Source organism: Zalophus californianus, chromosome 4 (assembly GCF_009762305.2).
Source record: "Zalophus californianus isolate mZalCal1 chromosome 4, mZalCal1.pri.v2, whole genome shotgun sequence".
NCBI classification, from domain to species: Eukaryota; Metazoa; Chordata; class Mammalia; order Carnivora; family Otariidae; genus Zalophus; species Zalophus californianus.
Window position 1 is genome coordinate 27,955,513 of NC_045598.1, and position 138,513 is coordinate 28,094,025.

General features: G+C 52.2%; 5 protein-coding genes across 19 annotated transcripts; all 5 read right to left on the reverse strand.

Moving 5' to 3' along the window:
- Positions 1-1,252: 1,252 nt before the first annotated feature.
- On the reverse strand, positions 1,253-40,481 carry STK40 (serine/threonine kinase 40). 9 transcript variants are annotated; one of them, XM_027620289.2, is made up of 13 exons: positions 39,683-39,881; positions 22,164-22,308; positions 20,699-20,818; positions 18,997-19,082; positions 18,492-18,635; positions 16,239-16,466; positions 15,304-15,356; positions 9,462-9,577; positions 5,617-5,761; positions 5,394-5,513; positions 4,872-4,956; positions 3,386-3,596; positions 1,253-2,839 (listed from the first exon to the last, which is right to left on the reverse strand). In XM_027620289.2, exons 2-13 carry the CDS (start codon positions 22,165-22,167, stop codon positions 2,676-2,678), a joined length of 1,476 nt encoding a protein of 491 aa, XP_027476090.1. In that variant the 5' UTR covers positions 22,168-22,308; positions 39,683-39,881; the 3' UTR covers positions 1,253-2,675. The 9 variants fall into 9 exon arrangements, with proteins under 9 accessions (XP_027476090.1, XP_027476076.1, XP_027476082.1 ...); XM_027620275.2 differs by lacking the exon at positions 22,164-22,308 and adding an exon at positions 37,634-37,794; XM_027620281.2 differs by lacking the exons at positions 22,164-22,308; positions 39,683-39,881 and adding an exon at positions 40,116-40,481.
- A 5,672-nt stretch (positions 40,482-46,153) lies between these two features.
- On the reverse strand, positions 46,154-57,552 carry LSM10 (LSM10, U7 small nuclear RNA associated). 4 transcript variants are annotated; one of them, XM_027570337.2, is made up of 2 exons: positions 57,426-57,552; positions 46,154-47,171 (listed from the first exon to the last, which is right to left on the reverse strand). In XM_027570337.2, exon 2 carries the CDS (start codon positions 47,146-47,148, stop codon positions 46,777-46,779), a length of 372 nt encoding a protein of 123 aa, XP_027426138.1. In that variant the 5' UTR covers positions 47,149-47,171; positions 57,426-57,552; the 3' UTR covers positions 46,154-46,776. The 4 variants fall into 4 exon arrangements, with proteins under 4 accessions (XP_027426138.1, XP_027426143.1, XP_027426127.2 ...); XM_027570342.2 differs by lacking the exon at positions 57,426-57,552 and adding an exon at positions 48,812-49,164; XM_027570326.2 differs by lacking the exon at positions 57,426-57,552 and adding an exon at positions 48,942-49,158.
- Positions 57,553-57,647: 95 nt separating this feature from the next.
- On the reverse strand, positions 57,648-82,553 carry OSCP1 (organic solute carrier partner 1). The gene is made up of 10 exons (XM_027570320.2): positions 82,371-82,553; positions 74,071-74,225; positions 70,149-70,316; positions 69,349-69,429; positions 61,928-62,031; positions 61,355-61,483; positions 60,748-60,817; positions 59,211-59,350; positions 58,193-58,256; positions 57,648-57,973 (listed from the first exon to the last, which is right to left on the reverse strand). The coding sequence occupies exons 1-10, from the start codon at positions 82,480-82,482 to the stop codon at positions 57,857-57,859; spliced, it is 1,140 nt and encodes a 379-aa protein (XP_027426121.1). The 5' UTR covers positions 82,483-82,553; the 3' UTR covers positions 57,648-57,856.
- A 4,019-nt stretch (positions 82,554-86,572) lies between these two features.
- On the reverse strand, positions 86,573-93,572 carry MRPS15 (mitochondrial ribosomal protein S15). Of its 2 annotated transcripts, XM_027580854.2 has the most exons (8): positions 93,013-93,570; positions 92,673-92,720; positions 91,504-91,579; positions 90,550-90,598; positions 89,983-90,067; positions 88,519-88,577; positions 87,065-87,256; positions 86,573-86,729 (listed from the first exon to the last, which is right to left on the reverse strand). In XM_027580854.2, exons 1-8 carry the CDS (start codon positions 93,143-93,145, stop codon positions 86,592-86,594), a joined length of 780 nt encoding a protein of 259 aa, XP_027436655.2. In that variant the 5' UTR covers positions 93,146-93,570; the 3' UTR covers positions 86,573-86,591. The 2 variants fall into 2 exon arrangements, with proteins under 2 accessions (XP_027436655.2, XP_027436666.2); XM_027580865.2 differs by lacking the exon at positions 92,673-92,720 and having other exon boundaries at positions 93,013-93,572.
- Positions 93,573-95,270: 1,698 nt separating this feature from the next.
- CSF3R (colony stimulating factor 3 receptor) lies at positions 95,271-108,583 on the reverse strand. Of its 3 annotated transcripts, none has more exons than XM_027583275.2 (17): positions 108,422-108,583; positions 107,220-107,274; positions 105,205-105,288; positions 103,097-103,327; positions 102,031-102,154; positions 101,685-101,872; positions 100,713-100,882; positions 100,446-100,599; positions 100,278-100,357; positions 99,824-100,031; positions 98,714-98,902; positions 98,166-98,267; positions 97,393-97,539; positions 97,121-97,261; positions 96,791-96,884; positions 96,478-96,559; positions 95,271-96,055 (listed from the first exon to the last, which is right to left on the reverse strand). In XM_027583275.2, the coding sequence occupies exons 3-17, from the start codon at positions 105,266-105,268 to the stop codon at positions 95,576-95,578; spliced, it is 2,454 nt and encodes an 817-aa protein (XP_027439076.2). In that variant the 5' UTR covers positions 105,269-105,288; positions 107,220-107,274; positions 108,422-108,583; the 3' UTR covers positions 95,271-95,575. The 3 variants fall into 3 exon arrangements, with proteins under 3 accessions (XP_027439076.2, XP_027439086.2, XP_027439066.2); XM_027583285.2 differs by having other exon boundaries at positions 100,446-100,524; positions 103,097-103,393; XM_027583265.2 differs by having other exon boundaries at positions 103,097-103,393.
- Positions 108,584-138,513: the final 29,930 nt, after the last annotated feature.

Here is a 138,513-nt window from a genome sequence, read left to right on the forward strand (position 1 = left end):
CTCCAGTCCTGAGGCCGCTGGAGCCCCAGAGGTGGCTCAAACGGCTGGAAACTTCTCCGTTCCTGTTTGACTTCTCAGGAGCACAGGAGGCTGCTGATCCTGCCCCCCCCCCCCCACCTTTCTGCTACTTTCCGCTTCCGTGGCTTCTGGGGCTCGCAATAAAAACTGAGGAGCCATCTGACACGTTGAGATTGAGACCGAGCTCTGGCGTGCGAGCTGTGTGCCCAGCCCGTCCCAGCTGTGGACAGGCGAGTAGGCAAGGCCGGGTCCCTGCCCGCGGGCGGCGGTCTTGGGTGTTGGTGGCCGGTAAGGCTGACCCGTCCGTGCATGTGGCACGGAACGGAGGCTGATCGGGTGGCAGGGGGACGGGAAGGAGGCGGACGTGGGGACAAGACCGGGCGCTGCAGCTGGCAGACCCCCGACGGCTCGCAGAGGAGGGATGGGTCAGAGGAAACGCGCTCAGTGTGTGTAGCCGCGGGAGTGGCCAGGGAGGTGGTGTGCAGGTCCGGGCGAGGGGCCGGGGCGGCTCTGGAGAGTCCGCACAGCCCCAGGGCCGCCTCACTCTTGCTGTGTGCACACTTGCCTGCGAAGGGGCTCCAGGCGTGGGCTCGGCTCCTTCTATGAGCTGGGGCTGTGTGTGGGCTCCCACTCCTGTGAGTGGGTCTGTCGGGGCACCGTGGGGGGCTGGGGGAGGGGCCGGCCTACCTTCGGCTGCACACTCCGGTGTTCGAGCCGCAACGTCTAAATTTAGGCAAAGGAAGGAATGAAGAAAGGAAGGAAGGAAGCCCTTTGGCTGCCTATGGAGGGGAGCGAGGGGGGAGGCCAGTGCAGGAAAAGGCCTGCCGGGCCCTTCTCACCCCAGCTGCCCTGGATGGGCGTGGGGGCACATGGGCAGTCTCTGGCCGGGATCCCCCCCGACCCCAGCTGGGGGCTTGGCAGGGAGGGAGGCTCGATACTGGGCCAGCCGCAGCCGCCCTGGGACGCCTCCCGCCCGCAAGGGGCCCGGGCTGAGCTAGGGGAGCAGGGCAGTCCCCCGGGGGCACTCCGGGGGGGGGGGGAGGCGGTGCACTAATGGGGCAGGAGAATGCGGGGTAGTTCTGTCCCCTCCTCCACCAAGCGGCTGCGGGGCGGGGGGAGGGTGCGGGGGGGGGGGCTGTCCGAGGGGGCAGAGCCGAGAGCTGCAGAAAGTCTGCCCTGCCTGGCTGGGGCACGAGGGACAGCGACACCGGGAGAAGGATGAGAACGGCAGACGTACAGGCCACACGGGCTCCAGGTCAGGAAGTTTTATTGCTGACATGCAGGAAGAGTCCCCATGTAGTACAAAAATATGTCTTTATACAAACTTTTTTGTGACTTTTTCTGTTTTGTTTCTTTACAACAGGACCTCTCAGTGTGTGACACCCAGGGAGGGCAGGCCCAGCCTCCTCTCATTTGCTTAGCCACAAAGGTAATCAGACGCAGGGGCTGACCTTGGAGGGCCCCGCCTGTCTGAGAAGGCTCTGCAGACCCCCGAGCATATTGCTTTGAAAAGGAGGAGAAAGCCCACCTGTGGCAAGCAGGCCCAGAGGGTCTCGGCTGAGACCCTCCCGGGAGGGCAGTCACAGGGGCTGGGAGCCCTAGGCCAGACTGCATTTCTACTCCCTTGGGAGACTTCTTTTTGAAATAAATATAGAAAAGAGGACATCCCCCACCCCCGCAGCACGGCACCCTGGCTCTCAGTGGCTGGCCGCTGATGCAGGCAGAGCTTGGTGCTCAGGGGGAGTAAGTGCTGGGCTCAGGCGGGCTCCCGGAGACCCACTGAGGCAGAGGCATGAGGCGCCCAAGTGCTGGGATGGGGGCATGGGGAGGAAGGGGCATGGGCGGCCCTGCTACTGCTGGCAAGAGGTGGCCCCATTTTTTCCAGATGGGGAAACTGAGGCACAAGGAGGTTTGGGAACTTGCCCAAGTCACTCACAGTGAGTCAGCTTTTGGGGAGGGGGCAGCTCACACTCTGGGAAACAAGGTCACACAGGCCTCGGTCACCTCCCCACTGGGGAGCAAGAACAGACAGGAAGGGCCTGAAGGCCCAGGGCTGCCTGGAGGGGAACACTCAGCCTTTCCAGGAGGGCCTGGGGGGATAGGCCAGAGGAGGGGGTCTTTGCTTGGCACCGGGCAAGGCCAAGTCCAGTGAGGGAGAAGTGGGAGGGAAGGGCATTCTGGTGAGAACAGTGTTTCTGGCAAGACGGGCATCCACTTCAAAATCTCGGCTCAAAAAGGGCAGCAGGGCTGTTCTCAAGCCAGGCAGACCCCCCCCCCCCCCCCCCCACCGCCAGTCCCTACAGCTCTCCCCACGAGCCCCACAGCCCCGATGAAGGGCCCTGGCCAGGGTCTGCTGGGAGAGACCCGACATCCATTATGAGGCAAGAACCGGAGGGGAGATGCCCCCACCGTCCTGTGAACACAGAGGGGTGCGGGGAGCAACACGAGGGCATGCGAGCAGGGCCCACCTGTTCACGGTCGGCCCAGCGCTCCCCTCCCCGCCCGACCACCAGGCACCCCTTTCACATCTGTGTCAACGTCACCTCAGTACCACGGTGCGGGGTGCAGAAAGAAACCAGGGTTAATGCGAGGGTACAGCACCTCAGAGAAGCTACTGAGATGGAAGAAAGAGAACCAAGTCTAGAAAGGCCTCCCCATCACCAGAAACAGGGGGGACTGGTGGGCTGGAGGTGGAGGGGCCGCCAGGAAGGGGCTTCTGAGCCTGGGGGTGAGAAGGGGGCCCATCTGTGGGCGGTGGGCTCCCTGCTGTCCAGCCAGGTCGGTGGGGGTGGGGGCAGGGCGTGGCCACGGGCCGAGCCACCTAGAGATGGGAGAGAAGTTGGTTTCAGTACAAAAATAAATATATTTGAATTCTGCTTACGATGAGGTGAAGTTTTCCAAAGCTTGGACTGAGGGGCCTGGGGTCAGAAGGGAAGGGACGGACACAGCCTGGGAAGGGGCCTGGGAGGGCCGTGGGGGGTGGGCGTTCATTTTGGGAGCCAGCAGCGAGCTGCGGTTCAGCTTATGGGGGGGAGGCGCTGTCCTGGGCGGGCGGCCCCTCTTCCTCCCTCACTCAGTCCAGAGACAGCACGGTTAGAGAGCCAGAGGTAGATTAAAACGTCATGATTAAAAGCAGATTAGTTATCTAGGCTTCTCAGATTAAAAAACCAAACAGTCAAGCGATCATTCCCAAGGTAGCTCCGTGGTACTTCTGCTGACCCCATGTGTGACCTGCGCTGTCCCTGCCCCATCCCCATTGTCGCAGCCAGTGGGGGGACAGCGGGGGGGGGGGTGCTTCGGGCCGCTGGCTGGGGGCTGGGGAGAGGTGGCGGGTGGGGCCGGCACCCAGGGCCAGGGGGCTACTTGCGCAGGTAGCGCTGCGCCAGGATGGCCGCGTCCAGGGGGTTCATGGGCTGCGCGTCGTGGCCCAGCCGCCGCACGGGGGGCACGCTGCCGAACTGCCGCTTGGGCACCCAGCTCCGGGCCTCGTGTCCGGAGCTCTTCTCCTCGGCCAGCAGCAGCTGCTGCCGCATGTAGTTCTCGAACTCGTACTGGGAGCACTCCTCTGTCACCTTGGCCTTTGGGCAGAGCCAGGGACAGGCAGAGTGGCAGCGGGGCGGGGGGGGGGGGGGGGGGGAAGAGAGGGAGAGAGGGGGAGAAAGAGGGGGAGAAAGGGAGGGGGGGACAGGGGGAGGAAGAGAGGGGGAGAGAGGGAGGGAGAGAGAGGGAGGGGGGGAGAGGGGGAGAAAGAGAGGGAGAGAGGTGGGGGAGGGGGGGTTGGAGAGAAGAGCAGGGAATCAGTGTCAGGGGTGACCTGGCTCCAGAGGCCGCTCTCCCCGGGAGGCCCACAGGGTGGGTCCCCGAAGCCCTCCCGCCAGCCTGGACCTCACCTGCAGCCTGGCCCAGGGGTCGCTCCAGCTAAAGCCCAGGCCTGGGATCTGAGCGGATCCCCCGCTAACTAACCCACTGACCTTGGGGGAGGTCGCATGACCTTGGAAGCCTTAGTTTCCTGAGCTGTGAAGAGGGGCATTAATCTCCCCTCAGAGCTGTTCTCAAGAGCCCCGGGGGTCGGGGGGCCAGTGTGCTCAGCACCTGGGTGGGCCTGGCACAGCCCAGGCAGAGGGCCGCACACTGAAGGAGCAGGTCCCTATGCTGATCATCACAGGGGACAGCAGGGCTCTGCACTCAGACTTGGGGTCTGAGCTGTGTGACCAGGAAAATCACTGCACCTCTCTGAACCTCCTTTTGTGAACAGAGGAGAATACGGCCACACAGGCCTGTGGTGCGGATGGACAGATGCACTGTGGGTGGCATCTAGGTGAGGGAGGGCCTGCCAACTATCTTGTCAAGGGCCAGGAGGCTCTCCCACCTGCCCAGCATTGGCAGTGGCGCTCTGGGGCAGGGGCAGGGAGGGAAGGTCCTCCCGGCATCTGTCCCACAGCTCTGCTGGCCAAGCCCTGCCCTCCAGGGGGCACCCTAAGACTGCCTGGCAGCTGCTGCCGGGTGCCCAGGTCTGCCCCCACGCCAGGCCCAGCACTTTCTCCAGTGCAGGGAGCAGGAAATGAGAGAAAACTGGGAGAAAATGAATCATCTGGAAAAGGAAGAGCAGAGAGGCTGAGAGAGACCCAGTGAGTCAGCGCAGGGCAGAGCCAGGGCTCCGGCAGGAAGAGGAAGCCGAGAGGGCCAGGCTGGGCCCCCGCCTCCACTGTCCCACGGCCCTCTTGCAGGCTACGGGGCCGCCAGGAGGCAAGGAAGGCCCCAGGCAGCTCAGACCAGGGGGCCTTGCAGCCTGCCGTCCCCGGACTCTGGTCCCTTGGGACTGGGTGATGACTGCTCTGACCTTCCCAACTCACCTCCTGGGAGCTGTCTGCATTGCTCATCTGGTCGTCGATGTCAGGAACCACTTGCAAAGGCCCGCTCAGCGATGACAAGGACTGCCTGCGGGGAGGCGGAGGAGTCAGGCTGGGTCCCCGGGCCTGGCCAGCCGGAGCCCCACAGCTCTAAGACTCGGCTGGACTCGACAGACCGGGCTGGGTCCCAGCTCAGCCCCCTCTCGACATGAATGACTCTGTCTCCCAAGCCTCAGTTTTCTCATCCGACAATGGGGGACATTTCTACCGCACAGGCTGCAGTGGAAAGTCAGTGAGGTAATTAATGCCAGTCCTATACTTGTCATCAGCTGGCACGCGGGGGATGCTCGACTCTTGAGTTCTGGCGGCACCCTTCCCATCTCGCCCGTGGGGAAAATCTGGAAAACTGACTCTGTCCGGCAAAGAAACAGGCCCGGCCTCACGCTGCTATCCTGGGTGGGATGGGCAGGGCCTAAGCACGGGCAGAACGCACACTTCCGCCCAGCCCGGCACCTGCCCACTTACCAGGATGCAATGATGGCACTGAGAGCCTCGAGGACGTCGGCGGCAGCGAGGCGCTGCTGGGGGTCGAGGACCAGCAGTTTCCGGATGAGACACACGGTGTTCTCGGAAACGCGCCCGTCCCTGATGCGGTAGAGGGAGAGGGCTCAGGCGGTGCCTGGGGCTGCTGGCTCTCTCCAACCCACCACTTTGGTGTTTCCGCCCCTCCCCAGGGAGTGGGACTCACTCAGGGATGGTGTACTCTGCGGCCTTGATCTTGCGGAAGAGCTCCTGCGGGATGCTGTCGTAGAAGGGGAACTGGCCGTAAAGCATGGTGAAGAGCACCACGCCCAGGGCCCACATGTCGCTCGGCTTGCCCCGGTACGGCCGGCCTGTGAGGCACACGGACACACACACACTCAGCCCAGGCCCGGGGAAGGGCGAGGCCCCGGGCTTCCCTCAGCTTACCAGCCCCGCGCCTGAGATCCTACCACGGGAGCCCCGCGCTTCCTCCCAGAATGATGCCCCACCTCGGAGTGACCACCGAGGAGAAGGGACTACACTTGGCCTTGTGCAGGCCACCCACTGGCATACCAGCCCTGCTCTGCCAGACAGCAAGCTCTTGGGGCTGGGCCTGGGTCTATGGCCCTGGCACCTAGCCAAGCAGCTCACAGAGCAGGCGGCCAGGAGTGTGTGTGTGGAACCAAGAGCTAACCGGCTCTGGGCCGGTCGGCCACCCCTGCCCCAGTCCCCATCCCTTCGCCCCAGAGCGCTTCACCCTGTCTGCGAGGATCCCCTCCCGTTTACTTCCCATCTCCCCTGCGAGAAGGTAAGTTCTCAGATGCAGGCGCCCTCTGCTTGGCGCTGAGCCCCGGTGCCCAGCAGGACTCCAATATTTGCTAGAGGAATGAATATCCATTTAAGTGACCTCTCTGTGCCGTTTCCCTCCCTGCAGAAGGGAGCGAGCATTTAAGCAAGCGCCACACTGGGATGGCATTGGAAGATATGCTCTCATTTCTTTACATCTCCGCCCAACTCCACGAATTATTTTCTCTCCTCTTCCAAAATGAGGCACAGGGATGTCACCTGTCCACCACCACACAGTTGACTGGAGAAGCCCGGCTCCGCCGGCTCTCAGGGCAAGCCATTATCTACCGCCTCCCATTGGCAAGCAATACAACACCTCAAGCCTTGCGAAGTTCCCCGCCCACCCAGTCCCTGGGACAGCAGACTCAGCAGCAGCCCAGATCCTAGAATGTGACTCAGCTCCCCCACGGGTGTGGAAGAGATGCTGCCGGGCACCTCCCTGTCCTCTCCCAGGACAACCAGGATCCCTCCTATGGGTCCTGAAGCCGCCTGGGTGGTGACAAATGCCTTTGGGGTAGAGGGTACTGGTTCTGGAGGGCTCTCCAGGGCCACTGAAGGTCAAGCAGCTTAACCAGGTGGGTGTGTACTGCACATGTGCATGGAAGTATCCTTACAGGCCTTGGCCTGTGCCTCCAGAAGGTACCACGGGTGTCCCTGACCTAGGCTATTACTTCATCTGTGAAATGGGGCCAGGACGCTGACCTCACAGGACACACAGGGCTCACAGGGCTGCTTGGGGAGTGAGCTGCTTTTTGCCCTGGCTGGTACAGTAGGCGATTTTGTGGAGATGAGCCTCTGCTAAGCTTTCTCTAAGGCTGTGTCACCCTGGCCCCTTTCCAATCCCCGGGGCCAAAGAGCAGTGTGGATGGCCTTGTGCAGCAGACCCCATGGTCAACCCCATGGTCAACCCCATGGGCAACCCCAGGGCAACCCCGTTCTCCTGGACCGTGCTCTGCCATGTGGGGTCATCACCAGAGTTCACTGAGCCACGACTCTTAGCTGCTGTGGCTGCAGGCGGTGTGGGTTCCCTCAGCCTGAGCCCCAGGACTTCTGCCCTGGCCTGGATGGGAGCTGAACAGCCCCCTCCAGCAGAAAAGCTCCCCCGGGAGCTCTGCCTGGGCAGGTGACCCTGCCCGGAGCTTTGGCTTCCGAGGAGATTGAACTTCAAGCCTTCCTTTCTGTAATGATAATGCCAGCTAATGTTAATTAGCCAGACAGCAGGTTAAAGGCCTTCTTTAATCCCACGGACCTTATGAAGCGGGGGCTATTATCATCCCAGTTTTATAGATGTGAAACTCGAGGCCCAGAGAAGTCAGTAACTTTTCCAAGGTGACACAGTTATTGACCAGACTATAACTCTATGCGGGCAAGGTCCTGTTTGCCTTTTCACAGCCCTGGGCCTGATGCCTGAGGCTGTGCTTGAAACGCAGTACCAACAAAGTGGCAGGCCTCGACTCAGAGCCCGCAAGGCGGGATGTGTAGTCATCATCCTGCTTCAACCTCTTAACCATGTGCGGAGGCAGCAGCGCGTCCCATTTTGACCCAGGAGGAGACGGGGGCTCAGAGAAGGGGGCTGAAGGCCAGAATGAGAGCCGGATCTCGGGTCTCCGGGTCTAGGACTCTCTCTGAAGCAGTGGGTTCCTCTGTTTCGTCCTCTGGGACCCACATGAAGCTGGAAGAGCCAGGGAGAGGCCCCGGGCAGCCAAAGGAAGTGCATGCACAGGGAGGCCCCTGGCCTGGTGTGGCGGAGGTGGCCTGACCACAGCCAGCCCTTCCAGCCCCAGCGCGCACAGTCACAGGCCCCAGCTCGTAGGCCTGTGCTGAGGGAGGAGCCTGGTGCATCGTCCTTGCTCTGTCACCCACAAGGATGCTTTGAGGAATCTCATGGAGGGTGTCCAGGCTGGGCTGGTCCCTGGGGAGTTGGGGTGCAGCCCTACCACCTGGCTCCCTCTAGCAGAGGCCATGGTGACTCCAACCCCAGGACGTCGGTGACCATGATCAGTCACCATGTTGACTCCATGGTGTGTCAACCTCAAGGTCCCGGGGGAGGGGGAGGTGGCAGCACGGCCTGGGAAAGGCCTGGCACTGCAGCAGAAGCCTCAGCGGGGAGAGACCTCCAATGTGTGATAATGCTTCGGTGAGTGTGCTGGCCTGGGGATGCTGGCCCCAGAGGCACCCTGGAACCTCCGTGTGGAAGGGATGGGAGCAGACCTGAAGCCCTTGGTTCCCTAAGTATCGGGACAGAAAGCCCCAATTTGGCAAAGGACACAGGGAAAGGAAAGAAAGCATCCTGGGGAACATGGGCTTGGGCAGGAGGCTGGCCGAGCCGTGAGCCTCAGTTCTCAGGTTTACTCTTAGCTATGACAAGGGGACTTGGAATCTTTACCTCACAGGGTAGCTGTGGGTTCTTAAGCAGGTGATGCAGGTCATGTGCTCAGCACAGTGCCTGGTACTTAGCAATAGGATCAGTGGCTAATCGGTGCATAACTGGCTTTTTTATTTTGTGTGCTGGCTGTTTCATCCCCACTAGAAAGCTCAGCGTTCACGGAAGCAGGGAGATCTGTGTGCCTGTTCACTGTTGTATCTGAAGTGTCTAGAACAGGGCCTTCTACATGGTAGGCCCTTGGAAAATTCGGGCAGGAGGGAGGGGAGATGAAGGAAGGAAAGGAGGGACGGAGGGACGGAGGGACGGAGGAAGGTGGGAAGGAAGGAACTAATGAAGGAACAGAACAAAGGGAGAGAGGTCTTGAAGACCTGCTCATGGCTTCCTTTCGCACTTGAAAGGTGGGATGCTGTTCTCCAGGGAACTTCCCTCGGGCCTTGCTGGTCTGGCCTCCCCCTTGAACCAGGCCCCCTGCCTGAGCCCCAGCCACAGCTGCTGTGCTACCCCCTCCCAGTCACACCCCGAGTCCTTATCTGTCCTTGCAATCACAGCTCAAATGTCACTTCCTCAGGGAAGTCCTTCAAGTGCTCATTGTTCACACTCACAAAAATAATCTCAGAGTCATTAACCCTGCACCAGAGTGAGGATTACCATCTGCCTCCCCCAGAAGACCCCAGATTTTGTACACAGACAGACAGTACTGGTCTGGACCACCGCTGAACCCCCAGCACGTAGCCCAGGCTTCCCCCTCGCCACACACACGCTCTGCTGAAGGAATGAGCCACTGTGGGGCCCGGTGGTGCGGAGCCCTTGGGGCCCGCTGCCTGGCTCGCCACACGTACCGCTGAGCACATCTGGGCTGATGTAGGCAGGGCTCCCCCTCTGGTCCTTCAGCAGGTCCCCCTCGCTCACGAGATGCTTCCCGAGGCAGAAGTTGGTGATGGTTATCCGATGTGTCCTGGGAGCAGGGGGCAGAGAATGAACAAATTTTGTGTTGTACCCGCAGGCACCCAACTGCCCCCCCCCTGGCTCGCCAAGGGAGCAAAGGACTCACACCACATCCCTTCCTGCCCCCCGGGTCCCCACTGCCTTCCCTGTGGCTGCATGAGCAGTGCCATTGCAGCTGCTGAGCTGTCCCCTCGGCACCTGGGATCAGAGGCACTGAGTCACTCTGACCCAGTGAGTGCTCCAGAGGGGCTCCCCGGAACCTGCTGTCCGGGCTGAGCCTTGGGGCCACAGCTTAGGACTCAGAACGATTTGCAGAGACTTCCCAAAACCACCTCACGGAACATGGACATTTGGAATGACTGGAGCTCTAGTTCGGCTCCCTCATTTACATACAATGAAAAGGAAGGTCAGCAGGGCTCTGGAGTCCACCCACGGGGGCCACTTTTGTCCCCCTGGCCGATCCCTTTGGTCATCACCCTGGTCATTGTCAATCAGCATCCCGGACAGTACTAAAAACGAATGCCTACAGAGCACTTAGCAGGTACAGGCCCTGGCTTGTGGGTCCGATATGGACTGTTTGCATTCACCCCTCGCAGGTGATGCAGTTTAGGTACAGAAAAACGAAGGGACCTGCTCAGGGTCATGGGGCTAGTGAACAGGATCCAAGCCTGGGTCTGCCTGACCCCAGAGCCTGCACTCTGGACGGCCACCAGTTGGTACCTACATGTCCCTGGGCACTGCCCAGCCTCTCAATTTCCCTTCAATTCCATCAAAGCTAACTCAGCCCTTGTCTTGGACTTCAGACTCTCCTTGGACCTAGAAGACCCCAGACTCCCTGGTCAGAGAGTCATGGGCGAGAGCAGCTTAGGGCTCAGATCCCTTTATGAAACTCACAATGTACACAAAAGGAAGAGGCCCAGGGAGGATGCCTTACTCCATACCTGGGCGGTGGGGGTGGGCAGCCCCTCCAAGAGGCCCTGTCGGGGAGGACCAGTGAGAAAGGGCACCTCTCCACCCACACGGGGCAGGGGCCACCTGCCCGGCTCCATGTCACCTGGCTGGGCAGAGAAGCCGGAGGACGGCAGCAAGGGCAGCCCTCTGAGGGGCCTCCCACCGCCTCTCACTGGCCGAGTCTCCAGGGTGAAGAGGGGGTCGGCTTAGAGGTACAGGGTGTGTGGGGCTGAGCATGGAATTCCCCAGGAGCTGTGACCAACAGGCTCGGCGAGCCCTTCGGCTATCTCGGGGAATTCTGCTGGCAAAGGGCTTGGTACAAAACAAAGGTTAGTCTGTCCTCTGCAATCCAAATGGAAACCTCGACTCTCGCTCTGCACACAGGCCTGCCCTGTCAGATGCCACAGCAATCTGCCCGGTGGCCCCCCAGGGCAGCCAGGGCTGGACAGTGCAGGCAAAGGGTCTGGCCAAGGACACCGTGTCAGGAAGTAGATTGCTCCAGCTCTGGGCTGCCCATGTCACTGCCCTGGATCTGGGACTGTGCATCTGCAAGGCCCCCACAGAGCAGAAGGCCCACGGTCCGTCCCCCCACCTGAGCCGGCTGCCGCGGCGGGCAGTGTCTTCTGCAGGGGCTCCCTGAGGCACGAGACGCTGGGAGGGTACTGCTCAGGGCAGGGTCTGGGGAGCTTGGAAGTTGGGATGCCCGGGCCCCAGGCCCAGCTCGGCCGTTCCCTTGGCTGCAGGACCGTGGGTACCTCATTCAATCTCTAATTAAACCTGTTTCCTTATCGCCAAATGGAGAATATTAGCTGTGTGAGGGCTGTGTGAGGATATGACAAGAAGACAACCTCCGGGAAGGCACAGAGCCGGGGACCTGGCAACTAGTAACTGACTGCTAATGGCTAGCTCGGATTACCCTCTCCTCCTCAGACGGGGGGGCATGGCTGGCTAGTGATGGGACACCCCAGGAAAGAGCCCATCTGAGGCGGCAGGCGAGGGGAGCCACACTGTGGCCACAGGCCCCGGAGTGAGCAGGCCAGGGCGGGCTGGGCTTCCCACCAGCCGTGCCGCCAGCCTTGCTGCCCTCTGGGCCTTGGCCTGGGCCAGGGACGCGAGGACACCGTGTGTGGCTGCGCGGCGGGTGGCGGGGCCAAGCTGGCCCATGGCGCCGAGGGTCCTGGAGGCTGGCCCACAGGAAACCACACCATCAGCTCCGAGCCCTCCCGAAGCCTGGCCACACTCCCCGGCCCTGCCACTACCGCCCAAGGCGGCGGGTGGCGCCCAGACCCTTGGGAGCCCCGGTGGCGGCAGGGGGCAAGGGCAGTGGGGTTGAAGGGAGGCAGCTCTGCGTGAGTCACTCTTTAGTTATGGCCCTTTGGGCTACCAGCATTTTTCTCCTTTTCTAGGAACTTGGTGTGCAACTTGCTTACCCAAAAAGAAAGGAGGAAGGAGAAAGAACCCACAGCAGACCTCATATAACCCCAAAAGGGTATTTCAGGTTTCAACCCTTGCCTTTTCTCCCAGGCAGGGTGAACTCGTCATGGTAGCCGCCTTGCAAACACTTCTCCCTGTTTCCTCCCCTGAAGCCGCTCCGTTCTGTGAGCAACAGAGGAGGCCTCCGGCTTGGAGTCAGGGCCCTGGCCTGGCGGGCAGGCGGGGGCTAGAGCTCCTCCAGGTCGGCCTTCAAACTCTGCAGGGGTGCGAGCAAGAAGGCAGGGGTGTGCCTGCAGACGCTCACGGGGCAGGGTGCCGCGCTCGCGCTTGGTCCCCCTGCGCTGCTGCCGGAGCACCACGAGTCAAGTGAGGGGCGGCCAGAACCTCCGTCTGCCCCAACACCCCAAAAAGGGGATGAGAGGCAACGCAGCCAAGACACAGGGTGTGAGAGGGGTACTGGTGCTCCTCAATCCGAGGGAAACTCACGGGTGCACATCCACATGGGCACACGCACACACACACACAGGGAGCTGCACACGGCACACACACAGGCACACACACACACACAGGGAGCTGCACACCAGCACACACACACACACGGGCACACAGACACGGAGCTGCTCACGGGCACACACACACACGGAGCTGCACACGGGCACACACGCACACACGGGCACACACACGGGCACACACACATGGAGCTGCACACAGGCGCACATGCACACACACACACGGGTGCACACACACAGGGAGCTGCACACGGGCACACACACACGGGCACACAGAGCTGCACATGGCACACACACACAGGGAACACACGGGCACACACACACGGGCACACATGGGCGCACACACACATGGAGCTGCACCCAGGCACACACACACGGGCGCACACACACACGCACACACACAGGCACACACACACGGGCGCACACACAGGGAGCTGCACGCGGGTGCGCACACACACGGAGCTGCACACGGGCACACACACATGGGCACACACGGGCACACACACACACGGGTGCACACACACACACGGGCACACACACACACGGGCACACACACATGAGGAGCCACTGCTGGTACTCGAGAGGGGCTGGACTTCCCGACTACATTCCTGGGAGCGAGGTGGCCTGGGGGTGGGGGTGGGGGGACTTCTGTGGTCGGCGGCACAGGGGCCCAGTGCACGCTCCCACAAGCACCCTCAGGCTGCTCAGTTGGCTCAGTTAGAGCCGGCGCAGGGCTGCGGGGGAAGGCTGCAGAGGACGTGGGCTCCGCAGCCGGATGCACTTACGTGGTCAAAAAACATGCCCCCTCTGTGTGAGCAGTGAGCCTGCCGTCCAGAGCTGGATGGTACTGGGCCAGCGTCCCACAGAAGGCCGGGGCCGCAAGTCCAAATAAGACGACGCACCCTCAGGGCTGGCGGGGTCCAGGTTCTCTAGCACCTGAGTCCCCTGCCCAGGCTCACTGCCGGCCCTTGCCAGCCGCCCAACCCCCAGCAGGCCCTGTCCCCTGGGAAGCGAGCTACAGGCCATCCCGCACGCGGGGCGCTTACGACGGGCCCAGCCCCGTGAGGCGGTTCCACGTCTCAGGCCAGTCTCTGCAGGGAGGTTTAATCACCTCCACCTCCACAGAGGAGGAAACGGAAGCTCAGAGAAGGGCTTGCTAGCACAGCAGCCTCTCGATACACTGATGATACGCTGATGAACCCATCACCCAACATGTAATCAAATGAACTCCATGGTCTTGAGCGGAATGAAGAGGCAGCGCTGGGCTACGGGCCAGGTCTGAGCCCCGAGCTTCCCCAGCTCCCTCCCTCAGCCCATCAGGGGTTCCAGCAGCCCTGGAATTTTGGCTTCCTGCAAATCGTTACTCATCCTTCAGGAAACCGACTCAGATGGCCAGAGTCTCTGCCCACCTCCCCGGACCCCCAGCCAGTGCTTTCTGGTCGGCGCCCCATTGCACGGTGGCTCTGGGAGATGGTCCGTCTGTGGCCCTGATGCTGGCTGGTGGTGGCAGAAGGGCGGTGATCTCCCCATGGCGTCGGGGGGGGGGGTCTGGTCCCCAGGGGCCTATCTCCCTGCAGCTTCTTCTCTCGTGCCTGCTGTGGCTCTGGCCACTTCACAGGGACAGCGGGCCCCCTCGTGAGTGGGTGGCCACATTAGGGAACAAGTCACCACCACACCGCTTCTGCTGTGAGACTGGTGCCTGCCATTTGCGAGCCCTCAGACCCACCTCAACGCCTGGCAGTGAGCGGGTGGCAAGGTGTTGGCTCTCCCCGGAGACAGCAAGGGAGGCAGTGGGCCCTTCCCAGCCCTGCACGTCTATGGTCATGGTGGTGCCTGCCGGCGGTCCTGGGCCCCTATGAGGCTGGGGCCCCTCCAGCTGGGGAGAGGGGTGATAGCCTGGGGCCGGGGCCTCGTGTGATCTCCCTCTGCCACTGATGGACCGAGGGTGCTAGGGTGAGCCGCCCAGACCCCCTCTGAGATCGAGGCACTTTCTCCCTGCTGCTGAGAGTGATGGCCCCTGACCACTCATAGCTGCATCCTTTTCCGGGAAGCCCCCTTAGCCAAAGGAAGCTGCCCTGGCCACGGCTAGCCCACCCTGCCCTGGGCACAGCCTGCGTTCTGAGGCTGGTCGCAGTGGGCGTCCAGGGCCATGAGCCCCCTTGCCTCAATTTGGGGTATCTGAAGGGCCCCTGGCTCTTGAGTTTTCCAGGCTGAGGCCCCACTGTGACTGTACCACAGCTCTGCTTCTCCCTCTGCCCAATCCCACCCTTTGCCCCAAGAGCACTTCTTAGTAAACCTGCACACACATCTCAGAGTGTGTTTCCTGGGAATCCAACCTATGACGAGAACTCATTTTGCTCACCTGTCATTCCTTCACTAATTTCTCCATTTTTTATAGTCATTTACTGAGCACCCACTAGATACACACAAATGAATGGTCCAAGGAAGATCTCTGGAATTCTTCTCAGAGTTCCCTTTCTGTGGCCTGTGGCCTTTAAGACTCCCCTTCTTTTTTTTTAGGCAGGCTCCATGTCCAGCCTGGAACCGAATGTGGAGCCTGAACCCACAACCCTGAGATCAAGACCTGAGCCGAGATCAAGAGTTGGATGCTCAACCGACGGAGCCACCCAGGGGCCCCTAAGACTCCCCTCCTTCTAAGCAAGCACCATATTCCCACGTGGCAAAAGGCCGAAGCAGGTGTCCCATCCTCCAGGCCCTGGGATTCTCCTGCAGAAGCGGGCTGGTGTGAGTTGGAAACAGGGGGCACTGGAGGCCACTGGGTAGCTGAAGCATGTGGCCCGTGCCAGCCGCAAGGTCACATCCCGACAGAGGAGGGTCTTACCTCTTATTCAGCACCATGTTCCCAAGCTTCAGGTCTCTGTGCACGATGTTTTTCTGGAAAAGGAATAGGCACATGGCTTGGACCATGAAGGACAGAGCCAGGGTTGGGCCCAGCCTGTAAGATGTGGGCTCTTCAGGGGTTTGGGGAGGCAGGAAAAAGGCTCTACAACATGTCTCTTTGGGCTCCTGCCTTGATTTGTCAGCACAGACAGATCAGGACTGTTCTAAGGCCTCATCAGCCATGGGTAGGGATAGGGGAATATGCGAACCCAGGCAGTCTCTGCCCTACCGGGGCGGTTTCCCCAGCTTTCTCCCCTCAGAGTGGCAGCCAGCAGGGAAAACCACTCCTCCCTCCGCCTCCAGCAAACACCCTGCCGAGAAAAACAGTAGCATCTGCTTGGATCTGCGGTCAGAGGTGAACGCTCACGGTTCTGGTGACCAAGTAGTGCAGGCTCAGCCTGCAGAAGCTGTGTGCCTGGAAGAGGCCCAGGCTCTCCTCACCACACCTTGGGGTGCCTGACACCCCAACCCTAGGGAAAGCGGACAGGCTGCGGCTGCCCGAGGGGCATCCCACCGTCGTCACCTCCGCTGGGAGACTACAGGCTAGCCTCTCAAAGACAGGGAGCCGCTCTGCTGGGCTCTGCTGGGCAGCCCGGGCAGCGCCTCCCAGGCACTTGGGCTGAGGCCTGCAGCCCTGTGCCTCGCTGGCTACACAGGTCATCTAGCCACTTTCCTTCTGGACATTCCAGCTGCAGAGCACACCTGGGGGGTGGAGGGGGGAAGACGGGCCCCATAGCTGCTTCCGCGGAGCAGCAGCAAGAAGGGTGGCCTTCTGTGGCAGTGGGGCCTGGAGGCTTCTCGGTCACTGGGAGCCCAGGACGGGCCAGCTAGAGGAGGGGGGACCGGCGGGGGGGGGGCGGGGGGGCAGGGCCTCACCTGGTGCAGGGCTTCCACCACGCGCACCACGTCGTAAAAGATGACCACGGTCTCTCGCTCGCTGAGCCTTTTCTCCTTGATGACGTAGTGCTGCAGGTTGATCAGGTCGGCGGTCTTGTCACTGAAGTCATGCGCACAGAGGCAGTCGAGGACAAGGCAGATGCGCTTCTTCATCTTCTTAACCATTCGGCTGGATTCTGTGTCCTCGACAATTTCACAGGTGCGGTCCTGGGAGACAAAGGGGCAGACCAGGGCTTGGTGTGGGCCCGCAGGTCCAGGGGCAGGGGTCGGGCAGTCTCCTCTGGAGCTGGAGACACACACCAATGCCAAAGCCTGGAACGAGCTGCACATGTGTGGGGGCGGCGGCCTGGACCAGGGGCTGACGTTAAAAGGCTTCGTGCTCCGATCCCAGTGCAAAGGGTTCGGATCAGGGCTGAGCGTGTAATGCCAAAGGGACCTCTGGGCCCAGGGTACGGGCAGCAGAGCCGGGGCCCTGGGGCATCCCCCCTCCGTGGCAGTCCCAGAGGTTCCAGCCATGACCAAGGTCCGAGATAGTAGAAGTGAGGCATTCTGTGTGTCCAAGACAACTGCTTTCACATGGGAGCCGGACTCCTGGGCAGCCACGGAACAGTGGGTAAGGCAGGGTTCAGGCCCCAGCTCCTGCTCATTCCAGCTGTGGGACATGGGGCAGTTCACCTCACTTCTCCAAGTCTCTGGTCCCTTATCCGTCAAAGGGAGCTGGCACCCTCCCTCCCAGGTTGTCCAGAGACTACGGCAACCCATGCCAGTGCCCAGGAGGTGGGTCCTGCTACCAGTGTGCGGTGGTAAGTGCTGGGCCCGTTTTCCTTGCTGAAAAGACATTTCTTTTTCTTTCTTTTTTTTTTTTTTAAAGTAATCTCTACAACCAGCGTGGCGCCTGAACTTACAACCTCGAAATCAAGAGCTGCGTGCTCTACCGATGAGCCAGCTTGGGGAGACGCTCAGTGTCAGCCCCAGCAGACTGACGCTTGCCTCCGGGGAACTGCTGGGGATGGAACAGCCACGTTTCTCCTTCGGAGCGTGACCACACCTCTCGTTCTCTCTTCCCCAGAGGCCCAGCGGTGTCTGGCACACAGGAGACTCTAGAAATGCTTCTAACCACCCAGCTTCTATTATCCAAGAGGGTACAAAGCAGGGCCAAGCTCTGGCAGCTGTCAGAGACGAAGCACTGAAGACTCATGATCACCCTCGGTTTGGTTTCATGTGGAAGGGAAATGCTGATTTTCAGAGTTGTTTCTAATGCACATCTAAGAATAAAGACCTTGGTGGGGTGTGTGGGGGGTGGGGGGGCATCTTCCCTTTATCTAGTCCAAGAACTCAAGCTGACAAGGAAGTAACGCGATGAGTGTGTGCAGGGATGGCTCAGGCTGCACACATGCCCGCTCACATTCCCGACCACCCCGTGGGGCAGGTGTCCATCGCTACCTCCATTTTACAGATGAGGAACCTAAAGTGTAGGGACGAGGTCATGCAACCTGACTCCAGGGCCGCCGGCTCCCAAACCTCTGTGGCTCCCTGCCCCCACACTGCCTCTCGGGGGCCGGGTCCATCGGGCAAGAGTGGCCCTGTCCAGCTTGTCTAGCCGAGGGCCCTGCAGAAGCTCTGCTGGGGGCCTGAGCAGGAGGCCTCCTGAGCGTCCTGAACCGGGCCTTCCTCATTTCTGGAGACACAATTCGGCCCCAAGGAGGGCTCTTTTCAGGGTACAAGTTACTCATTAGTACGTTCCCTAAGAGACCTGGAACCTGTGAGCACGGGGAGCTCGGGGATACTTGCTCAACTAACTGGGATGCCTGGGCAGGCGAAAGGACTGTTGATACCAACACCAACTGCAGGATCCACAGGTGGCCCACGAGGCTCATCCCTCCCTAGCCTGGCCCATTTCTGACACGACACAATAGGAAAGAGCCCAGGCGTCTTTAAATGACTTCATGCTTTCCTCCCTTCTCAGAAAAGTGGCTCTCCAAAGAAAGGGGCACTCCCAATGGGCAGCAAGCCTCACTGCAGGGGTGCTGCAGCAGCTGGTGTGGCCAGAGCCTGACCTCCAGCCCAGCCCACCCAGGAAGTCCCGGCGCACCCAGCATGCAGGGTTCCCAGGCAGTTGCGTGGGCAAGCTGTTCCAAGTACAGATGTGGCCCCAGCAGGGGCCAGCCCCAGGAGCCAGCCAGGGGTGGGGGGTTGCGGGGGGGGGGACAGGCATCCCCCTCTGCCACTCACCTGGAAGAGCCCATGGTGGTGAACCACACCGTCCTGCGTGTGGAGGAGGGAGAGCAGAGAGTACTCGGTGTGTAACAGCATCTTGCCTTGCCTCTCCTCTTGGCTTTCTATTCCTTGGTCCCCCCTCTCCTCAAGGGTAAGGATCTTTAGGAAGGCACACACACAAAAAGACCAAAAAACCCAAAAAACAAACCTTACTTTACAAAGCAGAATGGCGTGAGCAGGAAGAGCAGGGGGCTCGCGGTCGGGCCCGCAACACCTGCACGCACATCCCCACGGGCACGTGCGACGTGTGAGGTTTCTCTTAATGTGACGGCAGTGTGATTCCTGCTCTGAGCGCAGGCCTGTTCAGAGCGAGGCTGCATGCGCCCGACCGCCTCCTGGGAAGAGATGGTGCTCCTCTTGTTTGCAGGTGGTGTGGGTGTGAAGATGAGAAGGGGGGAGAGCAGGCTGGCGGGCCAGCCCCTGGGGCCCGAGCCAACCCCGCCCTGGGCGCCTCACTCACCTTCAGCTGATAGAAGTCATCTGTGCCGTCTTTCCTTGCCAAACACTGCACAATGCTTGGCACCGGGGAGTTGCCCAGACGGGGACCTACGGCACACAGAGCCTCGGGCTTACTTTTCCGAGCACCGTCTCTCGTGGCACCACATGGTCTTTCCACTGTTCACAGTCACAGAGTGACCTCCCCCCCAAGTCTTCTGGTGGAGGGTTCTCAGTCTCCTCTCCAACAATGGAAGAGCACATGCGCATGTGCCTGAGGTATACCTGGCTTTTACGGGCCCGGCTTGCAAAAGGAGGGGTTTTCAACAGTGGGGGTGTCATGGAACCTCTGAGGAGTGAGTGGTAAAAGCAGAGATCCCAGCGGCAACCTGGAGCCTCTGAATCAGCATCTCCGGGCTGAGGAACTATAGCTTTGGGAGCTCCCCTGGTCGTCTGAGGTGGCTGCCTGGCCCCCATCAGAGCCCAGGTTTGGGGGACTTTTGTACTCCTGGAGGGGGACACTGCTTGCTGTCCCTTGCCGGCATCCCGCCTGAGCGTTCAGAGCAGAAGTCAGACAAGGTCACAGCGTCACTGCCCTTAACACAGTCGAAACTTTTTTGGCTCCCGAGGCCTTGTGTGGTTTGGTTCCTGCCCACCTCACTGATCATGTTCTCCTACCCCCTCGCCAATATTCCAGCTACACTGGGCTCTTAAGTACTAACTTGTTAAGCCCTTTCCTGCCTCTGGGCCTTTGCATTTGCTGTTTCTTCTATCTGGAATGCTCTTCCCCTGCGTTTCACATGGCTGGATCCTTCTCCTCCTTGGGAGTCAGCCCAAATATCACTTCCTCATACGGAACCTTTCTTGTACACACTCCCTGTAACCCGTCCCACTTTCACATCGTCTTGTTTACTTCTTTCAAGGCACTTACCGCCCTGCTGATGATCTTGTGCGGTGTTTACTCTGTTTCTTTTTCCAACTAGAATGTTAAGCTCTGTGAGGGCCGGAACCTGTCTGTCCTGTTCACTGCTGTGCCCCTAGCACACAGCCCAGGCCCGGCAAATGGTAGGTACTGGGAACCATCTGCCCAACGACTGGGGCTGGAGCTGTCCGGTGCCCATAAGTCCGAGACGCCGCCCCAAAGCAAAACTCATAACCAGTCTCCAGTGTCCTTAGAGCCCACTTCACCCCTGCAACCCTGAGCACAGCAACCCCGATTTGTTGGGCCTCTAACATCGCGCAGAAAGACCCTGCGGCTCTTCTGGACCACTGGGCACACCTAATTCCGCAGGACTTCTGTGCCAATTTTACAAGAAATCTGGAGGGCTATACCAGATGCCCTGTGGAATGAATTGTACCCTCCAAGAATGGTCAAAGAAATGCCTGGGATGATGGGCCTTGGGTTCTGATGCAGCTTGTGTGCCATGGGCTGGGGGGCAAATGGGGTGCTCTGGGGGAAGAGACAGTCTAGCTCTCAGCTGGAGCTGATCGAAGGCTGGTGAGGCTACAACAAAAATGACAACTCTGGTACAGCGTGACCTGTGACCTAAGGCTCTGGACCTTCCACTGGCACAAAGGGGCTGTACTTACAGCCCTGAGGCTGGGGCCCCGCATGGTGCACTGAGGTGGGTGTGGCACTCCGCCCTGCACGGCTGCCCATCGGACTGCGCCTGCGCCCCGCACCCCTGCCCCCCGCACCCCGGCCCACCCTGCGGGCAGAGGCTTACCCAGGATGAATGGTCCAGCTCTCTTTGCATTATTTCCAGAAATGCCACCTCCTAGAGCCTTTGCCCTGGATGACGTTTCCCCAGCTCCTCTGTCCGATGCTCTCCGCTTCATTCTCAGCTCTAGACAAGACAGAGAAGAGCCCTTCTCACTGAGCAAGTCAGCGAGTTTCCTCACACGAACCGAGCCTGCAAGTCTCTGACTTGGGGATGCGTCACACAGCTGCTGCTGCCGCCGCCTCCTCCCCCTCCTGGAGGAGCATCAAAGGTTCCCAGTGACAAAGAGCCACAGCTCCTTTCCTTGGCATTAATCGGGGGCTCAAGGGGGATGTCCTTCCAGGCCGCATATGCTGGCTACGGAGGTGGGCAGACAGCCCGCCTCAAAGGGGCCAGTCAAATGCAGAGAGGACACTGGCTTTGTGCAGATGCAAACTGGGGTCCCTAAGAGACCACCCCAGAGACAGAGAGGGGTGATGGCCTGGAAGTGACTGTTCCTAAAGTGAGGCCTTCCCCCCAAACACCTGCAGCTGAGTGGCCTGAGGTACTGAATCCTGGGTCCCTCTGCACCCCCACTGATCTGATCTCTGGGGCACGGTGGGGAGGAAGCCTGGGGGCCTCCCAGGCCCACCAAGTGCGAGGATGGCTGCCCAGGGGATCTCCTCTCTCAAACTCCCGACTCTTAGCTCCTCTCTAATGGAAGAACACCCAGAGTTATCAATGGGGGGATCTACTTTCTCTTCTCTTTGTCCTATTTTCAATTTTTTCTTTAATTACTTTTACGAAAAGCATATATTGTGCCTTTAAGGGCCAGTGAAAGGGCCCTGACGGAGGTCACTGAGCACCTGGCTCCACCTGGAAATCCCTGCCTCCTCTAGGGTTAAGATGAAAGATGGATGCCAGATTCTAGAACATAACATCTGGATGTGGATTAAATAAGACAAGAGAGTGGCTCCTTTTGGTTGCTTACAGTTAACAGCTCGGGGAGGCAGTGTCCTGGACATGGGGCAAGGAGGGAGGGCAGAGGGCCACAGGGATGCCCAGGGAAGGCCAGCTGCCCAGCCCTGCGGAGGGGCCCTTGGCCCTCAGGCAGCTCAGGGAAAACTTCCCTGTGGAGGTGATACTGGAGTGGGTCGGGCAAGGGGCAAGGTCATGACAGGCAGAGGGACCCGAGTGAGCAAACCCACACAGGTAAGAAATGGCACAGAAGCAACAAGCTCCAAGGAGTTTGCGTTGCCGGAGTGTACAGCATGAAGCAATGGGTGGCGAGAGGTGACTCAGAGGGAGGGACAAGGGCCAGATCTGGGGGACCTGATGGCCAAGTTAGTAGTGCAGGCTTTATCCTTCCATGAAAGGCTTGGGGACACTGGACCCTAAACTTCTGTAATTTTTTTCTTCATACAGAAGTAATTAGCATTCCCTGCAGAAACATTAGAAAATACAGATATGCAAAAATAAGAACACAAGGTACCCATAATCTCAGCATCCAGATGGAGTCACTGTTAACATTCGAGCGGACTTTCCTGTATGCTCACGTGAGCACGCTTCTAGTTTTCATTATTACCAACATTTGGACCACACTGTGGTACCATTTTGTAAGCTTCCTTTTCTCCCACCTAAAATACATGATGAGGGTAAATTTTATGGTAGGTGAAATGAAACATATCTCAGGAAAGTTGTAAAAAAAAAATCATTAACATCCCTACCTGACAGTATCCTGTAGCATCACTTGAAATATCTATACAGTCTCCCTGGTAAGAATAGGGGCGCCTGGGTGGCTCAGTTGGTTAAGTGTCTGCCTTCGGCTCAGGTCATGATCCCAGGGTCCTGGGAGCCTGCTTCTCCCTGCTTGCCCCTTCCCCTGCTTGTGCTTGAGCGCTCACACACTCTCTCTCTCTCTGACAAATAAATAAAATCTTAAAAAAAAAAAGTTTAAATGTTTATGTAGTTAAATAGTTCTCTTTTCCTTTAGTTTGTTTTGCTGTTATTCCCGGAAGGCCGCCCCTTTCTACTCTGAGACAGGTGCATATTCACTAGTTAGCTTAAGTCTTCATATGCTGCCTTTCTAGCCCTTATTTCAGACCCCAGGAGACTGACTCCAGCAGTGAAATGGAAAGCAGGAGAGACAGCCTGGCCACACCTCTAGTCCAATCTACCAGGCTTGCCTCCCATCAAGCCCCAATTTGTTTTCAGAGCTGTGCCACTGAGGAGCAGACCCATGATTTCATTCTGAGAGTAACTAGGACCACGTAACTCAGTAGGCCGTGAGTCCCCAGATGGAGCAGAAGCTACAGTCAGGCTCGGCCATGACTTCTGCCAAAGAGGCTTATGGTAGAAACAGATTCTAAGTCATTTATACAAAAGCAAGGAAGAATGAAACTGCTTCTAGAAAAATCTTAAAAAGCTGGGCAGTAATGTGTCTGCAACAGTGTTCTTGCTCTTTGCCGGGCTAACTTCTATGCATCCCTCTCAATTTAAACATCACCTCCTCAGAGAAGCCTTCCCTGCTATCTCCCCCACCACTGGGTCCCAGTTACTCTATCGCGGAATTTCTATTCACAGCACTTTCCATATTTCGTGATTATGTATTTGTGTTTGTATGCTTAATGTCTTTCCCCACCACTAAAAATTCCACAAGGAAAAAAAAAATATGTGTGTGTGTGTGTGTGTGTGTGTGTGTGTGTATGAAACCACTGCACCCCCAGCTCCTGGCCCACGCCTTCCCTCCAGCAGGAGATGGCTCTCCCTGGGTCAGCAGCTCTGTGTGGGAGCTGCCCCTGCCCTGGGAGCTAAGCTGGTTTCACGTCTCTTCTGGCCTCTTTGCTGTCCTCCCTGCAGCACTAAGCCCCCCTGTCTTGCTGGTTCCCTGGAAAGCACCACGGAAGCTCCATCATATCTGTGTAGACGCCGCCCAGACGCCTCCGCACAGGCATGGTCTAGACGACAGTTTGTGGGGAGCAGCTGCGGCACAGACAATGAGTGGGCTCAGCCTGACCCCACCCGCCCCACTCGGGATTCAGCACAAGCGAATGGCTTGGGAACTGCTCCAAAATGTAGGCTGACAGAAGGATGGGAGCAGACGGGCAGGGAGAGGGAAAAGATGCTGGCAGGGGAAGTGGTAGCAAGGCTGTTTCCCTTCCTGAACATCCATTGCTGCCACCCAGGGCTGGGGGAGCAAAGGAAGCAGTGTGACAGGCAGACCTGGAAAATGTGGAAGCTGCCTCAGGGTCGCTAGAGGGGTGAGCAAAGACAAACCTCCTAGGAGACCCTCCCGTCCTCCACCCCCCTACCCCCCCACCCCCCACCCCCGCTGAGGCACAGGGAGGATGTGCCCCACCCTCACATCATCCTCATGGGTCCCCTTCCAGAGACACACCTGCAAATGGCCCACCAATGCTCCTGTGGGGGCTGCTGCTTTGAGGGATCCCGGCTTCGTGGTGAGATCCATGAAGTGGAAGTTCTGGCTACACTGGTCTAGAAGGACCCGGGGCCAGGCCCCTCAAGAGACACTGCTCCTCAGGCTGTGGGGTGAAGGGCCTGGGCCCAGTCTGGCTAAGGGGCAGCCATTTACCTGGGTGTTTCCTGGGCCTACTGCTCAGCTCTCCAGGAACTCAGCTGTCCTGCCTTAGAAGTCTCTGGAGCTTTAAATCTGTCAACTATTCCGTGTGCTACCCTCCTAAGTTAGCACCAGTTCCCTTAGAACCTGCCCTCACCGGGAAGCTCAGTGAGGCAACAATGGGGCTGAAGGGAGAAGGCAGGGCACTCTATGGCAGGACATGGTTCAACATGGTGGACATACCATCAACCACAAAAGGAGGTGGGTCACAAAGAGATGGTGCTGAGGCTCCCCCCCAGCTCAGCCTTCCCTCAGTTCCACCCACTACAAAGGAGCTGAAGCCTGGCCAGACCAAGGAGGGGTCCATCACTCACACCCAGAAGTATCCCCTGCAAGAAGGTTCACAGGCGCCCCAGGCAGCGGACACCCACACACGCACAGAACCAGAGCGAGCCTCCCATCCCCCACAGGCATGAGGGGCAGCAATGGAGCCCGCCCACTGTGCCTGCAACCTCATCTGGGCTTCTTGCTGCAACCTCTGGGTTCCTGGAGAGTTGGGTGACCCTGCACACCAGCCCAGTGAAGGCAGAGGGCAAGGTCAGTCTCTGCAAGCAGCCGGCAGCACACCCTGGCCCGGTGCCTGGCTTGCCCTGCGTCTGTGTATGATGACAACGGCAGCTGGTGGCCGCAACGTGTCAGCAGCTTCCCGTGCCTGCAAGGAGCCAAAGGACTGTGTCTACACTGCAGGGTCAGGCTGAGCCGATGGTGTCAAGATTCAAGCCGTCCCTGTCAGCAGCCCCTCCACCCACCCCCACGTTTTCTGGCTCTGTCCAAACAAACCAAACCAAACAAACAAATAAAAAGTCCCTGAGTTGGGCGCCTGGGTGGCTCAGTCAGTTAAGCGACTGCCTTCGGTTCAGGTCATGATCCTGGAGTCCCAGGATCGAGTCCCACATCGGGCTCCCTGCTCGGCGGGGAGTCTGCTTCTCCCTCTGACCCTCCCCCCTCTCATGCGCTCTCTCTCTCTCTCATTCTCTCTCTCAAATAAATAAATAAAATCTTAAAAAAAAAAAAAGTCCCTGAGTTGTGCAGACTTCTGTCTTCTGGACTTGACCTCTGGCAGTGTCTACTGAAGGCAGGGACCCTGCATCTCTGTTCAGCTCACATGGCACCCTCACATGGCACCTAGAAGTGAGCACAGACCTCCCACCCATCTCTGGTCTCAATCCTATTGGCCACACATGTGTTAAGGGTCTGGGTGTCTAGACCCACACTGGACGCCAGGAGGGAGGGAGCAAAGAGTCTTGGCTGAGAGGACAGTAAGGGGGCACAATTAATATGGTTAGAGCAACGCATCTCAGGCTTTTTCACAGCACAACACAGACAGAACCACTTGTATGACACTCGGGGGTAAAAGAACACGGGATCCCAGTCGTCCTGTGCCTGACCCAGGCACCCGCAGGCTGAAGGGATCACCATCTTGATTCACATAACCCACACTGGCTGGGAACCTCTGAGTCAGAGCAAGTCAATCCTGGTTCAAAGCCCAGCACCATCACTTAGTGGCGGTAAGATCTTGGACAAGTTACTTACTCAGCATCTACACAATACAGAGCACACCACCTACCTCGAGGCTGGGCTCAGGATTAAGTAAAATAACCCAGGCAAAAGGTTTAGCAGAGCACCTACCAGCATATTGTAAGCATTTGGTAGCTTGTGCTATTCTTAGCTTAAACACAGTAGCTTTGTATTTCTCCTACCCAAAGAGAAAGGGATTGTTACTTAATAGGCATGGAATGGGGGGAGGGGATGGGTAGAGGCAGAAGAAAGAGGGTACCCAGAGGGAAGGCTTAAGAGACCTTGAACCTGCAGGCCGGCCGCTGTTGGCCCTGGGGAGGCGGCCCTCGGGGATAACGGAGCTGTTGAAGAGGGGAGGGGTGCCGGGCAGCAGGGGAGAGCAGAGGCACACAGCATCTGGGGCTCTCACTCGGTTCATGGGTCTAGGGGGAAGCAGGGGCTGGAGCACCAGCAGGCAGGCACCAACCGGGGCACAGTAAGGGACTGTCCAGAGTCTGGATTTAAGACCTAGTGCCTCTAGTCTGGGATGTGCATTTGTCAAAACGACTGAACTGTATAATGAAAGGGTCTGTGAAACTCACCGTGTGTATATATGTGCCTCAATTTTTAAAAAAAAAGCTAGCTTCGACCATAACCGGTCAAAGTTAATATCACCAATAACAGAACTGATATCATATTACTCCTGAGGCAACATCAATTTATGGTTATTATTTTGCCCCCAATGTATAGCCTGAATGTGATCATGAGATGAACCTAATTGAGGGACATTCAACAAAAACAGGCCTGTATGCTTCAAATACACAGTGATGGGGACGCCTGGGTGGCTCAGTCAGTTAAGCGACTGCCTTTGGCTCAGGTCATGATCCCGGGGTCCTGGGATTGGGCCCTGAGTCGGGCTCCCTGCTCAGCGGGGAGTCTGCTTCTCCCTCTCCCTCTGCCCCTCCCGCGCTTGTGCCCTCTAATAAATAAAATCTTCTTCTTCTTCTTTTTTTTTTTTGGTGGGTAGTAAAGCAAGGTTTATTGAGCTAAAGCAAAGTGATAATACAAAGCTCTCAAGGAAGGAGGGGACCCGAGGGGGTTGCCCTCAAATAAATAAAATCTTAAAAAAAACACATTAAGACAGAACAAAACAGTGATGGATAAAGGAAGACTGAGGAACCAGTCTAGATTAGTGGAGACTAAAGACATAAGACAAGTAAATGCAGTGTGAGATCCTGGGAGTTATGACTGGGCAACTGACAAAATCCAAATACGGACTGTATGGATGTTAAATTTCCTGAATTTGAAAACTGCACTATGGTTACGTGGGAGAACTCCTTGCTCTTAGGTGAGAGATGCTGAAGAGTTTGGGGGTGAGGGGTCACGATGCCTGCAATTTACTCTGGCGTCAGAGACAGGAGAAAGTGCGAGCTGCTGGATGGAAGAGCTCCCAAGGTCCTCGAGGAATCTGTTGTCCAGATTCACAGAGTCAAAGGGACTCCTTGTGGGGACAGAGTCCCCAGTGGCAGGCCGGGGGGATCTCATCCTTGTGGGGCAGAGGCAGGCTGGCAGGAACAGTAGTTGTGTCTAGAATGCCCCCCTTCCGCCCCTGCAAACATTGTGCTAACGGGGAAAAAAAGAGGTCTTTGTGCCATCTCCAGGTCTGCCACCTGGTGGCGTCTTTCTGCAGCACATCTTCAAAGGGTTTCTCCCCGCCCAGGTGCAAGACGGTGGGACACTGCCCCCCGTGGCTGATCAGGAAGGATGCAGGAACGACTCCACAGAAGACCCCACCTCAGCTACCTGAGTAACAGATTCTAGCACCTTGCACTTTCCCCTCTGCTCCGGGACCTGGGCCTGCAGTGTTTCTGTCTCTCTCCGCTGTGGAGTCCTCCGATGCCCTTCTGGTCTTCAGGAAGAAACCCTAACTCCTCAGTGAGCCCGGCCAGACCCAGGCTACCTGTCCAGACTCACTGCCTTGGTAGGCTCCCTAAATCCAGCCACACCAAATGACTCACAATTCTGTGAGTGTGCCGTGAACACCCTTGCCCTGCCCTCCTCATCCTGGTTGGCCCGTCCTTCTCCCTCGGTCTTCACTGCAGCAAGTCCTTTCCTCCAGCTGCCAGAGCACCTGAGCATACCTCCATTCCCTCCCACCGTCCTGGAACCGTTGGTTTCTCTGAGTCCCCCCACCGCTGAGGGAGCAACTCCCATTCACTGTCGCTTCCCTGCACCCTGCCCAGGGCCTGGCGCACTGCTGAATGAGAAAAGGGAGTGTAGAACTGTTTGTTATGCACCCAGAATGCATAAAATGCCATACTGGGGCAGGGGACAGAGATGACCCAACTGGAGGCCAGGGCTGGAGTGGGGCCCAGAAGTACAGACGGATGGTCCATCGGCTCATGGCAGGAGACAGAATCCAGGATCAGAGAGACAGGGGATCACAGCTATAGGTACTGGGCTGCAAGGGTGCTGGGAACCATTTGTCCAGGCAAAGTCCCATGTCAGAAATGCCTGGATGCCTGGGGCAGGGAGGGTGCCAGGCTGGCTGATCGCCAGGCATTGCGCTTAGACAGTGTTTGGTGCCAGAGAGCAGCCCCCACCGAGGAGTGAATTCATTCATGGTGTGCCTGAGGCTTGGGCCCAACCTCTCATTGGCAAAGGGACAGATTAGCCCCCTTCTGGCTGAATCCAGCAAAAAAGATCTGCTTTCCGGCAGCAAGATGTGGGCGCATGTGAATGATGGCGTTGCCTGCCCCCTCACACCAGTGATCGGTCCTCCGGGTCCCTCTAGGCTCGTAGTGTGAAGGTCCTTCTACTGGTCAGAAAAATTCCTAGCACTCTTGCTACTCCCAGAGAAGAGAACCTCGGGCTCAACTCTGCATTTTATCTGACTACACCTGGAAGGAACTACCAAGGCTTGAGGTGAGCAGTGTGAAATCTGAACGCATGACCCAACTAAGATCTGTGGCTCTGCTTTGTAGACCAGGCCCCTCCATGCTCGAGGTCTGCCAATTCCCTCGAAAATTCCCCAGGCTCATTCCTGGATGGTGAATTTTGGACTCAGAGCCCACATGGGAGGCCCACACCCTCAATGACCTCTCACAACAACTAACTTTTGCACACAGTTCTGTAGCTTACAAGGCACTTTCCAATACATGATTGTAACTGATCCCCCCACCACCACTACCAGCAAACACAGCACTTTCTAGAAAAAGAAATCAAGACTCAGAGATACTGAGCCCTGCCTAAAGTTACCTGACTGGTTGCTCAAAGAGAGGGGACGCGGGCCCAGGTTCTCCAGCTCTGAATCCCATGCTCTTTCTTCCTCCACTGCTCCTTCCCCGCCCGAAGACGGCTGCCGGCGTAGGAATGCCAGCCACAGAGAGGACAATGCCCTCTGGGTTTCCTTATAAGCAATCATTCTCCTGGAATCAGGGAGCTGCAGCCAGAAAGCTGCAGGCAAGCAGGGAGAGAGGGGTCGTGCTTGTCCCTGGAGAAGGAGGTGTTTCCAGCCCCCAAGCAGGTCTCTCTGGAGAGAGGGGCTGAACTGAGGGGGGGTTACTGAGATATCCTCCTACCAGCCAACAAGTTAGTGTCCCCCACCCCTCCGTGACACAAGCCCTCTGGGAGCCACCCCCGCTGCACCCCAATACTCACACACAGGTGTTTCTACCAGTGCTCCCAACTTCCCTACAGACCTGCTCTCCAACCACAAAGTCAACTCAGGGAACCAAGAGGAATTTGCAGCCCATGCAATCAAGTGTTTCAAACCATAGACCAGTGACCCAAATGCCAGTTGGGAGAGCAAGATGGATTTTGAGGTCAGGTAAGTCCGGGTTCAAATTCAGACTCCTGTCACTCACTTGCTTTGTTTCCCTGAACCAGTCACCTACCCTCTGTGAGAGCGAAGCCTAGAGACCTGGGCCAGCTTACCAGGCCCACAGGAGGCTGCCTGAGGCCTATTCTCTTTGCCTCCTGCTAGCTGGAGGGAAGGGGGCTCTGTTTGTCAGCTTCTCCTTTGAGTTTTAATGACAGCCACCCCCGAAGTAGGCATGAACCCTCTCCCTGGGAGCCTGAAGGCTATGAGGAACCTCTCCAGGAACCCACTGGAAGCCATTTGCTTCTGAGCTCAGGATGGAGCTGGGGGATGGGGAGGCAGATTAGTAATCCCTTGGCTTCAGCCAGGACTCCCTGATGACAAAGATTCATGCATGCGCTGTCATCTTCACTGTTCCAAAACAGTGTGATGATTTTGCTCATTTTTAAAATGCAGGATATGTATAGCTCCAATTTGTCAAGAATCCATAACATCACATCATTCCCTAAACGTCGTGCTTTACTGCCTCGGGGGTACCGAGTGAACTGGCTGCTTCTACCACAAGCGTCTGCTCCCTCTCGTGGCCCAGGGTGAACCCCACGCCCTGAAGCCACTCTGCTCTGGGGCATGTGGGGGAGTACCTGCAGCAGCCAGAGAGGAAGTGACTCAGCCCGGTGGCAAGTGGGAGGGGCGGCCAGAGAGAGGGCCCTGTGCCCAACCTTCTCCCCCTCCACACATCCGCACCAGACCCAGCCTCTGTCACCGCCTCTCCCGGCAGGGCTACAGTGTGGCCAGCGCAGCAGTCCTGGGGCCGGCAGGGGCCTGAAGACCCCACTGCTCGCAGGAAGCCCAGAGGCTGCAGTTCAGAGGTCCAGCTCCGGGCTCCTTTAGAAGGCAAGAGTCACATACAAGGAGATTACATAATCAGTGATGTCCCTCTTCACCCCGCTGCCCCACTGGGCTCCTCTGTGGCCTCCATGAGGGCTGGGGGCGGACAGACTGGAGGCCGAAAGGCCCCTGGCCAGAAGGATGTGTTCCCGAGTGACTCTGGGAAAAAGAGCTCCAGGGCTGTGCACACGGAGGGGGACCCATGGGCCCCTCTGGGGAAAAGACAAACGGAAGAGAGACCAGTCCCTGCAGATGGGGCAGAGGGCTTCACCGGCAGCCACTCTGATAGCTCCCAGAGCAGAATCGAGGGCAGCAACACCAGCCCTGCCACTAGCCTGCCCCTCCCAAGGGCCTCCGGAAGCAGCTGATGTGACAACAAATAATCCGTCACTGTGTGTGGGTGTCAGAGGAGGAAGGGACACACTTAATAGCTCTTTCTGGGGCCGTGCTGCTCTGGTATCTCCCATCCAGAGAAGGAACCTGGGGAAGTAGCCAAGCACCCTGGCTTGGGAGACATTCCTGGTGGCCCCCTGGCTCGGGGGGGGGGGCGGGGCAGAGGGCAGCTTCTGCCTTGTGCAGTGAGGCCAGACCAGGTCACTGACAGCCCTCCCCTTTCATGCCTGCCTGCCCTGCTACTAAGGGGACCCATCTTCAGCTCAAACCATCAGTGATTGCCTTGTGTGGTGACTCAGCCAGGGAACCAGGCTTGCCACGGAGTCCCACGTGGAGTTCGGGTTCTTGCCGCCCACAATGGCCCAAATCACGCAAGGAGAAAAGAGCAAGGGACTGAAGAAAGGCTGGCTGAGTCTGAGAGCCACCTTCGGGTCTACGGTGCAACCTGAATATGCTTCTTGGCCGGCCCTCGGCTCACCCAGAGAGGGACGGCGCCGCCCTGCACAGGGTTCCCTGAGGACCGCCGGAGCCGGCGTGGGGGAGGCGCCAGACGAATGTTAAGTTTCCTTCCTTCCACCCCAGATTTCCAGAGCGACAGACGGCAAAGCCTGGGCCAGGCCCAGGTACATGTGACTCTCTCTCTTTATACTGTTGTTGTTGTTGCTTTTGGGGGGGGGGGAGGGGGCAGAGGGAGAGAGAGAATCTTAAGCAGGCTCCAGGCCCAGCACAGAGCCTGACTCGGGGCCCAATCTCACGACCCTGAGATCACGCCCTGAGCCGAAATCAAGAGTTGGATGCTCATGTAAGAAAGGCAACTGGGACTGGGGTCAGCAAATTGCCTTGCCTCAATGGCTTCTATCAAAAATGAAATCAATTAAATTTCACAACTTCCACAACGAACAGCACAGTTCCCAGAAGCTGCTGGATGCAGCTGCTCGGAGGGGCAGGACTGCAGAGGCTGACGGCGGGCTGGGCCGTCAGGGTGCCCCTCAGAGCCGTTCAGAGGTTAGGCCCACACGCGTATCTCACCTGTTCTGAGCCATCGAGAGGCCACAGGGCTAGTGCTGAGGTCCGTGAGCCACCACCGACAGACACTCCGTGCATGCACTGCTGAGAGCATGCTCATCACGTCTGCTTGCCTGCTTGTCTCCTGAGAGGGTGAGCTCCTAGGAGCGAGGCCTGGGCCTTGGCCACTTCAGAATCCCCTGCCCGGGCTCAGCAGGTGCGCAGAAAGTACGTGTTGAAACCACAGCCAACAAAGTAAAAACAAACAAACAAACAAACAAAAAAAAAACCGCACACGTCGGGCCCAGCCCTTCAGTTCTAGGGATTTATCCTATACATATATGCACACAAGTTCACAAAGATAAATGTGCTCAACGAGGGTCCCTATAGAACCACGTAGAGCCACAAAAAACCACAAAAGATAAAACCACAAAAATCAAAACATGCATCCAGACAGGAAACACTCTACATGTCCACCAAGAAAGGACTGGTTCACGCATCACGTTCCATTTTATGGAATACTGTGCAGCCTATAAGACTAGGTCCACACCTGCTGATAAAGATGCCTATGGTATATTACGTTAAAAACAAACAAACAAACAAACAAACCAGTACTATTTGTATAATACGATCCCATTTGGGTAAAGAAAAAAAGATTATACATACCCTTGAATATGCACAGGAAATTTCTAGAAGAAACTCAACAGTGGATACCTCCAGGCAGGATGAGGGGCCCAAGGAGGGGAGAGAGAGTTTTATTTTATATTTTTCCATGTGCTTAACTATTTTACCATACACTACTATAATAATAATTCTTTTTAAATCTAAATTTTTAACCCATTAGAACTGTTAAGAGGAATAACAGGCTCAAGGGCGGCCGGGCCTCAGAGAAGGCACACCTGAGGGAGCATGGCATGGGACGCGTGTGGAAGTCTAAGTGTCCTGAATGCACCAGCCTGTGGGCCGCTGCGAGGCTGCATCAGGAGGGTCGGCCAGAAGGGACAAAAGCACGACTCCTGGTACACCTAAGCTCTCTCAGGAGCCGCACACATGCTCATAAGGAACCTCCTGCTTGCCTGCTGGCGTCCATACAGGCTGGGAGGACCACCGAAACGTTCAAACTGGAGACCTGGGGGCTGGCTCAGGACGCCTCTTCCAGGAACACTCCCAGACCTGCTAGCAAAGAGCTTACCTGGACCTCACCAGAGCCAGCTCCTGGGTCCTGACTGCAGGCCAGGCACGAGGCTGAACCTGCTACAGTAGCACCTCGTGTGCAAGCCCCATTACTGCCTTAGGAGCAAGGAGAATTGTGTCCATTTTACAGAGGAGAAGATGAGGCTGAAAATAGGCAATGACTTGTTCAAGGTCACTCAGCTAGCGAGCGGCAGAACTGGGTTTTGAAGCCAGGTCTGATCTGAGCCTAGGCGCTTAACTTCTAGGTGATATGGCTGAAAGTCTCCCTACCCACAGGCCAGGATGGGGAGGGACCTGCTTCTAGGAAGGGGCAGTTCCGTTCTTCAGGCAAAGAAGGGACTGCTTCAGCTTTGCCAAAGACCCTTCCAGCTCTACAACTCCATGAGTCTAAGATTCCGTGTGGGTTGGACTCCGTGGGGCCAGAGCCTGCCCAGGATGAACAGCATGGCATGGGCTCTAGAGTCACACAGTGTAGGCCGAAGTCTGGCTCTGCTCCTACCGGCTGTGACACAGTGGACGGGTTACTTAGCCCCTCTGGACCTGGGGGTTCTCTTCTATAAAACAGACAGCCCCTCCTTCCTTAGATTCTGAGAATTTTTCAATAGGTACTGCAGAGTACTTAGCAAAGAACCTGGAGGGTGGTGGTAATCTGCCTTTTCTGGCTGCTTTCCTTCCTGTTCCTTCAGCAGGGACCACATTGGGAGAGCAGTCAGAAGAGCATGCACTCTGGGGAACTCCCGCCAAATGCAGTACCTCCAGGAGCTCCACGTCGACTGCAAAAAGGAGGACTCTTACTCTCTAGAGGCCAGAAATGGGGTTCCAAGAGCTCCACAGAATTTGGGGCCAGCCAGTCCTAAGGTCTCCCAAGGAACGGAGCTTCTCTCTAGAAGTACCTGCTGTCCCCCTATCAAACCTCAAACGAGCTCTGCCCCAAACCTAAAGACAAATGACAGGCACATCAGTCCTGCTCTTGCCAATTCCTGCTACAATGTCCAGGCCCCTTTCTTCTTCCTGCTGGATGCTTGGGTCACAGACTCTTTAAAAGCTAAACATCTTCTGTCTCTTTTGCCAAGTAGGTGGCGGTCTGTAAAAAACGTATTTAGAGCGGACAGCTTCGTTCTGAATAACAAGAGCCCTTCTCAGTTTTCTCTGGGGCTTTCCAACAACTAGAGTTTCTTTGAAATCGTCAGGCCTGTATATTACTGTACTTGTAAGCTCTGGGGAGCCTGAACTCACTCCCCAGCTAGACCACCATTAATCAGAAGAGGATGACCACCATGGGGCGGTAGCCTCTTCTGGGGGAGGAGTCCTCAGTGCCCCGCTCAGGAAGGGGCACCTCAACCCAAAAGAATACCTTTGCTTGCTGGAGCAAAATCAGGCTGCTCCAGTTTATTAAAAGGGAGCTTAGAAATTCTTTAAAAAAAATAATAACAATAAAAGGTACTCTTTGAAGCAGCAACCACTCTTCTAGAATCCTGCAGATTCCTGCAGATTCCTAAGGTGGGCAAAATCATATGCATGCAGACGGTCACTACAGCTCTGTTTGGAGAACTAAAGACAGAGAATCACCTAAGTTCATCAGCACAGAGCTTGCTGAACAAATTATATACACTCATAATGAAAAATGACCCAAACATCCACGTGCCAGAATGGAACCATCGCTAAGGCAGGAAGTAAATCAAAGCAAGCGCTACCATCCCTTCCCCTCCCAGATGTTGATTACAGAGCCGCTGCTGTGGGCCCTGGGCCCACAGTCTCATCTGGAAGAAATGCTCCTGTTTCAGGCCACGTTCTCTTCTACCTTCTTGACCCCACAACCCAAGGACAAAGTCTGTGAAAATCTCCCCAGTTCCAAAGGGCTTGTTTGAAACCCTGTCCCCCAGCACACCCTCTCCATAGCACAGTCAGATTCTGGTCTAGCTCTGCACTCCTGTAGAGCTCAGGGGGACAAGGGCATAGGGGCAGCTCCTTCTCATCTCTCTGGTGGCTCTGAGTCCCAGTGGCCTCTGGCAGACACTTCCTCTTGAGACGAGGCTGCTAACCCAGCCTAGGGAGTCAATTCAATCTCAAGTTCTCGTTCCAGATAAGGTCTCCAGGGAGTACTGGGAAAGCCGTCTCTCCCCTGAGGATACGCTGCTGTCCAGGACCCCATCACCTGAAGCAGCGTGAAGAAGAGCTGCTCTGTAGGGCCACTGAAGGCTGGAGAAATTATAGGAGTTTGGCACACTCAGCCCGTTGAGTTTCTGAAACACTGTACAAGGTCACCTCCCTGGGCAAATCTGGGCAGAGGCAAGGTGAAGAGAGGGAAGCTGCCCTTCTCCCAGGTGCTGACTCAGGCATAACCAGAGGGAAGCCCAGCCCGAAGCTGGACAGGGTGCCACAGACTTTGTAACTGATCCTCTCCCGTGAGATGTGCTCAGGTCTTACTGATTGTCTTCCAAGCCGCCCTATCTCTGCTCTATCATTCACTCTTGTCACCCAAACCAGGAACCTTCTCGTCACCTGCCACCACTGCTCCTCCCTCAACCATCACTTCCAAACATTCCCAGAGTCTGACTGATTTCTCCCCAGACAGCTCTGATCTCCGCCCTTCCTCTCCATCCCAACTGCCTCTGCCCTGATGCAGGCCCGCACGAGCACTTGCTCTGAGGGCTGCAGCAGCCTCCCTCTGCACTCCATCTCGCTCTCTCCCCCGTCCTCTTTCCCCGCAGCTGGAGGGCTCTTGGGAAGATGCAGGGCTAACGGTGCTTCCTCCACTTAAAGCATCCCATCGCAAGAGAATAAGAGAATAAGAAGTTCAAGCATCTTAGACTGGCGCCTACCTCTCCAACACATCCCACAGCCAGGTCCCCTCACGCCCTGTGCCAGAGCCTCTCTGGTTTCCAAAGTTGCACCCACACCAGCAAGCATCCCGGCCTGCGCCACGCTGCTCCCCTGCCCAGGGTGCGTCTGAGCCCTTGGAGAACTCTCCTTGCCCTCTGGGAGCCAGTTAAGCTCTAAGGGCTCTCCAAAGTTCTCCCCAATCTCCTCCTCCTCCCCCGGTGGTTCCCACTACATGCTAGACAGACTGCTATGAGACTTGCCAAACTATGCAAGTGTTAATTGGTTAGGAGTCGGCCTCGCCCCTGCTGGACCGCAGGTTCCTCCAGGCCAGGGGCTGCCTCTCCATCCTCCTTCTGCTACATATGGGGGCTTGTGTGTGTGCAACTGGGGCTCTGGAGTTTGAGCCACGACACACATCAATGTGTGTGATGCTTCCTGAGGATACTAATTCAGATACCAGACCAGGGTCACTAAGAGGGACACACAGAAGAAACTCTACATACCTTTTTTTCTCCTGAATACTTTAAAATATGATTTTTTTTCCCCTCAGCACTCCTTCTGTTTCTTAAAAAAATGGTTCTTTCAAAGAGCTGGGCTGAATCATCCGCATAGCTCCCATACAGACTGGGTAAACTCCCCACAGATTTCCTTTTCAGAAAGAATACAATAAAATTCTGTCATCTTGTGATTCCTCAGGACACTTCTGACAGCTCATGGGACACAGTTCCAGTTGAGACTAATTGCTTCAACTCTTTCTTGGAAGTTCTTTCCTACAGTCTGTAATAACACTTACCAAGTATTTCTCACTCAGTGTGTGCTAAATGTTCAACTTGCAACATCTTACTTAATCCTCACAACTGCCCTCCTAGGGAGGGGCCTTGATGCCCCCACTTTACAGATGACAAAGCCGGGCATGGAGAGAATAAGCTACCGCTTGCGACCAGCAGGGCTGGGACTGGAAGCCAGATCTGTCTTACTGCAGAGCTAAACAGGCTCTTAATGAGAAGAGTTTGCTGCCTTCCCAGGTCGAATGAAAGACCCGGGAGCGAGGGCAGCACCCTGTATGATAGGCCTTCTGAGAGGGCAGCCTTACCTCCCCAGCTGCTCAAGTGACCTGCGACCCCAGGAAGAGAGGGGCACTTGCAGCAGGCACCCCTGTGCTGGGCGGAGAAGCTCAGAGCAAGGCAGGGAGCTCGACACCTGTCACCCTCTGCCTACAAGTGCTTTCTCGGCAGGGACCCCCCCACCCAGGGACCCCCCCACCCTGGCACGTACTCTCCCCTGCTCAGGGGCCTGCAGTGGCCTCTTGAGAGGAATCCAGTCCTTTAGGCTTTCCCCTCCTTGTCCCTCCTCTGCTGGGACTGACTCCACAAAGATCATTCTAAAACACAGATCCAGGGGCACCTAGGTGGCTCAGTTGGTTAAGCGACTGCCTTCGGCTCAGGTCATGATCCTGGAGTTCCAGGATCGAGTCCCGCATCGGGCTCCCTGCTCAGCAGGGAGTCTGCTTCTCCCTCTGACCCTCCCCCTTTCATGTGTTCTCTCTCTCTCTCAAATAAATAAATAAAATCTTTTAAAAAAATAAAAAAAAATAAAACACAGATCCAATCATGTCACTCCTCTGCTTCAAAACCTTTTCACTGCCCTCGGCATGAAGTCCTAACTTGTTAACGTGGCATTTCCTTGTCACCTGATACTGCCTTACCTTGCACCATGTTGACTTTCACACCACCATATGGAACAATCTGAGGCTTCTGGAATAAACTATGCGTGTACTCGGGGGCGCCTGGCTGGCTCAGTCAATGGAGCGTGCGACTCTCGATCTTGTGGTCCTGAGTTCCAGCCCCATTTTGGGTGTAGAGATTACTTAAATGAATAAATTAATTAAAACTTTCAATTTAAAAAACAAACTATGCGTGTACTTATCTCTAAGTAGAACACCTTACCCTTTCATGCTCACTGGCTAAGCCTTCCCATCCTAGACACAGCTCCACTGTCATCACCTCTGCTAAGCCTTCCCAGGATCCGCCCCCCACCCAGGCTGGGCTCCCACGGCCCTCTGTGCCTGCTGCTGCTAGCTTTCTTACACCTTACTTCAACAACTTGTTTACAAGTCATCTCTCCTTTAACCAGGCCACCAGCTTCTTGAAATAAGAGCTAACATGTATCATGTGACAGACATGGTTCTGTGTGTTTTACATGTGTTAACTTTTTTTTTAAGATTTTATTTTTAAGTGATCTCTACACCCAGTGTGGAGCTCGAACTCACAACCCTGAGATCAAGAGTCACAAGCTCAGGGCACCTGGGTGGCTCAGTTGACTAAGCATCTGCCTCCGGCTCAGGTCATAATCTCAGGGTTCTGGGCTCAAGCTCCTGCATGAGGCTTGGCTCAGTGGGGAGTCTGCTTCTCCCTCTCCCTCCCCACTTGTGTGCACTCTCTCTCTCCCTCCCCCCTCCAAATAAATACAATCTTTAAAAAAAGTCTAAAAAAAAAAAAAAGAGTAGGCGCTCCTACATGTGTTAACTTTTTTAATCTTCACAACAACTCTCTCTTATCACCCCTGTTTTAGAGATGAGGACACTGAGGCACAGAGAGGTTATACCACTCTCCTACTTGTCACACAGCTAGAAAGCTGCAGAGCCAGAATTTGAACTCGGGGAGTCTGGCTCCAAAGCCCACTCTTCACCACTATACCAGAGGGTTCTTGCCTCTCCAGGCAAAGATACGGTTGTTGTCATGTGGGGAATGAATGAATAAATGAGGGCTACCTCCCGAAACCGCTGGTATAGCAGGGCGGTCAAGGAGTCCCTGAGCAGCTCACAAGCACTGTTTACAAAAATCCTTACAAAAAGGATTCTCAGGCCATACAATTACATATTCTGCTCTTCCTTATCTCATGCAAAACTAAGCCAAGAGGGAAATGTGCCCAGCCCAGGGTGACGACCTTCCTCCCCACCGCTCTCAAAACCAAGCAAAGCCAACCGGTTTCTCCCGTGACTTAGAGCAAAGTCTATCCTGCCACCAAAGGCAGCTGTCATCTCTTCCTTCCGCCAACAAACGGGCATCAAACCTAGGGAGTGGGGGTTGGCAGAGAATGCAGGGTCGGAAATCCCAAAGCCCTTACCCACTGCCCGGAAGGTGTGGCCGAGTGGCGTGGGAATGGGCGGGCCTGACCCGGCACAGCATGTGAAACTGACCACAGCGGCGTGCTATATCTTCTAGGAAAAGGCCGGCCAAACGTAGCACTGGCAGCCAGGTAGCTCTGACCCGCACCTGAACGCCTCCCGCGATGCCCAAATCTCCCAAGCTAAGACGGGTGAGAACTCCTGGAGGAAGCCCTGGCTGGCCCGCCCTGGGGAGTCGTTCTAACTTTCAAGTCCCTCTCGGGATCGGGAGGGAAGCCGGGAGAGGCAGAGGGTGTCTCTTGGGGAAAACCTAGCCGAGTTCAAACGCCGGTGCCCTCACTCACTGGCAGAATGACTCCGGGCAAGGCTGGCAGTGCCCACCTGCCAGAGCTGCGGCCGGACCGAGGCTCCCCGCGGCCGCCGGGTACCCAGCGCACAGCAGCCCCCGCCCCCGCCGCCCGGGAAGGGCAGACCCCAGCAGAGGAGGGGGCGTTCGCTGTTGCCATTTCTGTCGCACCCGGACGGCCTCGAGCTGTCACCCCGGTCCCACCGCCACGGCCGCTGAGGCCCGCCCCGCTAACCCGCACCCCCCCGCCCGGCTCCCCGCTCCGGGACCCCCGCCCTCACCTTCCCCCGGTGCTCAGCGCTGCTCGCCCATAGTCCGTAGCCCGGAGCCGGCACTGCTCGGCGCTCCGTCCCGGGGGGCCGGGGCCGGGCCGGGGGCGTGGGAGCCGCTCACCGCCGCCTCCCAGCGCAGCCACCCGAGCCGCCACCGCCGCCGCCGCCTCCCTCCATGGCTGCGGCGCCGCCACCTGACAACGGAAGTGACGCACCGCCCCCTCCTCTCGGGCCAGAGCCGCAGCCCCACCCCTCTCCCCCCGACCCCGCCCCTCGCCTGTGTCTGCACCCCCGCGGCCTCGGGATTGGGCGCCATCTTGAGAATGGGCGGAAGCCTTCAGGCAGGAGGCTGGAATTCGATTGAGGATTGGCCTCAGGGTGGGCTCTGGGCCGAAATCTGTGAAACGATTGGAGGCTGGGACCCTAAAGGGGCGGTACTTACCGCTCATCTATGTCTGCGGCGAGGCTGGGACGCGCACACAGCCCCCGCCCCAACTCCGCAGGACCTCGCGTGCCCTACCCTCGCCCTGCAGGGTTGGGAGAAGTCTCCCGCAGTTGGAAGATCGGCCAGTTGCAGTGTATTTGTCAGAAAAATGTCTCTTCCTTGATCCCCATTTCTCAGTTTCTGGAGCTCTGTGCGGAGAGCGCTGCAGTTGGGCTCAATAAAATGACAGGAATTCCTGTCTCAGCTCTCACAGTTTATTTCACTCTGGGGCCCTCGCCTTTGTAGAAACCCCGCTCCAACCTGAAGATCCCTGGAGCCTTGACCAGGGACGTTTACAGTGAAGAGGTCCTATAAACAATTCCAGCCATCTAACCTCTCAGTCCCTCCTGCTGCAGTTTCGGTCCCTTTCTCCTCCTCCTCCAGCAACCACGCCCTCCATGAATCAGCTTCTTGCACCAGCAGATGAGCCCTTTAAAGGGATTGCATCAGGCGGGTGACTCACTGGGGCCCTCTGAGACCCTGGCTTCCCTCCTCTGGCATCCAGAAGCTGCTAGAAGGGCTCAGTGGCAGCAGCACCAACGACCGACCGTGGCCCCACTCCTTTGTCTCAGAGGTGTGAGCCGGTGTGCTGGCCGCACGTCTAACTCCCGGGTGTCTTTTCAGCTGTCTCCTGCGTCACTCTGTATCCGTATGTGGGCACATGTCGCCAAGCCTATGTGCCCTGCCGGGTTTTCCTAGGGGCGTGTGGCCAGGTGCTTCCGTGTATGTGCATTTGTCATCTCCAAACAGGCAGTGCCAGGACAGGAGAGCCGGTGTGAGTCTGGCTGCCTCCTCCTGGGTCCATCTCTCTGTCTCCCTGAATGCCTGGTGCCCACTGAGCAGACAGGGCTGAGTGACAACAGGAATCAAAACAGCTCCTGCTGTTGTTGTCACATGCTATGTTAAGCACTTTAGAGGCATCGGTGTTGGGAGTCTGTTTACAGAAGCAGCGGCAGCTAGAGCTCTGAGAGGGGACGTAACCTCTCCCAAGACACACAGCTAATAATGGCAGGGTTGTGATTTGAACCAAGTCTGGCAGATGTGAGTCCTTGCTGCGTCTCTCACAAGCTGAGTGACTCCGTGTGAGTTCCCCAACCTTACCGTTGTGTCAGAACAGGGATCACACTTCATGGGGTCACTGAGAGGATTGGGTGAGGATGGAAACAGCTTCTCACGGGACATGGCCCGTAAGAGTACTCACACTCACTTCAGTATAGTTGGGGACTGAAAGGCAGGCACAAAGGAGCCCGGCCAGGGCCCCCAGCTTCTGTCTCTGACAAAGGGAAAAGCCTAGGGATTCCGGAAGCAAGCCCTGACTCTGCCAGCAATGAGTTTTGGGTTTTCCAGAGCTCTAATTATCAGCTAGATGAATCACTTGGAGCTGACACCACCATCCCCAACCCCCAGAGACTTTCAGTTGCTTCACAATATAGCATTTTAACAAAGAAGAGGAGGAGGAAGAAAAAAGAGGGGAGAAGAAGTAATGAATAGAAACGAAAGGTGCCAGCCAGAGGAAATGAAAAACTGTCGTCAGGACACCAACATGAAGAGACTGGCTGCACCACACACACACACACACACACACACACACACACACACACACGCGCACGCACGCGCGCGCACGTGCACGCTCCTGCTGCCTGCAGGCTCTCCAACTTTGGGTACACTGGCAGATGGTACTGCCATAACAAAGTGACGCCTGTCACAACAGCAGAGATGCTTGCTTGATGAGGTATAGGCAGATCTGCCTGTCACAGAAGGAGAGGAAGAAACCTTCACCCCTGAGGAGCTCCCTCAGGCTTCTGTGACCCAGCATACCCTACTTACTGCTGGCTTCTGGCTTCTCCTTGTGGCCAAGCCCCAAGGCCTGGGTATGGCAAAGTTTCGAGTGCCAGCCCCACACCCGGTTGGGGCCACCACGGAGGTGAGCAGAGGCATTGGTGTGATGTCTGGGACACAGAACGGTGTGGTATAGTAGTTAAGATCCTGGAGTTGGAGTCAGACAGACTTGAGTTCAAATCCCCACTGTGTTGTTCCCTGGCTCTTCGATCCTGAGATCTTGAGCAAGTCACTTCACCTCTCTGGGCCTGTTGGCTCATCTGTAACATGAGGCTATGAATATATACCTCCAGGGTTGTTGTTAGGATGAAAGGAGATGATTCTTCCGTTCCACAAAGATTTATGGTGTGCCTGCTAGGTGCAGAGCACTGAGTTAGATGGTGGGGTTCCATGGGGACCAAACAGACTATGGCTCTGCCCTCCTGCTGCCCCTGGCACAGGCCCTAGCCGGTAGTTGGAGTCAGCAAGTGGTAGTTATTTATGACGACCATCTTGGCATTCAGCCATTAACTTCACCATGGGACCTGAGGAGAGCCCTTCCCCTTCCCTTTCACTCTGAAGAAGCTGGGCCTCAGTTTCCTCAACTGTAAAATGACAGAGTTGGATTGGATCAGTGGTTCCTGATCTTCTTGCCATCAAAGCTTCTCTTAGTATTTTCCCTCCACACAAGCCTCATATTTGGTAAGATTTTGTCTCCCATACAACCTACATCAAGTCATTTCTTCCCTTTTATTGATTATAAGCCTTGTTTTACAGACCCTAGGGCTTGGGTGATCAGGGGGAGTAAGCCAGAGTGACCACTACTCTGTTAGTGTAATTCCAGCCCGAAGCAGAGAGCACACCAGCTTGGTCACCCTTCCCATACTATGTGCTATTTCTCTGGATCCTTTGGGAAACATTGACAGGAGCTCAAGGGACCCTTGCTGCCCTCGGGCGGGGGGCCTTTCAGCTGGGGATGCCAGACTGGAATTTAGGGAGCTGGATGCTCTCCTTCATGCCCCATCTGGCTGAGAGCCAGGGTTGGGGGGGCCCTGCATCATTCGGCTGGCCCCCAGGGAGATCTGAACTTCCAGCTGTATGCCCACCCTGGCGTCCCCTCCTCCGAATGACAGAGACCTAATGCAGTGTGTGCCTCTTCTCTCCAGGAGGGCTGGGCAAGATGGGGACCCAGCAGGCTACCCGAAGCAATCAGAATTTCTTTGTTCAAGCATACATGTACACCAACATGGGGGGCATGCTTGAACAAAGACCATGGCAATGAACAGCAAAACACCAAATCCAGCGGGGCGATAACATTTGGAAATATGTTTTTCATATTTTCTTTGGTGTCCCTCCCTTCCCTTATGCAGATAGTTACGTTACTCTGCCTTCGTGACTTTGGGAAACAAGTGAGACAACAGAATGTAGAGCTCATTTTTAGCTTCTGAATTCCAAAAGCCTAGCCTTCAGGGAGGAATGGAATTTCTATCCACGTACAAATTTAGAAAACTGTAGCAAGGGGGATCTGGGAGATTGAGACTTGTGTGTGTGAGGGGGGGGGGTCCCTGAGACTAGACCAGCTTCTCCTTAGCCTGGGAGCTGGAGGGTGTCAGCTGGGTCTCAGGGCCTGGGGGGCACTCAGAGCTGTGCTCTTTTCCTGGGGGAGTGCCAGGAAGGAACAAAACCCTCCAAAGAAACAGCTGTGTGCTGCATTTGGGCAAACAGGGCCTCACTAAGCCAAGAGCCTAAGAATTTCCTGGGCCTAATAAGGCTTGGGAAAGGTAGAATAAAAATCTGAACACCAAGAGAGGTATGGGTTACTCCTGAAGGGGTCTGTGGGTCAGGGAGGAGCAACTGGGTGGCAGCCTGAGTGGGCTGACCACAAGAGGCCAGAAGGAAACAACGACATCTCAGTGATGCTAGCATGATCGGATGAGCATCAGACCAGACCACCTTTCCCACGCTGGCCACCCTTAAGGGAAATGTGCTAGAATTCAACCAGTTCCAAGGAAAGGGAGAACTTTGAGTTTCTGCCACGCTGGCTCAACGGGGTGAAGTAGGAACTCAGCTGAGTAGGGAACCATTCAAGTTCTGTTTCTCATGCACTGGGAACTGGAACCACTACGCTCCTCAGGCACAAGGCCTGGTATCATTTGCCCCAGCCCTGTCCCCTTCTCTTGCCTCACGTGCTTCTCTCTCCTCTGATAGTCTCAGTGGTCCGGTTACTGCCCCCCTCACCCCAGGACCTTTGCACTGGACGCTTATTCTGCCTTCCCTTGGCTCTTTAAACATTAGGGTCCTTCTGGGTTTACATTTCATTTCTTCAGACCACACTTTCCAAAATAAAACCACCTGTGTTCTCTCTAGAGTACCCTGTTTATTTCCTTCATGACATCTGTAAGAATTTTTACTTTTTTTCATTGTCAGTCTTCCCCTGTAGAACATCGGCTTCCCGGGGGCAGGACCCTTGTCCGTCCTGACGTTACTTCAGCAGCTGGTATGGTGACTAGATAGCTTAGTGGAACGAATGGTGGGCAGCAGCTGGGGGAATCTGGCTCACCATGGGCTGGTGGGCACTAAGCTCACCCCCCCCATCCTTCCTGGGCCCCTGGCAGCCTTTCCCAGCAATCCTGGACCAGATGCCAAAAGACCCACATCCCTGGGGCTTGCAGATTTAGGGGTTCAGCATAAGTGTGTCTCAGCGGGCCTGTCTCCCCTCCTTTGGCTCTATCCTTCCAGCGCCTCATGTAGGGATGACAGTGGGTCTGTGGGGTCTGGCGCGCGATGCTTCCGGAATGAAGACGTGCTTGGGTCTGAGCAGTCCGCGCTAGCCTGAGGGCTCCCCTCCCCGGCCTGGGAGCTCTCCCTTGCTCTGCTGAGGCCACAGAAGTGCTGGCACATCACTTAAAAGCGTGGGACCTCTCCTCCATCTCCAGGCCAAACTCCCAGCATAAGCCCTCTTCACGTTTGGAAACATCTGCAGACATGTGGGAGACATCTGCAGAGGCTGCTGTGGGACTCCCCGCATTCGTCCCTCTGGATGGGGCAGCCCTCCCCGCTTACTGCAAGCGTGCGGACATCCCCACAGTGAGGCCCTCCCTTCTGTGCCTGCCCTCTGGTTTCTCCAAGCAGCAGATACCTTGTGGTGTTGCTCCCCTTACCTGGGGCTGTCAGAGGGGCCTGGAAACTCAGAGTTGTCATCTCCCTGCTAGAACCCACTGTTCTCTCCTTTAGGCAAAGGTCAAGTCTCAGGGACTTCTGGGACCTCTAAGTGATGAAATAAACAGTATTCCAAAGAATCATGGTGGGTGGGTGTGTGGATGTTAATGATGCAGATTCCTGGGTTCTGGATTCTGGTTCACATCGGGGAAGGGGGAGCCAGCAAAGCGGCTTTTCCAGACACGTCCCAGTGGGTTCTGATGAGGTGGGTCAAGGACAACACTTTGACAAAGACTGGGAGGGAAGGTGAACGCGATGCCTTGGGCTGCTAGTGCCCAAGGGAGCACTCAAGTCTCCCTGGAGAAATGAAAGCATCCGAAGGTCAAAGGCCCCTGCCTTACTTGAGACTCGGGGGCGGCAGTTCTTAGGCTGGATTTCCGCTCGTGTTTCTCGACCACCTCCCCCACTAGACCGTAAGCCCCGCTCTGGAAGGGACGAAATCTAATTCGACAGTGTGTGCTCAGCAGAAGGCCTGGCACACGGCAGCTGCTCTGTGGATGTTTGATGAGGACACAGCTGCTTTTATTGAGATGGTCACTTGCCCCTGGCAGGGCTGGTATGGCTGTAAGGCAGCTATGACGAAGACCTGGGTTCTACCCCCGAGAGCCCCTTCTTCCTGAGGACCCCCAAACTTCTCAGAATCGGAGACTGATTTCTTGCTGTTGGATGAGCTCCCACACTCGAGGGGAGGGCCCAGGATTACCTCAGCCTCCCTACCTCAGGGAAGAGCAAGGAGATGAACAGCCTCTTAAACAGGGAATCTGAACAGAAAAGCCACTTTCCATCTGGCCAGACTGAAGCACTCACCTTCAATTCTCAAACTTTGCTGCTTATTAGTATCACCTGAGAAACTTTTTTTTAAAAAGATTTTATTTATTTGAGAGAGAGTGAGAGAGGGAGAGAGAGAGAGAGAGAAGGAGCAGGGGAAGCAGCAGAGGGAGAGGGAGAAGCAGGCTTCCCACTGAGCAGGGAGCCTGACTCGGGGCTCGATCCCAGGACCCTGGGATCATGACTTCAGCCGAAGGCAGACACTTAACTGACTGAGCCACCCAAGCACCCCTCACCTGAGAAACTTAAAAAGAATCCCAATGTCCAGGCTACACCCAATACCAGTCTGAATAGCTGATGGTGGGACAGGTGATGGCAATGTGCTGCCACATTTAAGCACCACTGCCCTATGACGCAGGACCCACACGGAGCCCAGCACACATCAGGGAAAGCATGAGGCACGGACTTGTTTGTATCCAAGTTTTCTGAGAAAGCAAACACAATTGTGAGAAACCGGAACGCTCAGGGGTGGCTCAGGCTGAGTACGCTCGAGAACCCTCACTGGGAGAGGGCTGAAAACGATTTGGCAGATTCCCTAAATCAGTAAATCAGATTCCAATGTAAATGATCAAGGCCACAGACAGGTAAGTAGGATCCCAGAGTGAGTCTAGGAGACGGGACCCTGTGAAAGGCAGCTGTGACTGGGCCGGGCCCGCTCTCTTTCCAGACTCTGGGCAGGGAGGGGAGCAGGCGGTTGGCTCAGTAGAACTCTGGAGGAACCTGAGTGGGGACTGGAGCTGGCCGAGGGGAAGGCTCATTTATACTTTTTGGAGGGAAATTCCCGCCGGCCTTGGCCCTTGCTGCCGAAGTTGCGCACCCGGTGGATGACCTGCAGCTGCTGCTCAATGGTCGCCGTGATGTTCACATCATCTGGGATGTGGACATAACGGACGTTACGGCCCGTCACGAAGAGGTCATCCAGCTCGACCTGATGCCCCCAGCGGTCTGTGTAGGTGACGTTGGCCAGGCGGATGTTCATGAAAGCATCCACGTTGTCTATGCGTCCGCGGGCCACGCTCTCATCCCGCAGGTCCACGGTGGTTACCTGGCCCTGGAGGCCCTGCAGCAGGATAATCAGGCTGTTCTCAGAGATGGTCCGCTCCTTCACCGAGTGGCTCACTGCCATTCTTCCACACCGAAGGCTGCTGGCTGTGGGGGGAGAAGCACACAGACGGAAGCTGTGGCAAGCTAGGGGCTGCAACTGCCAACTCACCTCTACCAGGCTCTAGCACAGACCTCTCCAAGTCTGCCTGGCCCCCCAATCTCTGTGTCTGCGGAACACCCTTCGGTGCCAGGTGCTTCGTGCACACGTCTCACAGAATCCTCACGCTACCAGGCAAGCTAAGAATTACTTACACTCATCTTGTAAATAAAGAAAATATGAGCAAGAGATGTGACTTGCCCAAGGTCACACAGTTGATACCTGGAGGTGCTGAGATTCAAATCTATCACTGCCTGACTCCCAACCTCATACCGCTACTTCTGAACCCTCAGTGCAAGGCAGAATCACCTGGTGAGTTTTTACCAGCTGCTTCCCCCCAAACCCAGAGGGTCTGATTCATTTGGTCAAGGGTGGGGCCCGGGTATCCTATTTTTAAAAGCTTCACAAGTAATTTTGATGTGCGTCCAAGTTTGAGAACCGCTGCTCTAAAGTGTAGTTTACACCCTTGCCAGTCTGTGGACCAGCATTTTCAGCATCACCCAGGCACTGGCTAGGAATGCAGAATCCTGGGCGCTTAGGTGGCTCAGCTGGTTAAATCTGCCTTCGGCTCAGGTCATGATCCCAGGGTCCTGGGATCAAGTCCCAGGTTGGGCTCCTTGCTCAGCTGGGAGCCTGCTTCTCCTTCTCCCTCTCGCTCTCAAATAAAAAATTAATAAAATCTTAAAAAAAGGGAATGCAGAATCTCTGGTCTCTCCCCAGACTGACTGAAAGAAACTGCACTTTATCATGAACTCTACATCAATCACCAGTAGTTCTCAAATGTTAGTGTGTATCGGAGTCACCTGAGGACTTGTTAAATTGCAGAATGCTGGGCTCCCCTCTCAGTTTCAAACTTAGTAGGTCTGAGGTGGTGCCCAGTAATGTAATTTCTAACATGTTTTCAGTTAACACTGATATTGCTGGTCTGGGGCCCATGTTCCCGGAGTGACTGGTCTACACCATGCAGCCACCACGGAAGTAGAAATTTTGGTAAACTGGAAAAAAACAAAAACAAAAAACCGCAACATGGCAGCACATAAAACATAGGTTTTGAAGGCAGAGAAAAATAGGTTGGAATCCTCACTCCACCCACAAACTCTGTAAACCTAGGACAGTTACTTAATGTCTCTGAACCTGTTTCCACATCTATTAAACCAGAGGCTAAACGAGGCTAACAGAATCTGCCCACACGGAATGTACTTTGCTTTCATCACGTACTGATGCTGTATTAATTGTAACTCTGTCTTATCTAGCCCCTTTTTTCGGACTCAGTGGAAGGTGGTGGAACTTTCCCCCCTAAGACCTCACTCAACCCCTACCCGGGCTGTGCAGGGTGGCATTCAGTGTAGCAAGCCGGACCACACCACCGATGGGGGCGTCGGGCCGGACTGTAAGGACCCCACCCAGGCTTCACCAGAATGCGCCCCGGCGAGGATAAGGGCTGCCCGGGGGGACTGCAAAGGAGCAGTCCCGGGCTCTAGGACGGGCTCTGCCACTTCCCAGGAGAGCGACCTCGAGCAAGCCGCTTAGCTTCTTCAAACCTGTTAGCCCAGCGGAAAAATGGGGATGGTGACGACCCTTTACTCACGGAGCAGTGGGGGTGGGCGTGGGGAGACCGGCTCTACTCGGCAAATCGGGAAGGAAGCGCTTCCCCCGCTCCCCGCCGCTGTCCGGGGTTTCGGGTGCCCCCGCGCTCCGCCCCAGGCTCCGGGACCCACCGCACCAGATTCCTTCCGCTTCCCGGTCCACCCCGCCGCCGAAGCTAGCGGGCGCCTGGCTGGGCTGCCTCCCTCCCGCGGCAGGACCGAGAAGCCATGGCAACAGCTGGGCCACTCTGTCCTCCGCGAGCATAGAGAGCGCGGCCGACGTAGGCCCGCACCACCGCGGACGCGCCCGGAACTACAACCCCCAGAATGCCTCGCGGGCCGCGTGCTCGCGCTCGCGCTCCGGCGACTCCGGGCCTGTGTCTTGGGCGTGTCTATTTCACTGGAGCCACTCATTTCTTTCAACAAATACTCATTGAACCCCCACCGTGCGTCAGGCCGCCTCCCCGGCTCTGGACGCCCATCGGTGACCAAGGAGACGGGCTCCCTGATCTGGTGACCCGTAAATCCACTTGGGGGCGGGCGTCCATAAGAAAACAAACAAGAAAATGATAAAAGCCCTTCAGAGAATTAAAATAGCGTGATGTGATAGTGACTGGGTGGCTTTTTATTGAATGATCAGGGATGTCCTGAGAAGGTGACATCTGAGCGGAGATCAATGACATAAAACCAACTTGTGAAAACTAGGGGAGGAGCACTGCAATTAGAGGGAACTGTTTGTGCCAAGGACCTGGTGGAAATGTGCTCGCCAATTTGGAAAAACGGAGAAGCCAGTAAGACAGGGCAGTGGTATGCCAAGAGGTGGGAGAGGGAGGCAAGAGCCCGAGCACTTGTGGCTTTGTAAGCCAAGGTAAGGGGTTTGGAGGCAGTGCCTAGCTTCAAATCTGCTCCCTGCTAACTGACTTTCCACAAGTGAATCATCCTCTCTGTGCCCAGGTTTCCTCATGTATTACTGGAAGTGCAATGATGGGCTATCAAAGGGGGGTGTCTGTGTGATGTGATCTGATTTACATTTTTCAAAGGTCACTCTATAGCCATGGTAAAAGCCTCAATTTCCCTGTTAGAAAAAAACAAGGTAATGTCTATCTCAGAGAATTGACCTTCATTCATACATGAAAGCACCTGGCTCTATTGGAGGTAGGCTTGTTTCATTCCTTCACTCTCTCATTCATTGATTTCCAGCTCCCCCAGAAGCCTTCCCCTTTTCCCAAAGATCACAGTTGGTCTCTTCTCATCCTAATAATACAATCTGCCTTTGTCCATGCAAACTACTCTTGTTGTCCTACCTTCCACACTTGAACTTCTCGAGGAGGCCTCTACACCTGTGGTTCTCCAAGTGTAGTCCTTTTTCCAACTTCATGACCATTCTCCTGTTTTTTTTTCCCCCCCTGGGGCATTGTATCATTTGGTTTCACATATTTCCGATTGTTTCTTCTCCATCTCTCTCTCTTTTTAAACCCCATTTCATTCTCCTGCTCCCTAACGTGTGTGCTTTCTCTGGGGCTGTTTTCCCAGCCTCGCTCTCTAATTGGTCATGTCTATCCATGCTGCCTGCTACTATGTGCTGAGTCCTTGTCTAGCTCACCAGCCCAGACTGCTCTACAGAACTCCATTTCCCAACTGCCTGTTGCTTATTCCCACATGTCTTAATGGTCCTTGAAAGTCAGCATGTCTACAAGACAGATTTATCAATCCTTCCCAAATCAGCTGTTCTGATTTTTTCTATTTCTGTAGTTGCTACTGCCATTTTCCAGCTACTCAAATTGGGCACCTTGAATAAACATGATAATTTTGGTCATTTCTTGATTCCCTACACCTGTCAGTCACTGAGCCCTGCAAATTCTTGGAAGAAGGGTCTCTCACCCTTCACTTGCCTTTTTATTCTGACTGCCGCCGACCCAGTTGAGATCTTCTTTCTCTCATTTGATTCATTATAAAAACCATCTTACTGGTCTTTGTGTCTCATGATCATTCGCCAACGGATTCAAAATATAGTTATGATTTTATCATTTACCTGCTAAGAAAACTTTTGATTCACTAGCAGAATAAAGGTTCCAGTGCTGACATTGATCTGATTCCAACTCACGTTCCATCTGGATCTCTTTGAGGTTCTCTACTCAAACCCTCCAGCCAGTGTTTCTTAAAGTGTGGTGTGGGAACAAGTTGCCTCCATGGAAGGCTTTGTTTCCCGGAATCAGAGGCGGAGTTCGGAGAGCTGCACACCCAATAATGTGCACACTAAAATTTGAGATCCAGTATCCTCCCCTCTAGTTAGACCTAGCCACTCAGCAACTCAGACAAGCCCCACACTCCTGCCTCTGCCTTTGTTATCCTGCTACATCTGCCTTGGATCCTCTCTTGTTTATCTTTGGATGTTAAGTCCAATCCCTCCTTCAAAGCCTGGCTCAATTGCTGCACCTTTCTGAAGTCTTCACCAATTACCCCATTTGGGAGTGATGTCTCTCCTCTAACCCCTGTAACATATTGCTTGCTGTATGTTTGCTTGTCATATGCAGATTCACCATACTTATTTATGTTAATCTTACTTCCTCCCCTACTAGTCTCCTGGGTGCTGAGATAAAGAGAAGGCCTTAGGAGGCCCAAATGCTTCACACTACAAGACAGTTGTATAAGGAACACTGGCTTTATGATTGTGGTGAGAAGGTGACAGGGATCTGAATGAAGATGGTGGCAGTGGGAATGGAAAGAAGGGCTGAACGTTAAAGACTGAAATAAGCTAATCAGTCTCCCTGAAGGCTGATTAGATCTGGAGTGTGGGTGGGAAGAGGAGGAATCAATGACTAACATTTTTTTTTTTTTTTTTTTTAAGATTTACTTATTGGGGCACCCAAGTGTCTTGCAGTCAGCTCAGGTCATGATCCTGGGGTCCTGGGATCGAGCCCCATGTCAGGCTCCCTGCTCAGCGGGGAATCTGCTTCTCCCTCTGCCTCTTCCCTCTGCTCGTGCTCTCTCTCTCAAATAAATGGATAAAAGATTTCTTTATTTATTTGAGGGAGGTGCACTCAGAGGGAGGGGCAGAGGGAGAGGGAGAGAGAGAATCTCAAGCAGACTCCCTGTTGAGCACGGAGCCCGAGGCAGGCCTCGATCCCAGGACTTTGAGATCATGACCTGAGCTGAAATCAAGAGTTGGACGCTTTTTTTTTTTAAAGATTTTATTTATTTATTTGACAGAGAGAGACACAGCGAGAGAGGGAACACAAACGGGGGAGTGGGAGAGGGATAAGCAGGCTTCCGCTGAGCAGCCCCAATGCGGGGCTCGATTCCAGGACTCTAGGATCATGACCTGAGCTGAAGGCAGACGCTTAACGACTGAGCCACGCAGGCGCCCCAAGAGTTGGACACTTAACCGACTGAGCCACCCAGGAACCCCTAAAAATTTTTTTTTAAGTTTATTTATTTTTTTAGTAATCTCTATACCCAGCGTGGGGGCTCGAACTCACAATGTCCTGGTCAAGAGTTGCATGCTCTTCTGACTAAGCCCACCAGCAGTCCCTCGATGATTTTAAATTTTAAATTTTAACCCTGGGTATCTTGAGAGATGGTGGAATGACCCTGTGGGGGCTACCTCATTTTTTGGCTACTCAGCCAATTAATCTCCTTTCCCCACATTTGGGGAAATCTGACGTTCTATGCATTTTGGTGGCAAGTAGTGTTCTTCTTCCCACTACAGATGATTTAAGGGCCAGATATTGTCTCCGGTCCTTGTCAGTTATGGTGTGCGCTCGTGACCTAAGCCAGCAGGGACTGTTTAGGCCCCATTCCGGTGTCTGCACCATCCAGGCCTCGTTCCTGGTTCTCTCCTCTGCTGCCTGCCCTTCCTGGGCTCCCAGCCGCCCTCTCATGCTTCTCCAGTCTTCCTGACAACCGTGAGTTGCCTGAAGCCCTTTAAGTACATTCCTTCTCTAGTTAAGTAGCCAGAATTGGTTTCAGTTTTTTGCAGTCCAACACCTAGCCTAGTACTGGGCCCACTTGAATTGTGTTCATTTCAGGAGCTTGAATGTCTCTGTTCCCTTTAGATGAGCTGTTATGGTTCAGTTTCTAATTGTCAGAGGGTCACAGAATCCCGAGAGGGCAATTCCCAGGTCACCTGCTCCAAGTCAGCACCCAGTGTGCAAACTCCTCGACAGCCACTTGCTCCCAGGCATCTGAGTCCATTGTTAGGATGTTTTTGGTAACTTCTACCCATTGCGTCTAGTTCCTTTCTGTGGAAAATTGTCCTATTCTGTATTACGTTTAATGGTTTATTTATTAGAGAGAGAGAGAGAGAGAGAGAGTCTGCGCATGCTGGAGCCAGGGGAGGGGCAGAGGGAGAGGGGAAGCAGACCCCCCGCTGAGCACAGAGCCCCACTCAGGGCTCAGTCTCACACCCTGAGATCATGACCTGAGCCGAAACCAAGAGCCAGATGCTCAACTGACTGAGCTACCCAGGCGCCCCTGTATTATATTTAATTTTAGAAGTTTCTTTAGCCTGTTGAAAGTAAGGTAAATGTACCAAAGAAGTAAAAATGACATTAGTGTTGGACACTGAGTTATGAGGTGATGTGGAAGATCTCAGGGAAAGTGAGCCTGCAGTCCAGGCGAGGAGGGGGTCACAGAGATTTGCGAGTCAATAGTGATAGTTGAAAATAACAGCCTCTTGGGAAGAAAGTGATGTCAACACTTTTGGGAGCTGCAGGGCACAGGAGAGCCTGTGGTCTGGGGTGGCAGGATGAGGGGGGAGATGAGAAGAGAGTGAGGAATGGGGAGAGAAGCCGGGGGTGAAACAGGGGCCATCTGGCAATTGACCTAGCCATCTTTTTTAAAGATTTTATTTATTTATTGTGAGAGAGAGAGAAAATGAGAGTGCACACAAGCCGGGGGAACTGGCTGAGCCACCCAGGCGCTCCTGACCTGGCCATTTTGACAGACTTTTTAAAAATGGCTACAGCAACATCTGTCCCATGCAGGGCAATCCTCAATCAGGAGCCACTGAGGGAGAGAGAGGAAGTGTGGTCAGAAAGTAGGATGTGAGCCACTGTGGCCAAAGGGGGAGAGAGTTTGAGGAAGAAAATGGAGTTTAGCAGGGCCAAGAAGAGGCTTCCAAAGGCCCAGGGGAATGGGGACGAGAGCAGACCACTGCCTCGGGCAGAGTCACAGAGTCAGGGCTGGAGGAGAAGGGAGAAGGATCTGTGTGGTGATGGGAGCTGGAGGACTGGGGGGATGGGGGGAGGCGACCAGGAAGCCTGGAGTGCAGCTGAGTGAACAGAGGAACAGGACCACCTGGAGAAACAGAGGCCCAAGGTGTGGGTGGGAGCATTTGGCTGGGAGTTCATCCTCAGCAGCCATTCAGATACATGTCTGAGGTGCAGAAAGAAGGCTGGGTGTGACTGAGGGCAGGAAGGGTACAGATAAAAGATATGCTGAAGTGGGGAGGAGAGATGAAGGAAAGTACATGAAAAAGTGGTAACTGAAGCGAGAGGCCCTTAGGACAGGCCATCCAGAAAACCTGCATCAAAGGTCCTTGGCGGACACCATGACTTCCTCTTGGACCCCCCGCCCCAAAAAACCCGATGGCCTCAACATTTCAAAAGGAAGTTAGAGAGTTTTATAAAGACAAAGGAGGGCAGAGTGATCTGAGGCAAATGTGCGCGTCTCGGATTTAGGAGTCCTGGGCCTGCCCCAGCTCTTAGCAGAGTAGCTTCACCATGACTAATGCAGTTGGGGTTTCATGTAGTTTGGGGAACTGACAGAGAAGGTAATGTTATTTTTGTCAGCAGAGGCACCACTGGCCAGAAACAAAAAGAATGTAGTGTGTGTGTGTGTGTGTGTGTGTGTGTGTGTGTGTGTGTGTGTGTGTGTGTGTGTGTGTGTGTGTGTGTAGTGGGGGGAAGTGTTAATCAAATAATTCAGAGTAATTTCCATTGGCCCGTGGAATGCATTTTGACGTTCTCATTTGAGAAGGGTGAGTTATGATCTGAGAATTTATTTCACACTAAGTCACAAAGCTGTGAGGGCAAGATCCAACTGTGATGGGGTTTTCTTACTCCAACCCCTGGTAAACACTTCCTTTAACCCCCTCTCCTGCTGGCTGTCCAGGAATTTGGCAGCTGAGGAGGAGTTACCCAGGGCACAATACAAAGGAAGTGAAGGTTTTGGGTCTTTATGATTAGGTACTATGGTAAATAAATAGATATACTTTCTAAAGTTCAGATTTCTTTTTCTGTGGTTTTCCATGGCTTAAAGTTGGCCTCTATCGTGGATATAAACCGGTGATAAAGCAGGTGCAAGCGGATGAGGGTCGGTGACCCTGTTTAGACCTGAGGATCTCCGGGATCTGGTTACCATGTTGGGGATGGAAAAAGTGAGTTCACCTTTAAGAATTGCTAGATACATGGGGTGCCTGTGTGGCTCAGTTGGTTGGGGGTCTGCCTTTGGCTCAGGTCATGATCCCGGAGTCTGGGGTTTGAGCCCCACGTTGAGCTCCCTGCCCAGCGGGGAGCCTACTTCTCCCTCTCCCACTCCCCCTGCTTGTGCTCTCTCTCTCTGTCAAGGGAACAAATAAAATCTTGGAAAAAAATAAAAGAATTACTAGATACATATGTGGACTAGGTGGCTTTCCTCTTAGAACTGAGAGCAGGGCTAAATACACCTTTCCCCCTTTTCTTTTTCCCCTTCACTCTCATTTTTTATGCCTTTCTTCTGGGAGCCATTAAAGAACTTTTGTTCAGAAGACTTTTCTAGAACTTTGCCTTCCATAATCTGTAGGGCATGCCAACACTGTATGAATAGGAATGGAATAGTTTGAAACTCAGCTGTGAAGAGGTTAGTCACCGGAGAGCTGAAAGAGAGCAAATTTACCCCTGAAGCATGGAGTGCGGGGCGGTGTGGGTATAAATCCCAGTTCTCAGCTCCCACCTGGGGCAGGGCCTAGCAATCTATACACTCATCACTGTAACTGGGCGAGCCGGCTTTAAGCCCGTGAACAAGTTCTTTCTCTTTCTTCCAGGTGAGGGAACCAAGGGTCAATGAGAGTGACTGCCCGAGAGGTCATGGTGAATTTGGGGCAGGGCTGGGGCCAGAGCCCAGTGTCCTGACTCTGACGACAGGCACCTTCCCCTGAAGCACACTGGGCACTATGGTAGGATACTCTCGTATGCCGGGGCCTGGTTTTAAATGAACACTGTTGTGTTGTTAGTACCCAGTTAGTGCCCAGCCCACATTCTTGCCAGAGCAATCCCTGTCTTCCATTTTCTTTGCCTCCTCCTGCCTCCTTTCTCTGCATGCCCTCAAACACCACACAGGTAAACTTGTTTTTCTCAATATCTGTGCAAGTCTAGAGACATGAAAGTCAAAGGTTGCCTCATCACAAGGCTGCCCTACCGGAGATCTGTATCTTGTTTATTTACTGAGGGAACAGACACGTTTGAAATCATCCGCATGGCTCTGGGATAGGTGAAGGGAGGAGGCTGCTTCTCGGCAGCTGGCGGCCCACCTCCAAGGCCCTAGGACAGGCCTGGAGCAAGCAGTGAAGTCTGGGTTTGTAGCAGCATGGTGGAAACCTGACTCAGAACAGGATAGAGCCTCTTCCTTCATCTGTCACCCTTTCAGGCCACCCCAACTGGTGGCCAGATTGCTTAAAAGAGACTACAACAGAGGGTACTTTGTAAGCTGTAACAAGCAGCTTATAGCATGCTATGCTTCTCCTCCCCAAGAGCCCTTCTGTGGGGTTGTGCAGGTAAGAAGTGTAACTCTCATTGGTAGGAAGCAACGTTAAGTTCATTTGGTGACTTATCTTTCTGTATCCAAACACTATGCCTTAGCCAGGCTAAGGACAGCTTCCCTGGCCCTCACATTCCAAAAGTATGTCTGCCTCCACTCTTGTGGTGTGAGGGGCCAGAGTGGTCCCTGTGGTTGGCTCCATCCCAGGCAATGACCGGCTCAGCTCCATTTCTCTCTTGCCTTCCGGCATTCTGGATATTCCCTCCATGGGACTCAATGGACCCTGACCTCTAGATGTTGGCTGGCCCTGAGCTTGCCAGTTACTCAGTCCAGGATGAGCATGTGGTGGAGGGCTAATGCTCCTTTCTGAAGCAATTCGGGCAGTCCTGGCCTGAGATATTTTACATGGATCTTAATTAGACTTGGCCTCCTGCCAGGGGAAGTAACTCATCTGGTCCGTGGAAGGGAAAGTGGCACACCATGAGTGCCTCCCACGTATCCCACTCACTTACGGCTCTGCCCGGCCCCTGAGGGTGAAGTGGAAATGGATGTCATGGCGCATCATGCTGGGGGTTCTTTAGAAGGCAAGAACACTAAGTGGCAGAGGAAGACTCTGGGGGTGAGGAGTACATATCAAGCAAACCATTTCCTTGTTACACATTTCCATATGCGATAAGCCCACACCACATACAGATTGTAAGACGGGCAGAGAACGACAGAGAACACCCACCTGCTCCACGTGGGGCCCAGCTGTGTGTTCCTGGTCATGGCTTGGCTTACTTGGCCTCTGGGAGGTTACAATTTCCAGGGAGCTGGGCAGAGGAGGACTGTCTAAACTGGGCCCCAACCGCCTTTCCCACCTATTTCAAACTCACTCACAAGGCCGAGTACATCCCAGGAAGCTCTGAAGTTTCGTGATGATCCACAGACAGGCATCTGTGGGCTGCACGTGTCCACAGGAAAGGTACAGTTGAAAGCAGCAACAGGTGCGCCCCCTCAGCAACTCTGGTGCTTGAACCTATGGCCCAGGATGCTTTGGATGGTTGCCATAAAACCAGAAGAAAACAGAAAAGGTCCAATTTAAAAGCCAGAATCTATTTTGCTGAAAACATGCATATGTGTGTGCCTTCCAGACACGGCACTCCTTGAGGGAGACCTGCATAGTTCGTTACAACATAGACAGAAATGGCAGTTAACTGCTCGGTATAAAACTCGCAGCATCATTTTGCTCCCTGGAGCATCCCCAGGGTCCTTATCAGGCAGCCTGTCCCATAGGGGGCGTTGGGGGGGGGGGTGCCGGGCCAGCACAGCTATAACTCATCCATCATGGCAAGCAGATCATCCCCCTTGCTGGCGCTCTGCCTTGGCTGGTCCATGACCTCAAACTCCCCCATGATGCGAGCCAGCTCCTTGTTCCTTTGCTGGTCCTGTTGGAGAAGTGAGAGGGCAAGGTTGAGAAGGGTGTGTCAGCCACACGGCTTCTCCGAGCAGACGGTGTTGAATTTTTGTCCCGCCACTGTGATGCGTGTCAGAATAGGGATTCTGGATACATGCTGATGAGAGAGAAGGGAGGGCATGGGACGTTCGAGGTTGGCAGGAGATGAGGAGGGGACTGACGCTTGGCTTGTGTAATCGCCTGCACCCACCTGAGTAGCTTGTATGTTGAGAACCTCATAGGATAACTCTTCTGGCCTGGTTAGCGCTGCTTGTCTGCAGGAGGTGGTAGAGAAATGGGTCAAAGGTTAGGGTTTTCTCCCTGCCAGTGTGGCACACTGGCATCTGATAATTTCACTGCCTGTTTTTCTCTGCCTCTCCCTCTGCCACTTCCCTTCAGCTTTCTGCCCTTTCCCCAAGCAGTGCACCCTATGCTCCAGAAAGTCAAGTCCTTATCTATAGTCTCTGTGCCTTTGCATGTACTGAACTGGGCCAAGAAGGTTTTTCCCTTTCCTCTGCTTGGCAAACTCCAAAACCAAGCCCAGATGCCAACTCCCTCCATCTGCCGGTGCAAAGTCAATCACTGAGTCCTCCATTAGCGCATTTATGACATGGCACTGAAATAACTTGTGTCCGGTACATTCTCTTCCTACCCTGCGAGCTCCTGAGGACAGGCTCTAGGTCTTACACTCCCATCTTTGTGTCCCCGGCACTTACCATAGTAAGCACACAGGTGCACAAAAGTTAGTTCAGTGGATATGGAACTAGAAGGCAACCCCCACCCCAAATATCTGGTTGTGAGGAGGGTCACATGAGATAATGGTGCAAAAGTGCTCTATAAACTGTAAAGCTCTGTATAAATCTGGGTGGATGACTCTTCCTATTGGTTTTGGGGGAGACTGTCCTATCCCAAAGACATCATGCTCTGACTCCCCTCTGGTTTCTAAACAGATTTTTCTTACTATGATTATCTTGACTTCCAATACTTCTTGTTCAGCTATGCTTTGCTAAGTAAAACATTAGAACTATTTCTTGAATGAACCCAGAAGTTTCAGGCTATTTAATACTGGTGGATTCTTCTTTAACTAGGTTACTTAATTTGCTGGTTTGTCCTCTGTGACCTTTACATCTATATTTATAAGTGTTACTGGTTTATAATGGCCATTTTCTGGTTCTTATCACACTTAGGATTTTTAGATATGCCTTGTAAGAAACAGGTTTAAAACGTACTCCTCCTCTTCATCAGTGGTAAAGAGATTCAACCGGAATCCTGGCTCAGGACCACTGGGTTTCTTAATCTCCATCCCTCCCATCAGCCTGGCCAAGAAATTCAGCTCTTCTTTAGCAAGAGGGTTTGGAGCAATGCTTTCCTGCAGAAACAATTTCATGATTTTTAGCCACATGAAGGTGATCACATTTCCTGCTGAGACCCTCGAGACCCACGGTGGTATTATAGAACCAGGCAAAACAGTAACTGTTTAATTTATCTTGGGAAGAACTGTGTCCAAATAAAGCATAGAAAACAGGCTTAACCCAAACAGAAAGAATCCACATCAGAAGCAGAAGGACTCTTATTAGCAAGGCAGCAAACCAGAGATTCTCACTTTCAAGATGAGTGGAGGGCCCCAGACATCCCCATTCTCCTCCGACGACCTTCCTCCTTGAAGGAGAACATTGCTTCCTCTTCCGTCAATCTAGTTCCCTGGGCATTTACAAGTAGCCTCAGCAAATGCCCCGGGGCCCAGGGCACTCCTTCCATCGGAGCTACCACACTGCCCTCAGGTGGTGACTGTGGTGAACACACCCGGGATCCATTCCCTCCTGGGGCAGTCTGGCCCCACTCAACCGCTCACCCCTCCTTCCAAGCCCGCTCCTCTGAGCTGCCCCCTGCTCTGCCTCTTCCGCTGTCTTTTTTTTTTTTTTTCTTTGTCACTCTGCCGCCACTTATCTAAAGTAGAGTTCTCCTCTTACTTCTTCCTTGCTGGAGATAAACCCCTCTGCCTCTTGCCTAAATGGCAAAGTCCAAACTGCTTAAGCCTCTTTGGAATCAGGCCCCAGTGCCCTGGTATAGGCAAATCTCTGGCCACCTGCCTCAGTTGCATTATGGTCTAGCCAGGTGGGAGAGATGCTGCCTCCCGGCTTCCCCCAAATACCACTCTGCTCTTTTGTCCCTTGGTGCCTTTGCTTATACTGACACCTTGGTCTGCATGCCCATCTCTCCTTCTAAGCCAGCTTTGTGTCCCTGGGTTCCCAGCCCATAGAAGTAGTTCAGTAGATGTCTGCCAAATAACTGAGTATTTCCTGATCTGTCCTAGAGTTAGCTAGTAGCGACTTCTGTGAGAATTTATAAAAGATGGAATTCAGAGACTCTAAAACCCCATTTTGAACTTAGCTACCACAGCATTATAGAGGGTAGCACTGAAAAGGGTTTGCTGTAATGATCAGAAGACACAGGAGTACTGGACTCAGCAACCACAGACCCAGTGGCACTGGTACAATGCTATTTCACGTGGCCTGGTGTGTGGTTCTAGCTTAATTATGGTGGTTGAGCCAAGCCTAAAATTACCTAATTAGTCAGATCACTGGAAGTCTTCATGAGAAACTACAATTAAAGACCTTTGTACTTGTAAGGCCGAACTGAGAAGATTGCAAACAACGAGGGAAACGCTGGCTAGCTTTGAAGTCTAGAGTTTCCACCCTTTTCCCCGTCTAGATTTTTGTGTCGAGAAATAAGCTCTGAAGATGAAGAAGGAAGGCAGCAGCTCACCTGTGTCCGGGAAGCTAAGTTTCTGGATGCTCCAGACATGTGGGTTTCCACGGGCCGGTTCATACTGTACCTGGTATCAACGGAAAACTGTGAAAACACTGCCCAGCCCTTTCACATCGACTTCCTTCTAACTCATAAATAGAGCGCATAACTTCTATTTTGAGACATTAAAAAGCATCCAGAAATGTGTTCGGAGTACAGAACATAACTAAGTGGGTGCCAACCACACAGATTTCATGCTTTCCCAAAGAAAAAATACCTGCGAGGCTGCATGGAAATGGCTCTTCTGGCAAAGGAATGTATTTTACTGCAGAAAACGTGAACACTACATGAAGGCCTCGCCTTTCTGACCTCCACTGCGACACAGGTTTGGGCTAGGTCTCTTCCGTGGCTACTTACAATTTATCTTTTCAGTCTGGCGCGTTGCCTTATGTTTGGAAATGTTGGGGGCCCTTTGAAAATGTCAGTGCTCTGCATGCACTGTATCTGAGAGGGGAAATGATTTCACTTGTCAGCAGGGATTTTCATAGCGGAAGTCAAGCTGGTTTTTTAAGTGAAGTGACCTCCCTCAGACTTGAATTCATTCAGGGAGGGAGGATTTGCTTACATATTGGTTCCCAGTTTCAAGACTCGGTCTCCATAAAGTTCAAAAGAACCTTCTTTTGGTGCAGTGACATAGTGCCCACCATGCTTGAATTCTATCTTCTTCACTTCTTTGCCTTTGTCGTTGAACATTCTACAATACAAATATGACATGATGGAATGTTCTCCAAGCTTGGGGAGTCCTGAAGGCTTCTTTATTCTTTGTACTATGGGACAAAAAGGAATTCATGCACTCCTTCGAGATAAAGATGCTGGCTGAAGCAATAATAATACAATAATAATAATATTTACCAAGTACATATTATGTGCCAGGTGCTGTGTAAGCACTTTAGAGCATTATTATCTTATTCATCCTTACAGCAACCATTTAATAGATGAGGAAGTGAATCCTGAAGAACTGGGTGGTTGGCCTCAAGTGTCTGCTCAGTGGCACAGCTGGGATGAGAACCTGACCTTCTACCTGCCGTGCTTTACTGAAGGAAGGGGGCGCCCAGCAGTGCCGCATTCTCTGTGGTGGCCCACATGTTTGTTCCCTGGCACCCCAACGTTGGTCTGATGGTTACAGTTGAGAATTCACCTGATGAGTCCAGGAACTTCAGTTCCCCAGGGAACAGGCCCGGAGACGGGCAACACAAAGCGACCATTAGAATTCTGGACTCTATCCTTTAGAAATATGGATACCTGGAAAAAAAAATACACTTATTGTCATTTTTTTGGTATATTTTTCTAGACACAAGCACTCTGAGGATGGGTAAATGTATAATGGCTTGGGGATGTTACCTAGTGGGTTTATAACAATGAGAGAGAAAGACTCAGCATAACTAGCCCTGCAGAGTTACAGTGTTGTTACAAACAGGCCTTTTGAAGTGCATAGCAAGTCTTCCAGGTGAACTGTATTACCCCCATTTTAGAGCTGAGGAAGCTGAGGCTCCCAGAGTGAGGTGACTTGCCTGAAGAGAATAGTAAGAGACAGGGCCACGATTCAAAACTAATTCCACACCCATTCCTTGTTTCCCGGCCGAACTTCCCATACATCTGTGAGGCTTGAGCTATCCGGACCTTCATTTTACAGGTGAGGAATTGGCAGCTTAGATGTTGAGACACTTTCTCAAGCCAGCCAGCTCAAAGGGGGCAGAGCTGAGGATTCAACCCTTGTGTTTCTGACTCTGGAGCCCAATCTTTTGGCCATGTGCTGGACTGGTGGGAAGAGGCCAGAGCACGTGGATACGGTTGGCATTAGAGTCTGAAGTTTTTCTATGCGACTGAAAACACCACATTATGCTTATTTCTACTCCCTGGTTTGTGTACTTTTTAAAAAATTTATTTTTATTTTTTTTTAGGTAATCTCTATATCTATACCCAATATGGGCCTCAAACTCAAAACCCAGAGATCAAGAGTCGCCTGCTCTACAGACTGAGCCAGCCAGGCGCCCCCTGGTTTGCATACTTCATGTTGAGGTCAGGGTCAGATTAAATCCCATAAAGGCTGTAGCAGTTAATCAGTTTTATTGGATCTTAGCTTCCTCATCTGTAAAATGAGATAGATTTGAAGATCCCTTCAAACTCTAAAACGCTACAAGATTATATTCATAATATCATCAAAAGTAAGCATCTGTTGCGTGCAAACAGATGACAGTGGGAAGTGGTAAGAATTCATAAGCTGGCAGTTTGGCCCGGCTCATGCCCCGGCTGGGCCACTCCTTGGCTCTGGGTTTTTGGTAAGTTACACAACCTTTCTGTGCATTGGTTTTCTCTTTGGTAAACTAGGGGTAATAACAGCATCTATTCAATGGGCGAGTGTTACCCGCCAAATCAGATAATGAGAAGGCAGTTATCACAGAGTCTGACACATAGTAAGTGCTCAATACGTGGTAGCTAATACTCTCAGTATTACAGTCTAATTGGACACAGGACCCAAGCATAAAATGGGATAAAGGGACAGTATAAAGCAGGAGATGCTGGGGAGCATATGCATAGTTAAGTAACCCACCGAAGAGAACGACCACAGGCATGGGGGTGGTAGGGGTAACTGTGGGTTTGGAGCTGGCCCTAGAGGAAGGTGGGTGTGAAGACATTTTAGAAAGCAGAGATGGGAGGGCAGAAGATATGTTTTGGGGGGAATGTGTAAACTGGTTTGATTGGAGGGTTTGGCTGGACAACTGTTATGGAATTTTTGCCCTTGAGATTCTGTGACCAAGGGATGTGAATACAAGCACAGAGAAAGAAAATTTAGAGACGTGGGAATGTATATATATGTGCTGGACCCCCTGTGAGCCTAATTCTAACACGGTTGACTATGTCACAGCAGGTCTGAAATGTACGCACTTCAGTCCAGTGTATAGCTGTGTTTGACCCAACAACCTGCCCTTGGCCGGCCAGGACCGTTGGGTCTGTCTGCTGCCCAGCCCCTCTGCTGGCCCTCAGCTGTAAGTGACTCGCCCCTGTCCTTCTCTTCTTACTCCACCCTTTTCTCCCCCAGCTGGTCCCATGTATTCCCAGCGTTCACCTCCGTGCCGATGGCTCCCAGATCTCGAGCTGCCACTTAGCCTTCTTCCCTGGGCACTAGATGCATCTATCCCATTGCCTATTAGACGTGTCCACCTAGAGGTTCCGTGGGATGCACCTCAAATTCATCCTGCTCAGAACAGGGGTCATCGTGGATCCTCCTCTGGGGTTCCCAATTGTAGTGGATGACACCATGAAGGCACCAAGCCAGCAGTCTGAGCTCCCCTGACCCCCACCTTCCTATGTCTATTCAGTCGTCAGGCCCTGCCTCCCCACTATCACTCCTTGTATCTGGCCCCTCCTTTCCGCCCTGGTCCCTAGTGCAGACCTTTGTCGTCTCTGACTTGGCCACGGCAGGTGCCTCCTAACTGACCTCAGTGCCTGCCCTCTCACCCGATTGTGATCCCTCCTCCAATGGGCTGCTGAAGAGACTCTTTTAAACTTCTCTCTGACCATGTCCCTCCCCTGCTTCAGTGGCTCTCTACTGCCTGCCTGATAATGTCCAGTTGGCCCTTGTTCTTCTCTGTAGCCATGTTCCTCCTTGAATCCTACGTTCCAGCCATACCCAAATGCTTGCAGCCTTCTGCACCCCCTGCACCACCAAATACACTAGGCAGTTACATGCCTCATGCCCTTATCGAGATGGTGTCCTTCACCTAGGGTGTCCGGGTAACCCCTCCCCTTATTTCCCATGGGCCTGCGAAAACCCATTTTTTAAAAAAGATGTCAGATCCTCTATGAAGACTTTTCGTTTTCTTTCCTTTTTAAAAAATTTATTTAAGTAATCTCTACACTGAACGTGGGGCTTGAACTCACAACCCAGAGACCAAGAGTCGCACAGTCCACCAACTAAGACAGCCAGGTGCCCTGACTTTTCTGATTCTCTTAGGTAGAACTGACCACTCCCTCCTTTGTGGCCTCTCTCTTTATACTCTTCTGTTTTAAAATCAAACATCTGCAAGGCACTTGGTGCCTTTTCCCCTTCTCTAATGAGTTCCTGAGGGCAGGAAGCATGTTTCCTATGGAAAGAGGAAATGAAGGTCACAGAGCTGTGGGGCCAGAGTGCTGGATGAGGCGTGTCCCCGAGGGTGGGGGCAGGGCTCTGGTGGCCAGGAGGACAGTGAGCCAGGGATGTGAATGCTCCGGGAACACGGGTGAGTGGCTTGGCAGGAAGTTTCAGCAGTGAGTGCTGAGTGCAGGGCTTTGCACGGTGTTGTGGTTGCTGATCTGGCCTCACTAGAGGAGGGCCACATTGGTGAGGGCAGGAGAATAAAGATCGGCAAGTGAGGGGGCAGGTGGCAGAATGCCAACCCTGCTTCTCACACCCTACCGGTGGATGAGGGAGAATGACCAGCCTCCACCAAGAGCCAGAAGACTTGAAATGCCATCTCTATGATGTACGCTGACCATCTCTCCTCTGGGCTTTCGATTTGCATATTCAGTTGCTTATTTGACATCGCCAAATAGGAGGTCTAATAGGCAAATCAAACTTAGAGTTAATTAATTTTTCTACCCAAATACACTTCCCTCAGTCCCTCCGCCTCTCAGTCAATGGCACTAGGCACCAGCAGCTGCTCAGACCAGAAACATGGTAGTCATTCTTCATTCTTCTCTTCCTTCCTCCCCACGTTCAGTTTCTCAGTAAGTCTTACTGCTCTTGCCCTGAAGGGATACCCCAGATGTGACGAGTTCTCGCTATCTCCAGTGGCAGCACCTACGCCAAGAACTTTCATTTTCTACCTAGATTTCTACAATGGTGTCGTCACTGTTGTCCTACCTCCACCCCTGTCCCATGCAGTTCATCTTCCAGAACACAAATCAGATCATGTTACCACTTACCTTAGGATGCCTGAAATGTTTTCTTTACTCTAAGAACAAACTAAATTCCTCACTAGGGTATAAACCTAAAGTCAGCTGGTAGGTGCCAGTTTGGTTATGACTGGTGTCTGGCCTGATTAGTTAGTGCCCCCGCTGCACACTACACCTGTGAACTGCAGCACTCCTGCCTACACGCGCTTCACTCACACTGGCTTCCTCTCTGTCGTGCTTTGTCCACCTCAGGGCCTTTGAACTTGCTGTCCCTTCCGTCTAGATGTGCTTCCCTGAGATCTTTGTTAGTTACGTTCTCAACTAAAATGTCTGTCCTCAGAAAGGCTGCCCTTGACTCGACTCTAACTCTCTCATAAGGATGTGCTGTCCCGTACAGTAGCTACTAGTCAAGTGCGGCTATTAAAATCAAGCTAAATTAGGGACGCCTGGGGGGACTCAGTCGGTTAAGCGTCTGCCTTTGGTCCAGGTCATGATCCCAGGGTCCTGAGATCGAGTCCTGCATTGGGCTCTCTGCTCGATGAGAAGCCTGCTTCACCCTCTGCACCCCCCCTCCTCGTGTGTTCTCTCTCTCTCTGACAAATAAATAAATAAAATCTTTAAAAAAACAAAATTAAGCTAAATTAAAAAATTCAGGTTCTCAGTCACACTAGCCATATTTCAAGTGCCCAATGGCCACATGTGGCTAGTGGTTATCATACTGGACAGCACAGATGCACTCTCCATCGCGACAGAAAGTGCTATTGGACAGCGCTGGTCGCAGGCGACAGCCCATCCCTGTTGCCCTTTATAACTTTACCTTATCTTGCCATCTTCCTAAAGTTATCAGAACAAGAACATGACTTACTTATCCTGTCTATTCTTACTAGGCCTAGAACCTCGTTAAGGCAGGGCCTCGGTCTTGTTCACTTCTGTATCTCTAACACTGAAAATGGTGCGCTCTATAAACCTGTGGTAGACTGACGCGTGTCACAGGGATGAACTGTTCCCGAGCAGAGCGGGTCGTGGAGGGGAGGGCTAGGGAACGTTCTGTGAAGAGGCAAAGATGGCATGATGTTTTTCAACAACTGAAACAACAGGAGGCACACAAGGAAAGTCCTCGAGGGAAGGAAGCATGGATGGGAATGAGAGTACAGGAGAGGGTGGCTGAGCTGAGGAGCCTACCCTTTTGGAGGCAACTCTGGAAGGACTCTGGAGGGCTGAGGGGCTTGGGGATGGGGATGGTGGTAAAGAACTGCTCAGGATTCCACGTGGAAGTGGTCTTTGGGCGGTCTCTGGCCAGGCCTGGGTACAGGTCAGGGCCTTGAGCACATTCAGACCACTTCAGGTTGTTTCTTTTTTTTTTTTTTTTTTTAAGATTTTATTTATTTATTTGAGAGAGAGAGAGAGAGAGAGAGAGAGAAACTGAGAGGGGAAAGGGTCAGAGGGAGAAGCAGGCTCCTGGCTCAGCCGGGAGCCTGATGTGGGACTCGATCCCAGGACTCTGGGATCATGACCTGAGCCGAAGGCAGTCGCTTAACCAACTGAGCCACCCAGGCGCCCTTCAGGTTGTTTCTTGGTACCACAGAAAGCTGTGGGTATCAGGATGCCGTGTTTTGCGTTTGCTTTGGTTAAACAGCAAAGGAGTGTTAGATCAGACCAGTGTTTTTTTTATTTAGTTAGTTGGTTTTACTAAGAAATCTAAAGACTACCAAGGCTGTTTTGGAAACAGAGAAAATCTGCATTGGCAAGCACAAATTGCAGCTGAGCAGAAATACCATTCAAGACCAGATTCAGAAGACCAGCCAAGTGTCACGGAACGGTGGCTGAATATCGTCAGGATATGTGATTCCTGTTTTTCTTCATGAACATTCTGATGTTTCATTGCTTGCCTATTTGGCAACTAAAGCTTAATATATTTTGTGGTTTAATGCATTTTAATGATTTTGTTATAAACTTATTATTAGGAGTGTCTTTTCATTATAATGAATTTTAACTTGTCAGAACTGAGAAATCAATATGGCTGCTCATATCACTACAATCCATAAAACAATGTCCAAATAGGCACTATTTTGATAAGAATCTGATGCAGAGTTTTCAATATTTTAAAGCAATGCAAAACTTAATCTTATTTGTACTTTCATATTTTTTATTTTATTTGATGACTATTAGAGATCTTAATTTATATTGGTGTTATTATTACTCGATCCACAGCAAATAAAATTATTCATGAGGGTTAAACATAAAATTGGCCTCTGAGTTGAAATCTATTTGTCTTCCCTGGTCCGTGGAAGGGAAATAATGATCAGGCACTAAGTGCATCCTACTGCTTCTTTTTTTTGAATTTTATTGGGTGAAAATGTTATGCCTACACAAGTACAAGATTCAAAAGGTTCAAAGGTATATGATGGAACATGGCTCTGTCCTATCCCATCCTCCACGCAGTTCTCCACAACCAGGAGGTATTCACTGTGACCAGTTTCTGGAAGGAAACGCTCTATACTGTACACATACAAGAAAATCCACACATATTACACACGCTGCATCAGCTATATGCTTGCAATAAGGCATCATCGTGTCCAGTTTTCAGATGAAGAAGGTAAGGCTCAAGAAAGGTAATTTGCCCAAGGTCATGGAGCTGTGTTGGAGCTGGGACTCAGACGCCAGGATGTTTGACTCCAGAGCCTCGGCTCATTTGGCCCTATCACCCATCCTTCCCTGAGCAGCTTGTTAAGTTATGCAGAGGAACGAAGTTCTGTCCAAGAGAGACAGGCCCCACATTCAGGAGCTCAGCAGTGTGTGGAGTTGTCCCAAGTAGGCCTGACAGGGTCAGGACGCAGGGTCAGTTTGGAGCCACAGCCAAGAGGCAGAGGGGGGCCTGAGCCAGCCTGGGGGCAGCAGGAAGGGAAAGGAGGACGTGGACCCTGAAAAGGCAGCCTCGGGAGAACTTTAGACGAAGAGCAGAGAAGGGGACTCAAAGGTCACGCTCTGCTTCTGAGCTGAGTGAGTGAAGAGGCGGTGGGGCCCTCAAAAGAAATCGGGAAGTTGGAAGTGGTGCAGGACTGGAATTTTGGAGATGAATTTTGCGCAGACCTTACACTGTAGGCACTGGGTGCCTCCTCACGGAGAGCTCAGCAAGCAGGTGGAGATGTGGGTCTAGGTGGCAGGGCTAGGGCAAGGGGAGGGTGTCGGTGAGACTCCGAAGTCCTACGTGAAGGTGAAGGAAAGGGGGAGGAAGGAGTGCGGGGCACAGAGCTGGGAGGGGTAAAGTGAGGCCAGGATGGTCTGGCCCCGTGAGAGTCCGGGAAAGGTGGGTTTCCTGGAGTGGGAGGGCAGCCTCCTGCCAGGGTCAGATACTGGAGAGGTCAAGGATGCTAACGGTTTGAGAAAGGGCTTTCTCATTGAGAGCAGGCTGGTAGCCTTGAGAGCACATTTCCTCCAGAGACGAGAATAAATCATATTTTAAAGAAACACATAAAGGAACTGGGAAGGAATGGCGGTATCATTGTCTTCCTTGGTCTACTTAAAAACTGCTGAGATTTGTTATCAGAAAGTTTATCATCATGGAGCCAACCACGGAGGAATCACTAACTGGGCAATCTCAGCCCTCTTCTGCCTGACCACTTGGCACCCTGCTTCCCTAGGACGGCGGTGGCAGCGTGCTCCCTGGGCCGCCCATTCACTCACCCGGATGTGCAGGTCCTGGAAGAAGATGAGGAGCGTCTGCCGGATCAGCTGGAACTCCCCCGCAGACAGTGCCCCGTATATCTGCCAGATGCAAAGCAGAGAGAAGCGCTTTACTTCCAGAAGTGAGGTGAGAAGTGCAGACGGGCAGGGCTAGGCAGACCCTGGGGGGTGGGTGGAGGGGGGGCGGGAGCCAGAGAAGCAGGCAGGGGACTCGCTGCTGGGGCTGAGAGGGGCAGTGGCAGAGCCAGTGCGGCCGACCCCAGTGGGCCACAGCCAAGTAGGGGGACACTTCACCTCTCCTGTTCCCCACAGACCTGGAGGGGCCCTTCCCCCTGCCAGCTCCCTTTCTGAAAAGTCAGGAGGAAATGGCCATGCCCTGTGTCGTTGCTTTCCCCATGTGGAAGGCCACAGTGAGAGGGCCTAAGACGGTAATGCCTGTTATATGATCAAATGGATACTTGTAGATTTTTAGGATTTTTCAGGAGAGTGGCAGGCTTTGTCATCCATCATCCTGTTCTGTCTGTCATAGAATCTGGCTTTTTCTTTTTTTTTTTTTGAGATTTTATTTAATCTGACAGAGAGAGGGAACACAAGCAGGGGGAGTGGGAGAGGGAGAAGCAGGCTTCCCGCGGAGCAGGGAGCCCGATGCGGGGCTTGATCCCAGGACCCTGGGACCATGACCTGAGCCGAAGGCAGATGCTTAACAACTGAGCCACCCAGGTGCTCCGAATCTGGCTGTTTTTAACAGGGGAATGAGAACAAGAATGGGGCTGAGAGGTGATGAACCACGCCCCGCTTACTTCAGTCAACTGCCGGAAAGTCTCCTCCACCTGATGCAGGATGGCTGGGGAGTCTTGGATGAAACCCTTGATGGCGTCTAAATGATTGAAAGTGATCAGCAACACATCTTTGGGGCGGGGACACAGCAGTATTTGGTATTTGAAAGCCATGGTCATCAGGTCATACAGCTGCACAAAATAAATAGAAGCAGACATCAGCACCTCCACACAATCGTCCAGTCAAGCATTTACTGAAAAACAGTTCTGGGCATCTCATACAGCTCAGGTGACCGTGTCAGTTATCACTCAAACCAAGAGTGTAAAAGGGGATGATGTGAATAATGAAGCTAGGACAACAGGTATAAACCAGGGCATTCCCGGGAAAGCCAGGATTTCTGGTCAGCTTACATATGCTGCTGATGGAACATGTTTGGAACAGTATTGGCAGCCGTGGGGCCCTGGACTGGGTGCTGGCCTCAGAGAGAGCGAGTTCAAAAACGAGCCCTCTACTGCTGTGGCCGATGTGTTGTGGATGGCCCTGGCCATGTCCCTTTGCCTCTCTGAGCCTGAATTTTCTCATCTGTAAAAAATATTCCCTGGGGCACCTGGGTGGTTCAGTTGGTTGAGCTGCCAACTCTTCTTTTTTAAAGATTTTATTTATTTATTTGACAGAGAGAGACACAGCGAGAGAGGGAACACAAACAGGGGGAGTGGGAGAGGGAGAAGCAGGCTTCCTGTGGAGCAGGGAGCCCGATGCGGGGCTCAATCCCAGGACCCTGGGACCATGACCTGAGCCGAAGGCAGACGCTTAAGGACTGAGCCTCCCGGGCACCCGAGTGGCCAACTCTTGATTTCGCCTCAGGTCATGATCTCACAGTCTGGGCTCCAAGCTCAGTGTGGAGTCTGCTGGATATTTTTCTCTCTCCTTCTCCCTCCCCCCGGTTCGAGCTCTCTTTCTCAAATAAATAAGTATATATATAAATATAATCTTAAAAGAATTATTCCCTAATTTCCTGTCGTTACTAAACTGCTGAGAGGAGTCAAGGAGAGAGTATGTGTGCATGTGGCAAGTGTGAAATCCTACAACCATGTTAGAGCAATTTTAAATGGTGAACAATCCTTAATGAGATATCAGCAAGCCCCACGTGTGGTCTGACCGTCCATGAACCATCAGAGGCGAGACACTGGTGAGGACCAAAGTGGTCAAGATAGGTTTTGTGGAAGCAGAAGGCTGCAGTCATAGGTTCACACAAACTGTCACATATGGTGATGGCCTGAGTAGGTTTGGGGCCGAAGATGAGGGCTGTCTGAAATGACCACAGTGTTTTCCACCTAGTGCCTGGGAGAAGGCCGACGCTGACAGTGGCAGGGCAGTCTGGGGGATGGGGGTGGAAGGAACCAGTCTGGGAGAGAAGCTAGGGCGTGACTGACGCAGGATGGAGGATAATCTACACCCATGGAGTGTAGTGCTGAGCGCACTCACTTACATCACCTTATTTGGTCCCATTTAATCTTCACAAGGACTCTATGACGAAGATGCTAGCCCCAGTTTAAAAATGAAGGGACTTGCTTAATTTCACAAAGCTGGTAATAAATGGCAGGATGAGCTTTGAACTCAGGACGTTCAGATCCTAAGGCATTTGCTAGAACTTTCTACATGATCCCATTTCTCCAACATGCAGCTAAATATTTCATTTAGAAAGCGGAATACCCAGGAACACCTTGGGGTGTGTGTGGGGGGAATGTATAAAACTACAGATACAGACTTGGGACTCTCTGCCATCATTATCACACATTAAGCACCTGTTGTGGATAGGACCCCATGAGAGGAATAAAGGATAAAACCAGGTAGAAGATAAAGAAATGAGAGTTCAGAGTTATTCAGTAAATTGAGTCTACAGCTAGTATGGTAGAGCTAAGACTTGAATCCAGGTTTTTTTATTCCAAATTCTGTGTCCTTTCTCCATGGAAACCTAAACCTTCTCAAAGGCAGAAGAAGAGCAAGCAGCAGAGGAGATGATTAACATTGACTGAACATCTATTATGTGCCAGGCCTATGTGTTCTATGTTTTCCCACTTAATCCTCCTGAAACTGATGAAAAAGCTATTATTATCCCCACTTTATAGATGAGAAAATGGAGGCTCAAGGAGATAAAGGAGCTTTCCAGAAATAAGTGAGAGGAGGTAAGGGCACAGTTAAAGGGAGACAGCTCCCTGAGGTTGCCAGGTACCAGCCGGCAGTGAGCATGGATGTTGTATACTTGGCACTCACTGTCAGTCCTCAGGACTTACAAACATTCACATAATAGAGGAACTAAAAAATGAATTCTTTTAAAATTATTATTATTGCTATATTAAAAGTAACTGAAGTCCATATTTTATTCAGATTTCATTAGTTTTCCCCTAATGTCCTATTTCTGTTCCAGGACCCCAGTTACATTTTAGTCATCAGGTCTCCTTAGGCCTCTCTTGGCTGTAATGATTTCTCTAACTGTCCTTGTTTTTGGTGGCCTTGAGAGTTTTGAGTATTGGTCAGGTACTTGTAACATGACCTCCAAATGTTATCTGTTTGATTTTATTTATTTGACATAGAGAGAGCAGAAGCAGGGAGAGCAGCAGAGGGAGAGGGAGAAGCAGGCTCTCCATGAGCAGGGAGCCCGATGTGGGACTCGATCCCAGGACCCTGGGATCATGACCTGAGCCGAAGGCAGACGCTTAACCGACTGAGCCCCCCAGGCACCCCATCTCTCTGATGTTTTTCTCACAATCTGAATGGGGTGTGGGTTTTTGGGAGGAAGACCACAGAGGTACAGTGCTATCCTCATCACACTCTATCAGGGTACACACAACCAATGTGACTTACCACCATTGTCACTGACCTTATAGTGTTTGTTATTTTTCCACTGTAAGTCAGCTGTTCTCTTCCCTTTCCATACTGTCCCTTTGGAAGGAAGTCACTGAGTATAGCCCCCATACAGGGAGAGGGGAGTACCTATATTCTGAACAGGAGAGTTTTTTGAATAGGAGATTTGTCTATTCTCTGCCATTATTTTTTTGGAATTATTATTTTAAAAATCAGAATGCCCCAATAATTTGTTTCCCAAAGAAACAGATATGTTCAGGGGCACCTGGGTGGCTCTGTCAGTTGAGCGTCTGCCTTCTGCTGGGGTCATGATCCCAGGGTTCTGGGATCGAGCCCCATGTTGGGCTCCTTGCTCAGTGGGGAGCCTGCTTCTCCCTCTCCCTCTGCCTGCCACTCCCCCTGCTTGTGCTCCCTGTCAAATGAATGAATGAAATCTTAAAAAGAAAGAAAGAAAGAAAGAAAGAAACAGATATGTTCATGTTCCTTTTTTTTTTTTTTTAAAGATTTTATCCATTCGTTTGAGAGAGAGAGAGTGGTGAGAGAGCACGAGCCAGGGGAGAGGCAGCAGGAGAGGGACTTCTCCTGCTGAGCAGGGAGCCTGACACGGGCTTGATCCCAGGACCCCAGGATCATGACCCGAGCCAAAGGCTGACACCCAACCAACTGAGCCACCCAGGTGCCCCAATATGTTCATGTTCTAAGTAAAGACTGAACAGTTTTGAATTTGCTTGAAAAATGCCTGGTTTCCTCATCACAGAGCTGAGATTTGTTAAGAATGGAGCAGATTTAAAGTTTTTAGGGATAGGCACTTGTACTGGGTCGAGGTGTGTGTTCCTGAATATGGGCATGAACACCAGCTCTCTCTCTGGGCAGGTGGAACGACATGAACATCAGAGGGGTTGGGATGGATGACTTGAGGTCCTTTCTAACTCTGGAACTCAATACCAACAACTGATACTTACAAGTGCCTTTTTTTGGCAAGGCACCACTGCATACATCATCTCATTTGACCCAGTCTGTGCTCATGCACCAAAGGTACAAGAAATGCAACCAGTGGGACAGAGGCAGCTCTCTGCTCACCTTATCCATGCTGGCCTGGTTTAGTCTCATAATGGAAGCATGAGCAAGGCGGTCGTAGACGGTCCTCAGGGCCTTCTTGGAGTAGAGCTCTTGCGGTTTGAACAATTCCTCCATAAACTTTCGATTGAACATGGTTGAGATGATGTCATTCAGAACTGTAGAGACAAGACAGAATACAGCTAAGCAAGTACTGGAGGAAGCTTTATTCAGGAGATGCTCTCTGTATGTGAATGGAATGCAGGAGCTGGGTCTACGCAGAGTGGGGATGCTGATGTGCTGGTGAGATCTGCTCCCTCGGGAGAAACCACACAGGCATCCCAATAGAAAGCAGGGTCCAGAGTGCTTTATGAGACTGTCTCTGAGCAAACATAAATGTGACAATGTGCTTCAGTGGTTACAAACCACTTTTACACATACATTATCTCACCTGATGATAGGGGAGATGTTTCTTTAAAAAAATTCCTATGAACATTTTAGATTAGATCTCTTCCTTAAAATGAGAAACCACATTGCTCTTTTTTTGGTTTGTTTAGCGAATCTATAATGTTTTTACTTAAATTTCATAAAAATGGGACCAATAACGGTAATTGACTCTTTTTAAATAAAAAACATTTTATGAAAATAGACAAGTCTACCCACTGGTTAGAGATGAAAACATTTCTAATGTTTCTACAGACATGTACTTCAGATTAGCACCATGTTAGAATGTCTTAATTTCTACATTTGATCTATAATATTGATATTACACTGTGGTGATGTGTCTCATATTGTTGTTCAAATGGAAATTTTCCATCTGGTGAGAATAAAAATCCTAAGGCATGTGGAAACCAAAGTGTCTATAATTCTAGTTCTTCACTCGTTCATTTCGATATTTTGTGCTACTCAAATAATATTAGTTGAAGGCTAGGAAAACCTTCTGGTACAAGAAATAGGAACAGGTATGTATGAACACAGATTATTCTTAATTAAGCCAGATATATCCTGACCTAAGGGTGACAGGATAAGGGTGCTGAGAATATACATTCACAGTAATTAAAATTTGAAAGAAAACTGATAACTTACAATAATTATACAAAATCAATTATTAAACATGAGTGATTATCACTGAAGGATACAAATGCCCCTTTCTCTTGCCAAAGGTTGCACCAGGTGATTGGTTGTGACCGTGTATTTTAGAGACGGAAGGCAAGGTAGTTCATTCAGGTCATGGTTTCAGGCACCCTCTCCAGCTTTAAGTAATTGATACAAGTACCCTGGGGGCCAGGCCAGCATTGGGGTGCCCATCTGGCTCAGTTCGTAGAGCATGCGACTCTTGACCGTGGGGTTGTGAGTTTGAGCCCCACTTTGGGTGTAGAGATTACTTAAAAAAAAATAAAATCTTGGGGCGCCTGGGTGGCTCAGTCTGACTCCTGATCTCAGCTCAGGTCTTGATCTCAGGGTGGTGAGTTCAAGCCCTGTGTTGGGCTCCACGCTGGGTGTGGAGCCTACTTATCAACAAACAAAATCTTAAAAAAAAGAGCATCTCAAAGAGCATTTTTGGGGAGAAGGCGGAGCTTCTTGGTTGTATTTAAATTTAGAGGGAGAGGAGGGGATTCCCCACCTTTTGATACAAAAGAACTAAATGACTGACTCCCTACAGATGTGTTGAACTCACACTTGACCTTGGACTTTACTTGAGGCTCCATCCTCTTTGTGAGGAAGAACCAAATCCATTACCAACACAGGGTGTCTCTCACATCTGACAATCTGAACCCATTGCAGCTTGCCCTTAGTGTGCACTAACATTTCCCCAGTGTGGACAGCTTGGAGACATAGGAACTTTTCTGGGTTTGCTTCATGAATGGTCTTTTGTCTTTGACCTAAGCAAGCAAGGACCGGCAAGAAACTGGGTTTTCTACCTTTTTCTTACCATAGCCTATACCAAATGCAGAATTTGCAAGGAAATAGGTACAAATGAAAAGCCACACATGAGGCCTTGAGAGAAAGAATTTGAAGAACTTTCTATGGATTTATGTAGGGCAAAGAGGAGTCCCCAAGAGGAAGAATTCCAGTTGAAGGATCGCATCAGCTCCGATTATGTCAATGCTTTCAGAAGCTGCCATTCGCCTGGGTGCTGAGCCATTTCTCTAGAGTCTTTTGAGTCCCTAGCATTATCTAGGAAAATAGCTTATACCCAAATACATCAGTTCTAAAAGAAAGAAAATTGCAGGGGGATTGTTAGTCACTCTGGCAAAGTAAAAAGCAAAATGAAGCCTTTCCCCCTGGGAAGTGAATAGGCTATATATCATCACGGCTCCTTGCACCCTAACAACCAGAAAGTTCTCCTGTTATTAATTAAGAGTACAGCACGCCCTGTCCCTGTGGGCCGAGCAGTGAACACAAACGACCCCACAGAGGAAATGGCAGTTTGATGATTGGGCCCTGGTACCCAGAGCTCCCGCCTCTCGAATTTAAGTCTTTGGAAAGACTATGGGGGCACAAATTGACAAGTTTACGTCTTGCACAGTGCTTTACCTAGCACTTGGCTGAGGTGGGCCTAAATCTGTACCAGACGTGAGATAAACACCAGGGCACAAAGCGGAACTGGCAGCTATCCCTGCCCTAGAGAAGTAGCCCAGGTCGTATTTAAGTTAAACCTGAGAAATGGGTTTAAGCAGACCTGTCAGTCAGTCTTGGTGTTAGTTTTTGGCACTCGCATGAGCTTTGCATAATTTCATGAGGCAGGAATGCACTAGGAGCCAGGTTTCGAGGGACAGGGACTAAGGGCAGGGAAGGAAATAAATTTTCACAGGTACATCAGAAGCGTTCGTAACTGAGTTCTTAACAGATCAGGTTGCTCGTCCTGGGTTCTGAAGTCAGTTTCTGCTCATTACTTTGTAATGCCTAAGTTAAAATAAATTCCAATGATTAAATTATGTATGCTGGGGAGCCTGGGTGGCTCAGTCAGTTAAGCGGCTGCCTTCGGCTCAGGTCATGATCCCAGGGTCCTGGGATCGAGTCCCGCATCAGGCCCCCTGCTCAGCAGGGAGCCTGCTTCTCCCTCTGCCTGCCTCTCTGCCTACTAGTGCTTCTATCTCTCTGTCAAATAAATAAATAAATAAACTTAAAAAAAATAAATTATGTATGCTAACAGCCTTCATAATCCACACCTCTTGCCTGAAATTCCACCCTGCGTCAAGAGGTGGGCCAAAAATTGCTCACAGGAAATGGTAAAAGACAACAAAAGTGTATCAAGCCCTTCAGTTGGGTTTTTCTTTGAGCCTGGCCTGATGAAATAATTCTCCTGATGAAAGCAACTGAGTTTCTACCAGCTACCTCTGCTATACATTTGTTTTTGGGAACGTGCAATTTGGAACCCAAGGTAAAAGGGAGAAGCTACTACTTCTGGATGGTTACGGCTTTTGAATCCTTACTGTGTCCCAGGCACTGGCCTTAGAACTTCCCCTGCATTCTCTCATTTAAACCCCAAGACAACTCTGAATTACTCTCCTTATTCTATCGAGGAGGAACGTTGAGTTTTAGATAGGTTAAAGTCCAAGGCCACACAGCTGGTGGTGGAAGTGAAATTAGGATGGGGTGTTTGATTTTAATGCCTGTGTTCTTACATATTACACGCGTCATCTCCTCAGCACACTTGGTAGGCTGAGAGCATTGAAAACACTGAGGATGATGGCTGATGACATGCATCAACAGCACCCAAATGTCAAGTGATGGAAGGTCCTTGCGACATTTAAGGGTGAGAAAGGCTAAGGTTTTATTCTGAGGAATCGGCAAATTTTTCAGGTTTGCTGCTAGTCGTGGGTGAAGGGAAAAATGGAAGATTCGGCACGACAAGGCCATAGTGCATGCGCGCTTCGGCCCACAGGGCTGGCAGCCGTGCAGCCACCTGCTTCCATGTTCCTCCATTGCTCGGTAGAGACCTCTGGGTGCTGAGCAGAATGGCTCAGGGAGGAGCCCTGGCGTCGAACCACAGTTCTTTGGCTGCATGATACTGTCACAGAATTGTTTTAAGGACTATCAAATAGGGCAGTCGACCCAGAAGTGTAGCTAATGCCCTGCAAAACTTGGAACGGACGAAGGGACAAATACCTCAGGTGCCATATGGTCCTTCGGCCAAAGTGTGCTTGGTTTTCATCTGACATGCTGTATTTATTTAAGTAAGAGATTCCAATGTACAACCAGTCTCTTGGCTAAAGAGAAACTCACGCCTGTGTTTTTCTTAGACATATTTAGAGTGGTCCCCCAGTAAGCCCAATGACGAAGGACCGAGTGAGCCTGTGGATGCAGACTGAACGCATGCAGCCCAGAGATAGCATACCTCGTTTTCTGTCCACCTCTGTCCATTCATCTACATGAAGCATATAAAAAGAAAACACCAGTTCATGAAGCAAGAACATTCTTTTCAAGGAGGCTTTAAAATAGAAATTCCAAAGATCTGGTCTATGAAACTTTGTTTTGCATGTTTGCATTAATGTCTAATGTAAATACTCTCTGCCTTCCATTTGAAACTTTGAAAAGGATGACGGGTAAATAACAAGTTCCCAAAAAGCCCTGGAGAGGCTATACCTTCCCAAGAGGGGGCCTCGTGGGAGAGGAAACCCAGAACTAGCTCCCCTGGGTTTATCTTGAAAGGCCCGAGAAGTCATTTTCTCTAATGCTATGAGAATACACCTCATTCAAAGGAAGGCTTTACAAGGGCGCCTGGGTGGCACAGTCAGTTAAGCATCTGACTCAGGAGGACTGGGGCGGTGGTGCCACAAGGGGCTCAAGTACTCTAAGGGACAGTGGCTCCCTGCTGTCGACAAAGTGGAGCTGGCAAAAGCATGTCCCACGTTGGCGCCCTCCTGAGGGCAATGACGCTCAGCTCCAGCAGAGGTCGCTGGAGTGCTGCGCGCTCCCGCCCCGGTCCTCCTGAGGATCCAGGGGAAGGTAAACCATGTTCGGTCTTTCTGTTATTTTTCCAGATGACTTGCTTATGCCAATTTCACTTTAGTTATATTTTGAGTGGGAGGAAGGCCCAAGGCTATCCAGAGCTGCCTGCTAAATTGGAACTAGAAAAATAAAAACGGAACCTCACCACCATTTTTTTGCTCAGTACTTCACTGTGATCTGCTCCTCCTGGAGAAATCACTTACTGTGTGTCTGTTTCCCCTTCTGTAAAATGAGGAATGTAAACAAAATGTAACAGGGTCTTATTTATGAGTATTTTTAAGAGGCCTGGAGTGAGGAAAAGGCACTTTTATTATTCTTGCTATTGCTTGAAATGGGGGACAACATTCATATGCAACACTCAAAAGTTGCCCCATGGTGAGAGCACTTCCTTTCTGTTGAATGCTAAACTAGAGGCTCCACTGTGGTGAAAAACTGCAGTATCTGCAATGGCCTCGTGGGAGCGGCATGGCCTCCAGGAGACCAATTAGTTGTGTAAGAGAATGAAAACACCTAGAAGAAATATGATTTCCATTCACAGCATCAGTGGGGAACTCGTTTACAGTGGCTCCTGTTTTATAGGCCTCTGTGCACCAGCAACTGTCACAGCGGCTCCTTTAGCTACACCAGCTCTCAAAGGTGGGATAGATGGGTGTTTCTCAGCTTTCTGAATCCTGTACTCTCCACCCTGTTTTCTCTCTATCTTCTACGAGTCCCCATGAGCCCGTTACTTTCTGTCATTTCTTTCATAAAATCAGTGGGTCCATTGGACAATTTTTTCAGAGCTCCCCCTCTCTTCCCGACCTCCCATTCCCCCCACCCCCAAAGATTCTGATACAGTGCCCCCAAATATGGAAGTATAGTGTAGCACCTAAGGACACACTGGCTAAGAGTGTGAGCTCTGGAGCCTGATGACCTGGGTTCAAATTCTTTACTCTTCCTTTTACTGACTATGTAACCCCAGGCAAATTAACTTTAGTTGCCCCATCTGTAAAATGGGGATAGTATTACCTACATGATAGTATAGTTGTGGGGATTAAGGTCTTCAGAGAAGTCCTTGGTAGACAGTAAGTGCTTAATAAATGTTGGTGTTGTTAGGAAGGTATGTCCCCCGGTTTTAGAAGCAGTTACTGGATGAGACTGATGCAAAGCCCTACCTCCAGTGAATGTACAGAAGGGCTGGCTTGGGCTCCATCCAGCATCTCACATGATGTCTGACACTCATCTAAACTGTGGAAGGGGGGAAGGAGTGTGTGAATGTGAATTACTAAAAATGGTTGAAACTCCCTAAAGCTGTATTTAGCAAACCCAGAAGAACTGTAGCTCCTGAAGACAAAGGAAACCAGTCCCTTCATATTCACAGGGTCTTGCCCAGACCCACTCTTGAAAGCCAACACCTGCCACTCATTGTGCTAAACATGTTGAATACATGATCTCATTCAATTCTGACAGCTTTGCTGTGAGTATGTACGATGCCCATTTTATGGAAAAAGAAACAGGCTTATAGAGGTTACACTCCAAGGACATACAGCTAGTTAAAGGGCAAAGCTGGAATTGGAACCCAACTGCATGGCAGCAGAGAGTATGCTTTTAACTGCTAATTTATACCGTTTTTTAAGATGCAGACCACCAGTGCAAGGTCAGCTCAGTGGTGCCATTAGCCCGAATGCAATGACAGCACATGTGTGCTAAGGAAAACAAAACCCTCTTGAGGAAGAAATGGCAACATCATATAAAACAGCCAATTTAGATCATCAGTTCAACAAACACTGACTGAACACCAATTTATTCTGGTCTAGACACTATGCTAGGTGCTGGAGTACAAAGATGAAGATGATAATCACGTGCGGGGGAGACACCCACAGACCATTTCAGTATAACCTGGCCAGTGATAAGATAGGGAGAGGCATGCATGGGGTACTATGGGAGTATTCTCAGACCCTTTCCCGGTGTGGGGAGGCTTCCTGAAGGAGCTGATTCTCAAGCTGAATAATGCAGAATGGAAGAGGAACCATTAGCATAGAAATGGGAGCTTTGGGATAGAATGGGATTATTAGCACGGAAATGTGAATGAACATACTTTAAATGTAGGCCTATAAGCAGTTTGTTATTAAGATACAAAGTAGGAGGCAGGCAGTGGTGGAAGGTGGGACTGCAGAGGTGGAGAGAGGTCAGGTCGACAAGGGCCCTGAAATGTCCTGCCAAAGACTTGGTCTCCATCCAAACAACAGTGCAAGCTGACAAAGGGTTTTAAGTAGCAGGGAGTATGGACAGATTTGCAATTTAGAAAGCTCATGGGCAGCAGTGTGCAGAATGAATGGAGGGGTATGAGATAGGGGGTTCTTCTGATCTCTTTGTGTGTGGACTTGGACTCAATTGCACAGACACAATAGTGAATATTTGAGTATGTATGCTTAACATCTGAATATGTACGTTTAACATCAGTTGAGCATACGTATTGCTGGAGAGAATAAATTTTTAATCTGGGGTCGTCAGTTACCTTTATACCACATCTTTCTCTACCTTGAAATATATATTTCTTCTATACTCAATCCAAGGAAACTTGGTGAAAGCAGTTGTTGGTTGAGAAGGGAGGAAAAGAAGAAGAAAATGGTGGCAGAGAGTTCTGGGTGGTCATTTCTCTGGAGATTAGATGTGATGTATATGGGTGACAGATTTTGCATTTTATAAACTCTCATATAATTATTTCCAGACCTGCCTTCTTTTCCAATAATTGTGAAGGGAATAACGTGCCTTTCTTATGTCTTCTTATTAATCTGTTATTTCAGAACCCCACCTTTCTAGAAATAGCTTCTGAAATTAGCAAGACTGGCCTCCAGCTCATGGAGGATACCATACAGAGGACAGGAGAATCAGCACCTGTTGGGGTGGGGTGTGGGGGGAAAGGATGCTTGGACTAGCAAACAGTGTTTACCCAGGTGGTGGGCAGCTCGGTCTCCTACATTTGGGAGGGACTGGTTGTCAAGAGAGATGGGGAAATTATCTCTCCAATTTGAGGGGACGAGGAAGTGTGTGTGTGTGTGTGTGTGTGTGTGTGTGTGTGTGTGTGTGTGTGTGTGTGTGTGTGTGTGTGTGTGTGTGAGGTCCCCTAATAATATACCCTAGCGCGGGTATTAAATCCTTCTGCCGTGAAAACATCTTTTGGGGAATTTGACTCCTGAGGGGCCCTGAGCGGATGGCGCTGTGGCATTGTGAGAAAGGTCCCTGGCTACAGGAGCGCGGGGTGCAGGGGTGTTGGTCAGTCTGCAGGGGAGCCTGGCTGTGGAGCTCCGGCTGTGCGCGCGGCGTTGGCGGTGAGGGGGACGGGCTGCCGGGCGTGGGGCTGGCTGTGCGGGCCGGGCGCCTCTCACCTTTGCGGGCCTTGTCTGCCGGGATGTTCTGGGCCCGCAGCCGCTGGTCCAGGATGTAAAGCATCTCCCCGCCCAAGTTCAAGAAGAGCAGCGGTAGTGTCCGCAGCGACATGGTGCCAGATGCGGGAGGAGGAGGCGAAGGGCCACGGGACTGGGTAGCCGGAGGCCGGCCTCCGCGTCCGGTCGCCTGGTTGTCAGGGCAACGCGGCGGATGGCAGAACAAACCAATCAGCGGGCCGTTTGTTGGGAGGCGCCCGGGGCGGACGCTGATTGGGCCGGTGGCAGCGGCCTCCGCGGTAGGCTGGGTCTCTGGCTCTAGCGGCGGTTTTCCCGCCGGTGAGGGAGGCAGGGACAGGGCCTGGCACAGCAGGTTCGCCCGACATCCTCCACTCCCCCCGGCCCGAGAACGAGGAAGGCCCGAGCAGAACTTCCGAGCGGGCTCGGGGCGGCCGGACCTGAGGTGGAATCCCGGCTCCGCCCTTTCCTAGCTGTGCGACTCTGGGCACGGAACGTGGAGGGGTGACCCACGTCTCACGGATGCAGAGGGGAATCCATGAGAGATATGCAAAATGCCACGAAGGCGCTCAATAAAATGATAATGGACTTTTCTTTTGAATGGGGGAAGGGCCGGAAGTCCTTGAGTTTGCGTTTCCTTCCTAAAAGTTACTTGGAGTGAATCAAACCAGGCCTGTTCTTGTCTGTCCTGCTCACGCAGGACGCGTGCTGGGGCTTCTCCGAAGCTCTTTCACGTTGTTGAGCAGGCCTCCCACCTGCTTCTCTACTTTGAGGGCATCCTGTAGTTTACCCCCATCTTGAGCTCCAGCATCGCCTTCCTATATTCTGCTGTACATTTTTACTTTGATGAGCAACCATTTCTGTAAATTTCAATACTTCTAAAACCTACAAAACATCTTTCCCTCCGGCCATTCAGGCTTGAAATCTGGGCCTTGGCTTCCAACTGTGTTTCCCTGGGTCCTATTAGCAGTTATCAGTCACTACTTCTGCTTTTTCCTCCAAAATCGTTCTCACATTTATCTCTTCATTTATTTTTCTGCCTGCATTAGTATGTTCCTCCATGTTACTGCTCTTTTCTCTCCACCACAGGCACTGGCTGCTAGGCTAAATTTCAGCAGTTGCCATTGTCAACATGAAGCATCCTTTCAGTGGCTGCCAACTGTTTGCCAGATCACAGTTTAAATGCTTCAACATGGCATTCAAGACTCTCCACTCAGACTTCAACTACCTTTCTATTTATTATTATTTTTTTATATGTAGGCTCCATGTCCAGTGTGGAGCCCAACATGGAGCCTGAACTCACACCCCTGAGACTAAGACCTGAGCTGAGATGGAGAGTTGAACGCTTAATGGACTGAGCCACCCAGGTGCTCCTCCAACTACCTTTTTAGAGACGTCTTCTGCACTCCCTCATTGCTCCCTAATCCAGCTGAACTCATCTACTTCATCAGCTTTGCCCCCTCAATGGAACATCACCTCTTCCTCCTAACCACACCTACCACTGCAGTTTTGTCCTGACATTTGCCAAGCTCAAGTCGTTCCCACAACTTCTCCGGTCCCCTTTCGTTCCCAGCCAAGTTTTTGAGTAGTCTACATTCACAACCTGAATTTCCTTAACATCTTCACTCCCTACCTCACTGCAGCTAGGATTCAGCTCTCTCCATCCTACTGAAACTGCTTTACCATGAAGACTTTTTCCCCCTTAGCCAACATCTCAGCATTGGATACTATACAGTAGTTGAAAGCTGGCAGTACAAGGCTTTGATTTTTGTCTGGTCTCTGCAGTTTTAAAGGGGACAATAATAGGATAGGGCTATATCAAGCAGCTTAGCATCACTATCATACCTGGCCTTCATACATGACCTGCCTGATTGCTAAAGGCATTTTACTTTATTTTTTTAAAGATTTTATTTATTTATTTGAGAGAGAGAGAATGAGAGAGAGAGAGCACGAGAGGGAAAGAGGGTCAGAGGGAGAAGCCGACTCCCCGCCGAGCAGGGAGCCCGATGCGGGACTCGATCCCGGGACTCCAGGATCATGACCTGAGCCAAAGGCAGCCGCTCAACCGCTAAAGGCATTTTAGTATGTTATAGCATAGAATCTGCCCATAGCGTCTCAGGTCATGTTTTGCCCCTAGGCAGTGTGGAATAATGAGCAGAACACAGGCATGGAGTAAAGACAGATGTGGCCTTGATTCCTAGGCCTGTCTTTAACCAGCTGTGTGAACTTGGACAAGTTACCTAACCTCTGAGCCTTAGTTCTTACATGGTAAAATGAGGATAATCATGCCAATATGGGGTGGATGGGTGAGGAAGGTGGCTTTAAGGAGGAGATGAGATATTGTGCCTAAGGCAGCACTTACAATGATGCCTTACCTGTAGTGCCTGCTCCATGGTGTACCTTTTCTCACTTCTCCACTGGTCCCCCTAAATGATGGTACCTGGCCCCTCAGTGCGGGATCTCCATGTAGCTGTGTCCACTCAAAGTCCTGCCCCATAAAGAGCCTTCCTGTTCCTGGAGGTGACATCTGAACACCAAGTCTGCAGTACTGAGCCTCTCATCTCACTTCTGATTCTGCAGGACCCCACACTCTATTCTACTCCTACTTCACCCCCCGCCCCCCGCCCCCCGCCCCTCAGTTGCTCCTATCATCCTTCCCATCCTGACATGCCCTTTCTTTGTTTACACTCCTTCCCTGGGCAATTTTACTCACACCCATGGCTTCAATCACCATCCAAACCTATCCCCTAAGCCTGTCTCTAGCTTAGGCCTCGCTGTAGTCCCAGATCTAAGTTTCCAACTGTTTTTTTGGATGTCACTTTACGAGACCAGTGCTCTAACCCCTGAGCTACGGAGCCCGGCTGGATGTCACTTTAATACACCTTCCCCCGTTTTGGCTTTCCTTCTCAGAAAGAAGCCCAAAGTCTTTTCCCCACTGTTGTGGACTGAATGTTTGTATACCTCCCCAAATTCGTGTATCAAAACTCTAAGCCCCAGGGTAACGAATTAGATGAGGTCATGAAGGTAGGGTCCTCACGATGGGATTAGTGCCCTTATAAGAACAGGAAGAGATCTTCCCCCCTCCCCTTGCATGTGAGGACATAGAAAGCAGTTGTCTGTAAGCCAGAAAGATTCCTCACCAGAAACCAAATTGACCAGCACCTAGATCTTGGACTTCCTAGCGTCCAGAACTTTGAGATAGTAAGTTTCTGTTGTTTAAACCAGTTTATGGTTTTTAATGGCAGCCTGAACAGACTAATACACCCAGAAAACTCTATTATTACCTGGTGTTTGCTTTCCACTCTGACCTCATTTCTCCCTACTCTTTTCTTTGTTCAGTTTTAGACACACTGTCTTCCTTGGGTTCTTCAAACACGCCAAGCATACTCAAACATCAAGGCCTTGACATTTCACTTGGCGTGGATGGGTGAGTTTTGCAGGAAAAGGGGTATCCATAACTCCCCAGAATTTATAAGGAATGTTTTGCATATGCGCAGTTTCTTGGGGATAGGACTTGTAGCTTTTATCAGACTCTCAATCTGAACATCAGTACCCCTGACCCCCAAACAATAAATTGCTCTGATGTCTCCCCCTCCCATTTACCCTCCACACTGCTGCTGCTTAACCATCTAAAATACAGACTTGGTGCTGTCATCACTCCTTTGTTTTAAACCCTGTCTCCCAGCTCCCTAGAGGGCAGCCAGCACATCAAGCCTCTCACCGCCCAGCTTCAGCTTACCTGTCCAGCTTTACTTTCTGGTCCCACTGCTCCTTGAATATGGCATGCACCTGTGGACTTCTTTGCTTTGCACTTGCAATGCCTTCTGCCCAGGATGCTTTCCCACCCCATTTCTGCCCCGTGAACTTTCACTCATCCTTCAGGGTCCAGTCCCGAAGGCAGCTCGTATAGCTGGCCTACTCACCCGGCAATCAGCCGGCCACACTTCCTCTGTGCGGCTGGGCACTCGGCCTCACCTCCGCAGGGACGTCGCCTGGACCACAGGGTGCTGTTTATATGAGTGTGTGTGAGGTGTGCTGTGAGAATGTGTCCTCTGGTGTGTGAGGTCAGAGGCTCTGCCTCTGACAAGACTGGGATCTCAGAGCTGAAGGAAAGAACAAATTCCTCCTCCTCCTCCTCAGGCCACACAGAGCCCCCTCTTCTCTCCTATTATCCTTTAAGGCAGAGAGACAGAACTCAAATAAAATTTATTGGTTTTCTTTGACTGCTTCTGGTCCAGTTTTGGAAGGGCTCTCTGGGTTCTTCTGGCCCTGTTTCCGGGCCACTGCTGCTTTAGCTTTTAAGGCCCTTTTTTGCTTCTTGAGCTTTTGTACCTCCTGGAAGACCTGGGGATGAAAAGGAGCAGGAAGAGACTGTAATCCTATGCAGAACCTCTGGCTTGGCACAGGTGGGGAGGGAACGGACCTCCCTGGACGGGCACGCCAGCCTTTCTCCGTGGGGGTGATGGCCTGTGGGTCTCCTCAGGGCATGGGGCCAGTTCCGTGCCTCAGGCAGGAACAGACCACCCTCCCTGCTGCTCTCCCCACCACAGTCCCAGAGCGGGGCCAACCAAAGCAGCAATTCTTTTTTTTTTTTTTTAAAGATTTTATCTATTTACCTGACAGAGAGAGAAAGAGAGACAGAGTAGCAGAGGGAGAGAGAGAGAAATTCTGACTCATACCCGAATGCACAGGGCCTTCTTGGCTGCCCAGCGTCGGTGGCCTTTCCGGTGGTACAGAGGGGGAGAGATGTACTCAATCCCCAGCTCCTTGCATATCTTCTCGAAGACACTGTAGTTGGTCTTCCGGAGGTTTTTGAGCATCTTTTTCCTCTGATCAATGCTCATCAGCAGATAGCGCTTGTGGGCTTTGTCCTGTGAGAGAGGTGGTGGATTACTTTTAGTATTATATAAATAAGTGGTATGCCACTTTACAGTAACAAAGGACGGTCACCTTATCATCTCACTGGAACTTCCTGACAATCAGACGCAAATATTAGTGTAATTCTGCGGTAGATGTCATCATTGTTATTCCCATATTATAGACAGGGCAAAGAAAAGGCTCAAAGATATCCACCTGATTCATATAACGTGCTAGAACTGTGCAGGGTAGGGCCCTTGTGTGAGGTCAGGTCTTGCATCTGCGTCTATGGGTCTCACTCCAAATCTCATGCTCTTTCCCCTACCACCCCCCGCACAGCCTCTCCACAGCTCAGCCAACCGTCAGCTTGGGTGCAGAGAAGGCCTGGGGCTCCTCTGTGAGAGACCTCTGCAGTGGGACTGCTGTGCCACACTCCAAATGAGCAAAAATCTCATCTCCAAAGAGCAGGCTCAGCCGGCTCCGGGGAACACTGAGGTGCCAGCCCAGCATGGTGCTGGGACCAGTCTGGCTTACAACGGTGCGTTTGTTAAAAGTACCTGCAGCTGCCTAATTACAGCAGCTCTGTGCCCAGTGCTGTGCTGGGATATGGCATCATGGTTAAGAGTGTGTGGCCTGGAGCAAGACCCCCAGTTTCAAGTCCTAGCACATCATTTCCCAGTGCTGTGCCTTGAGGAAGAACCTAATCACCCCATGCCTGGATCGTTCCCCTGTAAAATGGAATAGGATAGTTATAAGGGTTAAACGAGCTGATGTATGTGAAGTACTCAGCACAAGGCCTAGTACTTCACATGACCATGCTGGTGCTTTATTACTTCACATAGTCATCGCAATCCTGTCAGCAGGTACGTCTATGATCCCCACTTTACACACAAGAGACCTGAGGCTTGGGCACGTAAAGTAACTTCTCCAAAGTCACACATCTGGTTAGTGGAAATGGCAAAGCTGAGAATCTGAACCAAGTCCAAGAATATTCAAGAAATATTTACTGAGCACCCACTATGTGCCAGACACTGCAACCGCGTCCTGAAGTTTGTGTTCTTGACTGTGGGTGACACTCAGCGGTGCCCTGTAAGGCTCCCATTTCCCACTGGAGGCCGGAGGGAAATGTTTTCCCCACTGCAGCTGAGGGATGGGCACCCTGGTGTTGTAGCCACTTGGCTTCTCCAGCTGGTTCTCTGGACCCAGGGCCCTTAACCTCTTAGACTCCTCTTCCCTGGCTGCTGGTGCTTAGCCGTGAGCGATGCCTAAAGTTTACCTTTCGATGTTTCTGCATGTGTTCTTCGTAATTGCGGATCTTGACAGTCAAAGCAACAACTGAAACCACAAACCACAGAGGATGAGAGCTGGCACAGAGGAAGGAAGGGCCTGGGCCTGGGTTATGTTTTAAGACCTCAAGGAATAACAAACACCAATGCTCTGGTGCAGCTCTCTACAATTCCCAAAGCACTCTGAATTTCAAGATCTCAGAAGACTTTGGATTATCTTTCCCTCAGAAAGCAAACCCTAAGGAAGGAACGTTTCTTAATCTTTTTAAAGATTTTACTTTTTTGTCAGAGAGACACAGAGAGAGCACAAGCAGGGGGAGCGGCAGAGGGAGATGCAGGCTCCCCACTGAGCAAGGAGCCTGAGGACCTGAGCCCCGCTGAGCAAGGAACCTGGGATCATGACCTGAGCCAAAGGCAGCCGCTTAACTGACTGAGCCACCCAGGCGTCCCGGAACGTTCCTTAATCTTATAAAGGTATCATTTCCAGACCATCGCAAATAGTATTTTTTTTTTTGTTTAAGATTTTATTTATTTATTTGACAGAGACACAGCGAGAGAGGGAACACAAGCAGGGGGAGTGGGAGAGGGAGAAGCAGGTTCCCCACTGAGCAGAGAGCCTGACTCAGGGCTTGATCCCAGAGTCCTGGGATCATGACCTGAGCCAAAGGCAGATGCTTAATGACCGAGCCACCCAGGAGCCCCACAAATAGCATTCTTAATGGTAAAACTTCAGAGCATTCCTATTACGTTCAGGAATTAGTCTACGATACACGCTATGGTTTTTTTTTTTTTTTTTACCAAGACAGAAATCAATTTTATTACAGTAGAACTTAGAATTTCACGCTATCGTTCTTAATGATTCAACACTGTGCTGGCGGTCCTAGCCAATGCAGGAAGATTAGATTCCAGAACTGTCAAGGGTCTACTCCTTGCCTCTCCCCTTCCAGCTGCCACCCTTAACTCTGTTTTCACTAGTGAGTTTTCAGAATTGTCAGCTCCCACTCCTCTCCTAAAGCCCTGCAATATCCTTCCTTAGGTAGCCTCTTGTTTGATTCCTGCCTGTACTGCAAAGATGCGGGCAAAGGCAGAAGCGGAAGGTGGCCCCAAGGAGATGCTCTCACTACAGCAGGCCCTTCCTGTATACACATTGAGTTTTGGCAGCATTGTAGAGTGAGGTGGCCCTTTGCACCACCTTAGCTGCAGAGTAAGAGAGACACAGAGACAAGCTTTGGTTCTGAGGAGACTTGCATGAGCTCACAACAGAGGTATGAGGTGGGACCTGGGCGCTGACTCCAGCATCACAGAGTCCAGTTTTCATTGCCCTGGGTCCTTCTTGTCTCTCGCTTCATCAAGCCACATCTAATACCTGGTGCCCTTGTAGATAAGGGCCCTGGATCGAGTACCAGCTAGCAGACTCCCCTGCACTCCCACTCCCCAAGGGCCCCCTGACCAACTTCGAGCCTCCAGGGAGCTGGTGTCCTCAGGGTTTGCCACAATCTTGTTCATCAGCTGCTGTTGCTTGATTTTTAGCTTCTCCTTCTGTTGAAGAGAGAGACAGGGAATCTGTGAGGTCTGGCACCCACTAAGAACTAGCCTTCATACCTTGAATGCCCTGGCTGCAGTCATAGAAACTAGGCCACAAAGCTCAGCACCTGGCTTCACTCTGTTCACCAGGGCATGGCCTTTGGTCAGCCCATGGCTATTCACACCTAGGTGAGCCCAAGGCCAATGACAGGTGACATAGCTTTTTAGATGAGGGTCTCCAAACCATGCTCAGTCATTCAGGCATTAGATCATTACGGAGTACCTACTGTTTGTTGGGTGCTGGGTGCTAGGGATACAATGAGAGAACAAGACAGCGCCTGCCCTAGAGATGCTTGGTCTGGGGGATGGACAAGTGGACCCAGAATGACAGTGGGATAAATGCTGTGAGTTGAGAAGCATGGGATGGAGGTGTTACCACAGTAGGAGGGAGTCCCAGAGGAGAGGACTGGGAGAGGCTGAGGTCACAGGTCACTTACCTGGTTTGCCATTTCTAAAGACAAGAGTCTTCTCACGACATCGTCAAACCTGTGGGAAAAGCATAGCAATGAGAGACAGGTGTGGGGGAGAGGGGACAAGGGAATCAATGCTGGTTCCGTTTTAGTTTGGAAAAGCAAGAATGACTGAAAATTTCTTTTATAACAAAAGTGTCTCTATGGAAGTGGGGAGCCATTTCTCAGGGATTAAAAGTCAGCCAGAATCTGATTTGCTGTGCTGAGAATATGGAATGATGTGATAACTGCACAAAATTGGGGCTGTCAGCTTGACTGTTCCAGGCTCCTCACTGGGAGGGCAAAGGGAGGATTTTCTTTCTTTCTTTTTTTTTAAGATTTTATTTATTTATTTGACAGAGAGAGACACAGTGAGAGAGGGAACACAAGCAGGGGGAGTGGGAGAGGGAGAAGCAGGCTTCCTGCAGAGGAGGGAGCACGATGCGGGGCTCCATCCCAGGACCTTGGGATCATGACCTGAGCTGAAGGCAGACCCTTAACAACTGAGCCACCCAGGCACCCCCAAAGGGAGGATTTTCATTTCAGCTAGAATATGGTTCAGTCAGTCTGTCTTGAGACATTTCAATTCTATAATCATTGTTTTTTACCCCTGTCACACAGTATGGTGAAAGGGACTGTCCCGCTCTCGCTGTATAGGGCAGGGGCTGAGCAGAAGAATCCTGGCTTTGGTGTCTTTCAGCCCTGCAATGTTGCCTCCCTCTATCTGAACCACAATAGAAAAAAAGGCAAGCAGTTGAGCTCCATGAACTCCATTCTGCCCCTGCTGCTCCTCAACAAGCCTGGGCTTCAGTAGTTCTCTGCCCGGTTCTATCATCAAGCTTCAGATACAGTGGGCCAGGCCTCAAAGCCACTGTCTTCCCTCTCTCCTCCCCAATCCTCTTAGGGCCCCCTGCCTCATCAAAGAGATTTCTTTCTGCTTACTTCTCAATTCCAGGAATGTTCTGGTAGTCTTTGAGCAGCGTGGAAGGGGGCGGGTCATCTTCTTGGCTGGGCTGGACTGTCAAGTGTAGGGACAAAAAACACCCAGAGTCAACTCTCACTGCCCATCCTCCCGTCCTGACTCTCTTCACCAACTCTGTCACAGACACCCAGGGCCTCAAGCAAGGCACTAGAGATCTCTGGGCTCAGCCTCTCCTTTGCAAACCCTGCGGTCAACTGTCTTGATATTTCACACTGGGAGTAGATGACCTTTCCTAAGGTCCTATATTGTGCCTTTACCTCTCACACCACTTTAGAATCCCCACCAGAATGGGTCCTTTTGTGGATGGTCTGAGTTTGACTCTCTTTGAATCCCCTGGTCTGGTCCACGGCCTCATATAAAACAGACACTCAACAAACACTTGCTGGCGGAGGGCATGAATGAAATAAGGGGGTTGAGGAGGGCCCCGAGCTTCAGGACACAGTAAGCACCAAAGACCACATATAGGAAACTCTCAGCCTTGGTGTGTGTCATATTCCCTGGGAGGTGAGGGAGAGGCACCAGGGAGATCAACTGGCCCTCTCCAGTCCGACCCTGCTCTGCCGCTATGCAAATCACAGCAATAAATGCTAATATATACTACATGTTTTGCACCCAGTACGAAGAGTGCTCTCTTCACGTGTTAGCACTGAACCCTAACAACAATCCTTTCAAATAGATACTTTTATAATCGTTTTAGAATGAGACAGAGAGAGGAAGTAACTTGCCCAGTATCATTTACCTAGGAAGAGAGATCTTCCCACCATAAAGACTGCCTTGAAATGGGAAACCAAGCCCTCCACCTCAGAAGGACACCAAGCGTCTACCTATATACTCTAGGTAGACCTGGGTGGTGCCAGCACGCCCTCCCTCGGGCTAGCTCATTCTCACTCAAACCCAGTCCGCAGGCTCCTGCTCCGCATCCCCGCCCCCCGCCTCTCCCCCACACCAGACAGGCTTCAGGCTACAGCCTGGTGGCAAGGCGGACGTGGGGGTCTTCTGCTCAGGACCTCTGGCCTACGCGTCTGCCCACCCCATCAAGTGGTTCTAACTAGCCACCTCCTTCCCTTTGGCCACCCGGCGCCCCTCCAGGCAGTCCCTCTCTGCCTAAGTCCCACCGGAGAGCGCCTACCTGGTGGTTTCTGGGTGGCATATCCGCGAACGGCCGGGAGGATGACACCTACGCAGAAGAGCGAGGGCTCAGGCCATCTCCTTAACTAGCCCAGCCTCCATTCCTTTCCCTGCACTACCCTTCCTGCATGGTCTTTGCGCCTCGGCGTCTAACCGCCGCGCCAGTTCTTCCGCACCCCGCTGCCCCACGCGTCTCCCACCTCGTCTTCCTTCTTCCCCACCCACCGGCCTTTCTCCCTCATCCTGCCGCTGCTCTTCTCCCCTATCCTCGTCCCGCGTGTCCTCCATTCCCGTCCAACCCCACTTCCCTCCTCGCGTTGCCCCGCTTCTCTGCGCCTCACCGCGAGGAGAGGGAAGGCCCCACTGGAGGGAGGGAGGCCTGGCACACGCTCCGCCCGGCAGCCCAAGGACTGGGGCCTGGGCCACTGCCTGGGTCCGAAGCGACCTCAGCGCCCTCCACGCCGTCCTCAGCATGGTGACTTGTGACCGCGCGGGGCCGGCGCCACGGCCGCCGTCCCTTTCGCGGCACAAACCGTGTTACATGGGCGCCGCCATGCTGGCTCAGGCTCGACCAATGGAGCGCAGTTGCGAGACCGGAGCAGATGAGGACCGAGACAATGGATTAGAAAGGAGAGACTCGGGGTGCGGCGGGATTGGGTCCAGGGGAGAGGTCAGTTTAGCAGCGGCGCAGGGCAGGAGGCTGGGTGGTTGCGGGCCTGGTTAGTGGTGTGCGGTGCTGTATAAATTCTAAGATGCCGTTTTTTTTCTTGGGCATGCATCCCACCCTTCATCCCAGTCTATGTTCCTGACCTTGAGCCGCGGTTTTTTGGAGGTTTTCTTAGGGCCTGCCTTAGTCTTCTCCCCCAACCTAGTCTTTCTACCTCCTCTCCCACCGCGTTCCAGGATGAGGCCCCGTAAGAGCTACTGGGTTTCATTCAGCCTCCTCTCGGGCAGCCTTGTAAGCCTCGTGATGAAGGTCGTTTATTTTGGAATGAGACAGCTCAGGGCTGGAATTGAAGCTCAGCTGTTTACTCACTGTGATCCTGTGGGCAAACCACCCCACCTTTCTGGGCCACCGTGTACTCATTCATCAAACGGGAATGGGAATAACAGTACCTACTCTTTATGTTGTTGGGGTATTAACTGAGGCAGTTGTGTGCAAGGGACCTGCCTGCTATACAGTAGGCATTAAGTAAGTATTTGCTATGATAATATTTGTGAAATGAGGGGTGTAAAGACAACTACAAATTAAAAGCAGGAAAAATAAATTTTGAATGAAATAAAAATAACATTTGGGGCGCCTGGGTGGCTCAGTCGTTAAGCGTCTGCCTTCGGCCCAGGTCATGGTCCCAGGGTCCTGGGATCGGGTCCCGCATCGGGCTCTCTGCTCCGCGGGAAGCCTGCTTCTCCCTCTCCCACTCCCCCTGCTTGTGTTCCCTCTCTCGTTGTGTCTCTGTCAAATAAATAAATAAAATCTTAAAAAAAAAGAAATAAAAATAACATTTTAATTCTCCCTTGGTGCAAAAAGGGAAAAAGCTCTCCTCCCCCTCACTTTTCTTAAAGCATTTACTTTTGAAAAGTTGTAATTGTGAATTATTTCTCTGTCCTTTTGAGACCTATGTAAATCTTTTCAAAAACTAAGTAAGCCTCTTGCTAGTTTTACAGCACGGGAATGTTTAAAGGATCTAGGAGCCATCTCTTGAAATGTAATCATTAAGGAAGACAGTGGCCCTGTCTCCCGGTTCCTGCCTGGCTCTAAATTGCCAACCTGCCTCTTCTCATAAAGATATGAGAAATTTTGTTTTCTTTGGGATAAAGGGAATTAGCAAACACGGGTGGCTACCCCACTTACCAGGTGAATTTAGGATGAACTCTGTGTGACAGAGGGTGCCGTAAAGTCCTTTTGCTTGAGGACTAGGTATTATCTATCTCGAGAAAATGCATGCAATAATGTGTATCCACTTGGCTATATACAAAGGTAAGATTTCTTTCTGTCTTTTCAAACTCTTTAGGGAATTGCTGGTGATGCACATCACATCACAGAGGGAGAGAACCTTGCTCTGGTTTAACGTTCATTCAGTAATAAAACTGATTTTGCCTTCTTCTACCCTCGTGGAGAGGTTTTCTAGGTTGGCAGAGAGTTTATGTTTTTTACTATTTTATTTTTAAGCAATCTCTACACCCAACATGGGGCTCAAACTCACAACCCCGAGATCGAGAGTTGCCTGCTCCACCCACTGAGCCAGCCAGGTGCCCCTGTAGATTTTGTTTTTAATTATATTTCTCCAACAGGGGTTAGTCTTTTCTGAGGTCTATTCCCCATGTCCCACAGCACTTTGTGACCCCCCTCAACCCTGACCACTGTGCCCTAATGGCCAGTCTTCAAGTCTCTACCACTAGAGTGGGAGCCCTTTGAGGGTGGACTGAGCCAAATCATTTTTGAATCCCTGCTTCTAGCACACAGCCTACATGCTAGGTGAGGGCTGGTGGAATGAATGAGTGAAGGAAGGAGTACACAAATGAACACTTCTGATAAGTACCCCCATCACTGCTAGGGCCCTGGAAAGAGAAAGAACAGAGGCGAAGGCACACTCAAGAGTTTCTCAAAATCAAACCAAACCAAACCATGGATCAGTTTAAGAGACTGAAATTACAGGAAATAAGCACAAGAGCCTAGTGGGCAGGGTTGGATGAAACATTCTCTGGCCACCCCAGTGAGAGGCCCAGCCTGTGGGGACTGGGGAGATAGAGGAAGGGTGCTGGGGGCCGGAGTTAGGGAGATCCTGGTACTCTTTCTGCCCTTCTGGGGCTAGGTGATTTTTTTCATGATGGGCTTACTGACACTCTCCTCTGGACAGCCCAGGCCTTTCAAGAGGCAGGCCCAGGAGGGGGTCCCAGGAAGCACTAGACACCCCCTAGCCCCTCCACTCCATGGACTTGGAGCCCTTGCAGGAGGGGGAAATCAAGCAATGGCCCGAAGACACAGTCATCCTCCTGGTTTGGGATGAGGGGCTCTGGGGTCCCCAGGGGGCTAGTCTGGAACCAGAGGTTCTCATAAAACTGGGGGCTGGGAGTAAGGCCCCCTAGGAGGGGCTGAGCAGAGTCACAGCGGAGGTAGTGCCTTGGACCTGGGCCTGTGGGGCTGCCCAGCACCTTCCCATAAAGGACCTGGTCACTGGTGATAGATGGGGCCTGGGGCTGGGTGGAAGGTGCTCGTGGGTCCCCCTGGAGCACATAGGCCTGGACCAGGGTGGGGAGGCCACAGGTCCCTGAGCTGTCATTGGACTCCCAGGGCCCTGGCTTTTTTTCTTCTTCCTCCAGCACCGTGATCTTGGTGATGGGTGGCATGCTGGAGTCCCGAAGGCTGGGCAGCTGGAAGGTCTCCTGGACACAAGGACGTAGGGTGAGGGCATGATTCCTTTCAGATGTTCATCCCAACCACTGCCCCTTCCTGTGTTGGGGCAGTTGTGGGGCTATTCTTCCTGCTCTCTGCTGGAACCCAAAGGATGACACTTGTAAAGTGCCTCATACTTTCCTGACACGTGCTGTGTGCTTCAGACTTAGCTTGGTGAATGTCCCCAGCGATTCTGTGTGAGATACGTCCCATTCCACAGTGAGATGGCCGAGGCTTTGAAATGGGTAGAGCTGGGATTCAAACTCAGATCTGCTTTCCTCCGGGGGTGGGGGTGGGGACCTTGCTAGGAAGTTGGGGAAGCCTGAGTCTTCATCCTCGGAGGAGTATCCTTTCACTCTGAGCCTGGACCAGCACCCCCAGCCCCATTTCCCTCTCCCTCTGGGGTTCTCACCTCCACCATGATGGTAGGCACCCAGGAGCCCAGGCTGCTGTGGGCTGGGTCTGGGACACTTGGCCAGAGGGGATTCTTCCTGCTGCAGAAGACGGCAGATGAAGGCTGGGTCAGGCATGCCCTCCCATTTCTTTCTCCCACCCACTCCCAGCAGCTGAAGGCCCCTTGGGCAGAGAGGAGTTGGTGCAGGGCCTGATCCAGACATGGGCCCTGAGGCCTGCGAAGGTGAAGGGGGACTTGGATTGGCCCACTCCAGCCTGCAGTTCCCTGTGGTCAGGGGTAGCTAGGTGTCAGGTCTCTTGAAAGGACTCACCTGGGTCTGCAGCAGAACCGGGCCGCCCCACAGAGGCAGGTGAACAAGAGTAGGAAGCCAAATAGGCCCAGGAGGACATGCAGCTCAGACTCCTCTGGGGTGAGGGGAAAGCCAGAAGAGATTAGAGTGCATGCGAGTAAGGCTGGGTCTCTTCCCTCAGATTAGGCTCTGAGGGCAGGATTGGGCCTCCTCCCTCAGGCTGAGCTTCATGGGCAGGGCTGGGTCTCCTCCCTCAGACCAGTGGATCCAGGCAAAGCCTCCAGATGAAAGATCTGTTGGGTGAGGAACCTTCCCAGCAGCCTTGTCTGGCCGGCCCATTTCTGCTCTTACCTAGGGCCAAGGTCATCAGGGTAAGGCTTGTACTGTTGGCGGCCCCGGCCTTGCTGGACGCCATGAGGTGGACATGGTACAAGCTGGCAGGCTCCAAGCCGTGGAGGACCAAGCCGTGGGAGGAGGCATTCAGGACAGTGGCTGGGAGTGCAAGAGAATGGTCAGGCTGGGCCCAGATGCTGATGCTCCCTCCAAGGCTGCTGAGGGCCCCCCCACCCCATGTCCCCCCTCCCAGGCCTTCTGGGGCTGTGGGGTACTGAGGAGAGACTCACAGAAGGACCGGTCCTGAGCATTCGTCCAGAAGACGGTGTAGTGGCTAAGGGGGCTCTTCCCCGGCTCGGGGGCCTGGGGCACCCACTCCAGCTGGGCCCAGGTCTTGCCAATGTGCTTTAGATGCAGCTCTGGGGCGTGGGAGGGGGCTGCCGGAAGAGAGAGGTACAGGGGCTGATGTGGAGCAGAGCAGAGTGGAGAGCCCAGCGAGATATCTTGTGGCTCCCCGGACTCCAGAACTGAGACACACTGTGGTGGGGAGTAAGAAAAGAGAGTCCAGGGGGACTTGTGCCTTAAGCCTCATGTTGCCAGGACCTTCGACTGAATTCCATCAACTGCTAAAAATGGCCGAGTCAGGATTTGAACTTGCTTCTCTTTGACTCCAAAGCCTTGCCGCCTGATTTCTGCCAGGCTTGATTTTGTTGGGCTCACTATCTGATTTCTGCCGCTTACTCTCTGACTTTATGCCAGGCCCTCTGTCTAATTTCTGCCACACATGACACTTGATTTCTGTCAGGGCAGTTGATCGATTTTTGTCAGACTTGCTTCCCGAATTCTGCTAAACCCACTTCCTAATTTCTGTCACCCCACCACCTGACTTCTGTCTGGTTGCAGGGGTCCAGTGTAAGCCAGGGGTAGTCTTGGGTTTGGGAAAGAGCCTCTTCTGGGCCAGCAATTGGGGACGAAGGAAATGTTCCTTCATCATCCTGAGTGTTGGGGCCCAGGCAGGCACTGAGAGGAGAGGATTCTGGGAGGGGCCAGGTGGCTGACGCACCCATCTCTTGGGAGTAGGCATAGATGTGCTGGGAGGGTCCCATGGTGTCCTGGTAGAGGGGGGTCACAGTGATCTCGTAGAGCTGAAAGGGCCTGATGTTCTCTGTAGAGAGAAGATGGGGCAGGCCCCCTGGTGAGGGGCTGACCTCTGCAGATGATCATGAGCTAACCTCAGACCTCCAGCTGGGGATAACCCAGGCCTCATGCTGCAGAGCTAGCCTCTATCTCTTCTTCTGATCATTTGATAGGGGGTAAGGGCAGAAAAGTGGGAAAGCTAGAAAAGTGGCAGGGCCAGGGCTGTGAAAAGAGAGTCTGGTTAGATTGAGAGAAGAATGTCCTGATTCTGGGGATAGGAAATGAAGGTAAGAGTCTAGAAAGACTGGGGAGTCCGCTTCTCTGGGCTGTTTCAGGCTGCCGTTGCTGTCAGACTAGCACTGCCTCCCTGCTTCCCAGGCCCAGCCCGCCCGCCCCCGCCCCCGCCCCCGCCCCCGCCCCGCCCCCGCCCCCAGCCTGCCCCGCCCCCTGGGCCCGCCTCACGCTGCCCCTCACCCTGCAGCAGGGTCCCAGAAATGCTTCCGTTATGCTCCATCTTCCAGCTCTTATTGCTGCCACTGGGGCTGGGGGGCCCCAGGCCCCACTCAATCACATAGCCCCGAGGCCGAGGGCTGGGGGGTTCCCAGCCCACCCAGAGGCTGTGGGGATCTCGAGCCACGGTGTGGAGTCTGGCCAGGGGCGGGCCTGGAGACAGAGTAGGAGGTGATAGAACAAAGCCCGAAGTCTGGGTTCCAGTCCTGGCTTTGTTACTTACAAGCTGGGTGACCTTGAGTGAATCAACCTCAGGACCTCATTTTGCTCGTGTGCAAGGGTTCTGGTGCAGATCACATGAGATGATGCATAGGATGAGCCTAGCACAGTGTCCTGTGCCGAGGAGTGCCTGACGATGATCAATGCTAACACGGTGTAGTTCGTGGTATGTATCACTGTGGTCCTTGGTCCGTGTTAATGTCCTGAGTCCACTAAGAGTCCTGTGGGGGAGCCGCCACCCTGGCCCCATTTTATCAAGGAGAAAACTGAGACAGGTTAAGTAACTTGTCTAAGGTCACATGGCTAATAAGTTGGAATATTCACTCTTGTTATCGCTAGTCTCACCTGGTGAAGACCCATGCTCGGGGGAACCTGGGGATGATGGTGGTGGCTGATCCCCTGAGAATGAGCAGTTAACTCAGGGACTGTGTTTCAGCTGGAAAAATGTAGGGCTTTCTTCCCATTTTCCTTGGCAGAATCGACTCTGTGTGCGTGCTTATGGGAGTGTATGTCTATGAGCGTCTGCACTCATGAGTGTGTGTGTGTGTGTGTGTGTGTTACCATCACCAGCTTAACTTGGTTCTGGCTTGTGATAATAATAGTAGCTAACACATACTGAGCAGTAACTTGGTGCCAGGCACATGTTTGAACGCATGTAACCTTCATAACAATGCTTTGAGGTAGGCACTGTATCATCTCCCTTTGCTAGGTGAGTAAACAGAGGTCAGGGAGGTTAGGTCACTTGCCCTGGTCACGCTGTTAGCAAGTGACAGAACTAGATGTGAACCCAGGCAGTCTAGCTTCTGAATTTATGTGCTTAACCACCACGCTCTACGAGCCGCCTGCCCCCTTTACCTCTGCTCTCCAGGAAGACCACTGGGGTGGGATGAGAGGTCCCGGCTGTGTTATAGGCCATAAGTACCACCTCCTGGGTTTCCGAGGGCAAGTGGAAGGTGCAGCTTAGCTCCGTGGTGTTGCAGAGCGGGGGATCTGCCTCAGCCTGGTCTGGAGCTCTGACCAGGTAGCCTTGGATCTGCCCGCTGTATTTGTCCAAGGGCATTGGCTGCAGTGGGCACGGGAAGAAGAAGATAAGGGGGCTGCACAGGTCATTTTGAGTGGGGGGGGGCTTCTAGATGGGGTAGATGGGTCACAGGAACTGAGCCCCACAGGCTGAGAGCCAGCCTTCTTCCTTCCCTTCCTTCTTTCCCTGTTTACCCTGTGCCCCTATTCGTCCGGAGCCCCAGCCCACAGGGATCTGTCTGGGTTGGAAGGCATCTCAGGGGAGGAGGGATGTCAGAATGGGGGTCACCTTCCAGAACAGCTGCACGTCTGCCATCCTGGGGTCCAGCTGTCTCTGCCGCCACCATGTGTCCAGTGTGACGATGGGGGCTGTGGCGGGAGCAAGAGGGTCAGGGAGGGCCCTGGAGGCTGGGACTTTACCCTGATAGCTGCTCCCAGCCCCTCACCACCCACTTACCCTGTTGTGTGGTGGTCAGCGTCAGGCTAGGGCTCCAGTCGCTCCACTGGCCAGGCAGGGGCCAGCGGGTGCAGCGCATCTGCAGGGCATAGGCTGTGGATGGGAGGAGCCCGCAGAGCTCATACCGGAGGGTCTGGGAGAGCAGGGGGCCCACCTGGTGGGGTGGCCATGGCTCTGAGCCTGGATCCTGTGCCCTTCAGGGCCAGCTCAGCCACCCTCCCCTCAGTCACCCCCACACCAGGCTCTCGAGGTTGCCCTCCGCCTCACCAGGGCCCAGCTGGCTTCTGCAAGCTGTGGCTGGTGGCGCAGCTCACATTTCTGTTCTATGTACAGGCTTGGCTTCCATGGCTCCCAGTGCAACAGCAGACAACCTGGCTGGGGTGCAGCCACCTCAGGGCTGGGGGCCAGGGCCCACAGTGTGGGGGGCTCCAGCTTCACTGCAAGGAGAGGGGCTTGTCAGAAATGTTCCCTGCCCCATCCTGTAGGGGGTCTGCTTTACTCCTGCTTTTCTCTTTACCTGTTGCTCCATTTTCGGCCCTGGGTCTCTGTCCGTCGATCTCTCTCTTTCTCTGTCTCTCTGTGTCTCTTCCTCTCTAGGTCTGCCTCTGTATATGTGTCTGTCTCCCTTTAGGTCTGTTTCATCCTCTTGGCCCAGGGCCTTTGCACTTGCTGTTCTCTCTGCCTGGAGTTCTTCCCCTCCCGATATCCAGTGGCCTGCTCCCTCATTTCCTTCAAGGCTCTTCTCAGATGTCACCTTCTCAGTGAGGCCACCCCTGACCACCTTACCGAAAGGGCAGTTGTCCCCCACCCCCAGCTTTCCCTACCCTCTTCCCTGATTTAACTTCCCCATCACACTTCTTGTCGCCGGACATTCCATTTTATTTAGTTTGCCCCCTAGAATATAGCGTTCCAAGGATAGGAGTTTGATATTTTGTTCAGTGCTGTATGTCCAGCGTCTAGAGCAATGCCTAGTAATTAGCGGGCGTTAATCTAACTTGCTGAAAGATTTAATGAATGTGTCTCCTGGCCTCTGTGTTTCTTCCATGTCTGTGTGTCTGCATCTCCATAGCTCCGTCCCCACCTGCATTCCAGTTCGTCTCTGTCTCTCTTGTCTGCCTCTGTCTCTAGGTCTTCCGGTGTCTCCTTGTCTGTGTCTGGGTCTGTGATTTCTTCTCTGTGCCTCTCTGGGTCGGCCCATTGTGGGGGCCTCTCCCCTCCCCCGTACCCAGTGTCACCCACCGACATCCATGGGAACGAGGCACAACTGTGGGGACTTGCTGGTCCCTAGCGCGTTCTCTGCCTGCACCCAGATGCCCATGTTCTGGTACAACTGCAGGTGTCTGCGCGGGATGGAGCAGTGGTTCTGGCCATCATTAGGCACGCAGTCGGGGACAGTGTCCTCTTGGGTTTGACAGTAGCCCCGGCTCCTGCCAAGAGGCCAGGCTTGGGTGTCTAGCAGCAGAAGAAAGCGAGCCTCCCTTCTCCCTCCCGTGTTTGCCTCTGGTTCCCCCATCCCACAGTCTCGCCCACGTCCCACCCTAGGACCCAAATGAACCTGGGGGCTAGTGCAGAGACCCTTACTTACTTGAAGCTCTTGAGGGTGAAGTTGGTGGGCAGGTGGTTGTTGGGTCCTGGCTCCCACTGACAGATGAGGCTGTTGGTTGTGAGGTTCATGAGGCAGGACAGGTTGTGGGGTGCAGCGGGAGGGTCTGCACATGGCGGGGGGAGAGTGAGGGCTTTGGGTAGGACCATTCAGAAAGCTCCAACTGGAACCAGTCAGCTTTGTTTCCTTGCTCTGGGTTGTTCCCTCTGGGGTCACCTTGTCTATTTGCTCGTCTCCCTATCGGGTGACCCTGGAGAGGCAGCCCTGGGGAAAGTTAAATGCAGGCCTGGACAGGGGCAAGCGCCACAGAGCCTCCCACCCCCCCAGCTCTGCCCCCTTGGACAGGGATAGCGTAGACCTTGCTTTTCATCCTGTGTCTGCCGTTTATTAGCCGTTGTGATCTGGAGGTCACTTAACGGCCCTGTGCCTCAGTTTCTTCATCTGTGAAATGGGGGTGATGGTAATATGCTTACCCCCTGGGGTTGTGGGGGCTGAATGACATACTATTTATGCAGTGCTCAGAGCCATGTCTGGCACGTGGTAAGTGCTATGTAAGTGTTAGAAGGTACTGAGTGACTCCTAACAAAGAAACTGGTCTTAGGGTTTTTCTTATGCATTGGCCTGGCAGAAAGTCCTCACTTCTCGGTTTGAGTGGAAGGCTGAGACTGCCTTCTCATGGGGAGAAACAAGGAGCAGGCCCAGCTGGTCAAGTGTCCTCCGTGGGCACACTGTCCAGTGGCTGGGTATTTGGGCTTACTTGCCAGCCACATGGAGGAGTGGTTACTCCACTGACTTTGGAGCCACACTGCCTGATAGAAATCTCGGCTACATCCTCAGTTTGTAACCACCAAATCACTTACTTTCCCTGAGCCTCAGTTTCCTCGTCTGCAAAATGGGGCTAAGCAGCACTATCCACTGGTAGGGAAGATTATCTGATGCCATGCCCATAACGTGCTTATTGAGCAAGAGCTCATAAATAATAATAGCTGTTATGAATGATGGCAGGAGGGCCTGGAAGCAGAGTGGGTGGATGGCTGCGGGCACTTACAGCCTGCCTGCAGCTCAGCCTGGTCCAGGATCTGCAGGCTGTTGCCCCAGCGCAGGCAGCAGGAGAGAAGGACCCATGGGCTGTCGAGGTGGGGCAGGGTGATGGTGGATTCCTGCCTTCCATCTGCCAGACGCCGCTGCCTCTTTCCGGGTTGAAGCTCTGTTCCCAATTTCCACAGAATCTGTGACTCAGGGTCCAGGTGGCTGCAGTTCGGGCTGATGATGCAGGAGGCTGTGATGGGGTCCCCCAGGTGGACAGTGGGGGTTGGGAGGCTGATGCGCCCACACTCCTCCAGGCCTGGGGTCGAGGAGAATGGGCCATGAGTCCCTCCTATGCCTGGCAGAGCTGAGCTATAAACCTAGGCCTTTGTACTCCTAGACTCAAGGCCCTTACCTCCTTGCCTCACCCCCTAAGATATGGGGGCTAGAATGGGGTGAATGCCTATGGGGATGGTGAGGGGCTCTAGGGGGTGAGAGAGAGCTAGTGATGTGTCAGTCAGTGTTTATCAGCTGGCTCTTCGAGAAAACCAGATCCTGATTGGTAGTATAAGCTGCTTTCTCTGGTATAGATATTCCCACCAAGACTGATTTTCAAGCTATCAGTGTGACATCACTGAACGTGAACTTGGGAGGAAATGTGCACACTTAGGTCTTGCAAGCCGGCACCAGCATGCCGCCAGGCAGAGACTAGGCCTCTCCGCAGCAGCCTCCCCAGAGGTGGTGAAAGCAATGATTGGAATGATAAGAACCCCACAGCCATACAGCTTTCAGAATCCAAATCTGATTGTGTTACCCCATCTGGACCACAGCCCTCCAGCACTTCAGTGGTGTGCTGGATAAGAGCACGGTTGGGTTTAGAGCCTGTTCTATTGCTTATTAATTAAATGACCCTGGTAGGTTACTGAGGCTTTCCGTGCCTCAATTTTTCTCATCTGTAGAATGGGGATGAAAAATAGTTCCCACCTTCATGTTGCTCACCTGACTAACATTTAGCATCTTGGGGGAACCAGACCAGGCCCTGATCAACCAGACCAGGCCAAGTGCCCTGAACTTTCCCAAAGCTTTTATTCTCCTTCATAATTATAGAGTCATGTGATTAGTTGCTTATCTGTCTCCCCAGTTAGACCAGAGGTTCCGCGAGGCCAGAGACCTTGGCTGTTGGTCTCATTACTGTATTCCCAGAGCTTAGCATAGAAAGGACCTTGGTGAATATTTATTGCATAAACAAATAAGGAAGCACTGCACTTTGCCCACCAGGCCTTCTTTCCTCTGTCATGTGTTCTGAGGCCTGTTTTTGCTGATGAAGATGCTGAGGCCCTAAGAGGAGAAGGAATTTGCCCAGGATCACAGAGCAAGTTCATGATTTTCAACATGGGGCTCCTATCGCTTCACTGACTCAGAATTTCAGACTGGAAGGAACCTTGCAAAACTGTTTAGTTCAGGACTCCACCTAACATTGCATCCTCTTCAGCAGGGCTAGGATGACCTGTTTTTGTATGGCCTGCCAGCTAAGAATGGGTTTTACATTTTTAAAGGGTGAAAACAAAACAGAAAACAGATGAGAACATGCAACAGAAACTGTATGTGGCCTGCAAAGCCTAACTATGACTATCAAACAATGTTGGCTGACCCTTGCAATGCAGCATCCCTGTCAGTCCTGCCCTCAGCTTGCATACCATCAGAGATGGGAAGCTCTCCACCTCTCAAGATAGTTTCCATAGTTGGAGAGCTCTGCCTGGGCTTCCTTATTCCAGGAGGAAACCTGCCTCCTTGTGACTCCCACCCTGATTCCTTTGTTGCCTGGGAAGGCTTCAGAGGACCCAGAGCTTCCTTCTGACAAGCCTGGCAGAGATTTGCAGACAAGACCTGGGTCGCCTGGCCTTTTCCAGGCTGACCAGCTCGGGCCCTCTGGCCATTCCTCATGGGTGGTGGTTTGCCCACAGAGGTCTGTGGGTGGGGGCCTGGCTACCCCACATCGGGGGCCCAGCCTTGAGTCTCTGGGAAGCCCAGGAGCAGTATGGCGGTGCAGGCAAATGATTCCCTCCTCTACCCGCTGTATCTCTGTGACTCCCTTCTCCCCACTGCAGCCCTATCCCAGGCCATACTCACTTCTGGGGAGCAGCAGGATAATCACGGTGGCCACGGGCAGGCTCCAGGTTCCCGGCCCTGCCATAGCGCCGGTTTGGTGTTCACCTGGAGGCGGAGAGGGATGGGGAAGGTCTTGGGCTTTGGAGTCAGAGCTGAGCTTAACCCTTGCTCTGCCACAGTGTGGCTTTGGCCAGGCGACTTGACCTCTCTGAGCCTCAGTTTCTTTGTCCACAAAATGGAGGTAACAGCAGCCTATACTGCACCGGACTTTGGGAAGAAGACATGAAACGATGCAAGGCACATAGGAAATGACTCTGTAAGTGACAGCCCCTGTTGTTGTTGTTATATTTGCCTTCTAGGAGAGAGCAGGATAGGAGCGTCAAGGAACAGCATTCTCCCCACTGCCCTTTTATCTTAGCTGGGCTTGCATGCAGGTAGTTTATTTTGGAAAGATCCCAGTAACAGAGGGAGGAGTTGGGGAGAATGAAACAGGTAAGGAGGGAAAGCCGACACGAGGGCGCGTCATGGAATTGGGGTCATCCCTATGGGTGACGGGGGCTCCCTCCTGCTGGAACCTTCCAAGGAGCTGTGTAGAACACACCTCAGGACTATCCACTCCAGGGAAAATTCATCCCTTGGACAGGAGGGAGGATGGGAACATTTACCTACTGATTTCTGTCCCCCATCGGTCAAGGGATGTTCTTTGGGGTATGAACTTCCTGGCACATCCAGGTTGCACACGCATGAGTACGAGGCAGGTTCTCCTGGACGAGCCATGCCAGAAGGGTCTGAGACGCTCCCTGGCAGAAAGGGGTGACTGCATGGAATAGCTGAGGCAAGGGGCTGTCAGGTTATACCTGTGGGAAGCTGGCCTCCATGGTGATGGCGGGAACGGGAGGGCGCAAGGGGTCCAACACTCCCCCAGTTCTGGGCACAGACCTCTGGAGGTTTTCTGGGGCCAGGTGCCCTGTAGTCATGGTGACAGTGTCTGGATGTTGGGAGCATTAGTTCCTGTCTCAGGAACTATGCAAAAGTATTCTCCCACTGGGGTGGGCATCTAGCCTCACCCTCCATTCTGCTCCCATGGGGATCTTGGGACCAGGCACCTGATTCTCCAGCACCAATTGGCACTCTTGGCCACGGGTCAGTGGAAATCACTGAGTAGCCTGTGTGTATATACAGGAACACATACATGTAGGTGGTGTCCCAGCAGATCCCCTGTGCTTAGAGGCAGGAAAGCTTCTCTCCCTTTTCTCTCCCTCCCAGACAGAGGTGTGAATAAGAGCTGCCCAAGATACCCAAGGCTGTTCCTTCTCGCGGGGGCCTTACCCCAACCCCTGGGCTATTCATGTACATTTCCATATCAGGATGCGGGGGGACTGCTAGCCCATAAGTCACTTTTTTTGCAAACCAGGAAAAAAGTACCCCTTCCTCTGGACAGATGTAGCCCCACACTAAGACCTGGCAACTGAAGAATAGGCTGAATTTCAGCCTCCTCTTGCTCTTCAGCTGGGCAGCTTGGTGCAGTGAGAAACCTGCACAACTGTTCAGAGCATCCCCGTCTACCAATGAGTTTTGGCAACTTTCTTACTACAGCATAGCAGTTTGATTATCCCCTATTCACACTTGTTGGGGAAGATTTAGCCTCCTAGGCCCAGACTTTGGGACGGTGGTTTCCATTTCCATGTGCTTTCGATCATATCCCAACCCTGCTGCCCTTGCAAGGGTCAGCATAAGGCCTAGCCTATGCCCAGCAAGGTACTATTTCATTCCTCTCCTCTGGCTCCTGTCCAGAATGGGCAACCAAACCCTACTCTGAGAGGCCCCAGCATCCTATCCCTGGGTTGCTGAGTGTTGGCATGTTTGGCATCAGTCCCTGGTCCCCTACAGCACCCCGGGGTGCCCCTTGCCCCCATTGAGTGTGACCGGGGAACTGTTGGAGCATGGTCTCACTCTCTGGGGGCCAGTATGTGGAGAGGGTGGGAGCCCAGCTCTGAGCCAGACCACCTGCTCTGAACCCCGGCTCCGCGACTTACCAGCTTTGTGACCTTGGACAAGTTACTTCACCTTTCTGAACCTCGGTTTTCCCATCTGTGAAAGAGGGAAAACATTAGCATGCGCTTCTCAGGGTGGTAGTGAGGGGGCACCGAGACGGGCTGGGATAAAAGCGCACTCAGTGACGGTAAGTTCTCATGCGCCTTGAAGTGGAACACCGTATCATGGAATCCAGCATGTGGCCTCCTCTCCCCCTTGCAGGCCGTGGGTCACAGCCTCCTAGGACGGCCACCTTGCTTTCGTCTGTGTCGCGCTGCATGGTTTCAAAGCCCTGTTTCTGGGTCCCCTCCTTGTAGCTCCTTGGCCCCCCAGTCTCCCCTTCACTTTGGTTCTCCCCGATCAGTCTCAGCAGAACCCGCTGCCTCCTGGAGGCACTGCCATCACCCACCTCTTCCTGCTCTCCTCTCCTTTCCCTGCACTTGGCCTTCTCCCCTGCTCTCCCTGCCCCGGCTCACACCCTCTCCGCCCTGTTGTGTCTCGTCTCCTTCAGGGAGATTCTTCCTGTGGGAGGAGGGGGCTGGGACTGAACAGAGGGAGAGGCCCTCCCAGATGTGGTGCCGAGAATGGAGGGAGGCAGATCTGCAGAAGGAGTAAGACTGTGGAACGGGCATGCAGGCAGGGAAGGCTGGGCAGCACAGGCGCAGAGAGAAAGAGCCCCCCGGGAGACAAGGACGCTGATCCAGGTACTCAAGGCCGAGAAGCAAGAGGTCCCCAGGAGAGTTTAAGATTCGAGAGAGGGAAATGTGAGACACAGGGAAAGGCACAGAAAGACTCCGAGACACACGGACAGACAGAGACCTGGAGCCCACATAGGCCAGGGAGGGGCTGGGGAGGCAAAATAGAAACAGGGGAGACAGGACAGGCTGAGATGTAGCGTCTGAGACGGGGACGTGGAGAGGGATGGTGATCATGCCCTTCCCTGAGCTCAGCTCCGTGTCCCCAAAGAGATATTCAGTAGTTTGTGACTTCCCCAATGCACACACCCCCCAGAAACGTGGGGGCAGCCCTGGTAAAAGAGACTCCGCGTTCAGGGCTCCTGGTTCCCAGGGACCAATGCTAAAGGCAGGAGCCCTGGTCCCAGGCTTGCGCATGGGCACTTGGCAGAGCTGGGGGGGAGTGGACCCGGGACCCCAGGGTCCTGTCAGGCCCCAGGTACAGCCCTCCCTGCGAATCCCCTACTCACGCTGGAGCCTGCGGCGGGCACCCGCCTGGCCTCCCTGGTCTCTGCTCTCCTCTTGGGGGCAAGTTCCTGAAAACAGCCGCGGTCCGGCTTCTCTCCCCAGCCCTGTCGTTAATGGCTCGGTTTGTGACAGGCCCAGGGGCTGCCGATTGCAACACCTGCCCGGCCTCCTTCCCTCCCTTGCACTGTCAGTCAGCCGCTGAAGCACAGGGCAGCCCCTTCCTCCCAGGAAGGAGCCTGGGAGGGAAGCCGGTGAGGCCAGGCAGCCTTCCTGCCTCGGGGGTCTCAAAGGGGCCGGGGAATGTGGCAACGGTGTCCCTCTCCTCTGCCTCCGGATTTCCTGACCTCAAAGCTTTGGGGCTGGCCAGGGCCCAGGCGTCAAGTTGCCTGGGTGCCATTCCCATGCCCCCACCCCTGGGGGAGCATCAGTGGGAGGCAGACCCTGGCTCCAAGGCTCACTTTGCCCTAAGCCTCTTTTCGACTCTAGCCTTGGGTGGGGCCCCCATCCTCACGGTACTCGGGGCAGCCTCCCGGTTATGGGAAATTTTGTACCTGACTCATTGTATCACTCTTGACTGCATATTTTCCACCACTGACTGACCATGGAGAAATGGGGACTCTGGAAACAAGACAGGGGGATGACCTGGGGAGGCTCAGGGTCTTCGTATGCTACCTTGAAATTGGTTTACTCTCAACAATTCCGCTACCCTGAATATTTTTTTGATTGAGCGCAGTAGACCAAATATTGTGTCTTTCATTGTCTGTATCCATGATTCCCCCAGAACTGCTTATAAAGATTGTTTAAAATTCATGTATTTGACAGAGAGAGAGCGAGAGCAAGCCCAAGCAGGCGGAGAGGCGGAGGGAGAGGGAGAAGCACACTCCCCTCAGAGCAGGACTCTAGGATCATGACCTGAGCCGAAGGCAGGTACTTAACCAGCTGAGCCACCCTGGTGCCCCTTGGAACTGCTTATAAATAATTTTCTGTGCATTTTTCTGAAGAGGGTTCAGACTGTTCGTAGTTTGTTGGATTTATGAACCAGTAAGGTTAGGTACCAACCGACTAGCGGAATGACCATAACATATATGATCCTTTTTAGGAAAAGAGGGCTTCTGAGTGTGGTGTGAGGGGCAGACCTGGGCTGCAGTGGAGGGTCCAGATGGAAATACCCACCTGTCCGTGGCAACCTCTCCAAGATGTCCTGTAGGCCCCGCATGCTCAGCAAATCCCGTTGACTGTTCTTTCAAAATATAATCAGAATCTTGGGTAGAGGGGTATTCCCTCTAGAGTTCAACTTGGCTCCATGTTTCAATATTTTCATGATAAAAAGTTTGAAAATATAAATATCGCTTAAACCAATACCAGTCAGGATTAAACCACCCTTATCCCTTACTTAGATCGTTGCAGTAGTCTCCTTCCTAGTCTCCTACTTCCATTCATCCTTGTCCCACACCAAATCTGTCTATTGTGCCTTCAGCAGCCAGTATGATACTGGCCAAAAAAAAAAAAAAAAAAAAAAGTCAGTTGATGTCAGGTATGTTCATGTCATCGTCTGCCCCAAACCCCCGGTGGTTCCCATCTCACTCAAAGTCGAAGTCAAGGCTCTTTCGATGATCTACAAGGTCCCACTCAACATGAGGGGCCCCATTCCCTCCCTGGCCTTTCTCTTATTATTCTCCCCCTTGCTGCTCTGCTCCAGCTACTCTGTTTTTCTTGTTTGGTGAATGTGTTAGGCTCCCTCCTGCCTCAGGGCCTTTGCACTTGCTGTTTCTTTTGCCTGGATTCTTTCCACCACAAGTAATGACATGGGAACTCCCTCTCCTTCTTTAGATCTTTGCTCAAATATCAACTTCTCATTGAGGCTTTCTCTGACCACCCTTTAAAAAAATTGCACCCCCTACTCCTGATCTCTCTTTTTTCCCATATCCCTTTTCACCATCTGTCATTGGCTTTCCCCACACTCCACCTCCCACTAGAATGGAAGCTCCATGAAGGCACGGGTTTTAGTCTGTTCAAAACTTTATCCCGCACTGTCTACAACACTGCCTGCTACCTAGTGAGGCCTCAGTGCATACTGAATGAATGACTGAATGGATGAATCTTCTCCCCACTTCGCTAAACCTGTCCCCTGTCCTCATGTGTCTCATCTTGGTAAAGTATATCACCATCCCCACTTTCTCAAGTCACCCAACGCAGGGACCCAGGAGTCCTTCCTCACACCGCCTTCTCCACACTCCCATATCCAACCAGTCCATAATGAAGGAGAATGGGCCTTTGGTCATCATTCAGAAAAGCGTGTTCCCAGAGCAGGTGCAGGGGTATAATAGTGATCAAAAGCAGTTTTCATTCCTATCTTTATGGAGCTTTTTGTCTTGTCCACAACTCTGGAATTCATCTCCTCTCCCTGCCTTTGTCAGGTCTCCCCAGCCATCGCTGGGGATCCTCACGGGATCCCTGCTCTAGGCTCTCTCCCCCCGTCCTCCGTCAGCATCTGGCAGAGTGAGCTTTCCTATACGCAGGCACGGCTGACCATGCTGGTCCCCTTTCTTCGGAGGCCCTATGACGCATCCTAATTCCTTCACAGGACAATCAAGGCCCCACCTCCCTCTCTTGCCTTGCCTGCCTCCCCTTCCCCAAACCCACTTCTTGGGGGGCTGTAGTCATGCAGCATAGGCTTACGTCTCCCTGCCTGCCCCAGGCTCTGAACACCTCCGTGTGTTTGCTCTTGCTGACCTCCTGTCACCTCTGGCTGGCTGCTTCCTGCCTCTGACCCCGCTCAGACCACCAGCCTGTGCTGAGCGTCTGTCCGGGCTGGCTCAGGTGCCTCCTTCCTTGGCGATCCTGTATTACTGCAGCGGATCTTTGGCTGGCTGCCTCCTCCATTAGACTGTGAACTCCTTGAGGCAGAAATCATATTCTCTCTCTTTTTTTAAAGATTTTATTTTATTATTTATTTGACAGAGAGAGACACACACACAAGCAAGAGAGGGAACACAACAAGGGGAGTGGGAGAGGGAGAAGCAGGCTTCCTGCCAAGCAGGGAGCCTGATGTGGGGCTCGATCCCAGGACCCTGGGATCATGACCTGAGCCGAAGGCAGACGCTTAATGACTGAGCCACGACGCCCCAGAAACCATATTCTCATCTCTCCCTTCAGCCTCCTCATAGAGGATCTCCTGGGCTGTAGAATCTTCCTCTCTAAGCCTCCGTCCTTTGCCTTACCTGCCACAGGGAAAATAACTCCTCCCGGGGGTTTTGTGAGGGTTAAATGATCTATGGGAGGTATAAAACCCAGCATGGTAGGTGTTCAGTAAAATTCCTTTCCTTTCCCCCCAGTGCATAGTTCAGTATTTCAGAGCAAGATTTTACTGATCTTGTCTGTGCCCCATTCTCCACCGAAGACCTGCACCAGGAAACAAAACTCAGCAGCTGAAATTGAAAGTTTGATTTAAGGAAGAACTTTCCTTAGGGGAGAGACATTAGTCATTATGTGAGCATTGAGAGGTTAAGAGCAGGGCTGAGGAGTCGGACTGCTTGGGTTTTGCCACTCACTAGCTGTGTGACACCGGGCAAGCTGTTTAACCTCTCTGAGCCTCAGTTTTGTCATCTTTAAAATGGGGATAGTAGTATTTCCTTTACTGGATTTTTGAGAGAAACTGGTGAAATAATGCATGTGAAGTACGTGAAACACAGCCAGGTACACAGTAAGTGCTCAATAAGTGTTTACTCTGGTGAGCTGAAAAGCACGAGACAGATGTGGTCATCCCCTCCATCACACCCAGTGTCTACTTTGTGGATACTTCCTCCTTCAGCTTGCCTGCCCCTGGCCCCCTCCTCCGTCAGGCACAGTGACCTCCGTGGGCTGGAAAGCCCAGGCAGGGAGCCCAGGGGAGGAACCCCACTCTCAGCAGCCCAACTGCGGGCTGATTCGTTTCAGTTTCTGTCATTGCCTATGGTGCGTGGGGCTCCTGAGTGGGTCAAGGAGCTGCCCGTCCCCAGGGGGCAGGAATGGGTGGGCCAGCCGGGTGCGTGTCCGGAAGTGGAGGCTGTGCTCATCTGCCCTGGGCTGGTTTGGCTGGAATATAGCAGTCGGCTGAGATTGTGCAAACAGGTCATTGTGCAAACACGTCCCTGTGTGTGACCTCGATTGTGCAAAAAGGTGTTTACTGGAGGCTGCCTGCCTGGACTGCCTGCTTACAAAAAGTGCCTGAGCTGTTGACTCAGAAAGAAACCAGAATCTGGACACTCATTCTTCCTTGAACACACCCTGAACTTTGTGCCTCCCGGCTTTGCTGGGGCCGGTCTCTCTGCCTGAGGGCCCTCTCCGGCCTCTCTCCACTTGCGGAAATTGTACCCATTCTTCATGGCTCAGAGAAAATAACACTAAGTCTTTCTCCATAAACTTTTTCCTGGCTTGCATGCTCAAGGGACATGATACACCTCCAAATCAATGGTCCTGTTTTACCTTGTGGCCCTTTCTAGACCTTGAGCTCCCTGGGGACAAGGACCTTGCTTTGTTCACCTGAGACAGGTTAGGAAACTGAGGCCCACAGAGGGAAAGTGACCTGTCCCGTGTCACACAGCCGGCTCGCGGCAAAGCGGGGCTCTAAGGCTGGTCTCTGTGCTTCCTGTCGTACTCACCATCCCTCTTTTGAACCCCACTCACCTCTGACTGTGGATCTGTAATCCAGCCCCTAAATTGAGCTCCAAATGGAGGGTGAGTGGGATGCTACAGAGGAGGAAGGGGTACTCTGGACAGGGGAACAGCAAGACTGAAGGCATAGAGGCCGGGAACAGGAAGAGGTAGGAAGAGGCAGCACCGGCCCAGGAACCGTGGTAGGGCAGGCTTGCATTCCAGACCCAGAGGTGGCATTGACTCTGTATGTCCCTGGGCAACACCTCACAGGCCTGCCTCTCAGATCCCCATCTGCCCCTTGATACTCCAGAGATAACCCAGGCTAAACATGCCCCCCATACTGAGCTTCTTCTGAAACACAGTCCCGGCTGGCCACTGTCCCAGTGAAAACCTTCCACTGGTGCCTCGTTGCCTGTGGGACAAAGTCCCAAGTCTTCCTCCTGGCCTTTGAGGCCCTTCAAAACCAGCCTCTCACCCTTCTTGATGCTGGAGCCTCATCTCTTCACGCTCCCCGCCTACTTTTTTTTTTTTTTTTAAAGATTTTACTTATTTATTTTAGAGAGAGAGCAATGGGGGGGCAGGGAGGAGCAGAGGAAGAGAGAATCCCAAGCAGACTCCTCACTGAGTGCAGAGCCGGACATGGGGCTCCAACTCACAACCCTGAGATCATGAGCTGAGCAAAAATCAAGAGTTGGATGCTTAACCGACTGAGCCACCCAGGCATCCCTCTTCATGCTCCCTTTCTAAGCCTCCTCTTCCCCTTCATGGACCCGACAGCCCTGCTGCTCCAGTTATTACCACTGTCCAATCACGTGCTGTTTTTTCACAGCTCCAAGACCTCTCCACACTCTTCCCTCTGCTTGGAATGCCCTTCCCCTTATTTCTGTGTCTAAAGAAATTCCTTTCATCCTTTAAAACCAGGGGAAATGTCACCTCCTCCGTGAAGCCTCCCTGGATTTCCCAGACTGGGTGAGCTGCTATTCACCTGGGCTCCCAGGTGTTCTGTGAAAGTAGGGACTTGATCTGTGACTCCAGTACCCGGCATGGGACTTAGCATAGAGGAGGTGTCCATGAAAGGATGCTGAACAATTGGGATGTTGGACCCGGGTTTTCAGGCCTGAGGGGTCCCCAGCAGCCATCAGATTTCCTGCCAAGAGCCAGCACTCCACTATTCTGCTTCCCTGGTGCTCAGATTGGCAGGATTTTCTCCCTTTGATTGGTGCTGCCAAATGAGAACTGAGTCAGTTAGGATGTAATTAGTGCTGGATGCTAGAGTGCAGAGTGCAGGGCTCAGGCTGTGAATGGGCTGAGATGGCTGTCCAGATGCTCTCTTGGGGCCCGCCTCTAGGGAAGGAAGCAGATTTCGAGCTTTGGGTGGGCAAAAGGGAAGACCTGCCCCTCATCCTCCCTTGTGGTCTGCTGGCCAGGAGGGCCTTATCTCTGCTCTCCATGGTGTGGCTGGGGAGGGGGTACAGTCCTGGGCAGGGTGTGGGAAGATCAGAGGCTGAGGGGAGATAAAGCTCAGATACTTATCTTGGCTTGTAGGAAACCTATTCCTTCTGCAACCCTGTGGCTGGCAGGCAGAGTGGGGGGCAGCCAGATAAAGGGGAGAGTTCCCACGCCAGGCCAGCAACTGCCCTCATCGTGGGCTTCCTTGGGTGGGGGGAGCTAGATCAGGCAGCTAGTTCACCTTCTTACAGCACTGGGGTGGGCCCATGAAAGGGACAAGATGGGCATTTTTTCCTAAAAAATCTTGCCAGGAAGAGTGTCCAGGAGAAACCAGATGACCTGTTTATGGCAAGAGAGAGGTGAAGGCAGGTCCATAACTTCTGTGATGAGAACTGGGGTCTGCATTCTCCCCTGCTTCCTGGGGTTCTCCATCTGGATCCTGAGAGGGAAGAGGTGTCCCCAGCGGTATCCAGTGCTCCGTTGTGCCATGTCCTCTGCTCCACCAATCTAGATGCAAGGGTCACAGATGGGGGCTTCTGGCCACAGATAAGCCTTTGGGCTGGGGGGCACCAGGGAGCAGAGGGATGGCGGCTTTTGCAACCTCCTTGTGCTTATAACTGTTCTTATGAGTGGTTTGGACTGCTAGGGAAGGGCCTGACATATCATCTCTGTCACCTTTCTTTTCTTTTTTTTAAGGTTTTTATTTATTTGACAGAGAGAGAGACACACAGCGAGAGAGGGAACACAAGCAGAGGGAGTGGGAGAGGGAGAAGCAGGCTTCCCGCCGAGCAAGAAGCTCGATGTTGGGCTCAATCCCAGGACCCTGGGATCATGAACTGAGCCGAAGGCAGACGCTTAACGACGGAGCCACCCAGGCGCCCTCTGTCACCTTTCTGACCTCCCATGTTTCCTGGAATGCCCAGTTTATTTAATTCAGGCATTTGTTGATTCACTCACCCCTATGCCCTACCTTGTCACTCTTTTTTCTGTTCACCCCCTTACTCACTCATCCACCCATCCATCTATCCATCCGCTCGTCTATCCACTCATCTATCCATCACACTCTCATTCATTTGTTCATCTGCCACCCATGCACTCACTCATCCACCCATCCATCTATTCCGCAAATATTTTTGAGCGCTTACTACCAACCAAGCCCTGCGTGTGAGCCTGAGGATAGTGTATGAATAAAAGACCAGCTTGTGTGGTCTTTGACAAACAAACTTGCCATCCCCTCAAGCTCTTCAGAGAACCCCTGAGTGCCTCCCATCCCTAAGGACACCTCCCTGCAGCCCTTATGAGTGGAGGCAGCTCCTTCTATCAAACTCCAGGTATGATAGGAGCCAGAAGCATGGTCGAATTTCCTCTTGATCCCAGTGTTGGATCTAGACATGGCTCCTGGGTCCTCGTTTGAAGCTCTTGCCCGTGAAGCTGTGACACCCTCTTTGGTCCTGTCACTCTTCTACTTTTCTCCGGTCACTTGGTCTTATTCTCTTGACTTGAGTGCCTTCCTCATCATCATCCTCTCCACTACCATCCTGCCACCATCTGGGGGGTCTTCTCAGCCACATGGATGGTACACCCACATGCTGGTTGTTCAGTTCCTAGACCAGTTACCTCCAAGGCCTTTGTCACTTTAGCCACTAATACAGGTCACACTGTGGGCCTTACCGTCACGTGGTACTGCTCAACTTCTAAGACGTTACACCCCACCCCTCCCTCTCCGACCATCTCCCTCCCTTTGTCTAGCTCTCCTCCCAGCCACCCCCACAGCTCCTGCTCTCTGAGCTCGGGGAGACCTCCAGGCTCCAGTTCCCCTGCTCCCGTGTTATCAGCCTTGACCTTGTCTTTTTCCTTCCTCCTGCTTCAGGAACCCAGCCTGGACTCACTGGTGATTCTCTCACCTGTATGCTCAGTACTTTGCAGCCCTGTGCTCCCACCTCCCTGGCCAGAAGGGCCGCACATACCCAGCTATAATCAGCTATCCCCCCGCCGCCCCAGGCCTGCTGTGGGTCCTGCAAAGACTCTCCTGGAAGATCAGACAGGGGCCTGGTGCTGGCTCCAGTTTTTCCTGGGCCTTCAAGCTGCCCCTCAAACTCTGTTCTTGTCGCTTCAAACGGTCCCTTCAGTGCTTTTGAGACACTCGAGGCTCCCTCTCAAGAGTTTCCCCCCTCCCTCCAACCCTCAGTTGTCCGGGAAGAGAGACGACTCTTGGTTTTCCGCCATCAAAACATGCGTATCCTGGTATTTCCCAAGGATAAGGGGGTCCCACTCATGGTCCAGCTTCACCCTCCATTGCTCTCCCAAGTTCTCCACTTCCTCACCATCTTTTTTTGAAAGATTTTATTTATTTATTTGACCGAGAGAGACACAGCGAGAGAGGGAACACAAGCAGGGGGAGTGGGAGAGGGAGAAGCAGACTTCCCTTGGAGCAGGGAGCCCAAAGTGTGGCTCGATCCCAGGACCTGGAATCATGACCTGAGCTGAAGGCAAGACACCAAATGACTGAGCCACCCAGGCGCCCCTCCTCGCCATCTTTTCCATCACTTCTCCCCTGCTTTTGTGCTAATAGTAACTACCATAACCTCCTTTAGGTGCTTTGTATTGATTCATTTATTTAATCTTTATGGCTGCTCTATGGGTAGGGTCTATTCTCACATCAACCCATACCACAGATGGGAAAACTGAGAGAGGTTGCAGGTGGCGGAGTCGGGATGTGGTTCTGAACCACGCAGCTTGACTCCAGTGTTTGTACACCATGGGCTTCTAGGCTTTTCCTGCTCTCTGGCTCTGCCTGCACGTTTCACCATGATCCAGTTTCTTCTATTCCTTTAACATAATCTCCTTTTCAGTACTCTATCTTTCTCCTCCCATTCAAGTCAAAATATGATAAAGATTTGTCAACATGTGCTCTTTCCGTTTCCTTACTGCCCAGTCTAATCTGGCTTCCACTCCATCAGTCCAGAAGAATGTCTTTCTCCAGATTACCCACAGCCGTCTGGTGACCAGAATCTTCTTCGTCCTCCCCTTACTCATCTGGGTTGCTGGCTTTGCCACTGTCAACCTCCTATTCCTTTTGACTTAATGGATTTTTGTTGAGGAATAACGTATAGGCACCATTGTAAAATTGTAAGTGTATTTTTTGACTCTCTGCTGAGTGTTTTTAACTATATATGTATGTACTTTTAAGCTCTTAATTTTGAGATCATTTCAGGTTTGTAGAAAAGTTCCAAGAATAGTACAGAAAACTTTTATTTATCCTTCACCCAGATCCTTAACATTTTACCAGATATGCTTGTTATCTATCTTCCTTTGTTCCTCCCTCCCTCCCTCTCTCTTTCCCTCCCTTCCTATCTGTCTGTCTGTCTATCTATCTATCTATCATCTATCTATCATGGGCTGAGGTGTGTGCCCCACCCCCCAATTTGTATGTTGAAGTCCCAACCGCTAGCCGAATGTGACTGTATTTGGAAATAAGGTCTCGCAGGAGGTGATTAAGTTAATATGAGGCCATTCCTATAGGGCCCTAATTCACTATGACTGGTGTCCTTATAAGAAGAGACACTAGGGGTGCGCTCATACATTGAAAAGACCTCTCACCGTGAGGGCACAGCCAGAAGGTGGCTGCAAGCCGAGGAGTGAGGTTTCAGAAGAAACCAGCCCTGCTGACACCTTGATCTTAGACTTCTAGCTTCCAGAACTATGAGAAAATACATTTCTGTTATTTAGGCCCCTTGAACTCTGGTATTTTGTTATGGCAGCCTTAGCAAACGAATACAATACGTGTGTATGTGTGTGTGTGTACATATACGAATACAATTCATTTCTGAATCATTTGAGAATAAGTTGCCCATGTGATCCTCCATCACTCTTAAGTGCTATCATTGTGTATTTCCTAAAAACAAGGACACTCTCTTCCCTGACCACAGTACAATGATAAAAATCAGAAAATTAGTAATATTATCTAATCTACAGATCTTATTCAGACTTCACCAATTGTTCCTAGATATATTTTGAAAATTTATTAAAAAATTATTCTCTACTATTCGATATGTAAGCATACTTGAAAATTATGAAGCATCGTAATAAAATGACCATCTGTCCATCAGTCACTCAACTTCAGGTCTAGAATAGGCGTCTTTGGCTATATAAAGTCTATATATATAGGGAGAGAGACTATAATATGATATAGTATAAATCACTACCTGATTTTTTCTCTTAGCATTATATTTCTGCCATGTTGCTCGGGGTGATTGGAACTTTTTCACTTAATCTCTGTAGAGTTCATTGTGTAGCCATACCAAAAATTAGTTTTATCTATTTCTTATTAATAGAGGTTGAGGTAGTTTCCCTTTTTTTTTTTTTTTTTTGCTCTTAGGAACATTCTTGCACAGCTTCCCTGACACATGAGTTCCTGGGTTTCTTTGGAGAAATTACCCAGCAAGTAGGATATGTAAGTATTCCAACTTGCAAAGGGCACCATCTTGTCTTCCAACACACTACCAACGTGCTCATTTGCATTCCTACCAGCTAAGTGTAAGGGCTCCTATTGATCCAGATCCTTAACAACCCTTGGTGGTGTCAGACTTCTTCATTTTTTGCCAACATGGTGTAAAATTGTAGCTCATGTTGTCTTCATCTGCATTTTACTGATTATTAATGAAGTTGATCTTTTCATATGTTGATTGTCTTTCATGTCCTACTTCTGAGAAATCCCTGTTCCTGTCTTTTGCTCACGCGTTCAACTGGGCTGTCATTTGTGTGTGTTGCAAATAACTTTTCCCCAGCTGGTGGTTTGTCTTTCCATTTTCTTTGTGATGTCTTGATGAGTAAAAGTTCTTCATTTTAAGGTAATTGAATTTATGAATATTTTCATAAATAGTGGAGCTTTTTATTTTGTTGGGGAAAGCCTTTCCCATTCTGAAGTCATATAGATATTCTCCTGAGTTTAAAAGTTTTGGCTTTCATATTTAAAACTTTAATCCACCTGGGACTAGTATTTATGGTTTGGGGAAAGGATCCAATTTCATCTTTTTCTGTGTGGATATCCACTTACTCACGTATAATAGCTCTTGCTTTTCCCAGTGATCTGCAGTGGTACTTCTATCTATATCATAGATCAAATTTCCATATATTTGTGGTTTGAGGCTCTCCATTCTGTTCTGTTCATCTATTTGACCATCCCTATGTCAATGCCATATTATTTTTATTACTTGACCTTTGAAAGTCTTAATATTTGGTAGAGCAAGTCCCCTTGCCTTATTTATTTATTTATTTTTTGCCAGCAGCCTCTATGCTTGGGTGCTTGCTCTTCTAAGGTGGTTAGAGTTAGCTTGTCTAGATCTGCAACAATTTTGTTGTAAATTTCATTGGAGCTGCATTGAGTCTATAGACCAATTTAGAAGGAATTGACACCTTTAAACACTAAGTTTTCCTATCCATGAAGGACTTTTTTCTTTTCTTTTCTTTTCTTCCTTTCTTTCTTTCTTTTGATTTTATTTGCTGTCTTTAAGTTTTAAGATTCTTTCCATTCAGGTTTTACACGTCTTTTATTAGATTTACTCCTGGTTACCTTATGGTTTTGTTGCCATTGTAAATGATACATGTTTTAAAATTGCGTCTCCTAAATGCAGCTGATTTTTTTTTCCCCTTCAGGAAAAGATACCTCTCTCCTTCCCTCTTATATATTGTTTTAAAAACCTAGCAACTTTGGGAGCACCTGGCTGGCTCAGTCAATCTAGCCTGAAACTCTTGATCTTGGGTCCTGAGTTCAAGCCCCACGTTGGGCATAGAGCTTACTTAAAAAAAAGAAAAAAAATCTAGCAACTTTGTTACATCTCTTATCCTAACAATTTCTTTGTAGATTTTTGGGTTTTCTATGGAAATAAATATACAATCTGTGAATGATGTACATTTCTTTCCCTCTGACCTTTACATTTTTGATTTCATTCTTTTGTCTCATGCACTGGCTAAGATTACCAGTTTGGCTTTGAAGAGAAGCTGTGGAAGTAGCATCTTTGTCATGTTTATTATTTTAAAGGAGATGCTAATGTTTCCCATTAAGAATAAAGTTTTCTAAAGGTTTTGGGTAGGTAACCTTATTATTTAAGAACTTTGTCCTCTAGAAAAAAAAAAGAATTTTCTCCTAGCTCTGGTTTGCTAAGTTAAAAAAATCATAATTAAGCTGTTAACATCCTATCAAATGCTTCTGCAGCTAATGAAAAGATAATGTGGTTTTTCTCAATTAATTTGTTAACGTGATGAATAACACTTGTAGGTTTAAAATATTAAAACATCCTTGCAATTCTAGGATAAACCCAACCTAGCCATAATATATTATCATTTTTATGCACGGCTGGGTTCAGATTGTTACTACCTTGTTTAGGATTTTTTTGTGTCTAAGCTCTTGAGTGAAATTAGCCTATAATTTTCCTTTCTTGTAGTCTCCTGGTTAGGTTTTGGAATCAAGGTTATACTGTCCTCATGAAATGGGCTCGGAAGTGCTCTTTTTCTAGTTTCTGTAGGTTTGTATAGGTTGGAATGATCTTTTCCTTGACATAGAGTCGTTCATAGTGTTCACTTCCTGTCTTTCAAATCTCTTCTGGATATATACATATGTTCCTTTATTTATTTTTTTTAAAAGATTTTTTAATTTATTTATTTGACAGAGAGAGACACAGCGAGAGAGGGAACACAAGCGGGGGGAGTGGGAGAGGGAGAAGCAGGCTTCCCGCGGAGCATGACAAGAGCTGAAGGCAGACGCTTAACGACTGAGCCACCCAGGCGCCCCTACATATGTTCCTTTAAAAATTCTTTTTTAATACAGAATTTCGGCTCAATCTTGCCAGAGGTTCGTCTATTTATTATTCTTTTCACGAGGCCAATTTTTGACTTTGTTGATTGTTTTTGCTTTGCTTTGCATTAATTTGATTTGCTTTGCATTAATTTAATTTCTCTCTTAGCTTTATTACTTTTTAAAAATCTCTTTGGGCTTATTCTGTGGTTCTTCTTATAAGTTATTTTTTTCTTTTAAAGATCTTATTTATGAGAGAGAGAGAGGACTTGAGAGTACAAACAGGGGGAGGGACAAAATGAGAGGAAGAAGCAGGGTCCCCACTGGGCAGGGAGTGGGGGGTGCCCCACGGGCTGGGGGTGTGGGGGTAGCTCCATCCCAGGACCCCGGGATCATGACCTGAGCTGAAGGCAGATGCTCAACCAACTGAGCCACCCAGGCGCCTCTTTTTATAATTCTTAAGTCGGGTGCTTAGTTCATTAAATTTTTTGGCTTTTCATCTTTTCTAATAGAAACTTTCAAGGCTCTCTATTTTACTAGAAATACTACTTTGGCTCTACCCCATGGTTTTGACAGGCACTATTTTCGTGCTGTTCTAAGTGTTTTTAGATTTTCATTTGGATTTCTTCTTTGATTTATGAATTACTTAGGAGAAAACTTTGAAATGTCTGAATGTATGGGGATTTTAAATTGATCGGTTTCTTACTGACTTCTACTTTAAATGCACTGCGGTCAGAGAACATGGTCTGTGTGACATTTCTTTGGAATTGAGACCTGCTTTATAACCTAGTATGTGATCAATTAAAATAACTTAGGGGCGCCTGGGTGGCTCAGTCATGAAGCGTCTGCCTTCGGCTCAGGTCGTGATCCCAGGGTACTGGGATCGAGCCCCGCATCGGGCTCCCTGCTCGGCGGGAAGCCTGCTTCTCCCTCTCCCACTCCCCCTGCTTGTGTTCCCTCTCTCGCTGTGTCTCTCTGTCAAATAAATAAATAAAATCTTAAAAAAAAATAACTTAAAAAATGGTGCTTGAGAAGTATAATCTCTAATTGTTGGATGCAGAATTCTAGAAACTTCCATTAAATCTAGCTTATTATGTTGTTCAAGTCCTCTGACTAATTTTCTGTCTGCTTGGCCTACCAATAGTGGAGAGGCGAGAATTCAAATTTACCCCCATGAGGTGGGTTTTTCTATCTTCCCGTGTGCTTCCATCAATTTCTGCTTCCTAATTTTTTAAAAAAGACTTTATTTATTTATTCGCCAGAGAGAGAGATAGCACAAGGCAAGGGAGCAGCAGAGGGAGAAGCAGGTTCCCCGCTGAGCAGGGAGCCCGATGTGGGGCTCGATCCCAGGACCCCTGGGATCATGACCTGAGCCGAAGGCAGACGCTTAACTGACTGAGCCACCCAGGCGTCCCTCTGCTGCTGAATTTTTGAGGCTGTTTTATTAGGTACGTGCAGATTTAGAATTGCTGTCTTGCGGGAAAAGCAAATTTTTTAGTTTTTGTGTACCACTTTTTCTCCCCCAATAGAGCTTTTTGTAAACAACTTTCATAAACTGTAAACAGCAAAAAGCTGGATTTTAAAAAATCCAGTCTAACACTATGTCTTTCCGATGGCTCATTTAGTACTTTTAAGTTTATTGTGATTATTGCTGTCTTTTGACTTACTTTTGTTTTCTTACTTATTCTATTTTTTCTTATCCTTTCTCTCCACTTTGGAGTTTTTGTTTGCTTCTTTTCTTATTTTACCCTTTTCTACTCCCTTTATTGATTTGAAATGTATGTACTTTTATTTCTATAGTTCTAGTGAAATATATGAAATTTGAAATTCTATCCCACATACCTAATGAAGTTTAAGGTTTATTTATATTAAAACCCTTTTCTAAAGGATACAATGAGCTTTGAACTTGAACTTTGCCTACAGATGCACATACTAGTCGTAGGCAGCATTTTAGTTCTTTCTGTTCCCTTATATTGTTATTATTTTATACAATGTTTGTGTAGACTTAGCTACATGTTTATCAGTGTCTTTTCTCACCATTCTTCCTTGCACACCCAATCTTTCTTCTGGGATAATTTTCCTTTTTCTTACAGCACATCCTTCAGAGGCCCCTTTAGTAAAGACTTGCCGATGGCTCTTTTTATTTATCAGAAAAAAAAAAAATCTCCATTTCAGCCTCAGCCTTGAAAGATAGTTTGGCTAAGCTCACAATTCTAGGTTGATGGTTATTTTCTCTCAGTGCTTTGAAGCTGTTCCCTGTCTTCTGGTTTCCACGGTTGCTTCTGAGAGGTGTGCTATTTATCCTTTCTTTGTAGGTGTTGGGGCTTTTCCACGTAGCTGCTTTTAAGATCTTTGTCTTGGGATGCGCTTTGCTCTGCCGTTTCACTACGTGTGGCTAGATGTGGGTTTCTTCTCATCTGCCTTGTTAGATGTAGGTTTTACTCTCCATATCTGTGGAGGCGTGCCTTTTGGCAGTTCTGGAAAATTCTCAGGCATTATCTCTTCAGGTATGCCCCCTCCCCCTTTTTCTCTCTCCTCTTTGTGGGACCTCGGTTGGGGCCACCGTGGCCGTTCCCTCGTCTTTCACATTTTCTAAAGTTTTTTTTTTTTTAATTTATTTGAGACAGAGAGAATGAGAGAGAGAGAGAGAGCACATGAGAGGGGGGAGGGTCAGAGGGAGAAGCAGAGCAGGGAGCCCAATGCGGGACTCAATCCAGGGACTCCTGGATCATGACCTGAGCCAAAGGCAGTCGCTTAACCGACTGAGCCACCCAGGCGCCCTCGTCTTTCACATTTTCTATCTGCTTGTGTTTGCACCATGCTCTGTGTGATTTCTTTGGGTCTTTTAGCTCACCCTTTGTCTCTTCCATCATGTCCGATCTACTGTGGGACCCATTTGTTGACTTTCAGTGGCAAGTTACCATTTCTTTTTTAAAGATTTATTTATTTATTTGAGAGAGTGAGAATGAGGGGGGGGAGAGAGAGAGAGAGAGAGAGTACATGAGAGGGGGTTGGGTCAGAGGGAGAAGCAGGCTCCTCGCTGAGCAGGGAGCCCTATGCGGGACTCGATCCCTGGACTCCGGGATCATGACCCGAGCCAAAGGCAGTCGCTTAACCAACTGAGCCACCCAGGCGCCCCGCAAGTTACCATTTTTATTTCTAAAAGTTCTAGTGTGTTCTTTTCCAGAGCTGGCGAGTCACTTTTTAAAATTATCTCTTGTTACTTGGTAACTCTTAAGATTTCATCTTTTATTTCTTTGAAAATTTCAACCAGTTATTTAATATACTATAATTATAACAGTTGCAATTTCTGACATCCTTGGGGATCTCAGGCTATTGTTTGTTATATCTGCTCACTCTGGCCTCTTGGTATATTTGCCATTTCCCAAAGCCCCCTGGCTTACCTCACTCACAGCATTCACAAACTCATGTTGAAAGTTACCATTTATGCATTTGCTTCTCCACTAAACGGGGCTGCCTCTTGACGTCAGGGATGGTTTCTCACTGTCTGGGTATTCACACTGCTTGGCAGTCCTGGCATGGAGAAGTTCTTCCATAAACATTTGTTGGATTGAACACAGACCCTTTTTTCCCCATCCTGAAATTTCTCTTGCCTGAAATTATTTGTTGATTAGAAGCACTTTTACATATGAGGACATCATTTAATGTGCATGTGAGGTTCCCTACCAGGGCTCAGAATAAGAAAGTTCCTTTAGCTAGATAGGTCTGTTGGATGCACAGACTGATGGGTGTCTGGCTTCCTTGTTGGGCATCTGCCATTGTGGGTCCGGTACTCTTTCAGTTTCTGTGCCCTCCTGTGCCCACTGTGGTTGCAGTGATAATACTTATTATATAGGTTTGTTAGAAATAGTAAATGAGGTGCTATATGCTCAGTGCTTGGCACACAGTAGGCACTCAAAAAAACCTAGGTCCTTTTTTCCGTTAATGATTGAATTCCTTGAGGTTGGAAACCCCATGTTATTTATTTCCTTGGTTCCTACTCCGTGTAGTTCAAGACCTGACACAAAAGGCATACACTAAATGTCTGATAAGTGCCTGTGTGTGTGAAACCTTAACATTCAGGACGGGACTACCCTTCTTGGGGATCTCTGGTTTCCATAGCCTGTGGCTCTGCCCCACTCCCACCCCACAGTACTTTGGCATCTGTCAAAACCAATTACAGCTTTCTGTTCTTGAAAGACAAAACCCAGCAAGACGTCAGACACATGGGGGGAAATTCCAGAGTTTTTGAGAAAATACTTTTTTTTTTTTTTAGATTTTATTTATTTATTTGACAGAGAGAGAGAGAGACAGCAAGAGAGGGAACACAAGCCGAGGGAGAAGCAGGCTTCTGCAGAGCAGGGAGCCCGATGTGGGACTCGATCCCAGGACTCTGGGATCATGACCTGAGCTGAAGGCAGTCGCTTAACCAACTGAGCCACCCAGGCGCCTGAGAAAATTCTTTTCTGAGCTTTAGCCTACAGGCAGTCCACATTGCTGGGGCCCCCGAATCTGTTGTTTCCAAGACTGCATGATGCCCTCTATGCTTCTACTGAGCTTCTCCATCTGCTCTTGCTGTCAAATCGTGAAGAAACTTGCTTTCTTATTATGTCACACCATGTCCCCGACACGAGGCCCAGTATGAGAAGTCTCTTTCAGAATTAGTTCCTGGAAATATGTGTACCTGTGGAGGAACTGATCCGCTTCCTCCTTTCTGATAATCGGTATCATAACTTAGTGTTTCATTTCTTGCCCTGACTACCTGGAAGCTCAAAGCCAGATTTCAGGACCAATTACGACAACTATGGCAACCCTTCAGATTGCTATTTTTATTCTTGAGCAATACGGATCTTTTTTTTTTTTTAAAGATTTTATTTATTTATTTGACAGAGAGATAGACAGAGCCAGAGAGCACAAGCAGAGGGAATGACAGAGGGAGAGGGAGAAGCAGGCTCCGCATTGAGCAGGGAGCCCGATGCGGGACTTGATCCCAGGACCCTGGGATCATGACCTGAGCCGAAGGCAGACGCTTAACCATCTGAACCACCCAGCCCTGGGCAATACAAATCTGTTGAACGAATTAGTCTTTCCCGTTGTAAGCCGTCTTGTGCCCTTTTGGGAAAGAGATGCAGCACACAGGGGTTTCAAAACTATGCCGGTACTCATAGCAGGTAGTCACTGCAACAGCACAGAGATGGGGGCGGGGGCCACAGAGGGAGAATTGGCGGGATGCTGGCAAGAGCTTTGGCCCCGGGGCCAGACTGCGCCTGTGCACATCCCAGCTCTGCCCGTCACTCCCGAACGGCTCTCATGCACATTTGATAACCTTTCTGAGTGTCCTCAGTTGTAAATAGGGATCATCATTGTCTCTACTTTAAAAGGTCACCATGGGGATTAACGAGCACAGTTCCTGTAAACTACTTAGCATGGGATCTGCCACAGAATAAACCTCCAACTGTTTTTTTTTAAGATTTTATTTCTTTATTTGAGAGAGAGAGAGAGAGAGAGAGTGCGCACAAGCAGGGGGAACAGCAGGGGGAGAGAGAGAAAGCAGGCTCCCCACTGAGTGGGGAGTCTGACACGGGACTCGATCCCAGGACCCGGGATCACGACCTGAGCTGAAGGCAGAGGCTTCCCTGACTGAGCCCCCCAGGCGCCCCCATCTCCAATGGCTTTGAAGGTATCGCACCCAACACTTGAGTCTGGGTGGCTGGACCACAAGACAAGAAGCAGGGAAAAAGGATTCAGTGTTAAGAGAATCGTGATGGTGGTGGTGGCTGGGTGCATGTGCCTTGTTTAGAGTTTCCCCCAAGGCCTTGCCAGCCTGGGAGAGGACCAGTGGAGTCACATTGACAGTCACGACCTGTCCTTGGCTGGCTTCTATCCCCATCTGTTCACCAGGACTTCCAAAAGTCTGCAGGGCTCATCCAGTTATTTCTGGGAATCCCCAGGGGCTTTTGCATGGTGTTCATGAAGGATCCGACCAACTTGAGGTGCCTTGTGGCCTTGGCGGGGTTCTCTGGTCCGGGCTCCCGCTCCCTGTCCCCTGGGTGTCCTCTGTCTGTGAGCTTGCCTCACATGTCACAGCTGCGGGGGCCTTCTGTGGGGCACCTATGTCCTGGGGACAGACAAGGCTTTTCTAAGCAAGGCACACAGTTCAGAAGCTATAAAGGAAAACACTGTCAAGTTTGACCTCATAAAAATAAAAATCTCCTGTAAGACAAATGACACCGTAAACAAAGCTAAAAGACAAGCAACAGACTGAGCTTTGAAGGGGAAAGAGGAAAATAATCTCAAATTTTCCCCACAGTGTCTCGGTATTGGAGGCAAAGGAGGAGGGATGATTTCCCTGAGGGTGGGGGCTGGTGCCGGGTCTACCCATTGGGCTGACTCCGAATTAGTCTGACGATGCTTTCTCTATCAGCCAGAAATGAGATCATCCCTTCTAAGAGGATCGTATCCACAGGCGGGTCACTTTTCATGGCTTCCTGTTAAACAGAGTCCAGAGTGGGCCAGTAGCCTGACACAGCTTGCATAGAACCTCATGAATCACTTACTTGCCAGCGCGTCCTGCCACAAAATCCTCCTGGTTCCCGATGAGCTTCTGAACCATCTCTATCCTCTCCTGGCCCTGATCCTAAGCAGTGGATCCCCATCATCGGCACAGCATGAAGAGTGCCATCCCCATTCCCTGCCCCAGGAGGTGAGGAGGATGGGGGAGCTCTGCTGGCTCTCAGCTGGGCTGCTAATGTGCAGGATAAGGGGCAGCAGCAGGATGTGCGTGTTCGTGGTATCTCGGATGGGTCCAGGTAACAGGGGCGTCCACCTCTCACCTGGCTCAGGTGCATGAACCGCCCAAGCCCAGGGCCAGTGATGGATCCAGGGGGACCTCCCCCATGACCACCCTGCCAAGTGGCAGCCGATACCCTTGGGGTTCTGTGTGCCTGGGGAGTCCTGCAGGGGGTGTCCTTGGGGGAGGCCAGATAGCTAGAAGCAGGGGTGTGACAAATGCAGAGAGGGTGCATTCCACTCAGGTGAGGACTAGAGCGCTGGGTGGGTGAGGTCTCAAAATGCAGAGGCGGGACAGGCCCACTCATGTGCTGGGCAGCCTGGGACTGCCGTCAGATCTAAGTCTGGTAAGTTCTGTGCTTTCAGACAGGTCAAAACAAGTTCAGGAATGGGAACGCTCTGTCTGCTGGACTTGCTCACAGGCCACCAGGGTGATCCCCGAGGTCAGGGGGACTCCTGAAGGAGAGTTCCAGAGGTGGTGAGGATCTGCGGCTGTTCACGTGGGGCTGGGGTGCCACGTGCATCTTCCTGCTGAGCGGTGGGCCCCCCACACCTCTGGCAGAGAGTGGGGATGGAAAGCAAGAACAGGGGGCCTGGCTGGAAGGATCAGGACTCTCCCCAAGGGCACCTCAGAACTCCAGCTAGTCGGGCTGTCTTTCTGGTCCAAGATGGCAGAGGGTGTCAGGTACAAATGGGAACCCTGACCTCTCATGGAAGAAGCCATATGAGAGACTTACCTGGTGATCCTTCCAGGCACTGGGCCTCACATGTGAACATGCTGACATTTCTTGTCTTTGAGAGTCAAAACCTCTCGGCTGGGATTCATCAGTTGCCTACGACGCCCAGCCTTGTCGGGCTGGGTGGGGGTCAGAAGGCACCCACAGCGACCTCGGTGGTCTGAGCAAGGCAGCCTTCAGCATGTGGGTTTCCTCTGGAATTGACTTGAATTGGGACATTTTTGCAGGTGTTTGTGAGAAATGCCTCCCCTCCTGCAAAGCCCATGTCTGAGGCAGGCATTTCCATTACATGGCGACTGGGAAGGTGTATTTGTTTGGGGGCTTAGACAACAGAGAATTTCTTTGCCTGTCATGTACAAGTCCAGGGCTGGAGGGGCTCTGGAATGTTCATGGACTCTGGCTCCTGGCAGCTTATTTCCCCCCTTCCCCAGGGTGTGCCTCTCATCCTCATGGTCCAAGATGGCAGGTCCACATTTTAGGAAATAGTCTGGAGGATGGGATGAAGAAAGAGTACAAGGCAAGCTCCAACTTCCTTCTTTTTTTTTTTTTAAAGATTTTATTTATTTATTCATGAGAGACAGAGAGAGAGAGAGCGAGAGAGAGAGAGAAGCAGGCTCCCAAGGAGCAGGGAGCCCGATGCGGGACTCGATCCCAGGACCCTGGGATCATGACCTGAGCCGAAGGCAGACGCTTAACCATCTGAGCCACCCAGGCGCCCTCCAACTTCCTTCTAAATAAGGCCCCAGGAGTGGCCACACACCGCTTCAGGGCAAGGCCATAGTGACATGCTGCAAGGGAGGATGGAGCCTGCGGAACCTGGGTGCCTATATGGAGGGCATCCCGACTTGAACACGAGTGGAACCAATGGGCAGCATTTTAATTTTATTTAATAAGTTTAAGTAAGCTCTATGTGGGCCTCGAACTCACGATCCCGAGATCAAGAGTCACGTGCTCTACTGACCGAACCAGCCAACCGCCCTTGACAGTATTTTTGATTCATGTAATCTTCATATACGGCTTGCTATGTGCCAGTCACTATTCTAGCTAAGCATTTTACAGGTATTAATTCATTTAGTCCTTGTGAGAACTGACAAGGCAGCTACAGGCAGCACCCCCATTTTATAGGAGAGGTTCGGCAACCAACTTGATGTTGCCCAGTTAAGTGTCTGAGCCGGGAGGGGACCCAGGCAACCTAGTTTGTGCGCCCAGCTCCGGTGCTCTTCTGCTAGTCGCTGCCCTGGGGTTGCTGCCATGGGATTCTCCTGCTGCTGCCCTTCCCTAGGCTGTGTGGTGGCTTCGCAGGGCCGCTGGCCTCAGGGGTGAGTTCAGGAATTGAGCCAGCTGGCTGCAGGTGCCCTTTGCTGCAACAGCACAGGACCAGCCCTGGGTGATGCTGGTCACTGCAGGAAGGGCATGACTACCGCCCAGGAAGGATAAGGCAGCCCAGTGCTGGAAGCTGCTGGTGCTGTAGGATTTTACCGGTGTGTATGGGACAAGTAGAGGGGGACGGGGCAGGTGCAGGGGAACCACAGAAAAAGTGACCGACGGCCCCGAGGATGAAAGTGCCCCTGCTGTAGCTCAGTGGATGGGGATCATCATGGCAGAAAATGGGCCCCCTCTAGATAGACTCTGAGGACTGTGACCCTAGTGGTCTAGGGAGTGAGAGGCGACAGACCAGTGAGAGAGTCAGGGTTGCAATGTGGGGGCAGTGGCTTGTTGGACCGGGCGCTTAATTCTGTTCCCCTTTGAGAATTACTCACCTAGGGTGACCGGGAGGACCAGAGCCCTTGGGTCTTTCCACAGAGCCGACAGTCTGGGGGCGTGAGGGAAGATGGGGGCATCAAGCAAGGAGTTAACAAGGATCCAGGCTCCTCCCCAGATCCTCTGGGTAGGACCACCACACGACGAGGCTTTCTTTTTCAGGGGACAGTGCCTGTCTTGGAAGACTCAGCTGAGAACAGGAATTCTGGTATCCAGCCTGCACACCCAGCCATGTCCCTCTCTTCCAGGGTCAATGTTGTTTGCAAGGCTCTGAGGTTATAGCTTTTGCAGATGGTCTAACAGGGTTGGGAGCATTTTTTCTTCTTTTCTGAAGCCCTTCCTTCTGCCCTGGCTGGGGAGGCTGAATCAGCAGGAAGAAATGAAAAGACATCACTTTTCTGTGGAGGCCCAGTTCCCTTTGTGTTTCCAAGTGTTGGGTCCCCCTCCATCCTCAGGGAGTGAGTGTGTGCGTGTGAGCGCATGGCATGTTGGGAGGACTGGGGTGATGGGTTTCTGCTGGTCCTTAAGCTCTGTCTGTCAGATGCTACTGTGGGAGAAAAGAAGGGGAGCCAGGGTGTGGTGTGGATCACCCCTACCGAGGGAAGGGCCAACCAGGAAAATGAAACCATTCAGAGTATTTAAGTAGAGGGAATTTAGTGCAGGGTACTGGCTACACGGCTTATAGAAGGGGCGAGAAGCCAACAAGGAGGCTGTGAGGTGGACCTGACACTGTTAACAGCTGGGAACCATTACCACTCCTAGGAAGGAGACACAAGGCAAGAAGCAGGGTTCCTGACACTCAGGGGCTGGGTCAGGTCGCTCCACGGAGGAACTGTAAGGCACGAGCTGGAGCCCCGGATGGAGACACAGCTGTTGTCAGAGATGCTACCCAAGGAGGGAGGATGGCAATGCCCTGGCTTCTCCCTTCCTCCTGCCCTCCAGTCTCCCATGAATGCCTCCTATAGTCCCAGGGACCTGGGACACCCGGCCTGCAGGGGCCAGCCCCTGGGTACTAGGCGCAAGGAAGGGCTTTGAGGGCAAACAGATCTGGGACTAACACAGGGAGAAACTGGAGGAGAAGCTGGTGGGGAGAGAAGGGGGGAGGGGTGGGCTCCTGGGCTGGGAGCCCAGCCTGACGCCTGATAGTCGTGTGGGAGCAGGCCGTTGCTCTGGGCCTGCCGGGGCATGCCTGGGAGCTGAGAATAGCCCCCAGCACTCTGCTGGGGTGGCTTGCTGGGGTGCTCTGCTTCTGGGTGAAGGGACAATCAGTCACCTGGCCCCGCGTCCTCCAGGTGGGCCTGGGAGAAGTGGCAGAGGAGCTCTGGGAGCTGTCCTTTGTGGTTGGAGAGGGGCACGTGGGTTGGAAGGTACTGCTCACTGGAGTGGTGTGGAGGGAGACGGGGCACCCGCAGAGGCCGCTGTAGGTGACCCAGGCCGCGGGAGCAAGAGAACAGCATGGATTTGCAGGATTTCCAGGAGGGAGAATCAAGAGGATTCGAACACTCTTTGGATGTGATCAGGGGCACATGACATGGGACACATTTTCCCTCCAGTCGGAGGAGGATGCAGAGATGGTCCTGGCTGCTGAAGTGTGATGCTGCTGCCCTTTCTGAGGGCAGGTCCCCATGTAACAAACATGCATATCTTGGTTCAGAGGAGGCTTCTGGGGAGAGATAAAAAATGAGCAGGCCCTACAGGAGGTCAAGTGGGGCTATGGAGACTGCCTGCTTCTCCCTTCCAGGAGGCCACAACCCTGGGGGTCAGGGGGCTGCTGGGACAGCCTAGGAGCTCCACACTGGGTGGGTGTGGGGAGTCCCTGGAGCTCAGGGGCCCAAGTCTGATCAGGGCAAGACCTCCCACTCAAGTCCAATTCTGGGGACAAAGGCCCCAGCTGGCCACAGGCCTGTCCCTCAGGCTGGTCCTGGAAGCTCTGCAGGGTCCTGGGACACGCTGACCTGTGCTCATCAGCCACAGAGACCGAGCCCGCTGGTCTGCAGGCTGTGAGTCTTTGCTTCCCCGGCTCAGGATATGTGGTCAGTCCTTTCTGCCCCTGCTCAAACCCTGGCCTGGACATCAGTGTCCCCTCTTCCTGCCCAGGCTCACCCCTGGGCTAGCCTGCCATTCCTGGGAAAGAGGAATTACCAGCAGGTCTCAGAACAGCATGGCTTCCTCCTGGACGTGAGAAAGCAGAAATCAGAGGTGGTACTGTTGGGTTGTAAATCCTGGGCTCAGGTCAAAGACCTGCGTCCTCTTTGTCCCATTTCACAGATGGGGAAACATAGAGACCCAGAAACGAGATGGTATTTACGGTCACTAGACAAAGATGGGAATAACCCTGTCTGTGGGCCCGGCCCTTGGAGGAGCTGAGTCTCCCTGAGTTAATGACAGTCATGATGGGGTTCCTCTTACTTCCAGGACTCCTGGCTGCACCCCACGCTCCCGCCAGCCCAGGTTCTTTCTCCCCTGCAGGCAGCCCTGACCCACGACAGGCTCTGCTTTCAGCCCCTTCACCCCAACCAGACTGTGGCTCCCCTGGGAGCAGGAACTGGATCCTCTCTCCTCCGAGACCCTCCGTCCACAGCAAAGTCTTACAGACCTGAACTGAAGAAGATGTTCCTTTTACTGTGATGGGCCCAGACCCTGGAGCCTGGAGGGAAATGTGCCATTTAAATGATGGAGTTGCTGTTGCTGTCACCCGCAACTTGGAGAACTGTGACCTGGCCACCACCTTCTCCTGGCCCTGCCCAGGGGATCTGGGTAGGCTCTGAAGCAGAGAGAAGGAGCCCGGGACCCACTCTGGTGGCTTCTTGGGGGAGGCTCCCAAAGCTGCTCCTCCTCACAGCAGAGAATCTGGCTTCCTTCTCTGGCAGGCTGCTTGTATCTTTTCCCCAATGGCCAGCAGGTGGTGTTGTGTCCCCAGCTTTGTGCATCCTCAGGTCTGGCTCTGCAGTTGGGCTTTGCCGTGTTGGAGGCTGGGCTGCAGCCTTGGGGGGACTCTGAATCCTGCCAAGGCCCCTTTGTGGCTCTCTTCCTGCCTCTGCTGGTGGTTTCTGTGGGGACAGATGTCTCCCGGGGCTGGCAGAGCCAACACAAGCTCATGGCATGCTCCTTATCCCAGCTCCTTGCTATCCTGAGAGGTTTCTCGGCTGCCCAGGTGGCCTGTCCTCAGTGACCTGGGTGTTTCTTCAGTCCCCGCCAGTTGCAATGTGCCTGTGTACACACATCAGTTCAGGTACTCATCACACAACTGTGTGAAGTAGGTATCCATTGTCCAGATGAGAACACCAAGGTCAGGGTACTCAGCTAACATGTGGCACAGCCAGACCCGCAGGATGCAGAATACTAGACCGTAGCTGTGTCCTGGAGGAATTACTGCTTTTAGACAAACGGCCCCAAATCTGGGACCCTCCTTTCCTCCTCCCCCACCTCAACCCTGGGGTACTTTGACCATCCACACGAGACGCTGGGCTGAGCCAGAAGGGACAGCTCGACGGAGCGGCCTGGGCCTGCCTGGGCAGGGTGGTGCCTTACCCTGACTTCACACGTGCAGTCAGCACAGGGGGTGAGGGGCAGGACGAGGGAGTGACAGTGGGCACCAGGGCAGAAAGGGTGCCCGTCCTCGCCGCTGCTCTCCCGCTCGGCTGCTGCTGCTTCACTCTGCTTCTCCCTTGCGCGTCGCTCTCCCTCTTCCTGACCTCGTTTCCAGTTCCCCGCTATCTGGGTGCCTCTCCCTCCCCAACTCTCTGTCCCCAGTTCTCCCTTTTACTCTGTCTCTGCTGCTCTGTCAGCTCGTCTTTCTCTCTTTTTGTGTTTCCGTCTCTCTCCAACAGAATCGGAGTTAAGTGACAAAAGAAAAATGATCCCCTCCTGCCAGGGTTATTAAAATCATGTTCTACAATTGAGCCGCCAGAAGAGCCCCAGTTAATGACGGATGATGAGGCCACAGCTTCCCCACAGCTGGGAGTGAGGCGATAGGCTCTGCGGCAGGATTACCACCAATTACTCTGGGCAGAGAGTGAGCGGCCCCTCTCCCCGCCTTCCAGATCTCCGCCCTCCTGCTCTGGGCAGATAAAGCCTCGCTCCTGGCGGGGAGGCTGGTGCTGGGGCATGGGAGAGGAGGCGACAGATCCCTGGGAGCCAGGCAGCCCTCCAGTTTGCAGGGATTGTCTCAGTTTACCCAAGGCTTCCCCATCTCTCAGCGGCCTTGGGGGCAGGCAAGGCAGGATTCGGAGCCCTACGGAGATCAGTGGCTCAGAGAAGTTAGGTAACTTGTCCAAGGTCACACAGCCAGGAAGTGGCAGGGCTGGTACTTGAACTCCAAACTCCAGTGTCTTTTTTATTTCTTAGTCAGTGAAAGGAGCATTGGGAAAAGAAAGGTTTTGTTTGGTAGAAAATGATAGACCTCGGTCAACCAGGTTTTGATCTAATTGGGATTGCAATGAGAGTAAGCAAGTACGGGGCGCCTGGATGGCTCAGTTGGGTAAGTGCCTGACTCTTGATTTTTGGCTCAGGTCATGATCTCCGGGTGGTGAGATCAAGCCCCACGTCGGGCTCTGTGCTCAGCAAGGAGTCTGCTTGAGATTCTCTCCTTCTCCCTTTGCCCCTTCCCCCATGCTGTCTCTCTCTCTCTCAAATAAATAAATAAATAAATAATAAATGAAATCTTAGAAAAGAGTAAGCAAGTACATTGCAGCAAAGTGGATTTGAGCCAGACACTGGGAAGGACTTCCCAAAGGAGTAGGCACTAACACAGATGAACAAGAGTCTGTGGTTTTGCCTTCTCCGGTAGTCTATCAGAACAGGAGGAACCGTCTTGGTAGTCTTTCTAAGCTAGACAGGGTTCTGGAGCTACAGAAATCCAACCAATCCAAGGGGGTCTGAGGGTCTAGGGAAGGCCTATGACAGAGGCAGGGAGACCTGACAGGGTAAATTGCAGAAGAGATCAGGAGGCCCATTTGTTAGACCTAGGCTCAAGGCCCAGAGCCTGGGAGTGAGGTGGGGGATGCCAGGGCCCTCAGGATCCAGACGCTGCCTGTGTGGGTGGGGGTCACATCTCAGAAGCCCTCTCCTGGGCAGCTCATTCAAGTTTCCCATCCTCTCTTTGGTTAGACCACTGAGGAATCATCATCCTGATTTTGCAGATGAGGAAAATGAGTCTCCCAGAGGGGAGTGAGTTAGGTAAGGTCAGATTATGAGGTAAGACCTTGATGTCCCAGCTCCATACTCTGGTTCTTTCCATGCCACCCGGCTGGGAGGAGGCCAGTGGGGGCGGCTGCAGCATCCCAGAGGGCTGTGAGCCACCTCCTGACCGATCCCGCATCCCGCACTGGCCTGACCAGTTGCTCCCCAGTGGCCCCCCCGGGGGTTGGGGGGCTGGTTCCAGCACCGCGGTCTGTGCAGAATGAATGACTATCTCTTTCCCATCTGGATTCTATTATTTTTCAGTTTATCCTTGTCAAAAAGCACAAGATGAACGTCTAGAGGAAAAAAAATATAATCTTTGAGAAAATTGAAAATATGTATCGTTTGGGCTGGGGGCTTGGGGGCCCTGCAGGCTGGTTCTCCCTGACTGCTGGGGGCCTGGCTCAGCCCATGGCTGCACACATGGCTTCTCTGCACCCCCCTTCCCGGGATCCACAGGGCATCTCTTTCCCACCCTTGAGGCTCTGTTCAGGACCTGGTCTCCAGGGTGTATGTGGTGGGGGGCTGGGAGGGAAGAGAAGTGGAGCCACAGGCCCTCAATTTCCTTCCCTGGGAACATGGGCCTGTTCTGGATATTTTTGTGACCTCCAGATTGTTCCATGGAGGAGAGAAACCCGCCTTAGCCCCATTAGCTAAGGTATATTGAGCCTTTATTATGGACCAGACATCTTCGAACCACCTTCTGTGTATTCTAGGGACTGTTCATCTTTTGGGTTCCTCACACTAACCCTCTATGCTAGTATCACTGTCTCCTTTTATAGATGAGGAAACGGACACAGACAGCTTAAGGAATGTGTCCAAGTTCGTGTAGCGAGGCAATGGCAGAACCATTCAAATCCAAGTAGTTGAACTCCAGAATTCACTGCACAGCCACTGAGCTGTGAAGCCTCCTTTCTTGGAAGGAGACAGGGGAGGAGCAGGAGAGAACGTGCACCTAAGTGAGTATGTGGGTGGTTATAGTGTATGTCCCAGTGTAGAACAGTGTAAACTTCGTAGCTCTGTGTCCTTGCATCCTTCCTAGTGTCCTTGACTGTATGCAACTATATTTGTTCATCCATCCATCGGTCTACCATCCTCCTACCTACTCACATCCATCTCTGTCCCTCTCTCCCTATCACCTACCATCCATTATCTATTTACCCATTACTTACCCATCCATCCATTTTATTATCTATTTATCTTTTCCATCCATTCATTCCTCATCATCCATCCATTTATCTATGTATCTATCATCTGTTTTTAACTCTGGGGTCACATGTATGTGGGGACACTGCCAACTATGTCTGTGCATGCGCATGAATACATCTGAGTGCATGTGATAGGTGTCGGTGTATATCCGCTGTCCAGACAGGTGGCCCCCTCCACCCCCTCACTGGAGACGCTTCCCCCACACCTGGAAAGTGACCTGAGGGAGGGGAGAGAGGCCCAGCCTCAGCGGGCCTGCCCTGGGCCCTTGGCTCCCCTCTGAAGCCTCAGTGGAGAGTTAATTAAATCCTTTCCCCAATAAGCGTGATCATTAATGCTGATGGCCGGCTGCAGCTCACTGGGCAGCTGACGAAGTCCTGCCGGGGGTGGGGGTGGGGGTGGGGGTGGGTGGGTGGGGGAGTGGGATGGTGGTGTGTGTGTGTGTGTGTGTGTGTGTGTGTGTGTGTGTGCGCGCGCGCGCGCACTAGGGACGCACCATCTCTGAGCCTTGCTGGGCGCACCTACATGACCCTGTGCGAGAGGAACAGTGATGTGAAGGGGGCCATGCCGGGCTGTGTCATGCGATATCCCCCGTCCGTGCGCTCCAGGTTTGGGTGTCCATGGCGTGTGCGTGAGCAGGTGCTCCGGGGCGTGCTCTGGGCGTCTCCAGGTGTCCCTGGATGCGCGTACCGGTGAGTGTGTGCCTCTGTGCGTGTGTCACAAAGAGCCGGGAGCAGCAGGGCAGCTGCCTTCCGGGGCCTGACTGACACCCCTTGCAAATAAATGTGACAATGAAATATAGTCCTGGAATTGCTTTGGATGCTCCGTCAAGCAGGCGACATGGAATAGGTGAAGTTGTAAAACGTTCCCTGGGGAGCCGCGGCGGCTGAGTGACAGCCTGTTCCCGGCTCCGCCTCTCTGCCTGGCGCTACCGCGACCCTCGTGCCCTCCCGCCCCCAACTCTCCTGGGGGGGACAGTCCGTCTGGCAGGACTTCTTTGCTTGACCTTGGTCTCCCCACTCCTCAGCATATAAAACCCCAGCATCAGGCCGTGTGCAGTCTCCCGCCTCCTCCCTGAGGCCATGGCCATGTCTTCTCCTGAGACTGGGCGATCTGGGGCCGGGCTCCTGTCTTCCCCTCCCAGACTGGATGTCTTGAGGGCATGGCCATGGCACCCCCCTCCGACTGGGCTCCCCGAGGACACAGCCAGATCTACCCCCAGTCAGGCTCTGCCTCCTTCTCTGACTGGGGCTTCCTTGAGAGTGGGGAGGTTTGCTCTGAGATTGAGAGACCCCCTAAAGAGGGTGTCAGGTGTCCCCAGGCACCCCAGCCACCCCCCCCCAGCTTGCACCTTGTGAATGCATATCTGGGGGTGTGCACATTTGGAGGCCGAAGAGCAAAGTTTGCATGAGCCTTGGCTTTGGAGACCCGGGTTCAGATCCCACATCTGCTGACTTTGTGACCTCTGAGGCCGCCCTGGCCGGCCCAGCGCTCCGGGGTAGAGTGGAGGGAGAAGCAGCTTCCACAGAGCCGCCGTGCTGCT

What these genes read in the sequence shown, in the direction of transcription:
- STK40 (XM_027620275.2), bottom strand. An exon ending in CAGCCCAGATGTGCTCAGCG is followed by an intron (nt 5,762 to 9,461) that starts GTACGTGTGGCG and finishes TGTGCCTCACAG; the next exon opens with GCCGGCCGTACCGGGGCAAG. An exon ending in AGTGCCATCATTGCATCCTG is followed by an intron (nt 4,957 to 5,393) that starts GTAAGTGGGCAG and finishes GCCTCCCCGCAG; the next exon opens with GCAGTCCTTGTCATCGCTGA.
- OSCP1 (XM_027570320.2), bottom strand. Translation starts at nt 82,482, where the DNA reads ATGTCGCTGCGGACACTACCGCTGCTCTTCTTGAACTTGGGCGGGGAG. An exon ending in CTTTCCGGCAGTTGACTGAA is followed by an intron (nt 69,430 to 70,148) that starts GTAAGCGGGGCG and finishes TGCATCTGGCAG; the next exon opens with ATATACGGGGCACTGTCTGC. An exon ending in GAAGTTCCTGGACTCATCAG is followed by an intron (nt 61,484 to 61,927) that starts GTGAATTCTCAA and finishes TTTGTATTGTAG; the next exon opens with AATGTTCAACGACAAAGGCA.
- MRPS15 (XM_027580854.2), bottom strand. Translation starts at nt 93,145, where the DNA reads ATGCTGAGGACGGCGTGGAGGGCGCTGAGGTCGCTTCGGACCCAGGCA. An exon ending in GGGCCTTCCCTCTCCTCGCG is followed by an intron (nt 92,721 to 93,012) that starts GTGAGGCGCAGA and finishes TCTTCTGCGTAG; the next exon opens with GTGTCATCCTCCCGGCCGTT. An exon ending in CTTTAGAAATGGCAAACCAG is followed by an intron (nt 90,068 to 90,549) that starts GTAAGTGACCTG and finishes TCTCTTCAACAG; the next exon opens with AAGGAGAAGCTAAAAATCAA.
- LSM10 (XM_027570326.2), bottom strand. Translation starts at nt 49,074, where the DNA reads ATGCTCGCGGAGGACAGAGTGGCCCAGCTGTTGCCATGGCTTCTCGGT. An exon ending in AGCGGAAGGAATCTGGTGCG is followed by an intron (nt 47,172 to 48,941) that starts GTGGGTCCCGGA and finishes CTCCCCCCACAG; the next exon opens with CCAGCAGCCTTCGGTGTGGA.
- CSF3R (XM_027583265.2), bottom strand. Translation starts at nt 105,268, where the DNA reads ATGGCAGGGCCGGGAACCTGGAGCCTGCCCGTGGCCACCGTGATTATC. An exon ending in GCTGACCACCACACAACAGG is followed by an intron (nt 100,358 to 100,445) that starts GTAAGTGGGTGG and finishes CTCCCGCCACAG; the next exon opens with CCCCCATCGTCACACTGGAC. An exon ending in CGGTTCTGCTGCAGACCCAG is followed by an intron (nt 96,560 to 96,790) that starts GTGAGTCCTTTC and finishes CGTCTTCTGCAG; the next exon opens with CAGGAAGAATCCCCTCTGGC.